General features: G+C 40.0%; 1 protein-coding gene, 1 long non-coding RNA gene and 1 other non-coding gene across 4 annotated transcripts; 2 read left to right on the top strand and 1 right to left on the bottom strand.

Moving 5' to 3' along the window:
* The first annotated feature begins 867 nt into the window (after positions 1-867).
* Positions 868-115,567, top strand: LOC123311944. Its single transcript, XR_006537560.1, has 3 exons — positions 868-1,016; positions 50,522-50,773; positions 115,474-115,567. It is a non-coding gene; the product is annotated as an uncharacterized LOC123311944 (long non-coding RNA).
* Positions 2,408-80,409, bottom strand: LOC123311943 (transcription factor Sox-2-like). Of its 2 annotated transcripts, none has more exons than XR_006537559.1 (2): positions 80,340-80,409; positions 2,408-2,518 (listed from the first exon to the last, which is right to left on the bottom strand). XR_006537559.1 is itself a non-coding variant. In XM_044896079.1 (2 exons), the coding sequence occupies exon 2, from the start codon at positions 58,557-58,559 to the stop codon at positions 57,492-57,494; it is 1,068 nt and encodes a 355-aa protein (XP_044752014.1). In that variant the 5' UTR covers positions 58,560-59,130; positions 80,340-80,405; the 3' UTR covers positions 56,190-57,491. The 2 variants fall into 2 exon arrangements, 1 of the variants encoding a protein (XP_044752014.1); XM_044896079.1 differs by lacking the exon at positions 2,408-2,518 and adding an exon at positions 56,190-59,130 and having other exon boundaries at positions 80,340-80,405.
* Positions 73,784-73,875, top strand: Trnay-gua. Its single transcript is given in 2 exon segments — positions 73,784-73,820; positions 73,840-73,875. It is a non-coding gene; the product is annotated as a tRNA-Tyr (tRNA).
* Positions 115,568-144,179: the final 28,612 nt, after the last annotated feature.

Consider the following 144,179-nt stretch of genomic DNA (forward strand, 5'->3'; position numbering starts at 1 on the left):
CGTTGCAAGACTTCTGCATTCGAAACTTTGTGGAACCATCTGATGTGCATTATCTGTCTTAGATGACGTTGTTGCGTTTGTTCAAGCTGTTTAATATGTCGCCTGTAGGGCGTCCAGCTTTCGCTTCCGTGAGGAAGCGTTGGGAGGACGACTGCTTTGTAAACAGCTGTCTTGGTCCTCAGATTGAGGTCGTGATTTTGATACACTCTGTACTTCAGCTTCCAGAATGCCCGTGATGCCGAATTTATACGGTTTTGTATTTCCGTATCTAGGTTAGCCCTATAGTATTTATGAAGCTTCCCAAGTATTTGAACTGCTCGACCTGTTCTAGAGTTTCATTCTACAGGCTGATATCTATTTGAAGGCTTTTTGGCGGACTTAGCAGGATTTTGGTTTTGTCGATATTGAGTCTAAGGCCTAAAGCTTCGTATTTCTGTTTATGGGTGTCCAACATTATCTGTAGATCCTCTGAGCTGTTAGCGATAAGTGAACAGTCGTCTGCATATTGAAGTTCAGTGACTTGGTACGGGTTTTTGCTCTGAGGCGCTTCAGGTTAAACAGGCCTCCATCAAATCTGAATCTTATTCCAACACCTCTTACAGGCAAACTCATGTCAGCAATTATCGATACAGCTATGGCGAAAATATCGAACAGTAAAGGCGCTAATACGCAGCCTTGTTTTATTCCAGAGTTGGTTGAGAAATGGTTGGTTGTAGAACCATTATGTCAGTAAAACCACATAAACACGCAACCAGATACAATTGATTTTTGGGTTTTCAAACTATAAATCTCGTTGACGAGACTTTCAACTAGGATACATAAATCTTTTCCAATTTGATTCAACCCAGTGATTCTTTCCAAGGACAAGATGATCAAAAAACCATCCCAGATACTGATGGAGTTCATTTGGAATTGGATGGAGAGCTGTACGCAACACGGCTCTACAAGCAAAGAATTGACCATCCCTCGCCGAAGAAGCTCTCTGTGCAGCAACCTTCCACATAAATAAAAAACCGGTATGTAAATCTCCTGACAAGTACATACGTTATCTCTTGCATGCCTCGACGGGGGATATAAATGATAGGAGGAAATCTTAATTCCATGTTGTTGTGGTGTTAATGTCAGGAACACTTTTGAATTTTAAAAGCGCTCCTGAATTAATTCTCTCCGCTACTGTGATATCGAATTAATTTCAGTGGACATGGAGACTAATAATGAACGATCTGTTATTGTCTTGAATTTGCGACGATTTCAGCTCGTATATGAAGGTGACAATTCACAAATTTCACATATCAAACCTATAGCTGTTGCTATCTAGAGAATACTCAGATGAATCTTCAAGATCAATTCGATTTTTTATAGATTTCAAAGACTTCCCTACAACCATAGTCTGGATTAATCATTTAAACGTTATCATCGCTAACATTCTTCGGCAATTAAAGCCAAGAGAGCTGACGCCCAGGACGGCACCAGAAATTCCGAATAAAAACGTGATAAATTCGAGTGGCATAAAAATGTGTGTGGCATATAAGTAATATTATTTATACTGGTTATTAAAAACCGGACGGTGGAATAAATATTCCGACTTTATGCATAAATAAGTAATTAAGGGTTATAATTTATCGAATTCACATCCAGCTAAAATTTATACGTTCCTGTATGGAAATCGTAATGAAATGATTTGGTAGAATCGCTGGGTAAGTTCAGAGGCAGAGGAAGTTGCAGGTGTGTCAAAATATCCGACCATCCTTCAATCCATTTGTCGGATATTTCGAATTCTTTCGATCGATAATAGTCCCGCATGTCATTGAATAATCATTATTTCTTTCACCCTCTGAGAATAATTTTTACTTACGATTTTTTATCGAAGAATTCTTCTATATGTATTGGGATACAAAAATTCAAGGTGACTTCCACATATTTTATTCAATTCTCAGTCTATTTACCCACAATAATATCGGAGGCACGAAAAATACTCACTTGGCAAACAGAAAAAATGGGGTTCATAATAAAACACATGAAATTTCAAATGTGGCACGTGCCAGTCATAGTCGAGTAAACATAACCGGTGTGTGCTTAACATCAATTTCGACAACCTATACGGAAATTATCCTAAAAGGATGAGATAGACGCGGTTGACATATGCCAATTCTTTCTATAGGTGGATTTAATAAATTATGAGACAGTGAATGGGACATTTATTATCAATTGAACTCCATTTGCCACCTTATAAGAATTAGAATGCTTGAAAATTTTATGAACCTTCGAGAAACGGAAAATTCTTCGAATAATTTTCTTATAATCATGAATTTTGTCACTTTTTTCGAGTAAAAGTGTAGTCATTGTTTTGGATTTAGAAATATCTGTCGTTTCACTTCTTCCTGGGTGTTTCTATATAAAAACGAGGTGATCTTTGAATTTATATTTATTGGTTCAATAAAATGACACATCATTGACTATGGTGGGATTCAGGATTCCCTATTGTAGCTCCAAGAAGTCTTCCACTTGTGTTTTCAATCTGAAATAAAAGAAAGGTATTTCAGTATTCATGTCAATGAAATAAATAACATTCGTTCTTCGTTGAAAAAGATCAGGGTGACCAAAAACACACAGTAGAATAATTGAGACTGACGGTTATAAATAGAAGAGCGGAAAGGATTATATGATTAACAACGATAAAATATATTAGACATTTGTATTTCATGGCGATGAACGTGACCAGAGAACATTGTAAAGAACACGTGCTCGTTTCGTTGGTCCAACTGACGTCAGAGTGATGTGAGATAAAGGCTCGCTTCCACATGATGGAATCGATCAGATACGGACGATGCGTTCACGTGTACGAATTCATTAGAATTCCGAATGATGCACTGACCGTCGTCGAGTTGGGAATCATTCGATACGTGTTGCAAAGGATGTAGATAATAGTTTTGGAAAAACAAGCCTTGAAAAACTGTAACTTCCTTCAGGAGAGGGATAGAGAACCAGGATTCTCCATTCTGGGATCGTATACCTTCACGTGTTGAGTGCCTCCACCAATTTGCACCTGGAGAATATATGGCGAGCTTCGGAAAGAGACTGGAACATTTTTTCCTCCTCGCATTTTACGTAATCCGAGTCGTTATCGACTAATTTCTGTAAACTGCGTCGGTAATTGGATAATCATCGCGTGGCTCGGGTATTGTTATCACCTCGACGAGATGCTCGCAAAAGAACAACGTTGTTCATTAATAGTGTTTTCCGCATAATCGCCAGTCATAATCACAATAGTGCTCGTTGGGCCTGAGAGTGACACAGGCCCCCATTGTCGACGTCTTTTGTCGTGCTGAACGTCCTCGACAAGTATCGATTGCACAAGGCCAGTCTGGAATACAAATATTGATGCCTAATAAATTCGGGTATACGTTGATATCAGGGCCTTTCCCGAAGAAAAAAAATTGTGTTGGTCATTGGTGCTTTGATTTCTTTCGAGTTGGATTTTTTTGTCCTATTCTATAATAATAATAATTTCAAAGAGGTCAGCATTAGATCTGTTGAATTGATTAATACATATTTCAGGAAATTCTGACTACAAATTCATGAATTTAGTACTAAAACTTCTTATACTTCTGGTGATAATCTTGGTGTAATTTTGTCCGGAGCACTTTTTCGTGATGATTGCCAATTTCATTTTTATCTGGAAGTATGTATGTACAGGGTGGAAAGAAGGTCTCTCACCTATCACATAAGGACAGTTATATTGTGTTCCATCTGAAAGGTAGCAAGTTGTATATCTTATATCTTATATACTTTATCAGTAGTATAGAATGGAGTTTTGTCTTTGATTTTCTAGTGGCTGTTAATCAGGACAAAAAGTGTGTTTTTCAATGCTGTTTTCTCAAAAGTTCGTTCAATTTTGACAGATTGAATTGGCCTACGTCACTTTTGATGAATACAATAAACGAAACAGGTGAGATCCTAAACGTGTTTCGCTCACGAGTTCATTGGGTCAATCGAACGAATAGTTCGCAAGTTGTAGAAGGCTCACGTGCGAGATAGATAAACACACACACACAAGACGACGTCGTCGGTCCTCCATTGTTCTGGAGGGCGCCGAGACAAAAGAAGGCCGGTTCTCGACGCTCAGCGATTGGTCGGACGGCGACGGTATCGATTGCGGCGCTAGCCGGGCGTCCGGTCGGACCCAATGAGCTAAAACAAGAGCGCGTCGCGGCGCGTCGATCCGATCTCAGAACCTACCGGGACGCCGGATGCGACGGACATTCCTGCATGGGGGGAAGGCAGGTCTCGTCGTACCTGACGATGCCGAGTGGGGTTTCCAAGGATACGTTTTCGAGATCAATCTGTCATCGACGTGCGGGGGGAAAAGCCTAAGGGGGAGCTTGTCACGTTACGGTGAAATATTTTTTCATCTATGATCAAGCAGGAAGGAGGCTTTTCTAGTCGATATTGCAGCCAGGATTTTGTTACCTAACAAATTCCCAGTTTTTGGGACACCGTCAACGGTAGTTGGCTACAGACTATAGAGATCACAGCACAGTTCAAAAATTAGCTCTTTAAATTTTGCAGAATCCTGTATCCAGCGCCCTAACAAACACGAAAACCATGTATCTATTGAAGGTAGAACGCCATTGTTTTAGACGCGAGTTTGAAAAGTAAGCAGATGACAAAACAACTTGTCAGAAGTCTAATGTCATATAAGTAATGTTTGACAAAAGTGGCAAAAGAGTGAAGATTGGGCCAAGTTAGGCATAGACCTAACTCTGAAGAAGCTGTTTACAAAGCAGTAATCCTCCCAACGCTTCTTTGAAGAAGCGAAAGCTGGACGCCCTACAGGCGACATATTGAACAGCTTGAACAAACGCAACAACGTCATCTAAGACAGATAATGCACATCAGATGGTTCCACAAAGTTTCGAATGCAGAAGTTTTGCAACGCGCGAGTTGTACAACAATTGAGACTCGAGTAACGAGGGCCCGACTCAGATGGAGCGGCTACATTCTGAGGATGCAAGACACAAGACTCCCCAAAATAGCTCTGTATGGCGAATTCACAGAGGGAGCCCGAAAACCAGGAGGCCAGTATAAGCGGTTTAAGGATACACTACATCAATCCCTGAAATCAGTTAATGACAATCATAACTGGGAACAACTAGCGTTAGACAGATCACAGTGGAGGTCTTTGGTCCACAGTTATAATGCAGACTCTGGTTGGTGACTATCCATGCCCGGAGTGTGGAAGGATCTGTCGGGCACGGTTGGGTCTCTTCAGTCACAGGAGGGCACACAGTCGCAATTAGCCCTAAGAAATTATAAGTCTGTTCTTTTTTATGTCTTCTTGTAGTGTAATTCCCGGTATCGGGATACAGCAATGAATGAATGAAGGCCTAACTCTATATAAAAAGATTTCGCACGAAAATATCTATAGCCCATTCAAGAATTAATGATATCCCATTAAGCCTTGAAAGTCCAGACACAGCTAGATATTCAGTCACAAAAGATCTCAAATAATTTCTGTAGTTTCAATCGCAGAACTGAAATATAAGAACATAATCTAGAAGAGCAAATGAATGGGCACTGAAAATTGATACAATGATTTTCTCAGTGTTGTTTTTCCAGAAGTGGTGAAAACTGAAATGGCAATATCTTTTTATCTAGACCAAATCGGAAAAAATGTTAATGGAAAAGTGTTATTTTGACCCCAAGAATCTACTGTTAAAATATATGTACAAGTCAAGACTCATTCTGTATATGTATTTTATCTATGTCAGTGTTTATTGCCAATATCAACCTGAATTCAGGAACTCGAAATAGACAAAATCTGATTGAATGGTCCATTACCAACATATTCTCCACATTCACCTTAGAAGTCAATAATTCTTGAATGGAAAACAAGTAAAAATGTCTTCAATCCAGCGAATTTTCCAATTATCGAACTTGCCTAGTACATTTCGACCCTAAACCTACCCTGAAACTTTCCATCTAAGCCTTCTGAACTTAGAGTTCGAAATTTCTGGGATAAACTTATTCGGACATTCGTCTGATGGGTCAATTTCGGTTCGAAATTCGATAATTACATTCTGGCAATATAACCACGACCGGAACAGGCGGGCGAAAACCTGGAAATATCCGGCCGTTGGCATAAAAGTGTGTAGTCTCATAATTCCATTGTAGGGGGGCCAGGCAGAGCATCGAGTCGAGATGGTCCATTGTTCGGCCCGGCTCATTCCGATCCGTCCTCCCGGTTTAATTGAAATCGTCGGTGGATCTACCATCAGACAGCCGATTTGATCCTAAAAAGAGGATGTCATCTCGAACGGCGAAATAAGTCGAATACACGGGGGAAGCCCCTTTTTAATATCCGTCCGTCGTCGTCGCAAAGGACACTGACTTATGGATTAATTGATTATGGGGGTAGTAGGAGAGGATCGGATTTATTGGATTGCCCCTGGACTTTGTGGCCAGTTCTAATCCCGGACCGGAGAACGGTCCCGGTATATTGCCGCTAATGAATTGGATTTTTTATACGCTACTTTATTCCGGATCGATATTTTTGATTCTGATTCGAATTGGGCGATTGGTGATCTAGTAACAGGACTGTCGACATCCAGCAAAATTTCGGAAATTGGCAAATTATGGAGTGAATGTACAGGGTGGGCAAATGTCGATGTTTTAGCACTACAGCTTTCAAACCAGAGATACCCCATTCTCGTTCTCTTTTTCTGAGAAACTTACAAGAGTAGTAGTCATTTTTGGCCACTTTCTTTTGTTTTCGAGTTATAAGCAAAAATTGGAAAAATGGCGATATCGAAATAAATTTATATCTCCGCTAATACGATGATAGAGCTCTGAAATTGAAACATTATACAGGCACTTTTTTCCGTAGAATCCAGTGGCGTGCTCGCATTTTTAGCAGGATTTTTAATTACGAAGCTATTACCCAAAGTTATGTTTTTTTAAATGGGAACACTAGTTTTCTGTGCAATTTTTTGAAAGCTTGATTTTTACTGACTTCAAAAATATATAACATAATATGGTTTGTATCAATATAAATAATAGAAAATGGTCAAAAACACTTTTTCCCAATATTTCTATAGTTTCAACTTTTGACAAGCACAGAAAAATAGAGTTTCCTATAACAAAAGCAGTCTCCTTCCGGCAATGTCATTCTTTCTATGCTTTTTACCAATTTTCACAAAATTTAAATCAAGATATATTTCATAAATTTTCATAATAATGAAAGGACTTATAAAAAGAGACACTGGTAATCATACGATGCTATATTTTTCTATGCTCATCAAAAGTTGAAACCAGAAATATTGAGAAAAAAGGTTTTTGACCATTTTCTATTATTTATATTGATACAAATCATATGATGTTATATATTTTTGAAATCAGTAAAAATTAAGCTTTCAAAAAATTGCACAGAAAACTAGTGTTCCCATTTAAAAAAACATAACTTTGGGTCATAGCTTCGTAATTAAAAATCCTGCTAAAAAGGCGAGCACTCCACTGGATTCTACGTAAAAAAGTGCCTATATAATGTTTCAATTTCAGAGCCCTATCATCAATATTAGCGGAGATATAAATTTATTTCGATATCGCCATTTTTCCACTTTTTGCTTATAACTCGAAAACAAAAGAAAGTGGCCAAAAACGACTACTACTATTGTTAGTTTCTCAGAAAAAGAGAACGAGAATGGGGTGTCAGATTTTGTATATCTCCTCTGGTTTAAAAACTGTAGTGCTAAAACATCGAAATTTGCCCACCTTGTACAGGGTGTCTCATTTTTGGTACTTTTGCGGGGGTATCTCGTCTATCTTTGAAGATAGGGGTTTGTTTCTGCATCTCGATTGGCACTACTGGGATTACGTTACTATGGTTTCAACCATAGAACCTGAACCGAGTTTCAGAAGTCTATAAAAACTTCAAGAAAAACGGCGGCCTTAGCAGCGATGAACTTTTGTAGTCAATTCCGGAAATTTCCAACGCTTTTCGACACATAGCGAGAGGTATGGCTCTGCTCGAGTTGTGAAAGGAAGCGTTAGCGATGTTTGAAGATCTTATCTTCAGGGTAGACCCAAAGGAAGAAGTCGCAAATGCTAAAATCAGGTGAGCGCGCTGGCCACGGGAACATCTATCTAAAAACAGTTTGAAATTAGAGCCTGGTGAAACCAGATGTCACCCGGATCTATAGTTCTTCAGCAATCAGCATGTTTCTTTGATTCGGGCTGTAGGAAGGTTTCCAACATCGAAACTTCGAAAAAATAAGCGTCTATCACTCTGAACTGTGACACAGCATGCTACACTGCGAGTGGAGTGATCTTTCATGGAGTTGACGTGGATTCACTGCGTTCAAATTGTGGAAAACGTCCGCAAGGTCGCGTTTATGGCGCCGACTGAAACTTTAGACCCTAAGGGACACATAGAGCCCTTCCATGCTTATCTGCTACCACTACAGCTCTTACAATGACCCTTGGGAACTCATCAATCGGACTCTGTTATCAAATAAACAGTTGTAGGATTAATAAATCTGTGCCAGATGAGGAATATTACCTGAATTTTGCTTTACATAGATCGATTTATTGGTGTATGGTATACGTAAAGAGTCGTGCTTTTATTGTTATGTGTTTGGTCAAAATAATCCCGATTTCTAGCCTTCAATTTCTTAATTTCGATTAAAGGTTGAAATATATAGGAATAACTAGAAAAACTTCAGCTTGTTCATAATCAGATCGATCACCCATCCAAATACTGAACTCATCCGACGCTGCTTCGCTCCCCGAAGGAAATCATCTTTGTTGAGTTCGAATATTCGGAGTTTGGAAAAGATGAATCTCTGCGTGGAAGTCCCAGCATCTTCTCCCTTTATATTTGAGTATCAAGATAGAAACGGGGCGTATCTCGCGGGGAACTATCGTTTCGGTGATTACTCGAAAATCGGTATCCGTCCGAGGGAAAAAAGTCGAGAGGGCTCTCTTTGACAAGTCAGCCGAGCGGTTTCGATAACTCGTCGCGGTCCGGATCACGACGACGGTAAACCTCTTACGGGACGGGGGGATCCCGCATAGGCGAAATAACGAGCGGCGGCTGCTGCTGCTGCTGGCTCCCCCGGCGACGCGGGACGCGGAGGGGCGGCAACTTCAGAGGCCACAGTTTCAACCGCCGCGGCGGCGGCGGCGGCGGTTTCGTCGAATAATTCGGTCCGTTGCTGTCAATCACCGCGGGAATATAAATATCGCACGGGTGGGCGAGCGAGCGCCGTCGATAGACTAGGGGGTAGCGAGGGTTTAAGCCACGGCTGAGATCGCGTCCTAACTGCCGGGGAAGAAGTGCATTTTTGAAAATTAATGACCGAGGGATGATGCCGAGGAAATCCTTAGATGAAGCTTCAGTTTCTTCCGCCGAGGGTGGAGGGTGGGTTTAGAATTGTACGCCATCTTGGCTGTCATGATTACGCGTCGATTATGTCAAGTGATTACTGATTACTGATTGCTGGGTGTGTTGGACGGATAAACCCAAACCTGCCACTGCGACCAAGCGGTCTATTCTAGCACACAGACAAGCTCATAGAGCTAGATCTCTCCCTACAGTCCCATCCTGCCCAAAAAGGAGATGATGTCGGAGGGGGAGTGATTCTTGAGTTCCTCTAGGATCATCTTCGGAGAGCCGAAAACTCCATGTCTGACCCTGTCTGCCGCCGGGCAGTCACAGAGGATATGCTCAATTGTTTCGTCCTCCTCTAAGCAGAGTCTGCAGAGCGGGTCATTGACGATGCTGACTTTTTTGAGGTGGGCTCTGAGTCTGCAGTGTCCTGTGAAAACCGCTGTTATAGATCTCAGATTAGTTCTAGAAAATTCTATCCAGCGACTGGTGTCTGGGCTGGGAGGCACTGAAATAGCCCTATGCGAGTGACGCAGTCCAGGACGGTTGCGCCAGTGCTCCAGGACCTTTTGCCTTATCCAGCTGTTGTTTCAGTCCCTGATTAAGGTATTAGAAATTCCTATACTGGGTTCCGGGCCAATAAGCGCCTTCTCTGGCTAGAGCATCCGATGCATCGTTGCCATTGAAGCCAGAGTGTCCAGGTACCCAAATCAGTTGCAGTCTGTTTGAACTTCCCAATTTGGTGAGTTAAGATCTGCATTCAAATACCTGTGCCGAGTTGCATTTGTCTGCCGCGAGAGATTTAATCGCAGCTTGACTATCCGTTAGGATTTTTATTGATCTGCCCGCCCAACCACTGTCAAGTAAATGGCTTGCGCACAGATCAATGGCGAAGATTTCTGCCTGAAAAGCTGTCGCCGACTTTCCCAGACTAGCACTGAGTTTAGTCAGCGGTCTACGGCTGTAGACTCCGGCTTCAGATCCCTGACTGGTTTTGGAGCCATCAGTAAACCAGCAAGGTCCTTGTAAATAGAATTCCTTGTGACGGAGTCATTCGTCTCTGCTTGGAATCAGAGAAACGAATGTTCCATCAGTGCTGGTTCTAGTGATTATTTGATCAGTTCTCATGCCCATCACCTCGTCAGCCTCCAGTTGGGCTGACAGACGACTGGGCACGAAAGTGAGTTTGTCAGGCTCATTTACGGTAAGGTGGTGGAGCCTGTGGGTTGCTAGTCTTGCCTCTCCCTGGACAAAAATGTGAAGTGTGATATATCAAGTGAGTGTGACAGGTGACATCCTGTTAAGATCTACCTCCAGGGTCTGCTGAGTATTCCTCATATGCGCCTCGTTGTCACGGAGGTGGAACTAGAGAATCCAGAAAGAACACCATGTTCTGCTTGGACAAACCCTATAGGATGATTGTCCATAATTCATTCATTAATTCATTGATGTATCCCGTTACCGGGAATTAAACTACAAAAAGACATAAAAAAAGAACAGACTTATAATTTCTTGGGGCTAATTGTGACTGTGTGCCCTCCTGTGACTGAAGAGACCCAACCGTGACCTACAAATCCTTCCACACTGAGGGCATGGATAGTCACCAACCAGATCTGGCCGCCGCTGTATCCTTCTCGAGTCTCCATTATAACTGGGCACCATAGACCTCCACTGTGACCTGTCTAACGCTAGTTGTTCCCAGTTATGATTGGCATAAACTGATTTTAGGGATTGATGTAGTGTATCCTTAAACCGCTTATACTGGCCTCCTGGTTTCCGGGCTCTCTCTGTCAATTCGCCATACAGAGCTATTTTGGGGAGTCTTGTGTCTTGCATCCTCGGGATGTGGCCGCTCCATCTGAGTCGGGCCCTCGATACTCGAGTCTCAATTGTTGTACAACTCGCGCGTTGCAAAACTTCTGCATTCGAAACTTTGTGGAACCATCTGATGTGCATTATCTGTCTTAGATGACGTTGTTGCGTTTGTCCAAGCTGTTTAATATGTCGCCTGTAAGGCGTCCAGCTTTCGCTTCCGTGAAGAAGCGTTGAGAGGACGACTGCTTTGTAAACAGCTGTCTTGGTCTTCAGATTGAGGTCGTGATTTCGAAACACTCCTTTAGCTTCCAGAATGCCCGTGATGCCGAATTGATACGGCATGTCCATGATAGAGATCAATGGTCTACATCAAACCACCATCTTAGGGGAATCATAGGCTCTGTGATGTCTACAGGGTCTGGTGCTTGGATTGTTGATCATCACATCAATATCTGCATCGCATGTGAAATGGACCGTTCCTGAGTGCAGGCAAAACAGGATACTGTGCTTGTCTGGGAATAGAGAATATTCTCAAAGGATTCCCTGGAAATGTCTTGGCTATTTGAGCCAAGATCAGCAGGAAAGGTCTGGGTGCTCTTCTTCTACTCACTGATTTCAGAAAGATGTCAAAAACTAGTATATAGTGCAGTAAATAAGACGTACAATAGTCCATTTCCACCCCGAATATGTTACCCGAATCCATCAATCCGAAGAAAATTTTTCACCCCCGAACCGAGAATTGACTCATAACATAACGAATCCATGCATCATGAAATTATAACTACCACCTGACGTGATGACGTTGAAATAATAGCTCTTCATTATAATATACGCCCGGTTGACATTAATTGCTACCTCTTGCCCAACGCTGGAAGTGACTGTTGAGAAATGCCCCGCGTAAAAAATTGCCGAAGATAACGATCGTGGTTCGCGTCAACGGCGTCGAGATTGATTCTGGGCAGACACGCATGAGGTGTCGTTGAGATTTGTTGCTGCGATTTCTTTTCAGGAATTAGCATTTAGCGAAATTGACGTAGGAGGAATTAGTACATCGGACTCGAGTCTCGAAGCGTTGGATTCAATCGTGTCGAAGTAACCTGAAATGGATCAGATATTCCTAGCTATCAAAATATCAAAAATCCAAAAGAAATGGCGAAATCTTCCGAGGCTCTATCATTTCAAGAAGTTCCTTTGGGACTTGAACACTGCTAGATCTGAGAAGTAGCTGAATCTTAGCAAGAATTTCCTTATTGCGGATACCTCACAAGGCATTGTCGCCATTGGGTCAGGCAGATACTGCTCTCTGGAAAAGAAGAAGAGATTCTAGATCACCTGCTGATGAAATGCCTCGCCATAACGGGGCCAGTGCAAAAAAAAATGCTTTGGACCAGAAATTTTAGGATTGCGACTATTTATTAGGAGTTCCAACCAGTGGCAGAACTTCAAGCATCATAGAGTACCATCAGGATTTCAACCCAGGCGTTTTTATGCATATTCTTGGGAAGACTCTCAACTTGAGCTGTGGACTATTCGAAAATGGGGTGGAACAGACATTTCTTATCTCCTGGGGCATAAACTAGGTAACATATATCCACGGTTTCCCTAAGATCGCTATATAATAGTAGTGCTCGGATTGATTTTCGTCATGGAAAATTCCCAGGCATTTTCTTCACCTTCAACAGTATACGCAGCAGTGTGCTATCGATTCCTCGATGGGTTCCTGGTACAGCTGTCGTCGATTTTAATTGATACCGCCTCAGCAAACCGCCGAGTCACTGCCAGAAGGTTGGAGTTTCACACCTACCTGTAATCTGACCGTAACCAGAACTCATCAAAATTATTTGCCGCCGCGTGAAACCTCCTCCGTTAGTTCCCTGCTTATTTAGATGGATATTTTCGATAACAGATTGTGGCCACGGCCGGAGGTGTCCTTCTCGATTAGCCGTTGTTCGTATGTTCTTCCTCCTCGTAATGACAAATTTCTCTTCATCAATCTGATCGTGGATATTTCGTCGGAACTTTGACCATCGATGTCCTTTTTGGTGTAAGATGAGCAGTGCGGTTCAACCCCGCTGTTGGCTAAACTGTCGAGTTTTTGTACTAGTGTTAGAGCCCTGGCAACGCTGATTATATAACCGGAAATCCCAATTGGATCATAAAAATATAACAGGGGATATCGCAGATTGAAAATTGCAATTTTTGAAAAATGCCATTTCCAAGATGAAAATGTAAACGAAGGGAGATAGGCTTTCGAAATTGCTTGCAATAGATTCAGCGTGTTCGAAAACTCATATTTTCATACCAGACTTTCCAATATCTGACACTGTTAAGGAGAAAATAATTTTTTTTATTTTTCCACTTTTCATTTTCGAGTTGACTTCGAGGAGCTCTCTGGAATGTAATTCTCTATTGAATCATCAACTGTTTGGTTTTCTAGAATCTTCAAAACAAATTCTATGCACTCCATATCCGAGGACAGTAATAGAACATCCTCATTTTCAGACAGAGGAGCAAATAGGTCATTTTAGGGGGGCCTAACCCTCATTTTGACCCAAAAAATCGAGATTTTCGAAATCGAGTTTTTGTGCTAGGGTGGAAGCCTAAGCAACGCTGATTATATAACCGAAAATCTCAATTGGATCATAAAAATATAACAGGAGATATCGCAGATTGAAAATTGCAATTTTTGAAAAATTCCATTTCCAAGGTGAAAATCTAAACGAAGGGGGATAGGCTTTCGAAATTGCTCGCAATGGATTCAGCGTGTTCGAAAACCTATATTTTCATACCAAACTTTGAAATATCTGGCCCTGTTTAGGAGAAAATATTTTTGTTTTGTTTTTCCACTTTTCATTTTCGAGTTGACTTCGGAGAGCTCTCTGGAGTGTTATTCTTTCTTGAATCAACTGGTTTTCTAGAATCTTCAAAACAAATTCTACGCACTCCATATCCGAGGACAGTAAAAGAACATCCTGATTTTCAAACAGAGTAGCAAATAGCTCATTTTAGGGGGTTCTAACCCCTTGCTCATTTTTGACCAAAAAAATTGAGATTTTCGAAATCGAGTTTTTGTGCCAGGGTGGAAGCCTTGCCGACGATGATTATATAGAACCGGAAATCCCAATTGGATGCGAGGAGTAACAGCAGATTGAAATTTGCAATTTCCACGATGAAAATCTAATCGAAGGAATGTAGGCTTTCGGAATTTGCTGTTGTGGTATTGTCGTATACTATACCGACGTTCTGTGAAGTAAATCTACCGGGGTCTTCACAAACCGAAATATGTTCGCCCGTTCCAGATAAGATCTCTCCATTCATATTTTAATTGAAATTTAATTTAACACAACCAATTACTTATTAGGCAACAAAGATAGCGCCATCGTTAAGATACAGCCATTAACATCTTATCGCACGCACATATCCAAAGCAACCGAGTGTATCCTACTCTTGTCAGACACCGTCAAAATCGGTCACGCTCCAACGTGTTCCGTTCCTCGGATGCTTTTCTAACACGAAACTTCGGCACCTTCTCGCCCGCTTTCATTAATTACCGAATTAAAAAAACAAAGGCGGAGGACGTGAGCCCGCCATCTGCGAAGTTCTCAACGTCATCGGTTACGTTTTTAGGCCAGCAATTATTGCTCGTAGGGAAGGAGGCACTGGCTCTGGCTTTGTTTCATCGTTTGGTATGAAATAGAGCAAGAAAAAATGAAATTTGCTCTCTCTTTCGGGCTAATTAATAAGATGGACAAGATTTTTTACTTACGAAACGTTATTTTCGTTAATCTTTTTATTTCCGCCACTATATCGATAGGTTTCCAATTAAACCTCATAGACGAATTTGGATGGCCCGTGCGCGCGCGCTACTTCAGCCGGCGATTTAATTGAATCGCGAGTTCTTTCCGATAATGAAAATCTTCGTTAGTTCAAAGGCCCTTTCAACCCTTTGAAGCTGAGATAATTATGCCGGAAAATGTGATGAATTAATGAGTGTTTTCCTCGAGTACGATTAATTACTGGATTTTTCGTCAAGTTCTCGACGCCGCCGTAGAATTTAAGTTCTTCGTGGAAAGGATCAGGGATATCCGGATTTATTTCGGTTAGGCCGTCTTGGAGAAGTAAAAAATTAGAGAAATTCTATGAATATTGCCGCCGGTCCTTTGATTGGTTGCAGATTAGTTCAGGACGTTTTTTTTTCATCGGAAATATGTATAATTTATCCAAGCTAAGCATCGAACTTAATGAAATCAGGTGCTCCATCAATATTTTGTGAGAAGTAGCCTAGTAGACTAATTTCAGCACGTATAAATGAGACCTATCATTCTAAAACGTAGATGTCAAAATCTAGTTAGTTAGATCTGAATATTCTTCAGATGATAGTGCCATAACAATAAAAGAAGACTTCCTAAAATAAATAGATTTCATCCGGTTTTCCAAAACGGCATACGACCGACGTGTTATGAACGCAGATCTTCGATTACCACGGTTTGGTCGTTTGCGAAGATGCGAAAAAAGTCTAAATTTTGAAGTCATGAATGCCATATGCACGGCGTTTAATGGCGTTACTGAAACGTGCCTCGTTTCAGGTCAGAAAAAGCGTGAAGATATATGCAAAGTCAGCATTATTAACAAGGTGCAACAAACTATCGTGTACCTACGTATACCGTTCCTTTAGCGGAGCCCAGAGACGGCTCCTGATGGGCACCTGGAGGCGTTTAAGCAATTAGGATGGAAATGTTTTCGTATAATTAAAAATGCCCTCGTATCGGTTTTTGCGAAGATGAGGGCTAAAAAAGGAAATATTATTATCCTTATCATAAATTAAACATAAAACTTAGAGTCTAGATGAAGCCAAAGACTTTTTGGTGACAGCCAGTCGTTTGAAACAACAGATGCTGTTATCGGGATAGTGTACCGTACAAGACTGTCGCACTAAGAAGGACCCATAAAAAGTCGCGTGACCGAGACGGTTACACGAAACTTTTTTTTTCCGCAAGCGAAGAACTCAATCAAGACAGTCGGTTTCTAATTCGTTTCTTCCGGATTCTAAAAACGCCGTCCCGAATCGAATCGCGTCCTCCGCAGTTCTCAAGCGTCTCTATCTCTACGTCGAGATGAAGACATCATCACCTCGGAAGACGAAATAATGAAGATTTTAACACTTTGATGTTGCGTTATGCTCTTTTGACGTTCGTCATCCGCGGTGCGGACGGATCCAGTCTCTCGACCGTTTATACTATACGGTGACCGTTCTGTTTAGATACAATCACGTAGATAAATAAGCGGTTTTCCCACGATCGCGATGACATCGCAGAAATGAGTGTTTTTTACGAAAAATCGGCCGAAGAACTAGAAAGTGTCGCAAGCTTATGAATAACAATGAACATTCAAGAAATAGACGTCAAGTAGGTTATGGAATTCTGTGCTTGAACGTAAGGGTTTAGCTTCTTGATTCTGCGGTTTGATAGAAACTATCTGGCTCGCATTGTTCTGAAAGAGTTACATTGATATTGTTAAAGGAGATTTTTTCTGAATTGTTAGTGTCATTTTTAAAACATTGTGGCACGGGTACCTCAAGGATTCCTGTAAGGGCTGGAATTTTTCCTTGTTCACATTGTAAGTCTAAAGTTAAATATGTGAGAGAAACCTTCAGATAGCAAGATCTCTGCTGGTAAAGCAGTGAAGGCGTGTAGGGCGTGTAGAAATCTGGCTGGTGAAACTTGGAGATGTAACCCAAAACTACTGCGATGTATGTATGTCATGATTGTGAGACCAGTAGCCACTAATGGACAATACTCTGGCATGCCAAGGCGAGTCAAAACAGTAAGAGGAAAGCCCTCGATGCAATGGCTTGCCTGTGCAATGGAAACGTATTCAACTAACACATTGGAGATGATGAAAGGTCTCACACCTCCTCATCTTGTGATTGAATCAGAGAGTCTGGGTCTCTTTGACTAAATACACGATTTAGCACAATTGTGAGTAATACGATGATCATGCACAGTATTTCAAGGATTCATCATCTGGTGGACTTGCAAGTAGGTATCCCGAACTAGGTAGAAAAATGCGCGACTATGATCGCTTATGGTACGCGTATCGAAATTATGATTACGGGCGTCAAAATCGTTATGCTCATGATATACGACCTAATTTTATATCTTTCCACGTTTATTAGAGTCTCAATTTTACGAGCTGCCATTACGATAATCATTCTCGAGAGATGGGTGGTTTTGTGTCGTCGATAAATAATTTTCAGCGCGATTTCTAGCATATTGAAGATTTAGGCTTTTTCGTGGAGATACGAGATTGCCAATAGCCACCAAACACTAGACTTTCTTTGCATCGAGTTGGAGGTTATCTAATCGCTATTGCCAAAGCATTTTTGCCTTGGCTAAAAATGCCAAGGCATTCTATCACCAGGTGATCTGGGATTTCATCTTTTCTTCTACACCCCCTTCTTCCCTGTAAGGAATCCAGTAAGGTGGTGTAGCATACTAACTACTGAGGGGTCGATTTGGAAAGTGAAAATTGAGATATGAACCTTTGTGTGAATCTTTGTTTTGGAGCAGATATTCCATCTCGGACTGTCAGAACCAGCATCTGAAACCCGGGCAGTATCTTCTAACCTTCGCCACATACCTATACTTAACATTCAGCCGGTAATTTATCGCGTATAAATTTATCGAGGGCTTTTTCAGCGTTAAAGTGCCAGGGACTAGACCGCGTATCCCGGCGCGTAATGTGACAACTGTAAATCTTAGGCCCGTAGCACACCGCGGCCCCGATGACCGTTGCCGCCTCCATTACGACCGGCAATTGTTATTGTTGTTTGGTTACGTGCCGGGGGCGCTCTTCTTGCCCAGTTTTTACCTCGTCCGAATTAATAACCTCTTCGCTACGTTTTGGTTTTGCGCGTTTATGCGAGCACAAGGCCTCAAATGAGCGCGGTACAATGCCACGCTTTATTTATGCGAAATCACATGAGCGGCATAAAATATTGGGTGTATCTACCTACTACCTGCCGCGTCCTTTTTTTTTCCCCGAGCTAATGTGCTCTATTTCTGATTTATGCGATGGCGGTTTTACTGCATTTAGTCCAGCTTGTCCTTTTGTCTAAATACGCGGTAAATGAATCGCTCGAAATGTAACGCGGGCTTTTGTACGGACGGGAGTTGGCGTTTTTGCGGAATGGTGGAATATACAGGGTTAAGTTGAAAAAATTCGATAGGGTGGTCAGTGACAGGTAGTAGAGTCATTCGGGGCAACTGTGCGCACTTTTGCCTTTCAAGCCATACCCTGTTTCAAATGTTGAAGCTAGGAAAATTGAAACATATTCATGAGATAGAGAATTTTCTAATCTATAAAAAAACATCAAAAAGCAAACAAACAAAAACGTTTTCTTTCCGCAAAAAAGAATTTAGTAGAGAAAGTCGGAGTGCGTTCACTTGCCCCGTATTGCGGGTAAGTGTGCGCACCCTCACGGGGTAAGTGAACGCAGTGCTTTGTGAACCACACAATCAAAACAAATTACAAAATAATGTCATCAAAATGTTACAATATTAGAGAAATGCTGTTTATTGTCAATACAGGAGCGCCTTTTTACAAGCAGTGCATTATTGTTCGTGCCACAATTCTTGGTGAACACAACACTTGATACACTCCCCTGTTGATGGCTCTTCATATTTTTCTGAACAAATAGGACAATATTGATCGAGTCTTACCAAGAAAATCAACAATGTCATAATTTATTCCTCACTGAACTAATGCCCATATAATGAATCTATGCGCACACTTACCCGCGCACACTTTCCCCAGTAAGCCAAAATTTGAATTGACGTTCTTATAGAGTTAAGCAGCTAAGAGAACCCAAATTTTTTTATTATATATTTAGATTAATGAGAGCACGATAGAATAAAAAATTGTTTAACACTGAGGGACTCGGAACTTGGACCTGGCAGAATTTGCAGAGATGCTAAAAATTAACAAGAAAAGTAGTGAATTTGATTGATTGCAAATAAAAAGTTAAAGAAACGTGGCACGGCGCACTACTATGAAAAACTAATATGGCGATTCTGCGCCCTTGCTTCACCCAAATGAACCCCTCTTTCATACATTGCACACTTACCCACTGCGCTCAGTTACCCCGAATGACTCCACATGGGACAGGCGTAAGCAAAATGCCCGAAATATTTTCCTAGGAACATAATATTTGATAAAAAATATTGTAGAAGATAAATTTCTAGTATGTTTCAGTTGTCCTCTACAATACGAGCCAGGATTACAGTTTTTCACCTGATTCATGTAGATTTTCCCGAGGTCTTCATCTTTCCAAGCGTCTCACGCAACGTTTGACAACATGCAAACAAAACATAAGTCACTCGAGCGTTGAAAAGGTGGGCGTTAATGGGCCGTACCACTTGAATACATTATTGAGTTTATTTCAATATAATTAATTTTCCCAACACTTTTCTTAATTCGTTTCGATTTTTGAACGCCCTGCGTCCACGTGTCGAGCTATCCATTAAGACGCCGGTTGGGAGGGGAAAATAATGGATTTATACAGGTAATACCGTATTTCCCTAACCCACCTGAAGAAGCTTTTGTGATATCCAAACACTTGTATCGGCCACAACAATTTGATGATTTTTATACAACATTAATGAATTTTTTGCATAAATCAGCGTTTTAAGATGAGAATGACGAAAAATCAAGCCATTTTTCTTTCTGGTACATACACTCCTTATGTCAAGTACATTTGAGGTGAATTAAAAGCTTATATTTTTTTTTCCTTCAGACGATATTTCTGCTCAAAATCATTCTCTCTCGACCAGAATTACCGAGGGCAACTTAAAAAAGCCGTCGACATCGAGACCATGCAAGGCCACGAAAATTCCCCCCTTAAGAAACCCTACACCCTAACCCTGTCGCATCAAATCTGACATCCTACGCGATGAAATCTAATGACGTGTGTAAGACAATGTGTTGTGGACATAAACATATCAGTGCTTTGTCGTCTTAAAACACGCATTTTGACGTGGGAATGTTAGGGATCGCCGCGGGGTATACGTGGTCGTTTGACGTTGAAACACTAGTAGTAGCTCCCGGTGTTACGTCGAGAACAGAGAGGCTGATGTTACATCTTCCACGCTGCCACGTTTCGTCGCGGCTTACATGACTTACATGACAGGGGGTGGACTTTTCTCTGCTCTTTTCGAAGGTATGTTCAGAAGTTTGATTCTTCTGATAAATATTGTGATTTGTTGTATCCAATAGTCAAATTCGATTAATAGAGTCATTCGGGGTAACTGAGCGCAGTGGGTAAGTGTGCGCAGTGCGTATATCTCGACTATTCAATGTATGAAAGAGGGGTTCATTTGTGTGAAGCAAGGGCGCAGAATCGCCATATTAGTTTTTCATAGGAGTGCGCCGTGCCACGTTTCTTCAACTTTTTATTTGCAATCAATCAAATTCACTAGTTTTTTTGTTAATTTTTAGCATCTCTGCACATTCTGCCAGGTCCAAGTTCCGAGTCCGACAGTGTTAAATAATATTTTATTCGATCATGGGCATATTATTCTAAATATATAATAAAAAATTTTAGGTTCTCTTAGCTGCTCAACTCTATAAGAACGGCAATTCAAATTTTGGCTTACTGGGGAAAGTGTGCGCGGGTAAGTGTGCGCATATATTCATTATATGGGCATTAGTTCAGTGAGGAATAAATTATGACATTGTTGATTTTCTTGGTTAAGACTCGATTAATATTGTCCTATTTGTTCAGAAAAATATGAAGAGCCACCAACAGGGGAATGTATCAAGTGTTGTGTTCAACAAGAATTGTGGCACGAACAATAATACACTGCTTGTAAAAAGGCTCTTCTGTATTGACAATAAACAGCATTTCTCTTATATTGTAACAATTTGATGATATTATTTTGTAATTTGTTTTGATTGTGTGGTTCACTAAGCACTGCGTTCACTTACCCCGTGAGGGTGCGCACACTTACCCGCAATACGGGGCATGTGGAGGCACTCCGACTTTCACTATTAAATTTTTTTTGCGGAAAAAACACGTTTTTGTTTGTTTGCTTTTTGATGTTTTTTTATAGATTAGAAAATTCTCTATCTTATGAATATGTTTTAATTTTCCTAGCTTCAACATTTGAAACAGGGTATGGCTTGAAAGGCAAAAGTGCGCACAGTTGCCCCGAATGACTCTATCTGTCAAACTCTGCATTAGATTTGTATACACTTAACAAACCCCATTATGGGACAGCTGTTTGTTGATGTTGAATACAGAGTGCAGTTATAAACAGCATCTTTTCCTCTGTTCCAAATCACTGGCCCTTGATTTCGTTCGGTGCCCAGCATGAAGCCGGTTTTGAATTGCAAATCCCCCATGGTACTTTACCATATATCGATCGACAGTTTATTTCGATAATTTCAGTAAATTACAGTAGCATTCACATACTTGCACCAAAACAAGCACGTGAAGATTAGAACATACTTCCAAAATATCCTTTGAATTTCGACGAGAATCTTGAAATAGTTCGAGTCCTTTTCACATGTGTATACATGCATATCTGGAAATTATTCTATACAAGGTGTATCACAAAATATTCCCGAAAACTTCGTACAATCAATGAAGCGTGTAACATCCCTTTGTTCCCTTCGATTTTGAAGGGGGCGTGCATAGCCTACGCCACTGCAAACCATAACAGATAAATTGGAGCATTCTCCGTACACCTCCTCAATTATGCAAGGCTGCTGTTTGTTCCCCGCTGCTTCGATTTCTGGTAGTTCGTCCCATTTACTCACCATATGGCCCTCCGTATAAACGATGTGTGACACCACCGTTTATTTGCGCTCTCGAAAGGCCCCATTCTTTTATTCCTGCCCCCTCTTATATCCAATCATTCGAGTCCTGCTAGTCGAGGTTAAATACATAATTATGCCTTATTGTGCACTGTTATTGCGATTGCACTAACGTGAGAATGCTCTTCGCGCGAGAAAAATCCTACGGCGACTTATAGATCGTTCTAATTTCGATCTGAGGACTTTGACTGGGTCATTAAAGAGTATTCCGTTTGTGGCTTTTACTTGACGGGATTAGGATAATCGAGTCAGCTTCATATAGTTCAATTTAATCAAGTCGAATTGAAGCTTGTTAAAAAGCGGCGAAAGCTTGAATGCGCTGATGGTTTGCGAGCGAATGGCTGTGGTGTTTCGCAAAAATGCTCCCAGTATCACCGTGTTGCTTTTCATCGATGAAATATCCGCAGAATGCCTTCATTGAGGACGTTTTCTCAGAAAATCGAAGAGCAACACAACTCAATCTTCAATCTATAACAACATGGCTGAAGTGTTTCTTTCTCACTGTTAATCCGCTCAGATCAACTATAATATAATATTCTCTTAGACTTGATGCATCAAGCAAAAATTTCATTTGAATACAACAAATTTTAAAGTCATTAAACTTTTTTTTATATGAAGAAATCAGAGAATTACATAAGTTAATCCTTTTAATTTTGAGACTTGAGAATGAAAGACAAAATCGTGAATTAGGGGCCATCTTGTTTTCGCTAATGACTCATACGGCGTCTCCTTTTCGATATTCATTTCACTCCAATTTATGTTTTGTGGGTAGGTCTCATCGATTTATCAAACCACCCCAGCATCCGCTAATAGTTCCTCTGGCCCTTCTACCTTTGAGGGCATATATACGATTTAAGCAGCGCTCATTAGCCAGTATAAGCAAATAACCACTGATTCCATTTCTATCAGTGGCAATTACCAGGCATTGATGTACCCGCACAAAGTGCCCAGGGCTGCGCAAAATTCATCGGACCGTACGCTAACATTTTCGGGCACATGGTTATTGTGACTTACGTGTATTTGCCCGGCTTGACGTGATTAGAGAGGATTAAAGTTGAATGTACACGTCGATATCAAGATGATCAGGAAAGTTCGGACAGATTGTTTCGGTCAACAAATCTGAAATTATTCACAAGGACTGATTTTGGGTTGAAGCCAACATTTTATGAGCCTGCTGGTTTGTTTCGAGAAGAGCGCTAAATTGGAACCATCTGACTATGTCAAATTGTCACATTGACTATGTCTTGAGAGATCGATGGGTGACATATGACATATAAAGATGCGTTCTAACTTTGAAAACTTATTATGAGAATGATTCAGGTGAACTCTGCTGAATCAACAACATAATGCAGTGATTTATTGGATTCGTGTAAATAGAACGTCAAAATCATGATTTGTAGAGTCGGGATTTCACTTAAAAAATATCTCAGTTAGAATATTTTCATAGCTTTTGAAAAAATGGCCACATGTACTTATTTTGCTAAAGATCTGCAAAACTGATCACGGGTACCATCCTTTAGAGACATCCCTTTAAGCATTTGCCCGTTGTTACGTCATGATTGGCATAATATGGTTACCTGGGAATGAACGCACGTTAAACCCGTGATTTAAACCTTCGAAACTGGATGACAACATAGAACAGTACTCAACTTTGAAAGTTTGAAATTTTCCATCAAGACAAAATGAAAATTTCCGGACTACAACCTTTATATTTGAATTTCCAACTCACCAACCTAATTAGACACAACTTTCGACATCATAACCTACATTACGAGGGATTTAAATGAAAATTCATTATTAATATCGGTATTTTCCTCAGCTTTATGCAGAATTCACAAACCGAAATCTTCGAACCGTTTTTTTTTCATGTCCTCCGGCCAAAGTTTGAAAAAAAGCAATCTTGCGAGAGCCGGGGGGACGGGCGTGGAGCACCTCCCAGCTCTCCACGTCGTCCTCCCGGTCCTATATCAAGTAGACAGAGCGGTGGTGTATCTATTTGTCAAAGCGAGTCGCCCGGTCGAAGAGCAATTGCGGTCTCTTTTTATGTTTCCGGTCCACCGGAAGTTCCGCTCGGCTAGCGGTCGATATATCTACGTGCAGTTGCAGATTAACTTCCTGTTTCCGTTGCCAAGATTCATGTTTGAATGACCGGATTTTCAGACGCTTATTTTTTCCGTGGACCTTCCTCCGAACGGAGCAAGAAAGTGAAACGGACGCATTCGGGGAAAAATCTTTTTGAAACGCGGTTTTTTACGCGAGCATGAACAATAATGGTCACGAAAGGCGAAACGTTAAGTCTTTTTCAGGTTCATTGGATGGTCAAGATCAGTGATACAGATGGTACTAGATTTCACGAAACTTTTTCCGCGAAAGTCCAAAATTTCGAATATTCCGTCAACCATAACTAGAGAACTAATCCTTTCAGCAAAATTCTGTTTGCATATTCGTAATCTACGCCCTCGATTTGACAAATACTCCAATTTTGGTGGAAATCGGTGAGATCGAAAATTTTTCAAATTTTCCATACATATGCATGGAAAAATTGCGATTTTTTGAAAAAAATTTTTTGTCTCCGATCGAAACCAAATTTATACTGTACACTAATTCGAGGGCGTAGAATACGAAAATGCAAACAGATATTTTTAAAGAAATTCATTTTTCAAGTTATGGTCGAAGAAAAATTCTAAATTTTAGACCTTCTCGGAAAAAATCGTAAAATCTAAACTATTCGTGGTAGGTTGATAAAAGTTAGATCTTTCTATTCGCGAAAGATCATTCTATCACCAAAAAATCAGCATAGGTTCAGTGTCTTTTTTTCTGGCTGTTACCGGTCCTCAAAGTTGGCCAATTTTTTCGAAATTTTTCACTAAAAGTGATTTATTTCCCAAAAAATTTATTCTAAAAAAAATCTAATTGCATATTCGTGATTTACGACCTCGAATTAGTCAGTAAAATGACCCGGGTCGATATAGCTAAATGAATAATTTTTTGTTCGGACTTGCCGCGGGTTAAGAGGACCAGCAGACGAAATTGTTCTAAATCCAAAATTTTTTATTTTTTTAACTCTATCGACACGTGTCATTTTTTCGATTAATTTGAGGTCGTAGATAACGAATATGCAATTAGATTTTTTCTAAGATCAGTATTTTGGGAAATATATCACTTTTAGTGGAAAATTTCGAAGAAATTCGTCAACTTTGAGGAACTGTAGCAGCCACAAAAAAGGCACTGGACATATGCAGTTTTTCTTGGTGATATATTGATTATTTGCAAATAAAAAAATCCAACTTTCATTGACCTACTGCGAACTGTTTAGATTTTATGGTTTTTTTTGGGAAGGTCCAAAATTTCGGATTTTCCATCGACAATAACTCGGAAACTAATCCTTTCAGCAAAATTCTGTTTGGATATTCGTAATCTACGCCCTCGATTCAGTGAATACCCCAATTTTAGTGGAAATCGGGGAGATCGAAAATTTTTCAAATTTTTCCATACATATGTATGGAAAAATTGCGATTTTTTGAAAAAAATTTTTTGTCTCCGATCGAAACCAAACTTATACTGTCGACTAATTCGAGGGCGTAGAATACGAAAATGCAAACAGATATTTTTTAAAAAATTTATTTTTCAAGTTATGGTCGATGGAAAACTCGAAATTTTAGACCTTCGCGGAAAAAATCATAAAATATAAACCGTTCACGGTAGGTGAATGAAAATTGAATTTTTATATTTGCAAAAGATCAATCTACCACCAAAAAAATCAGCATATATCCAGTCCTTTTTTTCTGGCTGCTACAGTCTTTCAAAGTTGACCAATTTTTTCGAAAATTTCCACTAAAACTGAGTTATTTCTCAAAATACTGATACTAGAAAAAATATAATTGCATATTCGTGATCTACTACCTCGAATCAGTCAGCAAAATGACCCGAGTCGATATACTTAGCTAAATAAATAATTTTTTGTTTGGTAGTGGAGCGCAGGTAAGCCACAAGTAAGAGACGCAATGATTCTAAATCAGAAAATCAGATTGAGAGTGTTTAGATCTGTCTTCCAGTACTTGAATTCGTTTGTTGCACTTTCCCTCGGTACTAAGATGTATTTTGTGGCATTTTTGGCTAGCTCCTGACATCACTTGTCATTGTTTTCCCTCTCGATAAGTTCTCGTACGTTTTTGTCATTGTTTCATCCACGTTCTCGGCAAGGGTGATTGTTTCGCAGAAACGCCAGCTCATACAACACATTCAGCAGAGTCACCTTAAGCCCTTCCGCCGACGATCCGTTGCCAAATTGGCTGGCTGCTCCCGATTCAAAGTGTTTATATATAAATAATGCGCGGAAAGAAGGATCGGGGTGCGGCCACGGTGCGGTGGCGGCGGCGGGCGGCGGCACATCTCCGGAAACTGATGTCTCCTAATTACGTCGGATCTCCTCCATCCATTGAAAACGGGAGTAGTCTCCTATGGCAACAGAACGTCGGTTCGGCTCTGGAAAGGTCCTCGCAGGAAGCGGATTTGGGATGGGTTCCCGCCTAATTCCCCGTTTGAATCGACAATCGGATTGGCGCAATTTCGAATATGCCTCAGATAATTGAGATGTTTGGGTATTTAGAGACGAGCAAGCTGTGAATTATTCGATCGTTTTTCGTTTGGCGTGCACGGCCTCCCGGGGATCCTTACATACCGGTTACGGCAACTGCTGATTGGGCTCGTATAACTCTGGACCATATATTTAGTTCATTCCCTCAAAACCCACAGGATTTTTGAGCTGATTCTTCTGTTCTAATAGTATCTGATCGTTAACACAAAAACCAACAAGGCAGATTTCAAATGTAATTGAAAATTATAACATATATCCAGAGTTCCAAAAGGTTTAGAATATGCTTTCTCCTTAAAGCAAGATCTGATTCGATTTCATACAAAATTCCATTGACCACCCTCGATATTTTCTGAAGAAAAGCCTAGATAGAGCACGAGAATGTCATTTTTCTCATTCAAACTCTCGAGGTGCGTTAGTTTTCATAGAATTCTGACCAAATATGCTAGTAAAGTGATCTTGAACCTAATATGAAAAAGAACATTTTGTACTAACATCTCAGTTGTTCGTCCTTGGTGTTTTACTGAATCAGATACTTCTGAATGTTTAAATGAATGAACCAGTCGAAGCCACCCTTAACAAAGCCTGCTACGATATCTATGCCAGGAATTTCTCGGCCTAGCAGGGGGTTTACCTCACAAGTTGTGGTCTACCTCATAATTTATAAATTCGTTTTTTGGTTCTGTCTGAAACTGGATACACTGCGAAATAGAAGATTCGAAATTTGAAGGAACCTTCATGATCATTTTATTGCCAGTTTGAATGCCAAAACCACGGACTTGAATCCTGATGATCTTATCCGTAGAATAATGAATACCTAGAGTAAAATTTATTTTTGATAGCAGCTAATTCGTTTCAAAACCATATTCTAAAGGAGTTTTGGAAATGAGTAAAAATGTGGAAACTATCTATAGAAAACGGATAATAATAAAAAACTTGAAATTTTGAAGCAACTGTGGAACAAGAGGATTTGAAATAAATGCAAGAAAAGTGTTAAATATGAAGAAGAAATAGTATAATATTTGAACAACATCTTGTGATTTTTCAAGATCCTGTTCAAAATTTCTGAAGAGGTTTTATTGAAGATTTCTTATTTTTGTGACTGCAGAATAAGCCTTGACCAACGAAATAACGAAGGGTCGTTTTAGAGTTGCGTTTGGTACTCCGTTCTTCAGAACAGCTTATTATGGATTCAGTGGAACACTCGATCGACAGAATTTGACAAACATCGGGAAAGGTGTAAGCGAGAAATTTCGACCAGCTACATAAGACGCCTAATACTCCACTTCCTGTTGTCCTAAAACAATTCCCATGTTTGACGACGAAATATTTGCAGTCATCGATCCTATTCGAACAGAAGAACGGTCCTCCTCACGAAAGGACGCTATCTCACGTGTCTCAGGTAGGTAAATACCCCGTGTAGACCCGGTCTCCGGCCACGGCTTTACGATAGACTTCGTGGAACCGCTCGCTCTTCGGGGGGGGACTGCCAGGGTCCTAAGAACAATTAGTCAGGCCGCATATAATTTCGTATTGACGGGCTAGATGTCAACCTGTCATTCGGACGAAGACTTTTACGATTTCCAAGGATCGAAATGTCTGAAACTGCGTGGAGTTATTACGGTCCTAACACCCGGTTGGACGTTTACGTACTTCGTCTTGGGCGAAAACAAACTTGACCTTGACATAACACACGTTTGGCCGTTTGGCTCTGGTCACCGTTTGCTGATTGTGTGATTCAATCTCGAATTTTATATCGCGTTTATCCCACGACGTTATGTCTCAATCGAGCGCGTCAAGAATCCGGAGAATGCGTGAAAATCGGACAGGATAATTCGATCGCACGGTGTTAGCGACGATTATACCAATCGTATATCCTATAGCAGCGTCGACAAAGCGAGTGGCACAGATTTTACTCCTTCCGTGATTGATGACGGCCGTTTGCCGGGCCCGGGACGTAATTGAACGAAAAAAATTACAAAAATTCCGGACCGCATCGTCGGCAGTCATTAACACCTCGGCACAGAGAGAGAAGGAATCTCGAATTCCACGCGGACGCCTCATCACCGGATGAATTTATCTACTGTCAAACCTTCTAAGTACCGACCATTAGCTCAGAAATGTATTATGAGTATTGCTTTTTGTGCCCGGTGGCGTACATTATTAATGTCTTCTTCGAAACGACCGACAGACGTTATGTCGGATGGACCGTCACTAGGGGCGAGGTACCTATCTGCCTTCTCGTCAAATGCTGCATATTGGCTTTCGACCAAGCTACCAATGAAATCCAGCTGAATTTATTGCCAAACTTCTAGAAAACCGCATCGAAGCTGTTGAAGAATCATCAGCGTGCTCGATTAGATTTATACCAGGGGTTCTTGAGGGTAATGCTGGACTTGGAGTACCCTGGTATTCTCCTGCAGTAATCCCTGAGCCAAAGTCCACCTTAGCGACCTTTGACATTTGACGAAACCGTGCAGGGTATCAACTACTTTCAAAATCATATAAATTTCAAAAGCAATATCATTATTTCTACAAATAAAAAACAGCAATTCTGATCTGAAATGAAAAAAAATCACACCTGTGAATACATATCGACCGAAGCCGTTTTCGGTACCTCGAAATCAGCTCTTCTCCGATTTAATGACATTGCTATAAGATGACAAGTGTCAGTGATGGTGCCATAGGTCAAAAGGCGGCTCTGCCTTCAGATACGGGCAATTCAGAGGTCGCATTGTGCTTCGAAGCGCTTCTCTAACCAATGATTATCACATCAGTCAGACGTCAGACGTCAGACGTCAGAACATTCTGATGTCCGTCAGATACGGGTATGAATGATCGCCGGGTTTATAAAATTACGATCTGCACCAACTCGTCAAGGCTGTTGAAAAAAATTGTGTAACGTAAAACTTACTTGGTTTTTTCAACGTGACATTTCTACGATTTAAATCTGAACGAAGGGAGATATGCTTTCGAAATTGCTCACAATAGATTCAGCGTGTTCGAAAACCTATATTTCTATAACAAAATTTCATATATCTGGCCCTGTTTTGGAGACAATAATTTTTTTTGTTTTTCCACTTTTCATTTTCGAGTTGACTTCGAAGAGCTCTCTGAAGTGCAATTCTCTATTGAAGCATCAACTGTTTGATTTTCTAGAATCTTCAAAACAAATTCTATGCACTCCATATCCGAGGAGAGTAATAGAACATCCTGATTTTTAGGGAGAGTAGCAAATAGGTCATTTAAGTGGGGTCTAACCCCTTGCTCATTTTCGACCCTAAAAATCGAGTTTTTGTGCTAGGGTGGAAGCCTTGGCAATGCTGATTATATAACCGGAAATCCCAATTGGATCAGACGAATATAACAGGAGATATCGCAGATTGAAAATTGCAATTTTTGAAAAATGCCATTTCCAAGATGAAAATCTAAACGAACGGAGATAGGCCTTCGAAATTGCTTGCAATAGGTTCAGCGTCTTCGAAAACCTATATTTTCATACCAAACTTTCCAATATCTGACACTGTTTAGGAGAAAATATTTGTTTTTCCACTTTTCATTTTCGAGTTGACTTCGAAGAGCTCTCTGGAGTGCAATTCTCTATTGAATTGTTGGTTTTATAGAATCTTCAAAACGAATTCTATGCACTCCATATCCTAGGATAGTCATAGAACATCCTGATTTTTAGGCAGAGTAGCAAATAGGTCATTTCAGGGGGGTCTAAACCCTTGCTCATTTTTTATCCAAAAAATCGAGTTTTTGTGCTAGGGTGGAAGCCTAGGCAACGGTGATTATAGAACCGGAGATCTCAATCGGATCAATGTAATATAACAGGAGATACTGCAGATTGAAGTTTCATTATAGGTTATTAGGTATGTTCCTAATGATTTTTGGCTATCGAAATAAGGTGGGCGTCGAAAACAAGTGGTATCTACACGTCAGGAATCGTAAATCTGACCCCGGCGACTCCACGAGCACAGGTTTTTCCGGTCGGGCGTCGTCCGTCATACGAACCTGCGTTTGACTCCAATGCACATGCCCTCAGGGCCATAAATCTTGGCCCTTTCGATAATGCGTGTTTGTTCCACATATATAAATTCCGCGCGCTATCGTCCTCCTGTCGCGGACACGGATCCAATTGACAAGGTTCATTTCCTGCTGGAAGTGTAAGTACATGCACGCCCTCAATTTCCGGTGGTCAGTCCTTCCCTCTCCTGCGATTATACCTACTGTCATCGTCATCTCCGCCGCCGCTGCCGCGCGCGCGTCTAATCGCAGGAAATTGCCGAATGTGCAACCGGCGAACATCCAGGATGGGTCTGGATGATATGCTCGATGCGTGTCAGTACATGTCGTGCCGATTAATTTTCCCAATTTCGGTTCTACGTTTCGAAAGCGGAAGTAACAACTGAGGAGTGTTATACCAGCCAAATCACCCTGTAGAAACCGACCGTACTACAATTTGCTATATTTTCATTACAACAGATCAGAATTTTATCACACCCGTCATTTCCGAGTTATGCCTGTTTGGTGTAGGTTCCATCTAACTGAAGCTATACCATGCACCCACTTTTAACTTCTTTCACTCATCACAATAGCATCTTCAGGTGGGTGAAACCTTCACGACTGCATCAAGTATTGGCCACATCAGTTCAATACGTTCAAGAAAGGAACAATATCAACATAACTGTCAATTTGAACTGGCATTCAAACATTCATAATTACTTAAACTGTCTCTCGAGAGTTAGTTCAAATTGACAATTATCAATACACATTTGCTGGTTGGAATTAACAAGTCAAAAACCTCAAAATATTCCGATGATCATGAAATACATAATGAAGCTAACGTGTAAAATTTCACCGAATATTCGGTCGTAAAAATCGATTTTTGTTAATCTCACGATCTGAAGTCGTCAGCCAATATAAGGAATTTGTTCGATGGCGAAACAGCAAAGTGCCTAACGCTGTTTTCGGAGAAAACAAAAGAAGTCGCGGGTCCCCCCGTGACCGTTAAAATTAACGCTTGGTTATACCTCGTTGCGGAAACAATTTCACACATAACCATGACGAAGGGTCATGCAAATGAGCTATTTGTAGACACGAAAATTTCGTTAAGGAACAAGGCGTTGACGGATCACACTTCCCAATCTCTGTGACGAAGAAAATTTCGGCCCATATATTACGAAATATGACCGGAATAATGCGGGTATTCAGTTCTCGATCGAATTTTCGACAACTAATAGTTTCAGAAAGTAAATATGCGAGGATATATCGGAAAATTCTTAGCCTACTATAGAACCAAACAATGTCAAAATATTTTATTACTCAACATATTCTCCTCTTAATTGGATACATTTATTACAGTGAACCTGCAACGTCTCTAGACCATTCGAAAAAAATGTTTCTTCTTGCTCTGCAAACCAGACCTCCTCCTCGTTGGAAGAAAATTTACGACCTTTCAAACTTTTTCTCAGTTGAGGAAAGAGATGATAGTCGGATGGAGCCAAATCTGGTGAATAAGGGGGTGTTCTAGTAATTCAAACCCTAAATCACGAATTTTTTGCATGGCAACATGAGATTTGTGTGCAGGGGCGTTGTCCTGCGAAAACAAAACACCTTCGGATAGCTTTCCTCGTCTTTTCTCTTTGATTTTTTTCCCGTAGAGTGATCAGTAATGTCGTATAGTAATATCCGGTTATTTTTCTACCCTTATCCAAAAAATCAATCATGATTACTCCATGGCAATCCCAAAAAACTGAAGCGAGAACTTTTCCAGCAGATTTTTGGACACGAAACTTCTTAGGTCTTGGAGAACCAGAGTGTCGCCATTCCATCGATTGTTGCTTTGTTTCTGGATCGTAGAAATGTACCCAAGTCTCATCCATAGTAACAATTCGGTTTAAGGAGTCTACATCGTTTTCAAATCAAGCACAGATCGAGCGGGATGCTTCTAACCTTGCACGCTTTTGGTCAACATTCAAAACATTTGGGGATCCATTTTGCAGCAATTTCTCTCATGTCCAAATTGACGTGACCTAAATGATGAACGCGTTCGTATGAAATATTCAGTGCTTCAGATATCCGTTTTAGCCCAATTCGACGGTCTGATAAAATCATGACATGAACTGCAGCGATATTTTCGGGGACTGACACAAAAACTGGCATCATCTTCAAAGGAAAATTTACCTCTTTTGAAGCTTGCTGTCCAATTTTTCACGGTCGCATACGAAGGACATTGATCACCAAGGGTATTAAGCATATCTTCGTAAATCTGCTTACTTCTTAATCCTTTTAAATACAGGTACTTGATGATGGCTCGATACTCCAATTTTTCGATTTTCACAATTTCGGTGGACATCTTCTTTCATTTAATTTATTGCGTATCTTTGGTTTACTTTTTTGACTCCAAACTTGACACTGACACTTCTTATGAGTTATTGTTCGTTGTTATGGTAACGCAATATTTTTTTTAAGCAGGGAACTGGTCTAGGCTTACTAGATATCAGAGACAACTCTGCTAGATATCAATACATCCTTGTATGTACTTGTAAAAGTGAAGGCGTCACGTTCAATTTTTAGAATTGGAATAGATGAAGACTTCTGAAATCGTCTCATGTTACCACAGATAAAACAGCAACTGTCCAAAACCTGCTAAAAAGGTTCTTGCTTCAGTTTATGACGAGAAGAGGGAGTTTCGAAGGATTCTGAAGCAATGATCAACAAGTTTGAAATAGTGTGAAACTCGTGGCGTTTTCCATTCGAAACCGAAGCTGTCTAAAATGCGGCCACGAAGCGGAAATGCCAAAACGACTCTATCCGAGGCTATAAAAAAAAAGATCGCCGCGCCGAAAGTGAGATGCTGGCATCGGTAGTTCGGGTTTCAACGATAATAGTCCGTTTAATATATTCATAGATGTGAGTTTCGTTTTGTTCGGACCTCGCCCGTTCACGGAAAAGCCACTACGGGCGCGTTAATGTTATTCAGGAACTATAAAACCGATAAAACGATTTGTCGAAAAATAATTTCAGAAAGAAACGCGTCGTAAAAATCGACACTCGGCTCGGCGCGGCGGATCGTAAAAAATTTTAAACTCTCCGCGTGGATCCGACTCCCATTTGAATGCGAGAGCACGCATCAGGACTCCGTCTCGGTACCTCTTGCTCTTCTGGTGGTAGGTACTCTCACCATCAGAGATTTTTGCTTGCTATTTTGGGCGAACATTCATAACATCCCGACAAAAATCACTTTGGGGCGCATTAGAGGAGGAAAAAGCTCGTTTCAAATCGTAAAAGGTTGGATTCTTCGATAAATAATATAGTTTTCCCTCATACGATTGTCACATCCCCTTAACGAACGGAAAAACATTACGACTCTGATGTCAGAAAATACCGTTAACAATTTATTTACATATTTTATTAAACCGCACATGTATAAAAGCCGCATTATAGGGTTTACCTGCAAGTTTTATCCTGTAATATCTCTGTTAGGGTCTCGGTAATTGCTCCGAATCTAAATTGTGTATCTACGCTGATTCGATTATAAAAAGTTCATACATGTCATAACTACAACGTGTTTCGATGATATCGCGATGTGACATCTGTCACGCACTTTGATTATTAACATCGCTAGGTAGTTAGAGGGTACGCTCGACATGAAATGCTTTTTACGATTTTCCATCGATACATGTTTCAGTATATTTTCCAGTAAAAGAACCATTAGTACCGAACAGTTGCTTTTTCTACATGAATATCATGACTTCGAAGAGGAAAATTAAATCTGAGTTACATTTAGCTGATAGTTTCAAGTGAAAGCCCGAAAAATGTCTCTGGTTCAAGGCTCATATACTCCGAGATAATAAAGTTTTAAAAGGTCCACTGGACAATCCAGTCAAGATGGGTATAATAACCCACAACCTTCAGTCAATCTGTTCCCATTCCCAATGATCCAAACTCCTTCATTGCGTCGTGATACGCACAAATCTAGGACGCAACTTCCCGAACGAGCGAGCTTAGGAAGCTGCCATTCTGTCGATATATCTCTCCACCCATTGTCCCGAAAGGTATAAAGGGAGCAAGCAGCACCTGGGTACACAGCTGCACGATTCTGTACCAAGGTAAAATGATCCGTATGGACCCCCGGTCTAAGTCGTCTAATGCCAAAATATTTTTTATACGCTCATGAGATACGAGAGTATGACACATCCACCGATGCGGTTCTACTTCTACGCCCCTGTCCCCTCTTGAACTCCAGTGTGTGTTTTACCATTCTGGTTTGGTGGAAGCCGCCGCTTCACAAACGGAATAATTGTATGTTGTAATTGGACCTATCGAGTGGATCCGATGAGATGTCGGTATTAGATTCGAGAACGTCGGAGAGAAAGCATTCGGAGAATCCCGAGAATTTTTTTTTCAACCTTAACATTTCGCCAAGGTTCAACTGCGTAATCTCGAGGCTAAATGCTTGGGTATCTCTCATCTCGGTGCATATGAGATTTGAGAGTCTTTTCGAAGTATATAGTCATTCGGGGCAACTGTGCGCGCTTTTGCCTTTCAAGCCATACCCTGTTTCAAATGTTGAAGCTAGGAAAATTAAAACATATTCATAAGATAGAGAATATTCTAATCTAAGAAAACATCAAAAAGCAAATAAACAAAAACGCTTTCTTTCCGCAAAAAAAATTTAATAGAGAAAGTCGGAGTGCGTTCACATGCCCCGTATTGCTGGTAAGTGTGCTCACCCTTACGGGGTAAGTGAACGCAGTGCTTAGTGAACCACACAATCAAAACAAATTACAAAATAATGTCATCAAAATGTTACAATATTGAAGAATTGCTGTTTATTGTCAATACAGAAGCGCCTTTTTACAAGCAGTGCATTTGATACATTCTCCTGTTGGTGGTTCGTCATATTTTTCTGAACAAATAGGACAATATTGATCGAGTCTTAACCAAGAAAATCAACAATGTCAAAATTTATTCCTCACTGAACTAATGCCCATATAATGAATCTATGCGCACACTTACCCGCGCACACTTTCCCCAGTAAGCCAAAATTTGAATTGACGTTCTTATAGAGTTGAGCAGCTAAGAGAACCTAAATTTTTTTATTATATATTTAGATTAATATGCCAATGATCGAATAAAATATTGTTTATCACTGTCGGACTCGGAACTTGGACCTGGCAGAATTTGCAGAGATGCTAAAAATTAACAAGAAAACTAGTGAATTTGATTGATTGCAAATAAAAAGTTAAAGAAACGTGGCACGGCGCACTCCTATGAAAAAGTAATATGGTGATTCTGCGCCCTTGCTTCACCCAAATGAACCCCTCTTTCATACATTGCATAGTCGAGATATACGCACTGCGCACACTTACCCACTGCGCTCAGTTACCCTAAATGACTCTACAAACGGCTGTTGTGTGCACCAAAAACTTTTAGTGCTATAAAAGAGATTTTCTGAAATTTTCAGACAATAAATCCGAAATTTTTGAAAATATTCTATTGAGTTCTTATCGAAATCTGTTTTCTCCCAAACGAGGGATGAAAAATGAAGATAAAACTATGAAATATCCAGAGTTTTGGAGATTGAACTATATTTCAAATCGGGGAATGTATTGCTAAAATGATGATTGATGAGTATTTTTGTAGGAGGAGTTTGATACGAACGATTTCTGAGTTGTAAATGCAATTTCGAATTTGTTTATTGCTGTGAAGGCAATCTACTTATAAGGTTCAGGAATATAAACTCTAGCTGAAGTAGTTTTCAAGAATGGAACTTCAGATTTTGTGGTACCTTGCATGCACTCCAACAACAAATGATTAATTAACCAAATATGTAATTCAACTTCTTGTAGGTGTGCAAGAGCGCACCCAAATGGTCGACATACCTCGAAGTCAACTTCATCAGGGGTCGTAGTAATTATCCCAATAGATGACGTATTAAACTAATCAATCATACTGATATGTAGCTACGTGGAATTTCACAACAACGAAAGATTGCCATCACACATTCGTAACGCTCGCTTATTAAAATGGGGAACAATTACAAACCGAGCGATTTAAAACTGACTCTGGGTAACAGAATACGGCAACAGTCTTTCAAAATTTAGCTACTTTTATCAAAGTTTGAAGTATTTTCATCCACTTCGCAGCATCATCAACATTTCGAACAATCCAAATGATGTCAATGAAATTGTTTTATATTCTTAAGCCTTTTGAAATGCAAGCAAATTAAGTGAACTCTTTGAGGAAGAATATTTCCGCTTACTCAGACTACCAATACAATGAAAGATCTGAATATTTGTTGCACGACAACAAACATCGGCGAGATGAGAGTTTTGACAGCCGGGCAACGATGTTTCTAATTTACTGACGTGGTTGCTTCGAGAAAATAAATAGACTTTAGACATATGGCGGCCCTGCTTGGTGGCACCCTCCCGATCCGCCCCTGGTTGAAGGCACTCCGGTCGGGTCCGGGGGAGCCCCCAATTTGTTAGCGGGCACCGGTGACAGGCCAATCTCGCTTCCGAACCTCGCGCGGAAGATTGATAATTCCACTTGTTTTTTGTAATATTTCACATGTTAATTACCGGGCCATTGTAGATCATTTGATGGCCGGAATCGCGGAGAAAATTTGTTTACCGTTTGTTCCGAAATGAAAAACGACCCAGGGGAAAAAAAAACGAGTTAATATTTCGGCACCTGGTCGATAATTAAGGTGATTCGTCATTTGTGAAGAGCGATTCGGCCGAAACTTTCTATCGCTTCGAGAGAGGAGCTGTATAATTGAGATTTCATAAAACAAACAGCTTGTGGACGCATAGGCTAATTTAGGTAAAAATATCTCGCGAAACAAGACAGTTTCTTGTTTTCCCTTTCTTTACAATAAAAGAGAAGAATAAAACGATGATAAAGTCATTCGGGACAACTGTGCGCACTTTTGCCTTTCAAGCCATACCCTGTTTCAAATGTTGAAGCTAGGAAAATTTAAACATATTCATAAGATAGAGAATTTTCTAATCTATAAGAAAACATCAAAATGCAAACAAACAAAACGTTTTCTTTTCGCAAAAAAGAATTTAATAGAGAAAGTCGGAGTGCGTTCACATGCCCCGTATTGCGGGTAAGTGCGCGCACCCTCACGGGGTAAGTGAACGCAGTGCTTAGTGAACCACCCATTCAAAACAAATTACAAAATAATGTCATCAAAATATTACAATATTAGAGAAATGCTGTTTATTGTCAATACAGAAGCGCCTTTTTTCAAGCAGTGCATTATTGTTCGTGCCACAATTCTTGGTGAACACTACACTTGATACATTCCCCTATTGGTGGCTCTTCATATTTTTCTGAACAAATAGGACAATATTGATCGAGTCTCAACCAAGAAAATCAACAATGTCATAATTTATTCCTCACTAAACAAATGCCCATATAATGAATCTATGCGCACACTTACCCGCGCACACTTTCCCCAGTAAGCCAAAATTTGAATTGACGTTCTTATAGAGTTGAGCAGCTAAGAGAACCTAAAATTTTTTATTATATATTTAGAATAATATGCCCATGATCGAATAAAATATTCTTTAACACTGAGAGACTCGGAACTTGGACCTGGCAGAATATACAGAGATGCTAAAAATTAACAAGAAAACTAGTGAATTTGATTGATTGCAAATAAAAAGTTAAAGGAACATGGCACGGCGCAATCCTATGAAAAACTAATATGGCGATTCTGCGCCCTTGCTTCACCCAAATGAACCCCTTTTACATACATTGCATAGTCGAGATTTACGCACTGCGCACACTTACCCACTGCGCTCAGTTACCCCGAATGACTCTAATATAAAAACTGATAACCATTCGTTTCACTCTTGTATTCTACTTTTTTTCAAGTATCTCGTCTCTTTGCTTCATTGCAGGTATTTTTGTACCTTACACCTCAACCACATTGTCCAACCATAATCACACTACTCGAAACCATAATGCTGGAATATAAAATTTCGAGAGCCCAAGTATACCCGAAATTTCTTCGCACACGTGGGAATAGAACGTCATAAATCACCTGCGGAGATTTAGGGCAAAAAATCATCGTAATGGCCAAACGGTCCTTCGACATTAGGCATTTCTAAATCCCGTACCAACCACCCTCCTACCCCCCCCCCCCCCCGTCGCTCTGCGACCAGTTCAGGTAGATCATAAAATGTCTTCAACAGTTGCAAGTGTGTCGTAAAACTTACATTTTAAATCGAAATTCCCAGAAATACCCCGAAGAATTTTTCAATTCCGATGCCAGACTAGATGGCGGTGCGAGTGAAATGGAAGAGGAATAAGAAGGACGGGAACACGTCAAATCTTGGCCTTCCTGGTTGTGTGAGGATTATTTCTGCCGACTTATTTCAGATAAGCGGGTGGGATTATGTTCCCTTTTTTCGAAAAACACGTCGAAAGGTAATCTTTTTCGTCTAATTAAAAATAACGAGGGAGAAATTGGGGATTAACGGTTTGCGAAAAATATCGGCGGGTTCCCATAAAGGTACTGCCTGGGTCATACCGAAATTTCATTTTAGAGTATTAGACTCTCCGATCTGGATTAATTTTTTCATCCACTAAAACACTTGAAATTTGGATAGGTAGGAAACGAGTGTCATTCCGTACTCGTCGAACAATACGTATACTTCATTCAATTTTATTTTAGCAGTCGGTTGGCCATGGAAATTTGACACATTTCACTCTGTATAGTATGAAAATGTGAGGTTATGAAGCTTGTCACAACATTTTTGGGTTTTAAATCAACGGTATGTTGCCCGTTCTACGTAAAAGTTTCTGTTATTACGTATTTTATCACAATGTCGAATCTCTTCGGCAAAGATGTGACGAACATAATTGAAGTTTATACAAAATGTTTGAAGGCATACCAAATCCAGTTATTTGCATGGAAAATACAAGAATTCAGTATAATATCATAATATGCAATAGCTTGAGGAGAGTTAATGTTCGTTATCTTCTTTGGCTTACATCATTTGTAGATTTCAAAAATATTAACCCGAAGATGAAATGCATATGATCCAGTGGTTGGGAATAGGTATCTTCCGAAGAAATTAACAGATAATTACAAGAATGTTAAATTCTTCAACAAAAATCATCTTGCATCAATATAAGTAGAAGGAATCGAAGGAAGTTTCAAGTTAAGATGCAACTTCACCGTTGAACAAAAATTTCACTTGAATAAACAAGTAACAGGGCAACTTGCGCGTATTTGTGGCTATTCATCTTAATACATTGATGTAATAATAATAATTAGGTATTTATTAGTACCTCAAGACATTCACATGGTATAGGACAAGTCAAATGAAAAATAGAAAAATCCATTTTAGGGAACTTATTCTCCGATGACATTTATCGAAAATCCTGTAGTGAACTTTTAGCATTGTTTCACTCAAACATAAATTTCTCAAATGCCACCACTTTTTTGGGTCTTCCAATAGAAGGAAATTCTTTGTCATCCTCTTCATTCACAATCTTTCTGATTGTGGAAATATCCAGCTGAAATATATGTCGTTTATATCCAGATGAATCATTATATAAATTCTCTTACATTGAATATGTTCGCTACCGTCTGACGTATTGTGGATTTTAGAATATCAGGGTATAACTATTTGAATGAGCGGACCTGAATTCTAAATAGCACTTCCTGAAACCCTGTCTCTTTTTTTCAATCACTTTCGGCATTTTTGTAATAAAAATTGATATTAGTTGTGGCAACGGCGTTATGACATTAACGACATTTCATGAGTGCCAACCTAACTTCGTTCTTGTTACAAAAACTTGAGAAAATTATTTCATGGCCAACCGACTGCTAGAATAAATTGTAGTATTGAATTTCCTAATCAAGCACTTCGCTAGTCGCGTATACATAAATTATCCATCAAGACGAAGGTGCGAGAAGTTATCGCATCAGAACAACAACAGAAAAAGTTACAGCCTCCATTGAGCTAGAAATCCATTGAGAAAATATCTGGTTAACAATGCGTGCGTAAGGCCGCGTGCATTTTTGCCGAGATACGGAAAGAATAGGTGTCACCAGAAGAGGCCCCCCCGTTGGGTGTTTCGCCACAGTCGGCGAAATCGGCAACACAACGTTCAGATAAAACGTGATAGCCGATTCATTCATACCTCATTTAAATGGAAACAGGAATAGGAAGCACGGTCGATAATTTTATCAAGAAAAAATTACTATGGACGTATCGTCGAAAACACGCCACAATTATTCCAGGTCCGATACGGAAGGTATGCGCGTTCGTCCGACATCGGGAATGTTGCATTGCTGATTTCATTTCTGCCGTTTATCGCGGCTTATCGGACGTACATTATGCACCTTCTCTCTGCCGACCATTTTCGCAGTTCTTTTCCACGAACGGTAGCGTCGGATTGTCGACATTTCCGATTATCGATCGTGAAAAACCTTTGTCTTCATTTTTTGAGAGGACAAACAGACCGATCAACCCCGTAGTTATCCCCATATGAATCGTTTGAACTTGGTACGAATATTTGGTGCCATTACATACATAAAATAGACTGGTCCTCCAATTTTTTTGGCGATATTTCAGTATGATATAGAGAGTTTATTTCTCTACACAAAATGATTCATTTATATGATGTACACGATCAAAACTTTTGGGATGGGAATTCAATACAATTTTTCGACTTAGATATGATAAACCTTCATAAAAAACGAACACTGCTAACCAAAGGTGGTACTACGAATTTCCAAACCCTTCAACATCCAGAAAAGAGCAATGTATGAAAGAGGGGTGTATTTGGGTGAAGCAAGGGCGCAGAATCGCCTAATTAGTTTTTCATAGGAGTGCGCCGTGCGACGTTTCGTTAACTTTTTATTTGCAATCAATCAAATTCACTAGTTTTCTTGTTCATCTTTAGCATCTCTGCAAATTCTGCCAGGTCGAAGTTCCGAGTCCGACAGTGCAAAACAATATTTTATTGGATTATGCGCATATTAATTTAAATATATAATAAAAAATTGAAGGTTCTCTTAGCTGCTCAACTCTATAAGAACGTCAATTCAAATTTTGGCTTACTGGGGAAAGCGTGCGCGGGTAAGTGTGCGCATAGATTCATTATATGGGCATTAGTTCAGTGAGGAATAAATTATGACATTGTTGATTTTCTTGGTTAAGACTCGATCAATATTGTCCTATTTGATCTGAAAAATATGAAGAGCCATCAACAGGGGAGTGTATCAAGTGTTGTGTTCACCAGGAATGGTGGCACGAACAATAATGCAGTGCTTGTAAAAAGGCGCTTCTGTATTGACAATAAACAGCATTTCTCTAATATTGTAACATTTTGATGACATTATTTTGTAATTTGTTTTGATTGTGTGGTTCACTAAGCACTGCGTTCACTTACCCCGTGAGGGTGCGCACACTTACCCGCAATACGGGGCATGTGAACGCACTCCGACTTTCACCATTAAATTTCTTTTTGCGGAAAGAAAACGTTTTTGTTTGTTTGCTTTCTGATGTTTTTTTAAAGATTGAAAATTCTCTATCTTATGAATATGTTTTAATTTTCCTAGCTTCAACATTTGAAACAGGGAATGGCTTGAAAGGCAAAAGTGCGTACAGTTGTCCCGAATGACTTTATGAGCTTTCGATCATTATTTCCATAGCTTGATCCTTTCAAATTGTTTTAAGGTCGAAATTCCACCCTAAATCAGGATCCCTCTTTCAACCATCGATTTTTTCGAAAATCGTTCGTGATTTCCATCAGTCTTCGCCCCGCTGGAATTCCTCGAAAAGAAGGCAATTAAAATCTCGTCCTGATGAAGTCGCAAGCAATCAGGTTAATTCTTTCCTCGTTCCAGCTCTAATTTTCTTATCCACCCCTTTTTCCTCGACCCCTCGACATATGTACACGAGCAATTACTCGGAGAAATTAAGCGTCCACTGTTTGTACGCAACCTGACCCGACAATATTAGATTTGACATTATTAAATTGCATTTCGAGTGAGTTGTGTGTGACTTTGAATTCGATTACGCTCTCCGCCGCTGTCGGAAATGTTGTTGTCCTTTGCGATTGAGTTTCTGGAGGGTTAATACGCTGAAAGGGATTTAGTATATGTTGTACAGAGAAACTTTCCTAGATTTTGTATCATATACATATAACCTTTATATTCTAATGGTCGTCTTATTTTGCAATAATTGACGATTTTTTTCTGCAATCTTGACCTATGTGCAAATATCACTAAGATAAATTCCGAGTGAGGAATAAGACTTATTCCAATTAAAGAATCGAAGACTAATTTTCAAAATTGAAGATAATATATCATCATAATGATACCGACGGCTTTACGCAACACACTCAATCTAATCACTTCCATTGGGCAATGAAAAAATGCGGAAGATTACCAATTTTCTGCGGAATTGACGAAAAGTTCTCATGAAAAAAACGTAGGTACCTACTCACCATCAGGTCAGTAAAATCCGATCATTCAACGTCGGAATGTTAGATTGTTTAAAACAATGACTAGGTGAGTTCCTGAAACAAATCGTTTCTAATAAAATTCAATTATGATTCTGAGTTAGGTAGGTACCATCGATGAAAATAGTCGAAAGTGTAATCTCGCCTCGGATGGCGCGGCATTTTCAGAAGATTACCAATAAATTGGACGAAATTACTTGTAATTACGGTCGAAAAAATCTTGGCTGTTTTTGCCCGGTAAATAAATATCTCTCAATATGTTATAGACGATGAGAGAAACTAGCCGTAACCTATTTCAAAACGTTGTATCTGTTACTATCGATTCATTGCGAGATCGATGTGAGCTATCCATCAAGCCTGAGGCTATAGAAAAAAATATCAGAGAAGAACTGGAAATTTTCGGTTATCACAAACTGAGGATAAAGTAAATTATTCAATAAGTAAGGAAGGATATTGATCCCAACGAGTATGAGATGGTTGCATCATGAGACAGCGAGCATCAGATAAAGTGGGAATGATATATTCATCATTTTTGATTTGCTTCAATTTTGGAGTGTTCTCTAATGGATATTATTTTGTGTGATTCAACGAGAGAAAAAAATGGCAACGAACTAAAATAAGAAGATCTAGTTTTTCCCAGTGAAACTTCTCCTAGTTCAGCTATAGATGTTCGGCTGATAAGTCCTACTCCAAAAAGCTTACACCGATAGTGTGAGGAATCAACGAACCATGAGAGGACCATTCGCCCCTGCCCGAATAACATGTTTTATTCCATTAAAACACAGTAAACATGACGTTGTGCAAGCTCTTAAACAGGTAGGGGAAGAAGATAAACTATCAAAGGTTCCTGACCAGATACATCTGTTTTCCTGATTGCTCAATACACGCGATCCTAATGGCCCTAAAAAGTGTATTAGGGAATGAATTTTCTCCTTTATTGATTTCCCTGTCTGATGTTCGTTCACAGAGGAGCGAAAATCAATTAGTTGATACGGCAAAAATGGGATCGGTAGAGAGAAATTTCGTTATGCTCGGGCAACACGATAGCCTCACCGAAGTTCGGTGAACAAAAAATTCGAAATTCCAAAACTTCTTGACGTATATGTAAAGTTATTAATCTGGCAATGCATAGGTTCTTCGACTTTCAATATTCTGGCGTCAATATTTCAAAATATGGAATGTTCTACTAGATTTCTGTCAAATTTTATAAAGGAAAATCCTGGAGGTTTAACTGTCCATCGTACGAAAGCGCTGAAGGGCCACACAAAAAAAAATCCAAATGTATAATTCCGACTTGCTAAGTCAGAATTCTGAGTTACAAGTGGGAATTCCGAATTGCAAGTCAGAATTCTGAGTTACAAGTCGGAATTCTGAGACACAAGTCGAAATTCTGAGACATTTGCTTTGTTGCATTCGATTGTTTTGAATCATGTGAGCAAAATGCGGGCACTTTATAGGGGTTACTAAGGACTAACAGCCAGTTTCATAATCAATCTTAAAGCCCTTTCAATTTTAAAGCTTTTTTTTAACCCTACCGAAACTGACACTAAACCAAACTTAAAATGACTTTGAACTTGATTATGAAACTGGATGTAGAAATTTCGATAAAGTGCTTGAATCACTAAGCACTGAGAAAGGTTTTGAAAAGTTCCCAGGAGCATAATTCTCGGGAGTACAAAAATACTCCAAGTTCTTTCACAAGTTGAGCACGAAGCTTTGGGACAGCTCAACTATGCTGCAACCGAAGAGAAAAATAGAATATCATTTCATTCATCCAAAAGTCCACCAAGAACCCAAAAACACCTTCACGGATCAAATGCGAGAAAACAAAAGTCATTAGACCTGTTTTAGCCCTCCTCCTGCCTTGCATCTCAAAATTCTGACTTAGAAGTCGGAATTCCGACTTGTATCTCAGAATTCCGACTCGTATCTCAGAATTCCGACTCGTATCTCAGAATTCCGACTCGTATCTCAGAATTCCGACTTGTAACTCAGAATTCTGACTTGAAATTCGGAATTCCCACTTGTATCTCAGAATTCCGACTTCCATGTCGGAATTTTGAGTTGTATCTCAGAATTCCGACTTGCAAGTCAGAATTGTACATTTGGAATTATTTTTTTTTTATGTGGCACTTCAGCGCTTTCGTACCACTGTCATATCATAGTGAGTTATGATATTTTGTTTTCGTGTAGGATCCCAAACATTCATTACCGAAAACAAAGAACCAAAACCGCCATTCAGCAGAGCCGACTATCTCACCCCTTTCCATTTCCAATCCGACGAAACAGTGGCGAAGTTTCCGCGAAATTCGAGGTACACGGCCGATAAGCGCGTCCCTGTTTCCTCCTCAAACGTGGCACAATAGAGACCCCTTTCGAAATCTTCGCACCTGGCGAATCCTTCCACCATTTCCCGAAGAATCCGTCGCGATCGGCGCGTATACACCCGAGGGTGTGTTAAATAAAGCGTAAAATAGCGTCAGACATATAATCTAATGACTCGATGATAACGCGAGAACGTGGCGTAGATATATTAACCCGCCACCTGTTCGTTTCAGTGTTCGATTCAATTTCCACCCTGTCACCTTGTTAAATCAAGTCAATTTACTTTGTAAGTTCTGGCTTTCGGCTATGTGTGCCTACTACGATCGATCCGCGACTGAAACGCGTATACGGCAGGGAAAAAGATTACTTCGATCGCTTGATAAATCGTTATTTGTCGTACGAGGATGAGGCGTTCTAATTTGTTTTAATGGATTCGAAAGTTTTCGCGTCGTCCCTTTTATTCGGGTGGTTTTTCGTACGGAGAATTAGACCACATGAATTAGATGTTTTCGGGTTTCCTTCGAACAATTTTACGGGGAAATTGTCAGGGTTCCTTCAGCACAAGAAGCATCTGCATAATAATTGGATAAAAATGAGAGCCCATTTGGGCGAGCTCCATCTATAATTTCATGAAAGTGTTACGGAAGTGAGAGAGAGAGAAATTAACTTTATTGATAATAAAAAATCATCAAATGGCTATCGACCGAAGTCTTCCTGCCAATTACATTTATAATTTATTATTTGTATCCATTGTATAACAAAAAAAAAAAGAAAAAAAGTTATTCCAATGATATCAGATGTTCATAAATTGGTAGTGCTGGTAGTTTGGCCTTTGGTGGGCTCTCTGTGTCATATTGGTGCAGTAGTGGTGTTATTATAGTCTTATTAGTAATCCCCTTGATGAATTTTTTGCTCTGTTCCCGCAATCTTGACAATATAGGCTCTATTTCTGTTGCTTCATACAAAAGTTGATTTGGTGGATTGTGTAACGGATTGTTAGGGTGTCTGATCTTAGTAATTTTTCTCAAGAAAGTTCTTTCAGCCATTTCGAGATTTTTGAGAGTAGTTTCAGAAGTGTTCTGAAAGATTGTATGTCCATACACTAGAAGGGACCTGCATATCATTTTATATATCGTAATAGCCGTTTTCACATTGATGCCCAAATTTTTGTATGTAAGCGATCTGAAGTGTCCGGCTCTAGTGATTGCTGCTGTCTTTTGGGATTTTATGTGTGCCTTGAAGCTAAGTTTATTGTCTATTACGGAAGTGTGTTTGTCTATTTGTTCGAGCATGACTGTGAAAGTACATATTTCGAGAATTTTGTCATTTGAAAGCGTTTGATTTGATCGAAAATTTCCCCCTGGTGGTAATTACTTCATTCCCTTCAAAAATATTCAATGATTGATGTGTCCCGAATCGCAGATTAACGAAATCAATTAATTTGGAATGAATTTCCTAAGAATTACTATCAACATTATCACCTACCTTATTGAAGTTTTTCAAAAGACCAAGTTTTCGACATCCCTATGCAGAAACTAGTTTTCGCAGAGAACCCTCGATTTTTTCCTGGTTAGATAGACAATTTGAGAATATCCTTTGAAATTTTCATGAACCTCAGTGGACCCGTTTGATTTTGACGAATTTTTGAGTGACTCTAAACTTTTTTAGGTCAATGGTCGACACGCACTCATATCTCCCAGAAAAATCATCGTAGATCTAAAAATGATACATATTCGAAAATAGCCATTCTGCTATCGATGAACCTCGAAATTTCATCGATTTAAATTCAACCCTCTGATTTGGATAAATTTTTGAGTGACCCCATCTTTTCCTGAAAAAGTACCTCCAATAAAAGAATTCGGGATAAATCCATGAATAAGTAAGTTACATCGACTAGATTCGATAGACGTCTTTCCACGCCACTGACCGAAAAACGAAATGATCGTTTCATTTGTTTCCCACAGCCCAACCACCGTTTCGGGCCCGGTAATTACAAGGTGCGCAACGAAAATTGTACCACGCGACCCCCTAGTTGTGTAAAACAATTTATACGTTTCATATTTTCACATGCACGCCAAATCTGTACCGCACGATGTTTCCTGCACTGATATAACCACGTAAACACAGGTGGCGACGACGAAACATGCGACACCGCGTATTCCCACGGTAAAAATCACATACGTCCACACAGACGGGTTCGTATTAAATCACCCCTTGCACAGCTATTGCACACCCTCTTGTCGTCGCTCTACCTTGACCGGTCATGATTTTCCCAGGAAAGCTGAAATCGGAAATGCGACGACGGTCAGTTTTTTTTGTCGGTCTTCTTGTTTTCACGTGGATACGAAGGGCAGATAATTATTATAATATTTTTTCCGCTCTGTGGGAAATCCGTGTGTATGGAATCAGGGTTGAAAAATCACGTATTGCTCCACTATTTTAAATTTTCATCCCTCATATTTCACTTCTCACTTATAAATCTTACAAAAAGTAAAAAATATTCAAAAGCAAAACCTTGTAAAGACATTGTTTTTGAATATAACATAGAAATTTTATACCTACTTTCCAAAAACCAAAAAAAAAACGAAGTTTATTTTATTAGGTAACATCGAAATAGAGATGGGCAGTACTTACTTGAATGAATCATGCTCAAAATAGTATTAGAGTACTTGGTAAGGATAGGTTCTCTCACTGACTTCGAGTACCTACTTGTAATAAAAATAACCATATCCGATAATTTATGAGTACCTACTCTTTGACGCTACCCACTCATTGTGAATGATAATTATTTATAGTATGCTTCCTCTACTGAAGATATATACCTCAAATTTTCCGAATACTTAGTCCCTTCAAAAATAATACCGATCAATTTGAGTACTCAAGTGGGTACCTACCATCTACCACCCATTTTAAAATGGAGATTGAACGTCTTCGAAGCTTGGCCCACTTATACCTATGCCTGTACCACAAATCCATGAAATCAAATCTTACGTAATTTAATACATTATTCTTACCGATCATGTTAATTGCCGACTTCCTTCCTGAGATTGGGGCACTAATTTCACAGCACTAGGAGGAACCGGTCGCTGGCAATCCATCTCGGTTTAGTAAAACGATACTTTCTTAGAAACTCTCTCAGAGTATAACAGGTATTAGAACCAAGGTACAATCTACCGATGAATGACATAATTATAAAATGGATAACGTCTCCATAATTAAGGGCAGGTAAATAAGAAACGAAATTAATTCAGATATATTGATATAAAATCAACAAATGCTACGGTCTAAATCGAATCAGCCAATCACCATCAACCCACTATAACAACAAGGACCATATTCTATCGAGAAAGAATAGGGGAGTATGTCTATAGGAAGCTTTAGAATTAAAAGGACTTGCAATTTGATAAAGAAACTGGTCGCAAGTATCTGCATTGAATTTTTTCTTCTAATCATTCTTTGAACCACAATTTCCATCTATAGTAAAATCGGCAAATTTTAGAACGAAGAAGAAGTATTTTTTTAATCTCATCTCCTGAAGGTTTATTGGTAGAAATCACATAAATCAATATTCATAAGAATCGTGAGTTTTCAGGTGTAAATCTCTCCATTCAATTTTTTTTGTTTGTTTGACCAAAACAACAGGAAATATAAAGCGACTTTGGAGCGTGACAAATTATTGCATCCTGTTTCCGGACAGTCACTTCGTGTCTGATCGCGAATAAGGGCAAGGACGCTCGTGAGCTAGTTCAAATTTGAAATTTGATTAAAAATCACGGTTAAATTTATCAAAATACCAAAAAACTAGAACCTACTATATTATAGGATGTTCGTATGAAAAATACAAGTAAGAATTATGTGTCGAATTCTACCATAATCATTTTGTATATGGCAATCATATGAAAAATTACAAAAATTGATCACAAACAGTTAAAAGAGAATAGTTTTTCATAACAGTCGAAAAAAAACATTCTCATACTTTCATGATTATTTACAGTAGCTCTCCCCATAACTTGGAGTACCCAGACCACTCGCACATTAAAAAAAACTAAATTCTCCGGTCCCAAGAAAGATCCCCCCGATTAATGAGAAAAATTCAGGTAGGTACCGATGCCGGGAGATTTCCGTACTTACTTACTCTCCATTTTTTCAACTTGTCTCAGTTGGAATACCTCGCGAAGGTTCGAATTCATAAAATAATGTGAAATTAATTAGGGGCTGCACGGCAGACGTAGATGCTAAAGATAACCAACGACACAGCGTCTTCGAGTCATTTATCTCGGGATACCGTTGCAACCGGGTCATGAATTAAAAAACCAAGTAGCAGCAGCATCTCAGCATGAACTGAATAAATCATACGCGCGTATATGAGAAGATGCTCCCTGGGAACGGCCGCTAATTAGTTTTTGGTCTTCTGGCTGATATTCTTCGTCGCCGGAGTTTATATGCAGCGACAAAAGCGGCCATTGCTCTGCATTAATTGCACACTTGATGCCTTAAAATCTAAGGATCTGCTTGAAAATTGCCAAGACACTCCCACAGAATCATCTTTTTCATAGTTTCCTTGAGGCTTCCTAAGATGTCCCAGCAGCTCTGTTCTATTGAGCATTAAGGGTGACGTTTATAGGGCTGCTAAATCGATAGTGGTCCAAGAGATGATACTGAATGAGTAGCTCAGTGCTGAGTAAGCTTAAGTATTGATCCCTTTGATCAGATTCTTGCTGGTTAGACTAGTTAGACTTTTTTCCAGTCCAGGCATCATTATGATATCTTCGTAGAATTCTTCTTCAATATCTTACATACAAAGGAGATGATTCAGCTTCATCGCAGTTCTTGTGTGGCTCTTGATGGCAAAACGTTAGTTAGTAGAATTCAATCTATGAAACAAGGGATTCAGAGCCATGCAGAACCATAGTGGGCTGAGTGATTCTTCTTTGCAAATTATCAGTTGGACCGTATTAAACCAAAAATCGAGTAGTTTTAGTTGATAATGTGAAATTTCAAGAGACTCTTTCATATTCCAGCATCAGTGCAACGTTGAAATTTACTTGAGCATATCACCGGTGGACAGGCAGAGCCATATCCAGCAGTATCGCTTTACACACAATATCCTGGGGTACGGCACCGGTACAACATCTCGGACGTAACCAGAGCTTGTTGCGGTGGCTGGAGTTACACGCCCGCATGTAGAGAACAGGATCGGATCCAGCTCGGATACGAACGGGCGCAGAGCCGTTTAGGGGTATCGGATGGCACGTTCGTAACACGACACCCAGGTAATAATAGCAATAATTTCGGTTAGATATTCGATAGGACGGTGGCCGATCATTGTTCAGAATCGCCGAAAACGGAATTACCAGTCGGGGGTAATTATGGTCGGTCGGAAAATATCGATGACAGTGCAAAACTATCTTTCTTTTCGGTGTTTATCTCGGAAAACGTCGAATTGATTATTTTCACCGAAGAGGAAATGGAAAAATTCAACTCTCAATGAAATTTTTAGGTTGCAGTCATGTACATTTTGAAAACAGATAAAAATCCCATACTGGTGATAGCTACATAAAATTTTATACGAAGATAATTAGCTAGTGGCATAGTATCAAACGATAGAGAGAAAACATGCAAAATTCAGGGTTACATTTTAATTTAAACATGCAAATTTTAATGTTACTTCAACCGTACCTGAAGGACTATAACTGACAAACGCGGATTTGTGTAATGAATAGCTTTTTGATTGAAACGGTCATGAACAAGTCGACAATTTAATGCTTAACACGCGAAAGTAATATTAAAGATGATTTCACCCCCCAAGTTCATATGGGTCGTAAGATAGGGATCGACAAATGAGTTTCGATTTACTTTACGAAGTGCATTTCGGTAAATGCAGTGAAGGCTGAAAAGTACGAGTTTCAACATCGGCCGTGTCTACTTTCGTTGTGTTATGAATGCAGCTTGAGCCTCAATCGTCACTTGGAAGTTTGATTTATATCGCACGTAACAAGGTGTCACACCGAAGATTGTCATGCAGCCTAATTAGCAGTTCATCAAATCCCTAATGTTACAGTATGAATTACAACCAAACATTTAGCGCGCAACATAATCATCCCTCACAATACTACTCCTATTTCCCCAAGATAACGCAGCTACTCGATCAACCGGTCAGTCAAAGGAGACAGTTTCGACCTCCCTTAATTAATAATAATAATACATTACAGTCGTGATTTATAGTTTGATGAGGTATCGCGATATGATTGATAACGATCGCGGTCGGATTCCCATGCGACGTGGAAATACGCGTAGAGAGACGACGCGTTTCCGTTTCCGAAGTACCAGGTGACCGCTGGCTGCCCCCTTTTCGTTGACGGGGAACCACGCTTGCTTGGTGGACCGTGTACATGGACACCCACGCCAGCCGAGATTGCCATTTGGACTCGGGGCATTCGAAAAGGGAATAATTGATTCCGATTTTGGTTTGCTGCTTCGATTGGACGAACAGTGCAGCTGAAATACCTCTAATGCTCCTGGAAGTTCATTACTCAATGCTTCAACTGATAAATCAAGCGTGGAATTTTTTAGACGTTACATGGATTCTGATTTGAGCGTTGAAGACAAGCCTTTCTCTGGACAGCCAAAATAAGCTAGAAGACAAGGTATTGGTGGCATTACTCGATGAAGAGTCAAACGCAAAAAGGATGCTATAGCATCATCACGTGGGCTGACTCAAGAAACATCCTTCAGAAGCAAGGCAATTGAGTGCCTCCTGAGTGCCTCATGAACTGAACACTTAGACGTAAGAAAAGCTTAAATTCTGATTACTGATGGTTGCTCAGACGCATGCAGCACCTTTTTTGTTAATAAAAAACAGACCAAACCATCTTGTACACCCAATATAAAGGGGTAACAGTGTATAGCGAACTTTGTGCCCATCACTGCGCCATCTACAACCTTGCAGTTCCAGATTTGCAATGAACTCCATCATCTGGAAAGGTTTCAAGGAGGTTACGTCCTTAAACCTTCGAGTTTCTTGTCCAAACCATTCTTTCCATTGACTTTCAATGGCAACGCATTAGTAACCAGCTGTATAACAATTCCTCCTTCTGTAGACACGTTGCAATTGTCCCATCAGGGCACCAACTAGGTGTCAAAAGGACAAACTTAAAAAAAATGTGCTCTGATGGAAATGGAACAGATTTTCAACCGAACCGTTTCTCGCGTGCGAGTCGCGGAAACGCATCTCGTTAAAAAAAAGTAATAGGCTTAATTATTGACAGAATCCGCGGTAAAAGATAGCGTGCTACCGCGCGCGATCTTCTCTGCATGTGTCAGTGGTGCAACCGCGAGGCGAAAAATCGTCGAGTTATGTAGTTGTTACTCATTAGCAAAGGTGGTCACACTTAATCACGAGGAAACCAGCCACCATGTCGCACGGCGGATAAAGGCAGGCATTCTTCGAATAATTTACCTCGGCAGTTTACAAGTTGTACCATTCAGGGAACGAATTTATTTCTTCTTCTCGCGGAGGAACGCGCGGTAGCGGTTCGCGACCGTTGCGGTCGACCGCAGAATATGATTTCTGCCATTATCGATTGAATCGTCGTCGGTTTTTGCGAGACGAGTGAAAGGCGAGGAATATTCAAGAGGCGTTACTTGGAAACGTTAATTTCGACGAATAATAAAACGATCTTCTACGAAGTGTAAACATTTTCACGGATGATTCGGAATGGGCATGAAAACGACCTCAGGAAAGGTGTTCAGTGGTGGATTGAGCCTTCGTAGTAGCTTTTAACGAAAATTTTATGTGATAGAAAAACACTCCAAAGCATACTGTACGAGTATCCAACTTTGTTCATAATCACTTTGCAAATCTAAGGATTTGAAATTTTTATGGTAGATGTAGGCAAAACCCGTCTGATGGTTTCGGATACAAACACTTGACAGAAATCGTATCACCAGAAAAAAAAATTTCAGATTATTTTATTATTCCATTTCCCATTACGATACAACTCATCGACATTCATCCATATAAGAGCTAAGCAACTTACGAAATTTCAAATATTTTCAATTAAACATTTTATATATTATTATAAACTTTGTTCAGGTGAAATTTGAAAATTTAGCGTCACATTCTTCGTATAGGTACTCCAACAGGTGACGTTTATTCCTTATTTTCTCGATGTACCCGGAGGTAACTCGGCAAATAGAAGCAGAAAGCAGTTAGTCCGGAAGAAGAGTTTTAAGATTACCATCTCGGCCTTTAAAATATCATTACGTGTAACCGATAATATTCCAGTAAAGAGAAAACAATTTCAAGAATTCCTAGAAATATGTAGTAGGTACACATCGGGGTGAATTTCGAGCTCAACTTTCGTTCTAAGAACTGTTTTATATTTAATTTTCGCTTCTTTTATGCTCTTAATAACGCTCATATTGCGTCGTCTCCACAGAATCTCTGAGAATAAGCAAGTTACAAAAAATACCAAGAAATTTCGAGATTAAAGAGACATAAAAACTGATTTTGGATCTGTCTGTCACTTACGCGATACAATTTCGAAAAATCGTTAACGTTAAAGGGATCTACGTTAAAAAACCGAAGAAAGAAGTTTTCAGAGTGAATATAGAAGGCACATTCTTCATACCCCAACAAAGGGAATACAATACATAGTATAGAGTGTCTTTTAAAACCACAACCATTTTAGAGCCATTCACACCCGTAGCAACATTCAATTTACACAAATTTCGAATCGATCAAATTAATCAAAAGTTATGTTGAAAACATGCAAAACTGACCCATTCAAAAATGCCGCTGTGGTTTGTTGGGCCCTGCTTCTTTGGACACTCTATTACCTGGCCTCGTTAAGAATGACCCGCCATTAATGACACATAACAAGATGTTCCAACACCTTCCAGAGGCTTAAACGACGATAAATTGTCGAGATTCGGTGATAGTTGCCCATTTAATAATCCATGAGGAATTTTCTCATTGTCACTTTTTCAAATTATAACATTCCTTGATATTTCTGATTCGAATTCGTACGTGTCTATTTCCTATCATCTAATTCTCGTTGAAAATCGAAACCTAAAGATTAATTCGGATTTCTAGTTGCATCCAGTAAATTTTTTTCTCCCGAGTGCCTGATTTATGGTTCTCCTGTCAGCTAATACGTTGTCCTTGCCCAAAAGTCCCATCGAGTGACATATTGCTCATAAAATCCAAAAAGCCCATAAACAGGTTCTGGTAGACCAATTTTGTGAGCAGAAGAAAATTAAATTAGAGAAGGTCGCCAGTGTGACAAAACTAAATCGTCTCACGACGGGGCAACGCAATAAATATGAATTACACGACATAAATTTGACAGAAGTTTGTGACTTCGAAAAACGTAAGCTGTAAATATTTGTGGAATGACCGCTATATTGAGTCTCTCTGGATTTTGTGGTGATTGTTGTTTTGACTTCACTGTTTTTATTACTCAAAGGTGATTCTGGTAAAACTTATTGTGAAAATATTTAATTCATCTATTTACTTACTTCAGTTAGGAATTTTCACCAAGTTTATCAATCACATGAAAAAATTTTCTATATACTAGTTTGTTTGCAGCTTCTTTCTCCATTTTTCTCTTCCTTTTTTGATGGGTGCTTGTTGCGTTATCATTCAATTCTATATTATTTGTGTTGAGTACCTTTGAAAGTCTATAAACTCTTTGTATTTCGAATAATGTCAATTTCAGTCGAACGTTATAAACGTTAATGATGAAACTCTGCCTTTGCCTTCCGCTTCTACGAAAAATCCATCTTGTTCGGTCAATATTCCCGTATGATTTACGATGTAGGTACTGATAAGGAAGTGTCCCATTGTGACTATTCCAGATAATCCCTTCAACTTACCTTAATGACTTTGGAGAAGTAGTCCCAACTGTTGGCAGGTCTTTAACGATGAAAAGAAGCGCTATGGAAGGTTAATGCAGCGTTGAAAGTCTAACGTCAGACAAACGTGGGATTAAGAAAATAATTTGGATGTAACAAAGAGAAGGAGCAACCGAAGTACCTATATTTACTATTCGACAACTCAGTGCAGGTATTGTTGGTTCCCAAAATATTTCGAAGCAGAAACTTGAGACCATGATCATATTATGACGAATAAAAATTATTGTGGATAATTTTTGGGAGATTCAACGAAAAGGAATTGCTGATCATTTCTATTCAGGTCATCTGTTTCGTATGAACAAATTCTGACACTTGCTAAACTAAAATTGTTCCTATATAATAGGCCTGGCATGCCAGCATTACAATTGTTCTGGCAAATCGGAATCTTTCTTCATTGAGATGATGATGGTACTTGTGTTGCTCTGATGAGGTCAAATAAGATCGAAATAGTGATCCTAAATATACTGACATGAGACTAATTCGATGTAGATCGTGATATTTGCTGATATTTATATCAACGGGTGGTTTGCCTCTGAATATTCATATCCTCCTGATTTTTTTGAAGGATTTCTACTTATAGTCACGTGGGTGTTCATACTCTACATCTTTAATGGTTAGTTACTGCAGATCTTCCAATTCTTTGTTGAACCTCTATGGTTCAATTTTTTTTTAGCTGAAAACGTTTTCTTAGGCATTTTAATATCTCTTCTTTTCATGAATAACTCATTAGAATGAGCCATTTGATAGGTATCAAGTATGAAAACACAGATAAACTTATTAATTTCAATTATATTTACATAATTTACTCCAGTTACTAATAATTTCGTAAACACACTGTACAATTTAAATGAAAGACTTCACAATAATAAATATATACAAAGCTCGTATGTGATACTAAATCGAAACAAACAACACTATCTTTAATTCATAAAAGTTATATATACGAAAGATCACAGATTGAAAAGGTGATTTTGATATTAACATTGTTATTAACAATCAACGGTACAATGAAAAGATCAAAATTCTTCATTAACATAGTACTATACAAAACATACAACGTCAATCGAAAATTATTGCAAATGATCGCAAATGATCTGAAAAGAAAATACAAAATTTTCTTTTAGAATTTCGATACAAAAATAAATCTTGTTTCACGTCATGATCACATCATTTGATAATTTTCTGGGAGGTTGGACACAAAACATTACAGAAGCGAATTTTTGTGTGACGTTATGCTTCAAAATGAACGCCATCAATATTTGCGTTAGGTACTGTCGGAAAAACCTTGGAAGCTCATTTTCGAAAAATTTGGTATGAATGAAGACGAAAAGAAAATCAACCCACGCGACGGAAGGAAGAATAGTTCATTCTTGCCATATTCAAATTAAATAAAGATTCCAGGAATTAATTAATTCACAAATATAATCAAATGATTCTTTTAAACTGCAAGTTAAAAGAAAGGATGAGATTTTATTAATATAGTTCTCAATCTACATATATTTCGGAATTTATTGAACAAATAATGAATGATATTAGATTGAGTACTAAGTAGATATGTTTTGAAGTGTTGAGATATTAAATTTGAAGACATAATGATGCATATTGACAAAAACATTTTTTAACCGAAAATATTCTGAGTATGCTTCGAAGGTTTTTTCAATCAACATATGAGTTGGACGTTCAGAAGGAAACGAATAATTTTCGAAATAATGTCATTTATTATTGAAGAATTTGAATTGATGTTTAAGAAGTAAAAAATGGTCACATTCTACTGAATCCAAGGCTTGTGGTCATAGCGTCGCATAAATAGTCGATTATGGTAAAAAAGAGGTCCTAATTAAACTTAGAACCTCCTGCACGATTGGTAAAAAAGTTTGTACTCATGAATGGAATGAAAGAGTCGCCAGAGCCACAAAACACTTACCGATCGAGGTAGAACGGGACCACAGTCGTTTCATCAACGGAAAATCCACGAGACATTTTACGATTATTTACAGTTTTCTTACATATTTACACGTTTATTTACACAATTCACATGTGCGGCATCTCGAGATCGGCCGCAAACAATGGTTCTCACATGTGAGATAAATGTCCTGCACCCAAGGCGCCCTGAGACGAGCTGTACTGTTCCATCGGAGGTACACCCTCGTGGGGTAGATACATCGAGATCATCTGCCTCAGATCGCCTTGCTGCTGCTGTCCAACGTACTCCCTTTTGATGCCAACCGGGGTAGGCGTGTGTAGGCCTGACGAAGGCGACACTGGCTCAGATTTTATACTGGAACCCGATGGACTGTGTGACGAACTGGGCTGCTGCATCGCGTAAGGTGATCCCGCACTGTTTGGAACTGTCGGGGCGCCGTAATGTCCATAACCGCCGTTCATGTACGCGTTATGTTGCATCTGTCCCATGTCGTATCTTCCGTAACTTGCACCACCGTATTGCTGTTGATACGCGGACGCTTCATGATGCATCAGATAACCGTTCGGCATGTAACCGTTGGGCATGGGATACACGTCCCTAGCGGTGACTTGTTGGACCGCGGACGATGGCATCGAACGCGAAACGTCCGAGTTCTGCAACACACTCGTGGCGCCCAGGGGAAACTTGTCCTTCTTCAAGGAATTCTTTGTTTTCCTCCTCGGTCTGTACTTGTAATCGGGATGTTCTTTCATGTGTAAGGCGCGTAATCTCTTCGCCTCGTCGATGAAGGGTCGCTTCTCGGTCTCGCTAAGCAACTTCCATTCGGCACCTAACCTTTTCGAGATCTCGCTGTTGTGCATCTTCGGATTCTCCTGGGCCATTTTCCTCCTCTGTCCCCTGGACCAGACCATGAAAGCGTTCATCGGTCTTTTCACCCTTTCGACATTCTGACCTTTGGTTGTGTTATTGTTGTTGTTGCTAACCTCCTGTTGGACTTGCTGATGATGGGCAGCCGACTGATGTTGCGGCTGATGGTGGGTCTGATGTTGGAGCTGGGGCGGCTGTTGATGATGGTGCAACTGGTGAGGGTGCTGGGTCAGCTGGTGCATCGGTCCTTGACCGAGTGCACTGAGGGATCCGTACGATTGTAACGCGTGATGAGGCGGCATGTTCGCATGGAGACTACCTCCTTTGAGGTCCGATTCCATAGTCAACATATCTTCCGTCGGCGAGAACAGTTTGATGGTGTTCACTAAACACTGGCATAAAACACCCACCGGAACAATCGCGAACTGACTCGGTTGGCGTTCGACAATATTATGGTTCCTGTAAAGTCTTCCCCACAAACTATTCTTGTTTTATCCCCTCCATTCCGGTGAAGGATCGTCCACGCCCCCCCGCCGTCGCCTGCGCCAATGGCGTTCGTCACCCGGACCCAGGACCTCTGTTCTGGAGGAAGACGGTGCTGCCAATGCTGCGCGTGACGGATATTCCTCGCACTCATTACCGGACGATTACTAATTATACCTCGCGGTTATTTCTCCTGGCTCATGCAAAACGTACAGCGATAATTAATTAATGTTGCCCATCATTCCGCCTTTAAAAATTACGTTATTAATTAACCGCTTTCGTGTAAAACTGGATTGCCTATCTGCCATACCAACCTATCATATCGGCAGAGAAACTCCGTGCGTGTATATGAATTTGTTGTGGTGGAATCCAATTAGCTGATACGTCCAATCATACAGAATTGGACGAGTTCATAAACCGAAAAAGTAGCACTCGTATCTGAAATCAGAAAAAAAAATTATGGTCTTATTATTTCTGGAATCTGATGGGAATGTAGCAAAATAAAACTATGAAATAAAAAAATAACTGACAAATAAGTTTCTTTCAAGATGAAAATTTGTCGAAATCGAGAAAAAAGGGTTTTTTATGAAATAATCATATTCCATTCATTTTTTGATCCAACTCTCAGTAGGAACGGTAGGTGACCAGTGTGAACTCATTATTGTTCCTTTAAAGATACAGGGGTATAATCTGCATACAATGCATTTTCAGTATTGTTCAATACAAAACCAATTTGAGACGCTTTTGGACAATAACGCCATTGAGTAGGTATTAAATACTCAAAGATAACACTTAGCTTCCATTCAAGGATAGTTACGAGAATATACAGAGTGTATCTGAATGACACCGAAAAATGAAAGGGTTGAGTTTTTGAGGAAAATTAAAGTGGGGATAAGTTATGAAGTTTTATTTTCCCTGTATGTTCTAAGCTGAAGACGCGAAACTTGGTAAATATCGTTTGTCAATGGAATTACACATATGTTAAAAAAATTTTCCACCCTGCAATGTATGCTCAGGAAGGATTGAAATAGTAAACCTCTAAGAAATTTTTTCATTTTTTTGGATGAATGTGATTGAGATGTTGACATAATCTCATTCTCATTCTATGTCAACTATGTGGTGTTAATTCCATAATTTCTAAGCCTACTTGACGAAGATTTTAAACATAGCTAATGAACTTTTACTAAAGGCACCAACTGCAAACGTCATACTTGTGGGGAATACTTTCTAATCTTAGATCAGGTCTACGAATTTCTCATTATCTACCTAGTCATATAATAAGCAGGCAGAAGAGAGATTCGGAAGGATAATGGCAAAAAGTCCGTTGAGTACCTATATCATGATTTACAACGTCCAAATGAGAACGTTAAAGGGTCATTAGGAAGATGAACTTTAGAAAAATTCCAAGAAGGTTTGTCTTCGGCGAGTGTCTATTTTTCACCGACACTGATTATACCTAGTAGAAGGGTTGTAACCGAAAAATACCTCATCTTTCGAAAGATTCGAACAGAAAAATTCGCCTCTCTAGGCTCTCTTCTCTAAGAGAAGATGAGGTTTAATCAAGAATGCAAATTTTTTCAAATTATTGATACCTATTACACAAATTGGTAACATGTGTATTAATAATACGATGCTTTCTTAATAATACACTTTTTGTCTGAAAAGAGGAAAATTGTGATACGGTATATCACATGAATAACAAGTTGTGGCAAATTAAAGTTGAGTTATTTTGATGCCTTGGGTTCCTTTATTGGTATTAGTCCGTAATTATGATGAAAGAATATCACGATAAATTGGCGACATAAACAGCTAAGCCCCCCCAGATCCCTCTCCTAACCGAAGATAAGTTTTCATCCATTGTCCAGGTTATTTATGTATCAGTTGATGTTATCAACAGTAATTGGGCACGATGTTATTGCTACTAACCCTTCTGTTAGGCAGTTGCATTCGGTTATCTAGATCGTGATTTCGAGTTTTGTTTGTTCACCGTGATTTTCGAACTACTTGGACCGAAATAATTAGGGGAGAATTCTCAGTGTAAATATTCTAATCAGCGATCGCTTATCTTTTTTTTCACTAAAGGACGCACTTAGAACTGGAGGTTTTTTTCTTCGCACAGACCGTGATTCGAGGGGCAGAATATTGAGGATTGAAATATATATGTATTTTTTTTATTAATTTATTAATTTCGATGAACGCAAACGTATTATTGAAGGGAATGTAACTCCCCGGAGACGTGGTTGACATGTAGGTTAAATTAAAGTAATTTTCATATTTTGATTTCTATACAGGGTGTTTTCTGACCCATGACAGATTATTGGTGACCATTTTTGACTCCTCATGAGGTCATCTATTACTCCTTCCCGATGGGTCATTGCTCGAAAATCACCCTGTAGGTCCTGCAAATTTCCTTTCCTACGATTTCAATCAATTTTTTCGATGATTAGCATTATTTTCGGTTACTCGTTTCAAGCAAATTCGATTATTGTCTCAGTACATTTCAGGTTTCTCTGAACTACTTCAGAGCTCGTGTAATTCGAAGGAGCTTTCAAGAATTATCGTAAAAAACGCCTCAGCGTTTCTACTGTCGTCAGGAAGCAGAAATTTCTCCGAGTGATAGGAAAATCGGTCATTAAATCCTCGCAGACGTAATAATATTCCATTTGATCTTCGGAGCGCTGCAAATAATCCCTTTAGTTACGCCAACAAACAATGAGCATGAATTTCACGTTTCTTGAACATGTCCATGTTATTATACTGCCACTTGTCACCTTCGGGCACGGTCGACAGCCAACTCTTACCTATACGATTCACGTAAGAATTTACGCATAACGAAACCCGTTAATTCTGGCAATTTGCGCAATTTTAACACTTGTCGGGGCAGGCACGACGGGTTGCACGTGCTTCTGTGTGGTTTTGCTGCTTGCAAATGGGGAAAAACTGCAGTTTGATTTAAATTTTGGGACGGATTTAGCGAAACTGTATATATGCGCCTAATAACCCATTTGATCTCGATTGGAATCATCCGATAATCCGAACATCAGCGTGATCATCCGCATGAATTCGAGATGCCTTCGTCGATCGGTATCCGCAAATTACAATATTTCATTGTGTCGAGAGCCCATCAGGATCAGGCTGGGGAACGGATCGGAGAGGAGATTTCGCGACAGCCTACAGCCAGGGCCATTATAAATTCGCGTTCAAATTTGCCAAGGCTAATGACGGGGTCGGTGCTCAAACATAGAACCCATGTTCTGTTTAAAACTGTGTCAACATGGCAAATTGTGCATATAGAGTCATTGTGAGGCGTGCATCAAAGATGCATGAGCGTGCCCGACGCTCTACAAGCGGCATTGCCACGTTTAACAAGTTTTTTTGGTTCGTACAGAAACCTGAAGCTAAAACTCACTCATATGTACCAGTCGAATGTTGAGGTCTGATCGTTTTTGACGATTTTATGCGACCAAACATCGAGGTCTAATGTAAACCTAGCAAAGTCATTGGGCACACCATAAGGTTTACCATCAGGCAGCAAAGTATCCATAAACTTCACTTCCTTCCCTTCCTTCCTTGCTTCTAGATCCATCACTTGAGGAGTTCACTAGCCCTTTCTGCTTCACAATCGCAAAGCAGGTTTTCAGCTGTCTCAGTAGCTGTTGACAGAAGTGCCAAGTAGCTTCTTCCCCCCTGAGTATGCCATTTACTATGCAGTTCTAATTTACTGAGTGAAAGATCCTTTATTGGTCCACCTTGTTGAGTAGGAGAGGAATAAATGCCCACTGAGTGCATGGGAAATTCCAGTTTCTGGTCCAATGAAGAAAGTCTTCCGTCCTTCTCTTGCCAGCTGAATTGCCATTTCATCACCATGCACTCAGGAGGCATCAGAGGAAGTTATAACCTTATTCTTTATTCCAAGCCCAAATTCATAACTTGGGTGGTCATCCATTCAGGTCCTCAACTAACCTAAACCTACTTTGCCTCATTTAATAAAAGTTGCTTCCCAATATTTCCAAAAATAAGAATAGAAAACATCACCGCATATACAATTTATTAGAACCCTGTTCCTACAGATGGATCTTCTAAGAAAATTCCTGATAAATCCGACTCGATCCGCAACAGGGCCTGCAACATGCTCGTATCCCTTGTGGCAACCGAGGCAGCCACCGTTGTTTGGTTTTAATACATTTTCAATGAATACGTGAAAGAGTGTTTAACTTACATGCGTCTATCTTCAATCTACTATTCGAAATTGCTTTCGGAACTTCTGACCCTGACGGTCCACACAGCTCAGACTCCCGTTTTGACGTCTTACTCATATATGATGCCCTCCCATTTGCATATCTCGATGAAGATGCTGATGAGGTGGCGCGGTAGGTCACCCAGAGGCACGACGTTGACGCAGGATGCTTACTTTTTAGAGTTTGGAATTGGCCTTTGTGTACACACTCTTTTGTTTCTTAACAATGGGTTTGATTGATAGCCGATGAATTATTTATGCGTCTTTAGAATGGAGATAGCACGTGGTCTGTCTTTGCTTAAAAAATACACACTCAATGAAGGGGTTGACGGAAACTCCTAAGATTATCAGGAATGAGGTTTTTCCAAAAATAAGGGAAATATTAACCTTACTGTCAGTCTTGACTTAGTTGGTCAAGATCCTGAAGTATTTCCACTGATGACTAGTAAATCGAAAATAGGTATCGGTTCTTCTGAAACGCTCCACGTGTTACGAATCAATCTAAACCTCCACGCGAAGAGATACAGATAAGTAACTATAATGAAAATTCGTATTCAATTTTCGCTTACAGTTAGATGATTTGTACACGGTTAAGAATCGCCAGTCGGCGTTACTAAATACTAGAAACCAAGCAAGCAAGCATTCATTACGAACGGCAGAAATTGGAACCTACACGTCTTCAAAGACGGCCGCATAGCAGTGACTGTCAATCATAGTTCGGTACCCTGCTGTCTCCGGGTACCTTCCGAGGCTCCGTACCCGATACCTGATGGAGGCACACCTGGTGCAAACGGACGGATAAGAATTCTTCTAACATAATTTAACCGTGTTATTTCAACACCGCGCGCGAACGGTTTGATAGGTTATTTACCAAATTTCATTGATTGATGATTTTAGACAGTTTTTTTCTCACTCGATAGGAACCGGACCGAGGCAATGGATATTTATTAATCGAGCTGGTGGATGTAATTCGAACAAAGAATTTTAGATTAGATGGTTAGTTGGATTTCTTCGGCACGCAGACGCGTATCAATTTGCCGATAGTTTCGATTCGATTCGCCGCATCATCAATTCCGATAGGTATCTTAGGAATAGGAGGAATTTTCTTCTCCATCACATCACATCGTATCCAGTCGAACAGACGAATAATATTGAAAACACCGTAGGTTTTTGAGTGGACAAACTTCACGGATTCAATGACCATCGGGCAATATCCTAAATTTAAACCGAGCGTGAAGCGCTGAAAACCGCGTTTCAGATCTGACACTTCCGGAAATGACGTATGTCGTCTCGTTCCGGCGGTTCTGGGCGCCACTTCCTGCGTACGTCGTCCGATAAACGTATTCAAGTTCCGGAAACGGGCGACTGTCCGTCAACCGTCCGCTGATTCTGTCAACTTCGCAATCTCATCCGAACTTCCATCATCCGCGTTTAATTTGACGTTTGTCATCGGACGGTGAACTACAGAATTTTGAAATTTTCGAAAGTTTTCACCTCAAACTTGTTCATCCTCATCATCGCCATATACCTATTTATTTGTGCAGCTAAAACAGAAGAAATGTTGTATAAAAAAATGGGGAACATTCGATCGATTCTCTTTTTCATTTGCCCAAATGGTAATCTTCAAATTTTGTGCAGAAATTGAATTTGAGCACTCTCTGAAGTTCTGACTTCATGGCAGGGCTATGAATTGAGGTATGATTTGAAATAATGAAAAGTGAACCTCCAATATTTCCACATTGATGGATAATCTTCGGATTATGTTCAGTCTCAATTTTTCCCGAGGGTGGTCTCTCGTATTTTAGCGATTATTTAGTATTTGCAATGTAAAACTGCCATCATACATCATTCATGTTGACAGCTAGATCAAGTCTGGTTCCTCTCTTGCTTCCCGTAATCCCAACATCCATCATGCGGGGGGGCATCGCTGTTCGCCCAACCCGCAACCCTCCAAATGCCCTTTCAGGTTGATGTCCATCGCTCAACCCTAATGTACGTAAACACGTAACAGCGACCAAAAAAGTAACTACAGATTTATGCATCGATCCTGGGATTATTTTTATCTCAAGAGTCATATTAACTGACCAGTTTCCGAATTTAACGATAGTTCAGTGAAATTCTTCTTTCGAATGGCCTATGGCAGTAGTGGTCAAACCGTCGATGGATTTCAAAAATTTTTGGTATAAATTTCAACCATAATTTTTATATGTTTATGGCCTGAATCTGAAGAAAGTCGCAGTAGAAGTCTATAAATATTCGATTGATGTTTTCAATACTTGCTGGAAATCCATAACTCAACCCTGAAAAATAAATTATGCACTACCATGAGTTTCAGTTTTGGCAGTTCTCTATAATTAAAGTATGTGCTGGAAATGTCCCCTTCTTTGCTCCAATCCAAACACTTCTCACATCAGCTTCATCGTTGATACGATGAATTTTTCAAAGATTCTAGGGTTTAATTAGGAAAAGGTATTTGAAAAATAGAATTTAGATCGCGATTATCCTCTCAAGGTGCTGCGTTATTAGAAAGGTACCTCGAGAAATGCTTTCTCTCTTAATTTCTCCCATTTTTCAATTTCACAGTGCATCGCACCGTTCATCTCGATCCGGAACTCATCTCGACGTGGATAAATCCGCGTTAATCCCAATTTACAGAGCAGCTGTACCATCGGGACGGTCCGAGATCTCTACCTGATCATCGGAGATCAGGGATGGTAGAGTATTTTTCCATTTCGGAATCCGGCGATGCGAAAAAAGCATCGCGTTGCGTAAAAACATACCTAGCGTTCTCTCGGGAGTCGGCGCCCTTTGGGCAAACCGCTATCGAATTACCGAAAACAGAAATCCCAAACTTTGGAATAACTACACGTAGTAGTTATTGCGAGTTTAATAACCGTGCAAACTCGGCTTGTGTTTCCGACCGGAGAGCCTTGTTCGAGTGGTCGGGGCCCTTGCCAATGCCGAGCAGGAAGGCATGAAGTTCGAAATTGACCAAATGCTGCTCGCGAGAAGTTCTGGCTGTTTAATGGTACGTGCCAAATAACACATAAGTTTAAATTTTGTTTGGAAGGGCGGCAAATATCAAACAAAGGGTCATCAGTTGGAAAAACTTAACCTACTCGGAAAATTTCAGTTCACTAGTCCTTTTCCTTAGGAAGTTAAAGTTCTGAGGACTAACAGACAGAATTGAATCACCAATACCCAATAATTTGGGACAATTGCCGGCTGAAAACTAGAAAATTACAGGCATTTGAGCTAAATAAAAACGATTTCTCTTTTAGAAACAAGCAAACGCCAATAGGCCTCTTAAAGTTTGAAGATTGGCTCAGTGTCATTAGAAACATTGATTTTCTTACACTAATCGTAATAAAAATCTCCACACGCGGATGGGCCACGTGAAAAAAACATCACGACGTTTCGTGAATGCGAGCCATCTCGATGTATTTTATCTAACCCTCCAACGCTTCCCCATCGAACGTCCTACCTGGTGCAGCAGCGCTGCCTTATCGCGAACGGCCCTTTGACCCCCTTCACAATGATTCGCTATCCACTCTTGAAACGACGTAACACCCCGAGGCCTTGGCACAAAGTCCACAGATAACGTCAGAACCGCAGGTCGAACTGTCAAATTCCGGAAATAGTCCAGGTTCCGGACGCTCTAAAGTGGCGATAAAAAGACGACAATGCTCAGGCAGGGTATCCAGAGCCCGGTGGAGGCGATCTCTGTTCTCCAACTTCGAGTTGTTCGGTCGCCGGGCGTTTTTCATACGCGTACGAAAAAAAAAAAACTGCGACGAGCGTTGATGAATATAGCAAGCCCAAAAAAAATCGTCATCGGATAGGCTTGGGTATTCTGTGTTTGGAGGTTATATATTCCTAGGAAATTTGGGTTCGATTGGACTCTTTTCAATCACGAATAGTTGCTCCTAAAAATCTCTTATGTCTGTTTCCACGATCGTAAAAAGTAATAACTCGAAATAGTATGCATAAAAGACCATTTCGCTTATTCTTTTCCTTGATCAAAATTTCTGACGGAATCTTGAAAATCACCCTTATCAATAATTCTACAATCTTCTAATTTACAAAAGCAACAAATCATTAACAGAAACAGCCGTTGGGCACGTGCCCAAACAAAATCCAACGAAATTTTATCGCATCCAGTCGAAGAATTTATGACCATGTTAATTGATTCGCAATTGCCCGAGAAAGATTCTTGTGACAAGAGTGCTAATTATCAGCTGATAATTCGTTTCAAGCTATTTGAATGTAATTTTCTATTTATTTTTCGACATGTATCTCAGAAAATGAAACACTCGTAAAATCTTGTTCAATCAATGCCCTAATCTATCAATTACGCTTAAGCATACACACTCGAAATCACAATGATGATCAACAATACTATCAATTGCTATCTCTATTCTCTATTATGTATTCACAATGTGAATGGAGGTAGCACAACACCATAATATAATCATCTTCAACGGAGAATGAGAATGCACCACCTTGCTTTATTCCTTGAAGAAACTACAATGAAAATGTACCTGTGGTTAATGCAATTCCGAACAGTCCGCAAAAGCACGTGGAAGTACAGATCACAAGTGTAAAATCCACTGGGACAATACTGGAACATTATCCTTGAGCATAAAGAATTGTTAGGGTCTTATTTCAAGCTCTGTAAAGAACTTCAACAATGATTTCATTCAGCCTATTGGAAGTGCGACTTTAACAATACCATGAAGGTCAAGTCAATATGGAAGGGAAAACATTTTGTGATCGATATATGGGGATCACAAAGAGAATTTATAGGGAGACTTATATCGATGTGATCATCGTTAATATTACCTACTAGTGGAAATCAATTCTTCCGATAAAAATTTTAATCACTCCCAATACACCTTTGATTGAATCAAGCAATATATTTGAAGGACAGAATCTCAAAAAAATTTCTTGAACGCTTAAATAGGATCTAAAACAAACATTTTTTTGATTTCAAGTCTATAACAGTCATGATTCATCCTGTTTTGTTCGAAACTTGTTTGAGATCTATTCGAAAACATGAAATGACTTCATGGAGAGACCTATTTTGTTTTGCCAAGATTATATTTGCATCATATTAGGGTAATGTTCCAATGACTAAGTGGGAGAAATCAATCGGTATTCCCATTATTGACAGTTCGTTTTCGCTATCGTATAATAACAAAATTAAAGCAACAGAGAAGAAACATGATAACAAGATGTGCTGATGGAATAGATTACTGCCTACTGGTGGTACAAATGGTATCTCTTTAAGCCTTCGTTGACTATTGAACATGATTTGTCACTTTCTCTTTTTCGATGTTGCATTACCAAAGCATATGACTGATATTTTGTGTGCATAATTCCACTTCTTCCTTACTCTAATCTGAAAATTGACTGCTAATGGTGCCATATTCCAAATTTGTTTCTGTATTGAGAAAATGTTTCGGCTGCTCATACGTCTGTAATAAGAGGGAGTAAAACGTAAAGCACAACATTCATGACTTAGCAAATGAAGTTTTTTTTAGAAAGATAGGAATGAAGACTCCAGAAAGTCAAAACTATTTCATGAACTCTACATATACAATCTGATCAAAATAAAATCATAATAAATCATAAATAGCTTGATGATGTACTTCCACAACAAAGGCATAGAAAATAATCAACTCAATAACGTTTTTTTTTTTGGACGCAGGTAGATTCAAAGATTCGAAATCGACTTCAGATGTGTGCAACCCCAAGTGCAAATACCTGCCATTATTCCCGACACAATAATAATCGAAGTATGCATTCAAATAGAGATCAAATCGATACAGCACAAAAGGGAATAATTCCTGAATGAGCTCTGAGAGCGTTAAGGTCACACCATCAAACGCATCGTCGTGAATGGGACTTTTTTAACTTCGTAAAACGCCCGACAGAAAACGTCAATGAAATACGAAACGAACCGAAATCGCAATGAATGATATAAATAAAATGTGGGGCGTGTCGCCCCGCCGTTGAAATATAACGCTATAGGGACGAAATATCTTGTTCCATGAGACCACAATGCTGGGTACCCGGAAAAAAATAGGTTTGGTTAAACCATTCATAACGTGGACTTGCTGTGTTCTAAACAGCGTAAAGGTAAAAACTAGGAGCTTTACCCCCCGTCGATTTATTGTGTTCGAGTTCTGCTGCTTGGTGTTCACTATGTATCAGGGGTACTAAAACGATCTCATGCGAATGCAACAAACCTGAAAATGTATCCTAAGGTGGGAAATGATTCGTGGATCTTCAGGCAATACCAAGTTTGAGTCCGTGTATGCAATTTCTTAGAATTCAGAAGGTAAAACCATTCCTCAATATTTGTAAGATGTCAATATCAACGTTTTATCTGATATTATTTTCGGTAAGAAATTTTTCGTGTTAGTTTTTTGAGAAAAAGCTATATCAAAAGTTCCGACGTGAAAAATTCATGAATCTCTACCTAAAATTTGCTACGTCTTCAATAATGAAATAGGCCCATATTGAAAGTGAGGAAATAACCAATTGATTTCCGATACAACATGAAATAAGTGAGTTTTCATAGGTGATATTCTTCTCCTCTCGAGGTTTATTATGTCTAATCTTGTGTTTACCCAGATCGATTACATTTTACAGTGCCATAAGCACTTGTTGCCCCTAGTGATTCTGTATTCTATTCAGTAAAGTTAGCAGTCATTCAAAAAGGTGAACGACAAAAGCTATTTTTGTATAGAGCGAACAAAGGAGGAATATTCTTTCAGAGATATACACTCCATTCAGTACACTTTCCCTTATTCGTATTGGGAAATGGGAATATTATTCAATCTGTTATTTCAACTACAATTTACGAATATTCATTTAGAGTATTTGAAATGTCCATAGATAATCTTCTCGAATAAAGTTCATAATAATGAATTATCTCCAATTGGAAAAATATCATATTCTCCTAACTCCTATGTCGTTCTTATCAGAATTATGAATGAATAATGAACGTACATATATGATTGAATATTTTTGTGGATTCTTATCCCAGCCTCGATCAACACCTAACATTTTTGGCGACCCTCTCACAAAATCCATTGTATTCACGAAAATATACCTTTTTCTACGGCGATGTCACACGTGGATTTAAATGGGAACAGCCTGTCTGTTCTGTGCGGATTTTAAAAATACCGTGAAAGAAATAATCCCCTTTCTTGTGGACGTTACCTTCAGTTCACAAGGTTTAGTTTCCAATTTGGCAGTCAGGTATTTGGCGTTAAAACTCCCTCGTTAAAATCCACGCGGGGAGACCTTTCCGAGAATTTTCAGTTTTCTCTAATGCCATAAAAGTCAATTGCGTGCTCGGAATGCTACCTGATGGACAATCAGGTGACCATCGTTATTCCTCATTTCATTAGGTCTGATATGGAAAAATTGAGATGCCCTGATTCGTCCGGTAGTTTTGTAACATATTGTATTTAGTGGAAAGGCCAGTTCCCAACTTGATTCGATTAGAATATTCGGAACAATGGGAATTTTTTTATTCCTATAATTTTTGATATGATTTCGCTTTCCACCTTGTATAATATAAAATGTACCTATATGATGAGCAGCTCATCGTTTCAATAAAGTTGACTTGAATTAAGCATTGTCCATGATGAACAAAATGACAATGAACAAACTTCAGTTATATAAAAAGTTTGTTTATAGCTCAGTGATGATTATAGTTATCAGTAGTCACCTTACTTAGAGCTTTTAGCCTGAGAATAAGCCACAACAGCCCAGGTAAAAATACACTCGACCTATCGAGGAAGAGAGAGAGATTCTCTCATGTCAAACAGACATTGACATGTACTCGAGTTGAAAATAATGTTGGTGTTAGGTGCTCCCATAACATTTAGTATAGCTACCTGTTTTTTGAGAGGGCCTAAATATTCGAAAAGAGATCGTGGGAGACATTCTTCACGTGAGATCGAATGGACGATCTCACGGAACCATCTTTTCATTCACAAAATGGCAAAATAGAGTTCGCATCCGAACAAAGAAATACCTATTCGCAGAATTTCTGTTCGAGGGGTGGATTCCGGTCAAAATGGGTTGTCTGATTAGCCGATGGAAAACATCCTTTTCCCTTTGTTGGGACTCCTGGTTTCTGAGGTATAGAAACGATGTTAAATCCACAAAAAAATATCTTCATTCGAATCAAATTCCTTGCGTAAATGGTTACAAAAGAGGTAACAATCGATTGTCGCAAGAAAAACACAGGCCTGAAGTAGTGGCCGATCGAAAATGACCACGAAATGCTAATGGAAACAAGTCCACGATCACAAAATGAATTCTTCTCGCGTCTGATACTTCTCATAATTTCGGGAGAGAGGAGCAAAGAATTTAATGTATCGCAATAAACATGATTTTCATTCGCCCCTTTCTCCCTTACTCATTACGTATTCGTGAAATTTTCTTCGTCTGATCACAACACGACGAGTCACGTTGAATTCGTACGATTAATATTCATTTTCGACAACCCCACAACCCTAATCAGGTCGAATCTTGTCCCTCCTCGCCTATAACCAGTCGCGGCAGCATCCGCAATGCAGTTTAGTATTCGGCTCTGTTTTTTGCAGTGTGTGAAATCGAAACTCGTCTCTTTCGTATCCACCTAATAATCCGTGCACTTGGGATGCTTGCCAGATTCCCACAGGGGAAACGGGGGGCGGTGACCTCACCTGAGGGGCGGTTTCCGGTGACCAGGTTCACACGGGTGCAGACACAGAATAGTCGAGTAATGATTCCTCCGTATATACCTTCAGGTTTTCAGACCTAGAGATGGGTAATTCCAGTAGAGATCGATAAGGAAGAAGAGAAAGGATTGTAGGAAAATATACATTCATCCTTCGTCATTTAGGTACATTGCATGAATTTTGACTCATTATGTGATAGGTGATAATTCGCGATATTAGTATCAGTTGATGACATGTAAAACGCTGCTTCGCTGCCAACAAAAGATGCAGAAAATGCATGTGGTAATTTATCATCCAGAAGATGTCACAGGACAAATCTGGATTTCTGTGAACCAATGAGTTTTTTTGAGATATACAGTTGAAAATTCCGTGGCGCACATCTTTTCGTGATATCTCTTGAGTTCCCGAGAGTTAATAACATAATGAACAAGAGACGGAATCTGCAAGTTTCTAGTCGAACAATTTCGTAAGATATTCGATGATATAATCCAACTACCGGCACTCCAATATTACCCCGAGCACCCTCTCTCAATTCGTTGCGATGGCTCACTCTGCCCAACACTCAATACACCGAGTGAGTGGAGCCTGCAATGCACTAGCAGCAGATTATTACTTCTGCGGATTACATCCGACAAATTAATTACACTTTGATCGGATCTCTGCCGCCCGCAGAGTGTGAAACGAAGTGAAGCCTTAATATCGAAATTCTTGGGCATCGACATAATTAAAATGCTCCCCGTTCCTCACTCCCCCCTGCCCCCACCGCCCCCAACCAGGCCATTCACGGCCTACTACGGTGTGGGTGCCTCGGCGAGATTGATATCCCCTGTTCTCACCTCGGTCCTCCCGATGATTTGCCCGTGACTGTGTAGGTCCTCAAAAAATGTCACCTAGCGACCGGAGGCTGGGAGCGTTTCAATACGAGGAGATGGAAATTCCTGGCAAGACCAGGTGGCAACTGGTGGAAGGAAATGCTTAATTCTCTCGAATACATGATTCGGGAATGATCTGCGTGCCTCGTATTTTCCGGCAATGTGTTTCAGAAGCATTTACGCTTCAGGAAAGAGCATATTTCTGAGAAATATTACGTCACTCAATAAATCCCCGGTCTGACGTATATATATGGCAACGATGTTGACACATCCACGTGATATCTGGATTGTACTGTCCTTCAAACAGTACCTGTCAAAATTTCATGGTATTCTGTCCGTTGGTTCAGAGGCTACAGTCGTTTAAGTGACCTCAGTTTGGTTATTTTCAAGGCAATAGATATAAAGAAATTTCGTGTGCTGATGAAACACCATTTCGGGATGCGCATGGAATATTTTGTTCATCGACTTAATGGGTTACGCAAAGATGCTCCAGGGTAAGAAATATTGGCTCAAATGCCTCAAATATAGAAGTAATTTTGAAAACTTAGGTCTATGAATGTTGTAATGATAGAAATAGCCCAATGAGCTCTACAATTGAAGATCTGAAAAACGAATGTACAACTTTGTAGTAGAAAATAACTTTTCACAAGTGAATATAAATCACTTGAATAGAAAATCATTTGTCGAGCGAAAATTGAAAATTGATTTTTCATTAAAACCACACCTCCACGAAAATAAAGCTCATCACCGAAACTGAATTATTTCCCCTTCAATTGGACGCATTATATTTATGATAGAAGATACAGGCTTGATGAGTCGGTATCGTGATACTTAATGGTATACGTCAGGAAAAATTAATATCAAATATATCACCGTCGGTGAAATATGAACTCATGCACTTTGTGGGACCACTGCAGATGTATTGTATAGCAGGGCTGCTGGCAAGATTCCCTATAATATTTCGGGTCACTTCGCACCCTACCAAGAAGCATAAGATACAGAGACGTATCATAAATTGGGAATTTTGTTGACATAATGCCCGGCATGAATTTTTTGGAGATTTAGTGGAAGCAGTTCAATGCATCATTGAATATCATTTTTATATTGAAGCTGGAGCATTTTTCAGTGAAGAAGAAATCTCTGAGTATTTTTATTACATTGGAAATTACGAAAATATAAGTAGGTTGAAAATCATTGGGTTTTCCAACCTCAAGTTCATCATGATACCAATTTCTCAACCTTCGATAGCTCAGTTGGTAGAGCGGTGGACTGTAGAGGAATAATTGTTATAGGTATCCATAGGTCGCTGGTTCAAATCCGGCTCGAAGGATTATATTTTGGATGATAAATATATCTTTCAGAGATAGTTTCAGGCTTAGACAAAGGTTTCAGGACCTAATCGTGATATTCATCAATCAACGTGGACGATACAATCTCGAGATAGCTATAAACCATTCCCCATATTTTTTTTATATGTCGAAAACAACCCTAAATGATCCTAATACAACTCTGTCGGAAATAGCCACCCTCAGTCATGGACCTTTCCTGGCTAAACGATCTGCTAAAGAGGCCTCGTGCCTAAGGTTTCACATTACTATATCAATATAAGACATTTGTCTCAAGAGTTGTTAGATTTGACAAGTTTCCTTGTTTATTCGGTGTAACTGTCAAGGATATTGGGTTATCCGTCATATTTCGAGGTTTGCCTTGTTTGGAAACATCCTGACACATTTTTCAACAGCGTTTTGGTCCTCTTTTCCTTTTCGTTTATTGTGACTATCCTCAGATATGCATAGGAAGTCCTTTGATGGGTTTTAGGGACCATTAGTGATTGGTAAATACATTTTTTTATTTTTCTTAAAAATCTTGCGTTCCATGGAAAAATTGCTAGAGACAAGAAAGTTTTTCAATTGAATGGGTAGTAAAAAATGTCTTAAGGTCCATCACCAAAATAGGTAAATTTCACGTATCATTTCCTGAGTACATAATTCAGTGATCTGGATTATGTGATGATGGAAAAGACTCTTTTCAGGCGAGACATTCAGGGGGTTGATACTCCCACAAAAGAAGGCCTCTTGGCAAATACCAAAAATAAGAGTCTCCTAACACCTGTATGGTGTACGGAAACTGATTCAGTCAGAGCAGACGTCGAAATCATTACTTTTCCTCAGGACGCGTAGACAGTGCGGAAAAAAAAACTCATCCCACGACGAAACCCCAAAAATATACAAGATTTGCGGCTGACCACGTATCACATCACGCGGAATGATAGATGTCCGAGAATTCCCTTTTAGCAGATTCCCGATTCCCGACAGTGGACATGGCACATCATCTCCGCAGAGCCGTTCTAATGGATTTCTGATTGCCAAACAGCGGGGGTGGCGTGTTGTCGTCGTTCTTTCTCGAATAACAGAGCCGGTGCACGTACGCGACACGCTGGATACTTATCGAGAATATCTAAACAGTTTTCCCGGGGCCATTCATCATCTCTGGAAGGGACGTCACGATTTTTCCGGGATTTTATTACCCGGGACGGTCAGATGACAGTCCGCCAGGATTTTCCGTATGTGCCTATACGAGGGACTTTATTCGATATAAGTATTTCCCCCCGTATGAATGGGGATCTTGGCATAATATTCTTGTAGGTCACAGCTAAGCATCGTTTTATGGGGGCTAATGAGTCGAGGAGATCCTAGGTTTTTTCGCTGTTTTGTCAGGGGAAATGATTGATTTATATGGCATTTCGGAACTCAGTTCTTGGCACGTACAAGTCCGGAACTTCTTCGAGATATACCAGATGGGGTTCCACTTGGAACAACATTCCTTTGATTTGAAAATCTCCTTAGAAAATTGGCGAATTTTCCATTAGACGATAAATCCTTCCACCTGATGGAACATCAACCACTGTTCAAAGATATTTGAATGATTCAATCCTTAATCCCAAATCCCAACCCTGTATAAGTATCTGAAACAGAGAAAAATCTGCGGAAGGTTCATAAATTCTATAATATTCAGACTTGATCACTTCAAACTGCCTCTTGTGATTCAAAATTTCCATCCCTTGGACATTTTTTGGTGCACGGCAAGATGACATCGTCGATAACACTCACCCTCCGAAGAACACCCGAGATATCCTGACATATGAGTGCCATTTCTTCCACCCTTGTTTACCCAACGAAACAAAACCTCGTCAGGCAAGAAATCGAATAAAATCTTGCACAATGGACGCAATGATTTCGAAATGCAATAACCGCAAACCACATCCTAATTTCTGCAATTTATCGAGCTCCTCTCACATATATCTAATATCAGTTGCACTCCCTCTGCAACGTCGCGTTACCGTCAGGGTGTATATACGTCCAGGGTGTCATCATCATCATCATTCTTTTCGCTCCTTTCCGATAGGGTAACATTGTCTCACCCTTGCCTCATTAAGCACATCAAACCGTCGTTTGTTAAAGTCATATTCCCTTTGTGAGCGCCGAGGCCTCACTGGATGATGCTAACTCACTTTTGCCGTTTTGATAATTCATTTCGCGTCTTGTGTGACAAGTGTTATTAACTGGAGTGATGGAGAAGAAATATTTTTCACGGATGTTAGATAAGCAAACACGAAGACGAACGTGCGAGGGTGGTGCGAATGTATAAATGACAACGCATTACTTTGAGATAAGTTTTTGCTTGTCTGGGAATGTGATATAATTGAGATTTTGGGGTGTGTTCTACCTATAACTATTTTCGGCAGAGGGCAGAGGATTTTCGTAAAAGAAATATAGAAATTGTGAGGAAAATGTGTTCTCCTATAATAATATGTTTGGCTCAGCTTTCCTCCGGTTGTTTCATGAATAGATCCTCATCTCGTCGACTTTTAATCAAGCTGAGATGAGACCTTCTGAATTATCGAAATTCCCATGCACTAAACATAAACATCGCCAAATTCCTCACACCTCATTTGCGTTTTTTCCAGCTGCTCCGTCGCCCAAACATAAATCCCAAATGATTACGATATAGTCATTGGGGGCAATAATATCCCCCTTCACATGCGTAATCTGGTACCCCAAAGGGGTTGTCAAATTGTCAACAGCATTCGCGAAGCAGTTGGGGAACGCCCGGTATTCCATGGGTTTCGCAGAGAGTCGCCAGGCACCATGGTGGTGAATATTAAATCAGACAGTTGATTGCCAGCTCCGCCCCTGCGATTACGTCATGTGTCTCAGTTTGTGTAGATGACAGATCTAGAACAATAGGAACCCTGATTGATAAGTGATTCCTGATGGGGGTTCGCTGACGATATTTACGGATCGATAGGAAAAACTCGACCATTTTTAAACATTTTCTATAGACCTGGGGTACCAAATACTTCGAAATTGAGTTGTTACCAGATGTCAAGGTTCAGGACAGCACCTTTTCTCATCTGAAAATCCCAACAATATCCGATGGTTGGTGAAAATTCTGAAAATATATGTTATTCGAGAGGAAAATCTATGTTCATTCGACAGATCCGATTCCCCCATTTTCCTCACTAAGTTTCTCCATACGTCTTTGCCCCCAATATGGTGGGAGTATCAAATTTCCCAGTTTTATCTCCGAACGCAATCGAACACTCGAACAATCAACCCCAGAAATGGAAAAGGGGACCGACTGAACCAGAGAGGCTTATCAAAACGTCATGATCATGCATTAATTATGAGTCGAAATTGTGGAAATTGTCTACTTTGGAAGGAATTATTCTTCAAGGAGTCTCTCGCAATCAAGATATCTTCTTTTTGTTTGAACGATGAATATGGAGCGACACTAATCATATTTTCGTCGATAAAAACAATATCATATGCAAAATCTTACTTATAAGCATTCTCTGCAATGAAGTTCCACATGAAACAAAAAAATATAAACTGTCTGCAATGCAGATCTTTCTGAAATTCACTGAACATAATTTCACAAAAATAGAAACTCATTTTAAAGGTTGAATATTGAGTACAGTAGAATATTTCAAAAGACATGAGGGCCAAAGAACTCTGTTTATAAAGCGTAGTAGAGGTAATAAAAAGGTATAGTTTGATGAATGTTGGAAGGAAATAGTACAAATTTGGGATTTTTGATGACTGAACACATTCTTCATGAGAAGCTTTTCATTTTGTGTACGACCCAGGAAAATACGCCTAATTTCTGCAATTCACGAGCACGTTTCACCATACGGTTGTTAATGGAAGGAAACTCATCAATCCATACATCAAAACGCGTCTGAGGTAAATCAATCAATGTAGTAGGAAGGATACGTTGTGATATGTCGCACAAATTATGGTTGGCTGATTAAACGAATGATATAGGTACCATATTGATTTATGATTCACACTTTGTCAAAACGACATTGCAAAATGTTGTCGGATAAAGTCTGTGATAATAATTGGGACGAATCTATTTTTCAATGTGTAATATAAACTTACTATTTTCAAATGTTTAGGAATAATTTTAGAGATTACATGATTAAAATGCACTAGCCACTATTTTTCCCTTCTTTCTGACTGCCACTTCATCTTTCGAGGAATGAAAATCTCAGGCCTTGCCTATTTCACCTCGTCAGGCGCCATTTTCTAAATATGATACCTCGATCCCAAATTTTCCGAAGAGAAGTCTGGCGCAATCATTTATATTTATGGGTTATTAAGACAAACGGCGCCCGTTTATGAATTCATTATGAGTCCGATATAATTAATTTCTGGTACGAACAATTAGGCAAAGTGAGGAAATAATTAAACATTCGCGAAGCAGTGAGCGTTCGCACAGCGAGCAACGGGAGCAACCCCTAAAAACGGGGTGGCTCCTAAAGGCGTATATATCTTCGATTAATTACGCAATTAGTATGCCTACCTTCCGGTGCACGTAGCTGGAAAACGCCACGGGGCTTAGCCGACATCTTGCAAGACGATGATCCACAAGGAACCGAGGTAAACCAATAATCCGTTTCGTTTTGATGCGACAAAAATGCAAGAGGCTAAAATAATGATATTTTGTAAATAAATAAATATATTTATTCGAGTCGAGAAAAGTTATCGACTGTATAGGGCTCGGTTTACTCATGTTTCAGGCGTCAACACATCTTGAAATCACCCTTTTCTGTTGCAAGTTGCCTGCAGAATCACTCTGTGTTAAGTTGCACACCCTGTATAGAATGAAACTACATTAAGTCAACGTTTTTGTTGGTTCCCTACAGATCGCCCAGTGGTGTAAAAACGGGCAACAGTGAGAAAGTAGAGGACGAAGCTGAACGGTTGTAAATTTCGACGATTTGTGTTTTCGACAGTTCAGAGACGCGTCATTGTTTCGCTTTCTCTCCGCACCGTCTTGGGGATAGACTAGAAGACGAGTTTTATGGGTGGCATGTCACGTGAATAATGCGAAAACGACCCTGGTTTACGACTGTTATTAATTATTGACTTCTGGGGCTGTTCACGGTGAATTATTATTAGCGATATCGTAAAATTTTTTCAGAGACCACTAAACGTTCTTATCATTTTATGGGTCCGTTGCTGATGTCCCCGGGCTGAGTTATGGGCTGTCTCTCAAAATCGCGAAATTCTCGAAAGTGAGCTCCCCATGCCAATGGAAATTATTGATTTTTGATGGGATATTAAAATGTTATGACCGCGCAATTTTCGATGATTGATTTCGAAAGGTAACGGCGTGTTTGGTTAATTACCTACCCGTTATGGCAGTCATGTCTGCTAAGGTGCATAATTTTTCCCTGCATATTCTTCTCCTTTTGTTTTTATGGAACTACGTCAAAGTTTTTTTTCGGAATAAAAAAGATATCAGTATGGGAATAACTGCCCTAAAATCAATCGAAAATGTTGCTGAACTTTTCGAGATCGTAAACTGGCGGTTTCCCGTATGGAATTCCATCAAAATCCGCTATAATTTGATCCATTTCCATTTCAGTACAAAGTCTAGAATTGAAATTATACTGTATGTTATTAATTTCAGTAATTTGCTCACGTCGGGCGGTAGACGTACCGACAGGCTCGCGCCACGTGAAAATAATTAAATAAAATGATGAAAATATGCCATTTCGGGCCACCAACAGTGGTGGCGAAATTTTAATGATCAATTTGGCGGGGTATTATTCAACGTCTCCGGCCACTGAATGGAAGAATAATTAACTAATCATCATTAAAAAGGAGTTCTTAGGAATAGAGATGAATACATTACACGTTCACGATGAATTACTGCTTCGTTTTTGACAAATTGCTACTATTTAGGTATATGGGAGGTGAATGGATTCACGCCTTTCTGACGCTTCACCAGCGGAAAAGGGAAGGATACAAGTTTGAAATATGTAAATGAGGCTTATGATGTTGATACGTCGAAATCTTAATCTGTTACTGACGAGTTATTGACTAGACTGCACTTAAGAGGAAGGATAGACGAGAATTTTCGATAATACCTTACATATTATTCAATCATCGATAAAATCAAAAGAATTTTCTGCTTTTGGCTGATACTTTGAACGGTTGCATGAATCGAGAAGAGCCAAAATGCTCGATTTTTTCACCGGCACCTGACGAACTCACGAATTGTTCGAAGCACACTTCTCGGCACATCCTCAATTAGAGCCCCCCCTTAACCATTCCCTTTTTCGCATTCCCACATTCCAGATAGACGTCCGCATGACTTGACTGAATTCTGATAGAGATGCCTTGTCGGCCGAAATGCCGTAAATGCCTATTAAATGATCATTTAACACTCCGTCTTCGTTCCACATACATCTGCATGACTTCGATGTTTCGAGACACCTACCTGATGTGCATTCGCGAAGCCAGAGTCGTCTTCTGAAAGCGTCCTGGAACTAACTCGATGGTGCTCATCTGAAAATGGAAGAAATACATAATTAACTAGGAGTAATATTATGATATACCTCCTTCTGAGGAAGAAATATTTATATAATGTGGCTACGGGGGTAATATCAGGTGTAATAGCTGATATAAGTATCATGGGTAAGAAGCCTGTACCACAGAGCCGAAGATGTGTTGTCAGAGATGGTAAATTATCTCAGATGAGGACCATGGTTTCGAAATACCTCAGTCATTTCCTAATTTTTTGTGATTTATTATCGAATATGACACGATGTAAATGATATCGTTAAAACATTTATCGATATTACAGATAGAAAGAGTAATCCCTGCCCCTGACCTGTCCGTTTTTGAACGTCCATGCTGCAGTAGCATCATCGAGCAACAGCCGCGATGTGCTCAAAACGCATATGCCCGGGGAATGACGCCGCTTCAAAACTAATTTTATGGTAGCAAACAGCCAATTATCGAACGCGGATTTTTGCACGGATTTTTTTTTTTCGCGCGCCCGAGCGAAATTACCGGCAACGCAATTAGGTGTCAGTCGCTGAACAGCTGATATGTGGAACTAATTTGCAACAGTTTTTGTCTCGACATGCAGATTTTTCGCGAATGAAAATGCACGATGAAATTGCCGATGCATACTCGTTTTGTTGCATCTCGGCCACCGCCGCCAGCATATGGGATCCAATCTGGCACGTATGAAATCGATATAAATTGAACACCGTTAATCCCATCACGGCCTTCTCGGAAACTTTTCGATTAAATCGAAAATGGTGGAACAATCGATGCTAACCGGCATCTTCCCGAAGATGACTCTACCATAGATACGTTGTAGGAAGGAGAGAGGTCATTTGGTTGGGCATAGGAAAAAACCATCGGATTTTTGCCCACATTAAATTTTTTCGGTCAATGAACATGATTTTCTGCTTTAGCAGTTCGAGATTCCACAGATTGGTTCGTTTACTGAAAAGTTTCATAGTTTTGTTCGAATTCCCGATTGATGCCGGAAGGATGTTGAAGCGTAGAGGCTATGGATGGATATTCCAGTGTATAAGACGAAATGTTCATATTTTTTGGAAGAAAACTGCGGAACCATATGATCCACCATCAGAAAACAGCGCAGTGATCAAATATGAATTGACTTCATTCAATGTTCTTTGAAACGTCTGTCAGATTCTCAATATTCTTTCTTCTAACTTCATTTTATTCCGTCTTATGCGACACGGATCCAATAACATCAAGACAACTCGCTTCGTTGGATCCCACGATGTAGAAATACGCGATTGGTCGAAAACAATTCCCTTAAGTGAAGCTGATTAGCCGCAGTATCAGAGCTCATCTCGGCCGCGTCTCGGGGACGCATACTCGATTGAACAAATCTCGAATCTCCGTCGTGGAGGATGACGCGATGGCCAATATAGAAAATTAGATAATTTGATTTGGGGTCGAACGTCTTTTGTGCGCCTGGGAACCGGCATCTGCTACCGGAAACACTTGAACGACGCGCCAAGACGGGGACACGGTTTCTTCACGCGGACGTAAGGCCGCGAGCACGTTTCGTTCTGACGACCCTTTCGTGATCGGGGTCATCCGAGTACGAAACACGGGGATCGCGCTTTGAGATCGCTGTTCGGATTGAATTGTTGAGTCGGAATATAATGACGGATAGAAAAGTTTCAGATAGATCGAAATCTTCTTTCAGTGGGGTGGTTTTTGAGGGAAAATGCATGATTTTAAGCAAATTGCCTAGATTTCGGTTATCCCCGGGGCACCAGGATCGACAATATTGAAAATGGTGTCCCCATGATGACCGCTTTAGGTTACCTTATTAATGGGGGCCCCATAATGACGTACACATCATGAAGGCCCAAGATGACCACCTTGGGTTACGCTGCCGAAGTCATGGGGTTAGAATGTGTCAGAACTCTCATAGAATAACTACTTGTATCAATCTTGGTTTCTTTGTTTTTCGTAATAGGCATCCCATAAATTTTTATTCAGAATTGAGTGAAGCTAAACAAGAAATCGAGAACGTTTAGTCCATATTGTGGCTCCCTCATTTCAAGGGTGCTTTGCTATAATAATTCAGAATCTTCTTTCAAGATCATGAATCTCAGTTCTTGGATGAATTTTAAAACTGCCTGTGTGAAGGGCTGACTGATGATGGGTTGGATCTAAATTTTTTTTTATTTACGTAATCAATTCCGTGTAATCATTCACCCAACCCCTCACAAATAAACCTTATGAACAGGCAGAATTGTGATTTAGTGCCTGAGGACCAGAGGAGTTATTAAGCCTGGTCCATAATTCACTTCCAAATGCTACATATGTTTACTCCCATAAGTTCAACTCGCATCACTCAAAAATAACGAGGTATTCATTCGTTTAGATGGGACGTATTAGGGGTGTTGAGGTTGTAATTTGCTAGGGTTACATAAAACAAAAAATCACTTCAATTATTTTTCAGGATGTTAGTGAATAAGCGCGACAAACCTCGCGGGGGTGATTCTGTATGGAAAAATAATGCTAGTATGCATTTGTCTTGGAATATGTACTTATTTCTCTGATTTCAATTGTCAATTACCAAAAAAATCACTGTATGCCTGCTTTAAATTGGTTGCATTAGGATCTCGCTTTGTTGAGAAGGATACCTACTCGATTTCACCTCTTATCAAATTATAAGATCAGATTAATTAATCTGTCCCATTTGGATCTGCTTGGCTTCGGGCTCAATTAGTGAACAACTGTAGAAAAAGAGTCGTGACTGGAGTGTTGCACTAATTGGGCCCCATGTAACGCCTACGTTACAATGGAAATTCTTACGCCTTTGGATCAGACCTCGATACAGAAATTTATTAGTCATTCGGCTCATAGCCGATATCTTGATTCTCATTGATAGCTATATTATTATAGCGAGATAAGTGAAATCTCTTCGATATGCTATTGGCTTTCGTTCAGAAGAAGCCTAATTGATGTCATAACTGATGCTTAATGAATGATTGTTATCATATTGGGAAATATTTGTTGTGATTTATCGTAGAGTTTCGAACTGAGATTCTTTGCAACTTAACATACTCTCAAATAGGTCGATTATGTCATTCCACTTAGTAATTTACAGTCAACGAAAAACTTTTCCTTTTTATCCCTCCAACATCAAGCTTTTCAACAGTATTCGATCGATAAATGGCATAATCATTCAAAAAACGATACCTTGTTAGTTTTTGAATAACAAATTTCTAATATATTTCAATGTTTAACCTCTCAAATATAGTCAAAACTAAAACTGTACTAGAGTAGAGATTTTAAGGAAGGTTGCCATGAAGTGCATCAGATGTGATACGTAGAAAGGCTAGTTCTAGAAAAAAGTAATCTGATATTGTGGGTTTTGTGATGGAGTTTCCTAAGTTAAAATACCACTCCAAATGATTCAGGAGGGATTTGATGGAGATGGTGTACTCATCTTAGATAAATATGAGTTTCTGAGCACCTTAGTTGCTGAGGTTCATCAGAACTTGGGAAGGGGATGTAGGCGTTTTTCTCTTTTTTTTTTCTTTCACCATCGGATTTTTTTTCCAGAATTCGGAATCTTTTCGGTCGATCCAAGATCGGCGCAACTCCACGGCGACCTCTCGAACCGTCAAGCATAATTGTCTCAGTTCCAAGTCTGCCTCTAGCCATCGGCATTCAATTAAAAGATAGCGCCCAATCCCTCGACTCCGGTATCGCATCCCACCGGATTGCCGGGGCGTATTGCGTGATCTGGCTCCGTTGCCGCCGCCGCACACTCCGGCCTGCAACCAGATTGCATTCGGTTTTAATGCGATTTGATTTGACAGTAATCCCGTTATCGAATTTGCCACCCCACGCGCCTAGCATCATCATCGGCGTCTCTCTCTCGAATTGAATCATATTAAATAACATATGCTTCCGATCCGGTCCTCGCAGGTCCTGCGGGAGACGGTGTCCATAAATATTCAAATAGACACGCGGGATGCGATTAGGGCGGCGTCGATTGGATTTAGGGAAGGATAATTAATTTTTATTTATCGAGACTTCCGGGCCGATGAGTCGGGGAACGTGTCAAGAAATTCGCGTTTTTCAGATGTGGAAACGGGGGATGGTTTGCCAAAACTTATATAATATTTATTTTTCCACGCTTCGTTTCTTTCTCAGAGATCAAGCTTAAATATTTCAGATCTTTATGTCAGTAATTGGTAATGTGTGTAATAATAACCTTTTGCATATTTTGTTCTGGATCTGTAATGAACGAATTTCGAAATAACTGGACTTTCAATTACATCGAATGATTCTCGGCGTGTTGCCCGCGTTTCATCAACATAGTATAGAGCAGCACGAAATGTGACCGCCTAAAAGAGCGATCATTAATCAAACTAATCTCTCCTAAACAAAATTTTGATTTCGGTTACATCACGCCGCGGCAGCCATGACGGAACTTTCGACATTGTCTGCGCCTTAATGAGGAAAACGACAGGGAAGAAGGCGAAATTCGTGAGAACTCCAGGTGTCATTATAATAATTCCGCTATGGAGATAACTGATGGCGACGCCTCGTCTGGAGACGCGCGCCGTCACAATCATTAAAAGTTTCTGATCGTATTTTAATTGGACGGATTCGGGAACGACGTAATGGTTACACCTCTTCGGTTGTCACCTGCTCTCGCAAAGTTCAGATATTACATTTTTGTTAAATGACGAAACGAAAAGGACAGGACCACGAGGGTTCCATAAGACATGTTATGGTGTAATATTCATTGGTTTATAATCTGCTTAGCTCGTTTTTCTCAAATTTTGCTGCTAGACTGGTAAAAATCGCAAGAAATATCCTGAGGTCAAGGTGTTTGTAAGATATTCCTAGCCTTATCGACACCCCTCTATAGTCCCAAGCTGGTTACTTCTGACTGTACCGAAAAACTACTACATAAACTGTAGCTCAGATTTTTATTGATAGGGAAAATCCATCAAGTCGGCCGTTCCTTCGATCCGAAAGTGGATGGAGCTAATATTGCCAAGACGGCCACCACCAGGTTCCCAAATCATTTGTCTTCCGTCACCTGTCAGGAGGAGACCCCTTTCAACGGGAAAAATTGGTTGAATGGCGAAGCAGCGCGAGGGTCATGTTGAAGTTTCAAGAGAAATCAGGTTGAGGTCACGGGGATTCCATTGAAAAATTCTCGCCAAGATGTGACCTCCTTAAACTGGCCAATTATCCACCCTATTACACTGTATATTCGGCTGTTTTCTTCTCCGATTCACCACATTTGCAGATTTCATCTAATGGCAGATCTATGTGTTGCAGTGTCGGGTCAGCAGATCCACCATAGGGTGCTCCAGAATCAAACAGAGTTTTGGTGTAAAATTCATGGTATGGAGGTTTGAATCCTCATGCGTCAAGTGCAGGTAGGAGCCGGTGCATTCCCTTATCTAGGTATACATCATGAATAATGAAATGAACCCCCGAAAAAAATCGAACCCTACGCGCCGATTCCGATCGGTAATTAGCCTCCGAAATGGTGAGCCATTAGGCCGGACGCACATCGTCGCTATGCACATGTTTTATCGATAAACTGTCCGAAAAAAATGCCCGCTTACATATAAATCGTTACTCATCATATAGCGGGACGGTTATTCACGGTATAATCGCATCCGCCATGTCGAATGGGGCACGTCATGCGAGCCGAACATCAGAGGATCCGGGGGACAGCAGAAGCGGGGGCAGAACGACGCTAATTCCGCGTCTCATCGCGCGGCCCCCGAGCTGATGTGTAAAAAGCCCGCCGCGGCCTTATCATCATCAATCATTCCGGGACGTAACCAACCCCCCCAACCCGGGGCCGCCAACCCCCGCCGTTTCCGGAACGGTCGTTCTATGTCTTGTCATCGCACTTTGTATCCTAATTTATAATTAAGGAGGAACCCGCTCTGTGACCTTTAAGGGGGTGGCGCGGGGCTGCCTCGCGATATTAATGAAAACGGCCTGGTTAAGGGATCTCGTAAGGAGCCTCGCGAATATTTCAATTTTTAATTCAATATTCGAAAGAGTTCCGGCTCAACATCAGCTTATCATGGAAGAGGAGAAAATTTAAATATTTGTTGTAAGAGGGCCCAAATATCTGTTACTTCAAATAGAAGGGAAAATAGTTGGGAGAAGATACCAGGGAAGAAGGAGAAATTCGGTGCTGAAAAATTTAAAGGAGTGGTTGAAATGAACTATAATCATTTGTTTAGAGAGGCTGCAACCCTACCTTTTTGAAAATTTTTCGAAGGTCAACTTGCGAGTAGTTTTTCTTCCAGGTAACTCTAGTAGATCTGAATGTGATGCATATTCTGATAGGGCAATTCTTCTAGTTGAAAATCTGAGAAGTTCACCCATCTCGGCGCAACCGTTCGGTCTTGAGGAAGTTTCAACTGAACCCAACTTTTTGGGAATATTTCGTTCAATCTCGAATTTATTCGTATCTTAACTTTTGACGATCACTAAAGCTCCCTTTCGAAAATGGTAGGATTCCCATTCTACATAACGAGTGCCAGATCCGAAAATAAATCTGCGATTATTAAAAGAAGTCAGATAGACGACCCCCGTGAACAGAAACCCTGCGAGCAATCTTTAAAGTGAAGGAGGACCGCCCTTTCAGCAATAATGAATGCTAATCCCACTAGAAGGTCTGGATGTGGAAGCTTGATGATCTAAATTATGCAATTTTCAATATTGGCCACCCACTCGGGCACGTGTCCGCCCAGGCACGTGTGTTTGACTCATTGCGGACCGCAAATTCACTTTCCGAGCGTGAGCTCTGATGGATGCTATACGAGGGGGTAGATCGGCGACGGGATCCACCCCCGATGCCGCTGCTGTCTTCGCTCTCTCCCGTTTCAAAGCAATCAAGGATCTTATCAGATCGAAAATGATCGTGTTTAAATACTTTGGGGTCGTGTATCTATACCGATGGCGAAGTTTTGACGAATTCATTCAAATCGACAACACAGGGTTTTCTTGAGACACTCTATAATGAACACATTTAATTTTCTCAGGAAAACATCTGAATCATATGTTTTATGTCCTGTGTAAGAACAGTTTTCAAATTTAGAAATGATCTTCACTAAGATTAATTGGAAAAAAAGTCGAACTGTAGGTATGGGCATCATCTCTGTTTTCGTGGGAAAACCTATACGGGAAAAACATCACGGATTATTGGATGTAGCGTATTTCTGGAACGCGGCAGCCCTTCCAGGACCGAATTCCTGTTCCGAAAAGCAAAAAAAAAAATGTAAAATTCGATTCCGGGCATTCCCCGGACAAAGCAAACACGCTCAGGGTCCGTTTACGCTCCCAGCTCACGTCCGTTCTCCATCTTGAGGGGCCGAATGGCCATCAGTCGACCGGGCCGCCGAGTGAAAAGCACCGTAGAAAATCCTCTGAGCCTGTGCGTGGAAACGAAGTTAGAGAAACAACGAACGAATGAGAGAGGCTGCTGCTGCTTATAGTCGTCGACACTCCCAAGACAAAGGCGGCTACTTCCGCCCTGGCACCGGTAATTCAATAATGCCCCCATCAATCAAGTTACCGCCGTTGCAGCAGCGTCTTCGAGGAAGCCTAAAATGGGGCCCCGTTCAAAATGGTCGAATGTGGGACTGCATATATATATATATGGCCCGCATGAAATGACGACGGTGTCAATTGATGGGTTCGTCTCTGATGTAGGTGGTCAACGACATCGACATCGTTGTCTTTAGTTTCAAGGTGAGTCTTTATATGTGATATGTGAAGGTAACGTATGATGTTTGAGTTGCCACCCTTACAAGTTGCACCTGCTGAGGTACCTACTATACATTCTCGACTCCAAAGGACTCTTTCTCGCATACCTTCATAACAAATCAGAATCTATAATGCTCTACGCCATTTCAAAGTTTTGTTACTATATCTTGCCCATAAAATGGCAAAATGGCTCGAAGTCTGAGTGAAATTCCGATAATATTTTAACGAAATTTGCGGAGTCGGCAGGAAACTGTGTGCGACAGGAACTCGACCTTAAAAGGTTCACAAATAGAGGCTAAGCTTTCCGGATAACCACTGATTGCCTTTGACGATGCCTCCCAACAAGAAAACCCAAGTGTTAAAACGACTGAAACCTCAGAAAAATCGTCTTGTCTTTCGGGTCGTGCGAGACGTGCGGATCGTATCGCAACTCATAAATGACAATAAACGTATCGACTCGATTTCCATCCGATCCCCTTAAGGGATGTGCGCCCCCATTACACACGACGACGTCACGTCGGTCCGGCAGGAAGTCGACGTATGTATATGCATGAGTCCACCATGTATGTGCACGGCCGTTACAGATGATCGGAGACTGCACTTCGAGCCGGAAGTTCGTCTAATGCATCCGCAATCGACTGTTCGAATCGACCCTAGACGTGCATCCGTAACGCGCCCACCCCCCGCGGAGAGAGAACAGAAATCACAGAAGCATATGGGAAAAATGCGGGGATCCATTTCCATTCGGGGCGTCGCGAAAATGACAAACCGGTCGATGGAAATTCGATTTTACGCGAAAAAGTGCCTGTTGTCATTTCAGGTTCCGAATATTTATCTTCACAGACAAGTTATGTGAATTTTCCGAATTTGGGACACCCTGTACTCTTGATGTGTTAAATGAGGTTGCTGTGAAGTTTGTTTTCCGAATTCCCTCAGTCGTACCAAGACTATAGAACCGGTAGATAAGATAAAGATGAGAGGGGTGGAAGAGAGAAAAAGAAAAGGGCCATATCGAAACATCGGATACGCGAATTTGATATAGTGTGAATTAGTGAAATGTTTCGTGAGGCCATAAGGACCGAATTAATATCAATTTGCCGTTCGCGATTCCGGCGAATGATAAATTCCGAATTTAATGAGCTTAGCGCGTGAGTCGGCCGAAGATTTCCGGAAAAATTCCGTAATTATTTCCCGCCGTTAGCAAGAGACCGTTATCAGATCGGAATTTCCCCTTTTCTTCTGTTTTCCCTTTCGCCTCGGCGGGGTCAATTAGCGCCATTATCTCCGGACTAGATATTTTTGTTTTCTCTGGCAAATTGAAATATCAATAGACTTACCCTCCCTGTAGTTCCGAACCCTTCGACGAACTTATTTGTCGAGTTGTGAATGACGAGATATTGTTCCTTCAAAAAATGATCGATTTATCTTTCTCGGTCAGACGATCAATAGAGGTTTTCTGAATCGTTTTTTTTTCTCATAGATCAATTGATGTCCTATACAGCTATTCTGGACATGAGCTATAGAGTAAGGTAAGATCGAAAGTGGTTGCTCCAGAAATACGCAAAGGTTCTCATTGTCTATAACATTTAGCTCCACTGAATGAGCGATCTTGGTGTTACTAGGAAATCAAATTGAACTTTTTCTATTCATTCCCCACCAACTCCAAGTAGGCACAGATTGTTCTACACTATTTTCCTGGAAAATCTACTCCTTGGTCAGATAGGGTGGTCCATTCGCATGTCTTCTTGGCAGTTATCTTCAACCATTCAGTCAAAACCTAATCTGCCTGGAATCATTTGATTTGAGGTAAAGAAGAATTCTTTCAAGTTCAGTCTATTTCGAAATATATGGTTTTTATATTTTCAAATTGTGTATTTCAAATATTACCTACAAAATACTGCATTTCAACTGTTTAATTTAAAACGCAAATTACAGTCAGCTGTTTCTAAATTCTACTAGTAATAAATCTACTACAGCGACATCGAAGCAACTGTTCAATGTTTCTAAATTGAACCGAAAACTTTTGAAGGTTGAGTTTGCTGCCAATTTAAGGGAGGTCTTTCATATAACTTTCTGTCAAAAAACCTCTTTCCCTCCTAGGCACAGCCCTTTGGAGTGAGGGCGAAATAATAGGGAGTTATAATTTTCATTTCGTTCCATATGTCGAAATGACGTACTCGAACGATGATATCAAAACCGCCGCGATGAACGACGTAAGCTCCCGTAATATCCTAACCTATAAAACAGAATCTTCCCGAAAACCAATCTCAGTCGACCTCGTATTTCCACCATCACTAAGCCGTCCCTAAGAAGCAGGGCCTCGTGCATATTCAGAATATTAGAATTGTTGTGAAGACAGGAGGCTGTGAGTGGCAGCGAACGGTGTCTCCATGGCAACCGGGGGGCAAGTTGAGACTCGGACTTCCTCAAAGACGACGCCGCCGCCGTTTCTCCGGCTTCTTATTTCCCGGATGTCATTATGCAAGTATTTATTACGAGCAACAGCGAAAATTTCACTTCTCCCCATCTCGACAAAGGGCCCTCTTTTCATTATTTATCCTAAGACATCAATCAATTTTCACCTTCGTTTATCTTTTTCTCCGCGTCGGTTCTCTCTCCTTCGCGATAGGGGTGATTTTTATTATTTGATGCCAACCGTAGATCGTGCTTTGATCTCGTTCTTTTCGATTTCGAAAAGGGGGAACACAATTTAGAATTTGAGGATGAATAATTTTATCCCTCCTCAAAGAAAGTGTCCAAAGGTGTCAGGTAAGGAAAGCTTGATGGCCACCTTCAGTATTGAAGCCATTGCTCATGCATGCTCATCACATTTCTACATTCCTTTCGGCTTTTCCACGATAGCTTTAGATGTCAATAACCTTCTCCCAAAGCCAGTCATCCCATCTCGATCTTTTTGGTAACAGCAGTGTCGACTTCTATTTTCCGTATATAGCGCATATCGATCTGGCGAAACAGGGGCTCGTAGATCAAATTCCCACCCATTTCGAAATACATTCCACAAGACATTGCGCATCTCACACCACCGTCAAAACAATATTTCGCCATCATTCTCCATTCCCGATTCCCCCCACGTCGATCCATTCTGTGCGATAAATTTTTTCACATTTCATAAAACCTGATAGTCCCGAAAAACATACATAAATCTCCGCGTGACAAAGCAGTCATATACCGAAATATTTTTGCAGTTCGAAACCATATTCGCAGTGGCCAAGTAATCATTTAATTCTGCATTTTGTAACTGGCTTGGAAGTTTGATTAGGCAAATAATATTTTTGGGAATAGGTTCCTTTAGTCCCTTATTTTCATTACTTTGAACAAAACTGTAATCAATTAAAAAAAAGTTCAGTTAGATGTAGAAACCTAAGAATGTAGTGGACGAAGTAACGAATAAAAGTAAAAGAAAAACAATCTGAACGCTACGATGTTTATTTGTTTTCCTGGCCTAATCGACAATTTCAAATCATTCCACCACGCCGAACGCCCCATATCTATTAAACAGAAAGCGTCTATAATGATAGCAATTTTCGGGAAAGCACATGGAGGCAGCATCCGAGCCGAGCACCAAATCGATGCGGAAGTAAGAATGAAATCGGGAAAATCACTACCTTCGTTCTGTGGGGGGTCAGGTCTGTACTGAAGATGAAGGGATGTGCTTTTGGGAGGTTGCAGTAGAAACGGCTAGGTTGTCAGTTGAATGTTAGAGAAAAATACCAAAATTTCACGGTGTTATCAGTGCATCATTATTGTATCAAGTGGAACAGGAGTTTTTCATTTCGACAATTTGACATTTGACAATGAATTCACCGAATAGAATTCGCTTGATACTTTTGAAGTACATATCTAGCTCGTACCAATGCTTAGATCTTACATTTAAATTGAATAAACCAACTGATGCAGAAGGATAATGAAATAAGTGAATCGTTTTCCTTTTCCCTCTTTTCAACACCCATTGATATTTCTAATCCGACAACTGTGGTCTTAGAAACATTCCAAAAAATGACCAACTACGATGTGATTATCACGAGGATGATACCGGATCAATCAAAACCCCATACGTACGATTGCTAACCGCTCCTGGTCGTTTTTTTTTCTGCGTACTCTGCGTGCCTTATCTCCACTCGCACCGTCTTAATTAAGGCCTTTGTGAGTGCTATTCCGGCAGCCTGTCATTACTGTTTTCCGGCAAGGGAGATTTCGAACCCCCATAGCAGACCTCTTATATACGATCTCCCCGCGCTGCCCTGATTTGATGAACTTCTTTCATCATTTCATCATCGGTGCACAGATATCCGAATATTCCGAAAGATCTGACGTTATCTGGGGAGCTGCGCCGCTCAAAACTGATTGGAAAATGGATATGTTAGGGTGTAGGAGTGGAACAACACGCGGCGGAGATGGGGGAAGCGGGGGTGGATATACAGCATCCATTTTGGTTGAACTATTAGGAGGAATGCTCAGTAGAAGTTGAAGAATTCCTTGAGAGAAACGGAACACAAATTTCTACACAAGATTCAATAAAAAAAGAAATCAAAATCAACATAGTATAGGACAAAAACATTGAATGTTAAAAACGCGGAAATAACTTGAAATTCACGTTGGGATGCTTCACTGGCAGAACCTCTCCATTCGCAGCAAAACTTGTTGGCAACATCCATCGTTTCCATCGAAACCTCAAACCCGTGACACGTTTCAAGGCACGCTCCCATACCTGTATATAGGTAAAATAAGGCATGTTTTAAACGTTGCTACGTGCACGCTAATGCCAGCTAATCATACTGGGAGCTTTCACTCCAGAACACGGAGGCAACACAAAACGCCAACTCTAATTAGTCTCAAACCTTCATTAAGTGAGAATCTGCTATTGCGCATCGATAATTAGGCGGTGTAATTAGTGAGGATAAGCTTGACGAGGAAGACCGTATATCACCTCAATATAGCAGGGTTATGTTGTATGTTTGTTTATTTTTACGACGCATAACTGATGCTTACGTCGCCTTGTAAAGGCTACCCAGGGCAGTTTTTTCAACCATATTTCACACTAGAGTCCATATATAGAGTCTTTCCTGACACACTTATATCAACGTTTTTTGTCATATGCTCCTTACTATATAGAAAATCTAATGACCCTTCTCATGAGTCGATGTATTTTGTTAAACGTGCTCTAATGGATTAAGAACCATATTCTCTTCTTTCTTGGGTCGTCCACTGATTTGGAGGTGGACAAGATGAAAAAATTTCCAAAATAAACTAGTTTCCTCTAGAAAAACGAATACGAAAGAAGCTGTACAAACTCTATTGGCCAACTCGGTGTAAAAGTGCCCAATTTTTGATCGTCCGGATAATTCTCTCCTTTATCGGCTCGTGAATCTTTATGCAAAGCGTTCTTCGATAATGAGGCGTGATTTCTCCGTTCCTATTTTTATCTTTCTTCAGCGCAACCGGGCCGGCATTCATGGTCTCGTTTCACCTCCGTCTCTTATACTCCATTTTCGCGGCGGTGAAATTCTTCAAACTTAACGTTCATTTTCTGGTTCATTTGCTGCGAGATCGTTCGGAGACGGATATAAAAATATTTATACGGCAGATCGTGCAGACTGATGACGGTGGGGGAGAGGAAACTGGGGTCGTTTATTCATTATTTGTCAGGAAACCTATAATTTCATTCCTCGATTAATGGAGCTGCGAAATTTTCGGAGGCTTTGAAATTCTACCACAAAACGTTCTCCTGCAAAAACAAAACACCTTTGGATTAGCTTTACGTGTCTTTTCACTTTACTTTTTTCCCATAGAGTGGTCAGTAATGTCGAATAATAATCTCCGATTATTGTTCTACCCTTATCCAAAAAATCAATCATGATTACTCCATGGCAATCCCAAAAAACTGAAGCAAGATTTTTGGACACGAATCTTCTTAGGTCTTGAAGAACCAGAGTGTCGCCATTCCATCGATTGTTGCTTTTTTTCTAGATCATAGAAATGTTCCCAAGTCTCATCCACAGTAACAATTCGGTTTAAGAAGTCTACATCGTTTTCAAATCGAGCACAGATCGAACGCGATGCTTCTACCCTTGCACGCTCTTGGTCAACATTCAAACATTTGGGGATCCATTTTGCAGCAATTTTTCTCATGTCGAAATTGACGTGAACTATATGATGAACGCATTATATAAAATATTCAGTGCTTCAGATATCCGTTTTAGCCCAATTTGACGGTCTGATAAAATCATGTCATGAACTGCAGCGATATTTTTGGGTACTGAAACAGAAACTATCCTTCCCGATCGGTCATCATCTTTATTTACCTCTTTTGAAGCTTGCAGTCCAATTTTTCACGGTCGCATACGAAGGATATTGATCACCAAGGGTATTAAGCATATCTTCGCAAATCTGCTTACCTCTTAACCCTTTCAAATACAGGCATACTTCGATTTTCACAGTTTCGGTGGACATCTTCTTCTTTTTAATTCTTTGCGCGGTTTACTTTTTGACCACACTGACACTTCTAATGAGTTATTGTTCGTTGCTATGGTAACGCAATATTTTTTTCATGCATGGAACTGGTCAAGGCTAACAAGACATCCTCCTATGTACCTTCGAGCCCCACAACTATCAATATTAGGACTAGTTATGAGCGAAAACGTGATTTATTTGGGACATCCAGTCAACTTAACAAAAAAAAGTCAAACAGACTAACAAACCGAATAATAAATATTGAATCAAACAGATTAAGGAACAAAATAACAAAGACGGCGTTCACCTAGAGAAAGCATCTCGGAAGGAAGCCATAACGAACGCATAAATCTCCCAAATCCGAAAGATATCGAACGCCGACTGGATGTGTTATAATATATAGAGGTTGTAAATCCAAACTGCAAACTATGTAATCTGTGCCGGATCACCCTTCTACATAAAGTGAACTTTATCGTCTAATCTCCCCATATGCGCTAAGTACCGCGGGGTCCATTGTCCACATGTCGACGTTTTCAAACACTCCGGTCATGTGATCCGAGAGAGGAGGTTGATCTTGATTGAAAAAAATTTTCGAGATATAGTTGGGATGGAAATTAAAAAAGGGGGAGTTGCGGCCAGCGAGATGAATGAGGAGGAGAGGAATGGGAAATTGGACCGACAGAAGCAATCAGATAACAAACCGAGTTCTGGATGGGGTTTAAATGAATGAGTTATCTGGGAATTAGGTGGAAATACTCCGAACAGGTCCGACGTATCCAGAAAATTTGAAAATATTTATTTAAATCATCAGATTGTTAATGTTCAGAGGAGGTATGTGGACAATCTACTTCGATTTGGAAACGGATTGGAGATGCCAAATCCAGATCCAAACCCTCAAATTTCTCGAAAAATCTTCGATGAGAAATCTGGTCGAAACCCATGAAAAAACCGTGTTCTCAAGCGAAGTTCTAGTGCCATATAGAATATACGAAATTTTCCAATTTCAGGAAAAAATCTAGTTATAGTGACCATCCAACTTTTAATCATTAATTCTGATGACTGAGGGTGCACGTAGCTTAGCTATCTGTGCATGTGAACCCCTAGTAAATGTTTGTCTAACAATAGCCCTCTTTGAATCTCCTAGACCCTCCGATATCATTCAATCATGAATTCATTTCTTCCAATCGAACAAAAAAATTGTGTCATTCCTGAGGACGTCTGCGACATCCACTCATATATCATTTCCCTGATTGTGACGGACTTTACGAACGTATACAAACCGTCAAATTACGCCTAATGAACACAACAATATCGTATCAATTATGTGAAAAAATCGAACCACACGCCCGGATGTCGGTTTTTATGGGAAAAATCATTAGAGATGCGGGAAGCGATCCTTTGCTGCGACTTTGCCTTCGCCGATTGCATCTGGTATAGTTGACATAAGTTAATGGAAGCACAAAAAGTCACGTCGACTGGAAATGTCGAATATTAAAACGGACATTCTTTTGTCGTGAGCTTCTCATTATTGTCCCCTGGCATCGATGCCAATTAGGATTCAATGAAACGGTCGAGGAGGAATTATTTCTTGAGAGAATGCGGTCATCTCGAATGGGAAATAGATTTCCCAGGGTAGAGCGATGTGTCCTATTCATAATGAAATATAGGAAAGAATCTCTATGAACTACTGTTGTATCTCAAATATTTTCGACGACGAAAGATTCTGATATTTGTCTTAGATTATGTAAGGTTCGCTGAAACAGCGTTGCTCGTTTGAACATAAATTAATTTCTATAACCAAGTTCGATCCTCCCTCTCGAAAAATCTCATCAATTCGGAATGCTCGGATGGTTCAAATCCTTCATTTGCCATAATGTCAAGCGGCGCAAGGTAGGCTATACGTCAGAGGTGAGAGAGAACATGGCATACAGCCAGGTCCCCATCCCCAGATCCTGTTCCGGCTCAGCATGGGCCATTAGTTGATGACGCTGAATCCTTCTTTTATTTCCGTTTAGACGTCGCTAGCAGCGGAAGAAATTTCCACACTTCACTCTGAATTGCGCCAGGAAAATTGAAAATTCGAAGGAAGACAATTGCAAATGAGGACGGAATATACATGGTGATTATTCCACTTGATTAATCAATTCATATATTATGGCGTATTTCATAATGTGATTCTAGTAGTCAGAATATGACAAAACTCGTATCAAGCTAAGTCCTACTCTTGAACTTAAGGGAATTACAGCTCCTTCATTAAGTCTCCTAAACATCTGTATTTCTGTGATCATTTTGTCAGAATTTATCAAAGACAAACCTTATTGTTTGGTGGAGAGAAATCGGTGAATCAATTATTGCTGTTTTGTATGAAATAGGTCAATTATAAGTGGAGATTTAATTTGATTTTCTCAAAAAGCAATTCTAATTTGATCCAGTATTTGATAAACGTTTTATTGCTCTTGAATTTTCATTCAAAACTTCATGTAATTGATACCGAAGATATGAAAGTTGTGCGGTAGTTTTTACTCAGTCTGGATACAACAAATAAACATGCAGTATTGAGAATAATTCAGAACGGACTTTAAGAATTATTTTCTCTAAAGCCCGTTTGCAACAGCCGAGAATTCTCTAGAAAATTTACTCGAGATTTCATGCGCCGTGAATTATGTACCGTTACATACGCACTTTCGGTAGAATTCTCTGTTCAGTTGCGTACTAAATAGTCTCCGCCCTTTTCTTGCGAGAATTTTGTAGAGAATTCTCCAGAGAATTCTCGGCTGTTGCAAACGGGCTTTAGGCTACTTTCAGGAGCGCTCAAAAGCTTGCCATCATATCATCGCAAAAATATCAAAGTTCGCGAATGGAGACGAAATAAAAAATTCGGCCCCGTATAAATGTAAATTTACATGAGGAGCGAGCAGAATATGTGCTCGACCAAGCCGGCTAAAATGCCGGAACGAAGACCTGACAATGTTTATTTCTAATTAGCCTAATGCATCCGCTCCTTCGAAGCTGTGCACTCGACTGAAGAGCTAATAGAAAAGCTTCAATATTATGGCAATGTTAAAATGTCGCCACATTACAGGTAGACATTCCCCTTTATCCGAGCAGACAGACATCAATCCATTTTCCAGTTACCGCTCGTAGGTACTAGCGTAGGTAGGTATATCAAAAGGACTCCACATACACTGCATGGTCTATTTTCAGTTTTCCCACAGGTCTGGATAAGGGAAAGATGGAGTATCTGATCCTCCGGTTTGATACTTCCAAATTAACTGGTTGAATCACTCAGGTTCGGACTGGAGAGTACAGATCTACGAGTTCGGTTCAAGAATTTTACGAAAAATACAATTGAATATAATACTATCGTAGGAGGTAATACAGTACAACATTCACTCACCTGAAGATGGTGAAAACGAAGAAAACTCAACGAATTAGGCAAGAACACCAAGATCTGCTCAGACTGGCTTTCCGTTAACTCGGGAACCAAAGAAAGAAAAAGGCCAATACATTTTCACCTAATAAGAATGGGTTAAGCAGAAACTGATGAGGTGTGAGGAGGAGTATGTAAGTCTAGATCACCTAGTGACAGAATGCTTCGCTATTGCTAGCCAACGCAAAAATTCTTCGAAACAGAAACTTGCAGAAGTGTGAAGGAAACCTCCTTGAAGACATCCCATAGAGAGGAATTCATTAGAACTTTAGGACTGGAAGTCGAGCTGTAGACAACATAGCGTCGTGAACAGCTTTGGGTAGAGAGCACAACAGCTCTTAAAATCTAGAAGGAAAAGCTCCTCTATTAACCATGAAAACTTTTGCGTAATTTGAAATAAAAATCGAGAATTTTCTTACAAAATAGTGACTATCGAAGAAACGAATTTTGTTCGTTACTTTTTACACAATCTGTTTGTATTTTATATCCAGCTGATAACGCTGAAACTACCTACAAATCATTTTTATAAATGGATCATGCATATCATACCTTAACAAGCTATTGTCTAACCCTAAACAAACGGATATTTCTCGTCCATTCAAATTAACGTTCCCTCTATCTGGATTCATCCTCATATCTTGTTATCGGTCATTATTTATAGCATATCTGGTACAATAATTATTGTCCATTGACAACAACCGCTAGCAGGAGCTCATACAATAGGATCACAAAAGACCTAATATGTTTGGACATTATATTATTGCCTTTCGACTGGGAACTTTCAATTGGACAGTCCGATGCCCGTCTACCATAATAAGTGTCGTGTCTGCTTGCTGATGGCTACTTTATTCGATCAGCAAACAAAAGGGCAATAACAGTGAAACGATATTTTTATCTTGATGTTTGGAGATTTTTTTCACAGAGAGAGAGAGAGAGGTTATCTCTTTAGAAATTCATCGGAAAAACAGTAAAATTCTCACGATACTCTAACATGACAAGTAGATTAGGTCAGAGGAAAAATAGAGCAAGATATTCCGGAGATAAACCAGGGTATTTCACAAGGACTGAATATTAATGGAAATTTGCAGTATTTTTTCGACCATATCTACGACAGTTTCTAGAAGCTCCTGATAAGCAGCCACTGTCATTCGAACCACCGCGACCGTCATAAATTCCCAGGAAAATCGAGAACAAACAAACACAAACGAAATTCGTTAAAAAAATCCCCGCTTTAGTTGCAACGCATAGACATAATAAGCCGGTAGTGGCGGCTGCCTCGCTTCCATTATTGGCATTTCTCAGCAGGCATTATCGGGTCTCTCTCTACGGCAAAAAGCGTCGGTACTTGCCGCGAAGTGGCGTCGAGCGCCTCGCAAAGATAAAGCGATCTAAATGGAGGAAATTCAGGAAATTCTGAACTGCACACTTTCCCTCGCGCAAAACTAATAATTCGAACAAAGGCCTCCAGGCGATGTTCAACTGGTTGCAGATAAATATATATATATAGTGGCGGTAGGAGATTCGAGATCGATAGTTCTAATTTCGACAGCGACGCCGAGCGTCGTCTGAAACAATGGATACGCCGACGGCACGGAGCGAAGATGCCTAGATAGGAACGCAGAGAGCGGATGGTCGAAACTCGAAGATGTTACCTAGTTCCTTCCTTTGCAAGGAGCACACGGCTATTTTTTTCACTCTAATCGAATGAGTTTAAAATGTCTACGTCACGGTTTCCGATAAACCATAACTGATTCGAACAATTAATCGTAGTATACCCTTCAAATCAATTTTTGGTAGTTCAAACTCGAACTGACTGAAACTTCAGGCGATAGTTAAGTACCAAAAAAACCATTATAAAACTAAATTTTTAAAAGTAAGAGGAATTTAACACTGTGTTATGGAAGATACAGTGGCAAATGATCTCTTTTCAAATAATATATTTATTGTACACATAAGTGTTTTGGACAGCCTGTCATTCAAGTAAGAATGTAAATTCAATTTTCTTTATTTAATCAAAATATCTTCGGTCGATGCATAGACTGGTGAAGGAAGCTCAAAAAACTAGCTCTCAAAAAACTAAAACCACATATAGATAGTTCTAAAACCACAACGGAAACTGGCACTTTCGCTGTCTAAGCGTCTTTCACGAAGAAATATTTGCAATCGAAGGATGTGTCAAGATATACCTAGAAAGAATCATGATATAGAGATACATTCAGGCAATCAGGTTACGATTAAAGCTCCGAGCTTTCATGTCATCAAAGATGGTATAAGAGTACCGAAGGAAACTCAATGAATAACTAGGTCTGGGTTATCGGGAATCGAAGGAAATGAAGTGGCTTGCCAGAAAAGAAGTTCAAATAGACATGGCTTTAGGGAAAAAAACTTAACAATATAAACTCTGGAGGAATCTAATTCGAAACTTTGATATTGCGAGATCTAGGAAGTATCTTAGCAAAGATATCAGGCGCTTTTTGTCCCAGTCGCTGGCAACACCATGCGGGCAGAAAAAAGAACTCTTCGTCTCTTCATCTACTAATCGAACCAGAGTGATATTGAGCAATTTTGAGTGGAGTGCCTTGTATCTTCGCTATCAGCGAGGTGAAACCAGAAAAGGTTGTACGGAAGGAAGTTCCTTGTTTGCCTTCTCTTTGGAACCCCCTTTTTGCTATACGAGACCAACAGAGATTAGCCTAGGGTTCTTCTCAAGCCTATTGGGGTAAGTAATCGCATTTTCACCTGTTGAGTTGCTCAATATCCACAACAATAATAATCTGAAATTGGTCGCAAACCCTTCGAGAACCATTTAACATCCTTTTTATGTTGCTGCCTCAGGAAGAACCTTATGAGTATGGCTCTGGTAGAAAACGAATAGAAATTCTTCTTCAAATCCTTCCAATTCGAAGTTCAATCCAAGTGAGTGATAAAATATATCACCATAAAATCTACCAGTAACGGACTTATGAATTTTTAAAGACGGCCCATATTCCACATCCGCGGCCCGTGAATAAAAAATAATGGATCGATTTTCACCCCTCATAAACTCCGGCGTAGGGTAAACGCACGAATGAAAAATCGTTCGTATACACGCAGCCGAGTACGTTCCTGAACGCATCCCCAAGGACCTCGGCATTCGGGACGCGTTTACGGTCGGCATCGAATATTTATATCACCGTCAGTTGATGAACGTCGGCAATATGGTCCGGCAATTCCGGGCGCCCCACGGTATGTTTACAGGCGTCTCGGGAGGCCGCTGAATATTGATTCAATTAGAACTAATATTTGCGAGGGTAATCTTGCGAGTGATTTGCAACGCAAATTTGATCAGGAACAAACCATGTCGCGGGCAAATGTTTTCCTCTTTCAATTGGTCCGTCGAGTGCTGCTGCTGTACCATAGTCGAACGGAGGTTGTGAGAATGACATTCCCATTGAGAATTTATATTTCCATTATTGGAATGTCACTTTAAGATACTCGCTGCGTGTGACGGGGCGAAGGACGTTTTCATTTTTTTTTTCCGACGGTTTGTAGATTTTGTTTCGTCAAACTTGGGTAATGACAAAGAACAGGTGTGTTCGATATTTTATCGATCAGATCGTATATTCACCTAGAATGCGTCATAGTTTGTGTTTAAGAATAACCTCAATTCCACTGAGCTCATCACATAAGATTACAAATCTCGCACATAAAAATATCCCACCAAAAACATGTGCAAGAAAAATTTTGCCAAAAAGAGACTGGCTTACATTTTTTGCTGGGATTTCTCGTCTTTTTGTCAGTTACGAGGGTGTGTTGATATCTAGTTAGCCTAGACCAGTTCCATGCATAAAAAATATTGCGTTACCCCATTCCAAAGGCAGGTTAAGGTGATTTTCCAGTCCTTATAATATTTTCAGTCACGCACCTATTTTGGGGGGTGCAAGTTCCCAGATTCGGAATTCTTCCGTTGTTTGTGTACTGATATTAGATAACATACCAAATTCCAGCCCTCTAGGACTTCAGGAAGTACCCTTCGAGTTTTTGACATTCCAATTTCTAATCGCGACACTCATGATCCGTTCGCAAGACGTACAAAAACAATTTTCCCGAATTCGCACTCTGATGGAAAAATTTTAATCAGTGGCCACAACCCCCGTGAACGGAATTTATATTGAAATTTCAAAAGTGTCAAGACCACGGCGATAATACGACCTTATAGGCCCTTCGTCAATCCGCACCAGAAACCCCAGGAACGCGCGCCACAGTCCTCCCCGCAGCACGAAGGGATCGGGGGCGAAAACACCCCCACTTAGACCATTTGATTTCCGGGGAGATTTGAGGTCACTACTGTCGAATCACATCAGCGAGTCACTCGTCGTGATTCCAGAATTTAATTTTCGACTATTAAGTCTGCATTTATTAAGGCCTGATGGCGAAGAATAGCAAAGGGGGCTTCTCTGATGGGGTAGAATTGACGGGGACGGCAATTATGATGATTGCATCGCATTTGGTTCGGCATAAGAATTACCGTGAAAGCATTTAAAATAGTGAGCTTCAACCGGATGGTCTAGGACTCTCCATTGTCTTAAGTTTCATCTCCCTAGTTTGCAATATTAATTATTGCCGGTATTGCTTAGGGGTAGGTTACATCAGCTTTTAATGGAAACCACTAGTTTCACAGTGTTCGTACCATTGAACCAAAGAATTAAAGTGTTTAATTCTACAGGTAATTTCGACTATTTTCGGTTCGTCCGGGTCTGATGAAAATTTCAACAATCGAGTTAATAACCATGTTGGTGAATATTCCGAAACTAGCGCCACAAAATCGAAAGCAATCTCCTATGAAAACCCCATCGACCCGCATATTTATAAGCGTACACATAACGGGTCAGCGTAAGCTCATCAATTTAACCGATGAAAATATCGGTGAAAATCATTTTGTTTGCACGCATTTTTAATTTATTAGGGTGCCAAGAACCGCTGTACTACATCACTCAGCGACATTATATATAGTCCAATCCATAATCGTCCGTGAACGGGAAGGGTTGGTCGACTCGACTATAATTTTGTGTGACCATGACGATGACAATGAAATGGATTAATTAACCCTTCTTTAACCCCTCCCGATGCGTTGCAACGGTTATTGTAAGTTACACGCAAATGAATATGATTCATTGAGGTTCGGTCGAGAGTTTGATATTATGAAATTCATAACTGTTTCGAAGAGGGTCAGAGAGATGGGGGAGAGGATGTTGATGATGGGTTTTCCAGTTCGATGTTGGATACGATCTCTGATGCTGGCTGATACAGCATTTCAACCGCGATTCTTCTATTCTCACAATTCAGATTTTGAAAGTTCTTGGTTATTCTCGAAAACTGCATGTGTAAGAGGTGATGTGCATTGTGGTTTTCAGTGGCGTTTAGGAAACTTTTCTTGATTAGTTCATCTAACTGGAAAAAATGAAGGGTTCTCTGCAAAGACTAGTTCTTGCGTAGTGAAGTCGAAATCTTGGTCTTCTGAAAAGTTAAATGTAATTTCTAAACTCGATATTTGGCAGAAATGGTCGAAATTTTTCATCGAAAATGGATGAAAATTGGAGATTTGTCACTAGAAGAGCTATTCTTTCAGAATATATATCATTTTTAGCTCTACAATGATTTTGTGAGAAAAGTGAACTTGATGAAGACACTAAGTTGAAGAAGGATTTCTTTCTTTTTCATTCAATATTGGCAGAAAGAATTTCTGAATGTATGTGCTAGTATTCTCCTCGACTTGTGCACGACATATCCAACAACTCGTCTTCTTTCTTCTTCGCGGCAGATAAAAAGCAGCAGTCGTATAATAAAAGATATCGCGTCATGGCGAAAGATAAGAAATTATCCGAAAAAAGTGGGGTCGAAATGACGCCGCCACATAAAAATATAAAAATTGCAGGGAATAAAATTTTAAGTGGCAGATCGTAAAAGTGAAATTGCAACCGTGAAAAAGTCTTATATCACATCCTGGCCCTCGTGTTCAACAATATTTTCCCCCGGCTTCCCGCAGGATAGATGTAATGAAAGTATCGTTGTGTTCTGTTAAGGACGAAACCATGGGCGTATCCCGCGAGAGATACAAATGTATGTATAACTTTCTTGTCTCTAGCAATTTTGTCATGAAAAAAAATTTGAAAATGTGATCAACAAGTATAATTACATACGAATCTAGAAATGTGTTCTATCACATTTTTTTTCAAGGAATTCAAATACGTGGTTAATGTTGAGTTCCAAAGACACTATATCAGTTTTCGCATATCATAAAACTCCTGTGTACCAAACTCAGTGATTTTTATATGACCGGATTATGAGATAAATAGAAAAGACACTTTTAGGGGTGACAATATGCAGGTCTCCTAACTTTTCTCGAAATTCTGTGACTAAATTTTGTTGCATAAACTTCGGGACACACTGTATTAAACGGACCTTTCCATTTTGAGGTCAACGGAGAAGATATTTCGACTTTATTCGTGGTCTGGTGCATCAGCCCAACCAAAAACCTCCAATATCGGGTTTTCTTCCACCAGAGGTGGATTTTTTTACGAGTCACCCCTGAAACGTCCCCGAAGACAAAGTGCCGGTATCAGAACGTTGTTGCGGCGGAAAACGATCCGTTTTTCCGCAACAAATCTCGAGATCTGCGTCTGGCGCGAGCGGGGGAGGGAGGGGCGTACCGGAGGGGAAATAGGAGAACCCTGTTTTATTAAAGCAATTCGGTCCTGATTTATCGAGCCAAAAATGAAACCGACATTCCACTTTGACATTGTTCGCATACCTAAAGAACTCACGCTGGTGCGGAGAGAAGATCCCCGCTCTCTCCTGCTCTCTGGACAAATATCCGTTCTTATTTGGCTGATGCGGATCCCGGTCGGTCGGAGTTATGTGACCGCAGCGATCATATCAAAATTTAATTAAATAATATGTCCGCGGACTGGAATTTGATTTCACGAAAAATAGTGTCGGTTGTTTCGGGAGACAGCTCAGAATGCAGATAGGGGGTGAGTGTTCGACTCGTACAAATATTTCAACAGTAGATTCTTGAGGTCGAAAGAAACACTTTTTTCCCATACCATTTTTTTCGATTCGTCTCGGTTCAGAAGATACAGGCTGTTGAAAAATTATAAAAAATGTTTTTTTCCAGGGGTGGCACAACTCATCGTGAAAACTTAAAATGGCTGAATCTTTTATCAGGGCCGAATCGGAAAAAATGGTTTAGGAAAATCGTAATCCTTTGTCAGAGAGTGTTGCTCTGTTGTTTGTATTCGGTGAACTTATCATAAACCGGAAAGAAATATTCAAAACCTGAAAAAATGATGTGAATCAAGAGAAGAATCGATTTTTTTCCTATAACGACGATAATAATATCGTAAAGGCAAATTCAGTCTCCACAGCTTCCACCATCCATCCTGCATCGCGCACGGAGATGGAAGAGGCGTAGGGTGCGAGATTATTGGAGAGTTGTCTGGCACTTTTGACCCGGACTGTATCCTTTTGTTCTAGTCGTTGATTGGCCCGCAACTCCGGCCCCGATATTTACTGGATCTGATCGGATTTCAGGGCCGGGGATCATGATGGAGGTTTTTACGGGCGAGATGAAGGCTGTATTTTCACTACTTGATCGAATTGATAGTAGAATTACTCCATTATGTTTGTTGGCTCACTACATTCGATAAAAAATACTCGATCTAATGCTTGAAATCGTAAAAAAATTAATGAATCCTGTAAATTCGGAAAAAAGTGACAGGCGGTCAAGAGCTTTTAGGCAACTGCAAAAGTGCCTGTCAACGATCGCAAGTTGAAAATAAAATGGTAGATCAAAAATTTTTTATCCTTCGAACGATATCAACCTGGGTCTTTTTTTTTATTAGTTTGAGGTCGCAGATTTCGAAAATGCAATTAGATTTTTCCTAGGATAAGAACTTTGGGAAAAAAAATATATTTAGTGGAAAATTTCGAAAAAATTTGTCAACTTTGAGGAGATATGTAGTAGCCAAGAAAGAGGCACTGAACATAAGCTGATTTTTAAGGTGATAGATTGATTGTTTGCAAATGGAAAAAAAGCACTTCATTCACCTACCACGAACAGATTAGATTTTATGATTTTTCCCGCGAAGCTCCAAAATTTCCGATTTTCCATCGACCATAACTTGACAACTAATCCTTTCAGCAGAATTCTGTTTGCATATTCGTAATCCACGCCCTCGATTTAGTCAGTACTTCAATTTTCGTTGAAATCGGAGACATCGAAATTTTTTCAAATTTTCCATACATATGCATGGAAAAATTGCGATTTTTTGAAAAAAATTTTTGGTGTCCGATCGAAACCAAATTCGTACTGTACACTAATTCGAGGGCGTAGAACACGAATATGCAAACAGATATTTTCAAAAAAAATTATTTTTCCAGTTATGGTCGATGAAAAATCGGAAATTTTGGACCTTCACGGAAAAAATCATAAAATCTAAACTGTTCGCTGTAGATGAATGAAATGTGGTCTTTTCTATTCGCAAAGAACGAAAAAAATCAGCACATATCCAGTGTCTTTTTTCTGGCTGCTACAGCTCCTCAAAGTTGACAATTTTTTCCAAATTTTCCACTAAAAGTGATTTATTTCCCGAAATACTGATCCAAGAAAAAATCCAATTGCATATTCTGGTTAATGAAATTGGCAACGATCATTTATTTCTAATCGTTCAGTGTTTATGAAAGCTTCACCTGATGATCACGTAGGAATTCTATGAAAAATTGAAAGGAAAAGTTCCTGAATCACTGACAAACCAGTTCGATGATTTCTGTTGATTAAATGTTAATATCTGTCTTCATCTCGTCCTTTCTTGTATTTTTCTGGAGATATTTGTATATTTCTTAAATTTTTTTCAGTTTTTAAGTCGTATTATCAGATGAATAGGTTCTCTTTAATTCCAGATTAATTCCCAGTTCCTGTAGACCCCAATCCTGCTCGAAAGAAAAAAAAAACCCAATTCCTCTTTTAATTTCCACCATCAGTTCCTACATTAATAAATCAAGTGTCCCCACGGTGGATAATTGAACCTTGCATCGCGTATACCCTAAACAAATTTCCCGGAGAAAAAGTCCATTCATATTCAGCAGTCGCTCAGCCCGGAATGGGAATAGTGACGGAGATTGCAAAGGAGATGGAAAAGGGGGTTTGAAGTGCAAATCACGCCCCGCATTTGCATGCATTTAAGGAGGACGTTTCCCGTAGAACAAGACGAGAACCTAAATGAAACAACAGTTTTATTATTCTTATCTGACTCTGCCGTCGTCGTATAGTCGTCCCGTTTTTATCAGAAACGGGATTAGGGGACTGAGGGTGGAATAAGTTTTTCCCGATTCAATGAGGAGATGAATTTTCAGATAAAATGACGATAGAAATTGTACCCGCATCGGTGGTACCTCATTTTGTTCCGACATTAAACATTGATAATAATTATTTGGTTATAGAGGAAAAAATTCCTGAAAACGGTTGGCTGCTAACTACCAAAACCCATTTGACAGAACTCTATAGATTGCACGTACTTCTACCGGGCGATAGATGGCGGACTCATCTGTATATTACTCAATGGTGTGTTTGGGGTAGATGCTACTTCAACACAGATGTACAACGTTGAGGTTATTTGATATTATCCTCTTTATACCTTTACCAATCATTGTCTACCCTACGCTACTTCTAACGAACCGAATTAAAGCACCTTCTATGTCATCATCCTTTCAATTGGCTTTGAAATGAATTGTACTTTCTTTCTATATCTTGTTGAAATAAAGGGCATATTACATCAACCGGAGAAGTGTTCGATAACACCAAAAATTAAATAAACTAACCAAAACAAAGAAATTTGAGGAGAATGTTTTCAGAAATGGTTTGCGAGCTTACAGAAATACGTTGACTATGATGAAATGTCAAAAACACCCCTTGACTCAGTAGAAATCTTTCCTACAGCCTTCATACATCACCGATACTTCCAGCAGACTGATCATGTGCGCAAGATTCTATTTTTCGATCGACCAAAAGTCGCTATTTCGAAAAACCTTCCTCTGGAGAAACTATACAGTCGCCGCAGCATCAGACTGCGGATGCATCAAGCGAGGGTGCGACGCAAAGTTGCCGAAACTTTTGGCTCGTAGTGTATTCTTTTGTTCTACATGGCGATTGGACGACAAGTTCAGGTCGCAGGGTTGGTCGGGGCTTCAAGACGCGCCCGGACTTCTAGTAGGCAGCGGCAGCTTCCGACGTTGCGAACTTCTGAAAGAGGAAGGGACCCGGGACCCTTCTCTTCCAGCCGACTCTCCCACTCGATCACGCGTCCCTCGAGGATATCTCGAGGAATTCGCAAACTTCCTGCTTTTTCAATTTTCGAGGCGTGCTTTTTCCTATACGCGACGCCAGTCGATCGGAGACTGTTAGTTCTGATTACTGAATAGTCAAATTCACTGTATCTGTTATTATTTGTTGTATATGTATGTTCTTTCATGAATTTTCAGCTCATACTTCTACGTTCTTCTTTTTAACTCAATAAACTGCTTCTCAGCCTAGAGTTTAGCATATTTTTGGTTATAAATCTTAGATTTTGAAATCAGATCCAGAAATAATGGTGGGTTAACCTAAGAAAACTTATGCTGTGTTTATGCAGCGTTACTAAAAACTAAGACCTAAGAAAGGGACCAATCTAGTTCTTGGTCACTCTACATAAACCAATCATGAGACACAAGAAAGCTGACGATCACATGAACGCAGGTTCTCAGGAAAGCTGCATAAAACTACCAATGATTCTTAGATCAAATTTTAGGTCTTAGTTGCCAAGAAAAGAATACGAAATCATTGGCCCCAAAACCTTCATGCGGTATAGGAAAATGAGCATACAAGAAAGAAAAGAATCCGAAAGAGAATTACTTCCAAGACTGGAACACTTCTTGGGAACTTTAACACTGAGAGATCTGAAAAGTGTGAATTTAAGCAAGATTCCTGGACTCCTTACAGCTTATTATCTCTTTAGGAAGCACCCAATAAGAATGAGTCTAGAAGAAAATGACGAGTGCTTCTGTTGAGAGAAAATTCGAACTCCAGATCATCTGGTGACAGAACGACTAGCCATTGCTAGAACGCACAAATTGCTTTGAGCCAGAAGCTTGTAGAAGTAAATGATCCTTGAAGCCATCCTAGACATGGTAGTCCATTAGAACTTTGTGAGTGGACGGTGAAAATAGCACAATATATGTTAAGGTCGCAGTGTAAATAAACCTCCCTTAAAACCTAGAATCTAGGTGTTGGAGGGCAGCATGAACGTCCTATTTCTGGCAAGTGAATCAATTTTTTTCCAGATTAGCTTCTAGAAATCGCAACAAACCTATATTAGCTACTCTTAAAGGAAAGAGTAAGGCAGTTTGAATACACTTTGCAAGGCCATAAAATGACACCGATAAGACGCAATCAATATCCTTCCGAAAAAGGTCCTTTTTCCTTGGTTTAAGACGAAGACTAAAAGTAGTTTCGAAAGTAAGGTATTCCAATGTCCGATCTGCACCAATCTCGAAAAAAAAAACTTTTCTGCCACTCTTCCCCATAATTCGGGATGAATGACATCATTCTTCTGGCGTACACAGCCTCCTTCTTCCCGGTCGACGAAACTATTTATACTGGCACAGTGGGCGCGCGTCGCTGTTCGCGCGAGATACCGTCCCTCGGCGGCGGATTTGGTCCCCGAACCTGGGGTCCGTTTCAAAAGACTCAAAATTACTCCCGGGATATATAGGGTGGGATTAAGCCGGGACCGTTGGCTTCTGTTTCTCCTACGATGCTCCCGAGCATTACGTAAGCCTGAGTTGACGCGGACACAGACCGTCCTCCATTATTGGTGGAACGCTGATTGATTCTACGCTTTTTACGAGAGAAGAGAACTGAAATTAATTGTATCCTCTCTCTGTGCCGTCGCCGCCGCCGCCGCCGTTGCCGACCCGCTGTAATTTGCTGATGCGTTTTCTAATCATGTCAACGTGTGTCCCCGTTTGCGATCGATGTACATGTATACTCCAGAGTCCAGGATAAGGCTTCAGCGACATGTTTTTGATGACTTAGGAGACCTTAGTAGGGAGATCATTTTTTTTCGCGAATGTCAGGGGCAATCTTCAAGATTCATGAAATAAATGAAGAACTACATTCCGAAATTCATTTCATTCGATAAATCCGTTTGTGAGATAGAACGAAAAATAATAATTTTTATGGTTTTCCAACAGCCTGCATCTTTACCGAGGCGATTCGGAAAAAATGGAGAAGGAAAAAAGTGTTTCTTTTGACTTTGAGAATCTACTGTCGAAATATTTGTACGCGTCAAAGACTGACCCCGTATGTGCACCTACCAACTTTCATTTATTCCCTCTACCTGTTGAGATCAGTACCTGGTTCTAAAACCTTAGAAAGCTACGTAAATGCATCAGCATTTCTTGGTCTTTGGTCTCAGTATCATAAATCCACATAAGCAACTATAAAAACCAACTCCCTGTTTCAATTGCCAGGTTTCGTTCGATAAATTCACGTTATTAACCCATAGGTAAATATTACCTGTCAATCGGCCATAAACGGAATCGAAGAAAAATGTTTTCACAACAAACAAAACTATCCTCTGCGAGTGAAAATCGACTCTCACTGTCGGAAATCATGGGTTCCATACAAATTACCCTTGTTCGATCATTTTCAACATATACCATTTTCGATACGTGTATTTACCCTTTATAAGCGCTCGTCAACGGGCACAAAGGCGGGTTGAACGCTGCCAGGTGGGTGATTCTACGTTATTTACATACGCCGTTCCCACGATTTTTCTCCGAAACTAGGTCAGACGAACCGAAATTACCTATAATCAATATTTCGGAGGAGAAGAACAGGGCCTTGAATGTGCTCCAGTGAAAGTACGAATTATTATTGTTCCCGAAAGGGTTTTTTTCGTATTGTGAGGTGGTAATATGAGAGCTGACAATTCGAGCAGCCTTGTCTAGAAGCATTCGTGTTCTTATTTCACCGATATTACTGTGCGCGACCGCTGTTTAACCCATTTTTCAGACAATGGCATCCTCCAAGAAATATAATATGGAAATATTTAAATGTGGGGCGGTTTGAATGAATTGAAGAAGTCGTATGAAAGGACTCAGGGGCGACCTATTTCTTAGGTAGAAATTACGTCTTGTTTTATGTCTTGATATCGAATTATATGCTAGTGTAGGTACACCACGTGCTGTATAAAGTTTCCTAAGGAAGAATCAAGGGGGATGAGCGAACATGTTAGAGAGTCAATTCGTATGCAGCCTTCGATGAAAAATGAAGTGATACAAGAGGTTTTTACTAGAAGATTAGCTCTTCCAGAATATTCATCACATTTCAATCTATGATGATTATCCTGGAAGAAAAAAAAGTTGACCTTCGAAAAATTCCCAAAAAGTTGGGTTCAATTAAAACTCCCTCAAGACCGAACGGTTTTGCATCGAACTCAATGAGAACTTGAGAGACTATAACCTCTAAACTAAAAATCGGAAATAGTCTGAACTGAAGTCAAAACTCGTAAATCACCCTTTAATAACGTGCTTACCGAATCAAAACCGAGGAATCCTCCAGCACGACCGGTATGTATAAAAAAACCAGTCGACTCCTTTAAAAAAAGACAATAATTCCAGCATTGTATCGAGATAATTGAGCAATTAATTAATCGACGTAGCATCAGTCGACAAAAGAGTTGAAAAAGATATCTGGAACAACTTGAATGAAAGCGAAAGTCCATTCAAAATTATTCCGATACATAACAAAACACATCAATTTGAAAAGAGCGGGGGACACAACAAAGAACGACGTGGCGCTAGAGAGCAGAGGACGGAGCAGCGCCAAAACAAAAATCGCATCCCGAGGTTCTTTTGTGACCAATTTTTGTTGTCTGTCCCGCAGAACGATTCCGATTGAAAGAGAACGAAAAGAGAGACCAACAGGTTCGTTCATTGTTGCTGCATTGTCGACGGAATGCCCCGCTTAATAGAATTTACATAATAATAATGGGTTAAACATACTACTTTTTCATTCAATGATAATAATGGACTACTACGGATTTGATTGTTTGTGAAATTGGCCACAAAGCGACGCGCTTTGTTATCGTTTCGGAAAAAGGAGCGGAAAATTCTTCGACGTTCGTGACTTTTCATTTGTGATACACACACACACGAGGGGAACATTTCACTTTTACAGATTTGTAGGCATTGTGTTATATACCTTTATGGCTCCTTGTTCATAATTCGTATTTCTGATAAAATGAATGAGTTAATCAACAATGTTGAAAATGTAATGACGGAGGCTCCACGAACCTCTGTTCGGGTTTCATCTCAACCTCAACTGGCTATGGAGTTTCTCTTAATTCTCTTGACCCAACAGCCAAATCACCCAGACAAAACTGGAAACCTACTACAATTTGTTACATTTTTATTACATTTTTTACACCAGGTCCAAATTTGGACTAGAATTCATTACAAATTTATTACAACTGACTCATCAAGTCCAATAACAAATTTTGATTTTTCTACGGTATAAAATATTCTGAGATCATGTGTTTGAACCAAATAATTATGTTCAAAACATCAACCTTCCAAATTTCTTAGCCTTCTTAACCACGAATTATGTTCTCTCTGTTGACGTCTTGGTCCATTTCTGGGAAGGAGATTTATTCGCAAATTTTCCGGAGGGTCCCTCCTCCGGACGCCCAAATTAATAAAACACACACAGATCGGGGGATTCCTCGAAGATAGATGCATCTAGACCGGAAGCGATTAGGCCAAATGACCCGGACGCGCGGGGTTTTCCCGGAGCTGACCCATCGGTATCTTCGATCGGCCATAAAAATATTAGCGGCCTAGCGCATCCGGGGTCATTTTATGGCCGTTGTTAGTGTCGCTGGGGGATGTTTGGTAGCAGATTGATTGCCTTGATTTTTGGCCGCTGAATGTTGAGTAAATAATAAATATGTGCTAAGGAAAGGGATTCTAGGCGGCGTCTCGGAGATGTTTGCGAAGAAAGTAGAGGGACTCGTATTTTTCTGGATGTATGGACGATATATCTCGCCGTGGACAATGGTCAGGCTGAATTTTTATGGTGATCTGATGGGAAGGGAGTCTGGGGGGATGCCAATGAATTCAGTAGCGCTTACATCGAGGGATGCTTGATAACACGCTTTCCGAAGTATCTGAATCTATTCATTACCGACCACTAATACTTCTCAGTTTTTGTACACCAAAAAAAGCTTTATATCCAACGAAAATTTCGTTATTTCAGCTCGCCTTTAAGCCCCCTCAACCTAAGAACCTAAGAAATAGAAGCTATACAGGGCGAGTACAAATATTTCAACAGCAGATTCTTGAGGTCTGAAGAAACGCTTTTTTTTTTACCATTTTTTCCCGAATCGCTCGGTTCAAAAGATACAGGCTGTTGAAAACCCATAAAAAAATGCTATTTTTAGTTCTATCTTTAGGAAAATCTCGGTTATGCCGATTACGCGTTAATTTCCATGCCAAAACTTGAATATGACGCAAGTTCCACATCTAAGGCTTCGTCCTTTTCCTCTGATTTCAACTCTTCCGTGATTTTCCGGCGAGAAAAGGACAACAATAACTGCGAGTACGTGAAATCGGCACATGATCGCGAATCGAGATCCTCCATTTCATAATTGCCCGTAATTATAGCGCTTCCAATGATCGGCAATTGCAGACGTCGAAATGGGTTTCGAAAATTACCATCCATTAGCTGGAACAGTACGGGAACGGTCGGACAGAGGGCGTTCGATAAGTTGGGGGGTAATTATCGAAATTAAGTCGGCTAATTCACTACCGAATTATTCAAAAATGTCGGAATCGAGTGTTCTCTTTGATTCTCTCCGGGTTCAAGTGAGCCATTTGGTTGATTGCGAACCGGCATCCAGGCTAGGCAGCTTTGGTTGATGTTGACAAGGGTGGATGAATCGATAACATCAACATGGTGAAAAGTTGTATGGCTGCTCCACTATATCAACCTTCGGCCTCTGAACAGCTATGTAGATTTTCTTAGATTATTGAAATAATCATTCTATTCTTGAGCAAAAACTATAGTCTCCGAATCTCTTTGATGGAGATTGTTTGGGTTCAGAACGAAAGGTGGATCAACTATCTACCAGATGACTCTAATCTTCCACAAACCTTCAAAAAGTGCATTCACTGAAACTTTTAGTTTTCAAGTTGATTAGATATTTGTTTCCGAGAATTTTGAAGGAATTCAATTGAATTTTGTTTGAGTTAAGCAGCTCCTAACTTGACATAATTTCTCTCCTCATTTTTTCGTCACAACATCATAGAGACATCTATTAGACCGAATGGATATGGCTATTCATGCATGCATGCCGCAAAACCAATAACCAAGACACGCCGCCGGTTCTTTCCCGAGGAAAAATCTCATAAATTACCTCAACATTTCCTCCATCCTTTGAAACACGAAGCAATCGGGAGTCCGACAGCTCAGAGCCCTGGAATATTGGGAACGTGAACGATTTTCCAAATGGGACACGTATTCCGGGCCACTTCGTATTACTTCTGTTTCCGGGATACGACAGAGAAACGTAAAAAAATCCCAAGAATTCGCGATTCGACCATGGAAAAGGGAGTTTTCATTTTCACATCGGTACTCGGTTAAATACGCTCACTTTTGAATGAAATCCTTGAATGTTTATTGTTAGACCTTAAGTTAAAACTTAGGTCTGAAAAATTGACCTACTTTTATTGGGTTTCTCCTTTCAATATATCTATAGATATAGTAGTCTCTCGCTTTTCCATAAGCTAGCTGTGAAGCTTGACATCAGAATGTTGCAAGTTTGAAGTCAAAAAACATGAAGCTTCCCTTGTAATTTTACCAGATGGTAAAACATCTACGACGTGAGGAATTTTCATGGTCAGATCTGTCTCTTTAATCCCGATAAATTACAATTCCCTCTGGACGTCGTCATTTATCCAGTTAAAAGGAAATAGCCAGCCATCAGTATATTTCATCTTTCCTCGTAGAGGTATTCATCTGCCGAATGCAAGTCACCGGACGATCATCACAATAATTTTAACGACTTTGGGCGGCTTTACACACCACCATTCATATTTTCAGCCATCAATCACTCACTCCACCTCGTTGTCATTCGAAATGCAACTGGTCTACCACCACAAAATAAATATCCCAGAACTGGATGGAGAAGGATGTGTATACCCAAGGCAGTAGCGTCAAATGGGATTGAGAGGGATTCTCAGATCTAGAAGCTTCTATTTTGAAAAATTCAAGACTGTTTTACTATTTTTACTAATTTGTTTATTGAATGGTAACTTTATGTTTCAGGTCTTCTGAGAGGTTGCTGGTTACTGTCAATGAAATTTATGGAGGAAACCTTCTAGCCCAGCAGATTCGTCCAAAATTCTCTTGGAGACTAGCCCAAAATGTAATAAATTTGTTGGTTAAAAAAAATGTTTTTTATTATGTTGTATAGCTGAGTCACTTGTGTGGGATATTAGTTAGTACCTATATAGATTATAGAACTATTTTTATCAAGTATCGTCCCTAAATCCAATAGCTTATTCCATCAAGCTAAGCTTAGATAGTTTCTGGTCAAACAATCCGAAAAAGGAGGCAGAGAACAATTTAGCCAGAATATCTGCCGAGCAAAAATAAGTATAGAATCATCATTTTATAATCTCTATATACGTCTATATGTTGTCTTGCTATTTCAGGCAACAGTTCAACCGTAGGTATATGGACACCTAACTTAATCCCTCAGTACATATACAAAAACTTTTTTTCACTTCCCTCTTTATATAATTACATGTAGGCAAATCACCCACTTAAATTATCGAGCAGTGAAGTTTTACCAAACCCTACAAAACAGCTATTCATTCAGGAGGAGTCGAATTTTCGTAAAACTATAATTTAAGGACGAGTCCCCACTGGTAGTTTGAAATGATTAATGTCGGCCACTAACGACCAAGTTTGGTAATGACAGACTTCGTGACGGACCGAGTGCCATCCCCGGCATTACCTCGTTGGGAGCTGCACCGTCTACCTGTTTATTTTCCCTCCTAATCACGGTCATTATATTGCGAGATCTTGCTCTGTCACTCGAACTCTGTCATTAACCACTTCAATTAATCTATTTCACACATTCCGATATTTTATACGTCTTCGGCATTGTCGAGGCGTTATATACGGACGGACGGGGCCGATTTTTCATCTCTTTATGACGACGAGCGGTACGGCCGGGATGCTGGGAGTTATATTGACGTTCGCGTTCGGATTGATGCCTCATCCTTTTTTTTTCTCCCGTTCCTAAATGTAATTACACGGGGTCTATACGTGGGTTACGCGCTTCGTTGATACTATGCATATAAATACCTATCAGCATCTGTAAGAGGAAATTTGGATTGACAATAATCCACAACACAACGGCTATAACTTTGCTTTATTCGTATTGATATCTAGTTAGCCTAAACCAGTTCCATGCATAAAAAAATATCGTGTTACTATAGCAATGAACAATGACTCATTAGAAGTGTCAGTGGGAAGTTTGTGGTCAATAAAGTAAACCAGAAATACGCAATTCGACAATACTGAACACTTTACGGGAAAAAATTAAAGAGTAAAGACGCGGAAATCTATCCAAAGGTGTGTTGTTTGTGCAGGACAACGCCCCTGCACACAAATCTAATGTTGCCATGCAAAAAATTCGTGATTTAGGGTTTGAATTACTAGAACACCCCCCTTATCCACCAGATCTGGCCCCATCCGACTATCATCTCTTTCCTCAAATGAAAAAAAAGTTTGAAAGGTCGTAAATTTTCTTCTAACGAGGAGGTAATAAAAGCTGTGGAAGTCTGGTTTGCAGACCAAGAAGAAACGTCTTTTTTTTAAAGGTCTAGGGACGTTACAGGTTCGCTGTAATAAATGTATCCAATTAAGAGGAGAATATGTTGAGTAATAAAATATTTTGACATTGAAATTTTGTTTGGTTCTATAGTAGGCTAAGAATTTTTCGATATATCCTCGTACGTTTCATGAGAAAGTTGCAAGGGACAAGATTTCTGAATTCGAGTCAATTCCAAAGTTCGTTATCGGAAAAATTAGCGAAGAAGTAAACACGTAAACCAAAACAAGCCTTTCTTTTCTACCCTCAACGACGTCTCTCATACAATGAGAGTATCGTGCGGAATTGGAAGAAAATGGCCACCCTGTTTGGCATCGGGTCGAGATATTCATCGAACAAACTTTCCATTGTGAAGCGATCTCGATTGTGTGGAATCGAAAAAGAGCGAGAAAAGAGACGACCAACAGGTTGCACTATTATATTCCCCGACAAAACACACTTAATAGAATTACCATAATAATATTGTCATTCTTGCGTTTACCGTGACAGAAAAAGTCGGCGGACGCGGAGCTTTAGATAGAGGTGTGCGTTCCTATAGCGCCATCTAAGGGTTATTTCGCCTTTATCGAATATGACAATGAATTGTAAGAATTGCTCGATTGGCTCGATTTCTGTTCATTGTAGATATAGATATCGCCACAGATACAATGGAATGTGATGTTTGCAAGGATGTTCAGTGATTCGTTCAAGTAACAAGTAGATCAAGGAAGTTATGATGGATACTTGGTCAGTGATTGAGTCTGTGTACGAGCGGGACGTACACGGGGTGTCCCAGATAAAACAAGTAGACAACCCTATTCCCTGGCGAATAAAATTGTTGAGGAGCCTCAGGCGAGAAAAACCGATAGAGACAAGGTAATTGAATAAAGGCAGAAGTTAATATTCATTACTTGGCCGAACTTCCGCGGTACAAACGCGCGTTTTATAGTTCGCCCAACTCCAAAATTGATATTAATGAACTTTTTCCATTTTCCCCGAGCACTTATCAAGTTCAAAGTTGATATCGCTCGGCGGGCGACAAAATAAACCAGAGAAAAAGCCCCTCGTAGTTCCAGAGCCCTCCGGATCGGCGCTCCGGTTCAGAGGTGGGTCGATCCTTCGACCGCCCTCGTGAGAGGGGAGTGGTCGATACTCTCCTACTCTGCCTCTGCTACCCGAAAGAGTCAGGGCAGCTGAGAGCTGGTGGTGGATATCCTGTAGTCCTGCCGTACCTTCGACGTCTCCTAAAAATCCGTAAAATTGGGACATGGAAACGATGGAATTAGCTCCAATCATTGGAAGGAGAAAATATAATATTATTTAAGGTTAGAATGATTTTCAGATAAAGTTTCCCTCCTACCCTCCTAGCACACGAAAATACTTAAAGCAACGCCAACTTTGATATTGTAATTTTGGCTTTTTATGTCAGGAACTCATTAGGGTTTGCTGAAGATTCCTCACAGTTTTTCCCTTGTTCCAGAGATTCAATAAAAAATACATATACCGTTTGGTAACAAAAGATCAGATTATCCTGTAAACAAATTCAATATAACTACACTTATACAATTCTTGATAACAATATTACCTATCAACACTTCTTTCTCAGATAATTGAAATAGGATAATTGAAATGAACTTAAGAAAAATAAAGAAAGCATTGATATGACGACATGTTCGAATTCACGACAGAGGTGGTCATCCATCCAAGTACCCAACTACCTCAACGCTTATTGTCCATAAGGAAAAAATTAAATAATTTCCCGATATTTCCAAGAATACAGATCCTGTAAGGTTGAAAATACGTATAATTGGCCTTAAAATATCTAACGTTTAGAAGGTTGGTGAAAAATTTGTACTTAATTCTTCACTTGCCACCAGCGCATTCAAAACCTAAACCTTCACTGAGAATCTTCTCATGCTGTTAGTTGTACCAAGTATTCACGAATGGATGGAAAAAACTGTAGATGATATTTGAGAAAAATCACAGTCATTTGGGAAAAATGATGAAGCTCTTGTTTTTAGAAACAAGCGGGCAAAAATGAAGTAAGACTCATTTGATAGAGGGCTCATCATTTAATCGGTCAAGGTTAGCGATCGAAAGACGCACAACATTAATCGATGAAGGAATTTAACCCCCATATTCGACCAGTTGATGACTTTCCTGAATGAAACTATCAGAACGCCGGATTAGAAGGCCGCTTGTTTTGAAAGGACCCCCATGGTTCGGACCCACGATGATGCTCTCCACTAGATGTATATCTAACTGGGCCCTTTTTGATGTGCCGACAACGTTTCGGCAAAAGGGGAGTCGGCCCCGTTCATTGTTTTCGGATTTTCGTTCATTCTTTCCTCCTATTTTTTTTTTGTTCGTTTTGGTTCGAGCTGTCGCTCAGGATTCCGCAAGAAATGCACCGGAACTGCTGGTAGGTAGAAAGACGTAGAGGTACACCTGAGGGATTTCAATTTCGCGCTCTGCGATATATCTTCTTCCAGGCCGACGGGTTTCGACAGACTTTTCGGCGACTTTGTTTGGCGAGGAGTAGACTTTCGGTCATCGGGTTTTGCAGGAATCGGGATCCGACAAGGCTACCTGAGCTAATTACGATGAGATTACAAATTCGGATTTTTCTTCACTTAGAAAAGATAAAAACATGGAATGAAGTTGGATGGATTGAAGAAAGAGATAAATATGCCATCCAAAGTGGTCACTCAACCACGAATTCTATGGAATACTGTTCCAATCACTATCCGCATTCATCCCTTATAACAACTGAAACAAGAAACAACCTATGGCTAAATAAGTGAGAATTAAGAACCTAATATAGAAGGTATAATGATAATAAAACTATTTGAGTTTTCCCCAAGTTACATCCCTGTTTCAACCCCATCATGACTGAACTATGAGAGGAATTAGCCGGTATTAGATGATGGGGTAGTTGGATTCCTGCTCAGGATCCGTGCATTTCAACTTCCTGCTTGCCCAAACTAATAACAATGCATTTAACTCTAGCAAAGATCCTCAACAGAGAGACTGCATTACCTAACATCGATTATCCATGTACGACTCAATATGGGCTATGAATATTATTATCCACTATACCCTATATGTAAGCCATTACTATACAGTTTGTAGTTGTCAATATATCGACACATTTCTGCCAAAATATCGTAAGTCACAAAGCAAGTAACGGAGTCTTACGATATTTTGCAATCAAGCAATTTCTTCATTTTGGCAACAGTAGGATGTTTGTGAAGTTAGCCTACGACTTTTCGAAAAAAAATTATGCCAAGTTTAATTTTTTTCAATTCCATACGCTCCTCAAGATATTTCACAAAATTTCCGATCTGGCAAACCCAGCAATTTTCGAAAATTTAGGATTTAATGCCCGAAATAGATTATGCTATCCATCAAAGGTCCTGTTTTGTTCCATTCACCAGATTTTGTGAAATATCTTGAGAACCGCGGATGGAATAAGGAAATGAATACCAGGATTATCGATTGAAAACAAATCGATAAACATCACTCAACCAATCTATGAATTCCCTAATGAAACTTTGTGAAACTGGGCATTAGGACACGAAACTATACAAGTGTGTACACAGTGTAACTTTGTTGACCCTAAACAAACAGTATTTCATGCTTCGAACACAATCTTGTCCATTTCAAATGACCAAAATCCGAAAGGCAGACCTTCGAAAAGTGAAATAGGATATGACTATTGACCATTGACACTTGACAGACATCTTATGCTCGTTTTACAGAATAAGTAGCTCATCCCCGCATTGTACGGCGATGTTATCTATCAAGTACCTACTGAATTTCTTTCTACGGTACCTATCGAATCCCTTCATCTGAACGTTGAAACTCAACACTTCATTGTATTCCGTGAACACATTACTCCAAATTTGGCTATTCGCAATATACGATAAGGTTACCATCAGTTGGATAATTTCGACTATTGTCATCTTTGGATCTTTGGATATTTTTATACCGTTTATACCGAATGCATTGATGAACACTACATAGGTACTTACTCACTGTTATTATGATATTGATGGCACATTATTTCAGTGAACCTGAAACAAAAAGAGGTTGAATACAGAAATTATAATGGCTGATATCTATATTCAGTGAAATCATTTAGAGGAGTTCAGACAGTGAATGCAAATGCCATTCTTCAGTTGGAATGCATGGAAAATGTTTTAATCATTTCGTATATCAGGTTATCTAGCAATCAATGATCCCGAATATTAACATTGAAACATCTCGATCATTAATCGATTCACTAATGAACTAGTTGATGAAATTAATATAAATTATGTATTCAATAGATTATTATTATTAGTGACAGAGGAATTCTGCTTTTCTGTGTTATTCCGTAGAAAACAAATTCAGGCTTGTTTCATAATATGTCTAGTAGAGTAAAATATGTAGTAGCTTGTGATAAATTTGATTCAATTTTCCTGTTTCGTGTAAGGATTCAAGACAGATCCCGAATGCCTCGATGGAGACAAACGTTCGTTAAAAACAACAAAACGATTTGATATAGATGTACCCTTCGGCAAGGCCATCGAATCCTCTCCGAGCGGCCGTCATCAGAAATTTTCCGGTTGGCAATCACACATTCGACGCGGTGTAACGCATCATCGTCGTGGCGCCCCTCGCCATCAGAGTCGTCCTTCCTCTAATATATACCCGCAATATAATTTGATTTAGTCTCTCCTCTCTATTGCGAAACATACGTTCGAAATTCATGATCCCCAAATAGCGATCGGCGTTCGATTAGCGCCCGTAAAAACAAACTATCATCGTGATCCGACGTTTGAAAAGGGTCACCAACTCCCCATCCGAGCCTCGCTGCTGGGTGCCCCGTAAGTACCTACAAGGGACGCTGTTGTAACCTACAATCACACTCGGAGTTCCAAGTATTGCTTCCCTCTTTACGAAACGAGCCCAGGTGTGCGAAAATCAGGGCTCCCTTTGCGGTAGACCTGAGAAGTACTACTGGTGGAATGCCACGATGTGCTTATACAGGATGATTCGATTAAAAACACGCAGCGTAATGTAGAACACAGGTACACCACTCTAATGGAAATTGTTTCTGATTTAACAATGAAATAGGGTGCGCCATTGACTTGTTCATAGATTTTTAGCAATAGATTTCTTTTGGATAAAAAGCTATTTTAAGTTTTCATAACCCGACGCACTGAAGTTTTTTTTTTTCAAGCATTAAATATATAATTTCAACCTCCAAAATAAGCTACTATACAGGGTGAGTCTTTGACTCGTACAAATATTTCAACAGTAGATTCTTGAGGTCAAAAGAAACACTTTTTTCCTATAACATTTTTTCCGAAACGACTCGGTTTAAAATCTCACGAACAGTTTTATCGAATGAAATGAGTTTCGGAATTTAGTTTTTCATTTATTGGATGAATCTTTTTCTTATACAAGATGTCATCCACATCGTCTAGTTTTCTCATTATGACCATTACGTACCATGAAAACACCAAAAATTCAAAGAAGCCAACTCTTGAAATCAAGTTGGAAGCTATCTAATGAATAGTTGAACGTTTTGTAAAATTAAAGTGTTCTTACTATTTTCTCGTATAATGCGCCGTTTTCGAGTAATTTGATGTTCAAAAATTAAAAAGTATCTGTGGAATTTGAAAACTTGGGTACTTTGACTGAATACAACTCTGCTCATAAGATCCACAGATGTTTAGTGTCATAGATTTAGCTTATTATTCTGAAGGTAATTTTGTTTTTCCAGAGGTGGCACAGCTCATTATGAAAACTCAAAATGGCTGTATCAGGGTCGAATCGGAAGAAATGGTAAGGGAAAAAAGTGTTTCTTTTGACCTCAAGAATCTACTGTTGAAATATTTGTACGAGTCAAAGACTCACCCTGTATAATTGTATTAAAAAACGAGCATAAACTAATTTTCTCCATTACCCTTGGTCAGCGAAGAAGTGTCGTATTATAATTGATATTTTCTCTAAACTCTTAAACCTTCTTCTTCTTTGCCAAGTTAACAAACATAATGACAACAAAATTACCTTCAGAATAACCCTTCAAAGTTAAATCTGTGGATCTTTTGAACAGAGTTCCATTCAGCGCATCATAAAAGAAAATATAAAGAATTCGACCAAAATGATCGAATATTAATTAGTAAGAGTTCAAGTTACGTTCAAGAGTGGAATCTTATTATGGCTTATTTTTAGAATTCTAGAATTCAATGCACAGGATATAATTCCATTCGAGAAAGTAATTAAAAAACAAAACTAATATATAAAAATCAAGAGAATTTTGTTCTGCTCATTAAGCATTGCATCATCCATATCTTCAAGAAGAAAATTTGGTACAATTTTCGGCTTTATCGAATGATTCGTTGGAATTAATAAAGATCGCAACCCCAATTATTCACCTTCGCCAACGGAATCTCAATTTCCCCGAAAAAACTATCCCACGAAACAACTGGTCTCGATTTTTTCTTGCACATCTCGAATTTCATGAGAAACCCAGATAGAGATTCGATTTTCACACAGAATCCACACTGTATATTCGGCTTGGTTTCAACGTCCCTCTTTCCGACCCGATCAAAAATGAACTGGGCCATCGTCCTCTATTGTTCGATGTCGTAGACCCTCCAGTAGTTCACGTGGGCCCTTCTGAAAGGGGGCGAGAGTTTGAAATTTTCGTTCGGGATCTCGTCGTGTGACGTTGCATCGGTCCTCTGCCTCACCTCTTTCTCTATGTCGAAAATAAATCGTGTTTTAATTCCTTCTACCGCAGAGCTTGAATTCCGATCGATGTTTTGACGTTACATCGCTTCATGAGTTATTGTTAGGCACTAGGTTTGAGTACACTCATAAAAATCTCGAACTATCATCCAATTTATGTTATTTTCTGGACACACAGGACAAGTTTGAGGTTATGGCATTGAGTTAAGCCGAGCTTGGACGTCGACTGCACGTCGATGGCATAAAAAAGTCAAGATCATTCCTTGAATACATTAAAATGACGGATGAAGAAGTCCTCCATGTAAAATTGAAGACCTAGAGACTGGTGCATGCCTCCACAGTCTAAATGCGTGTTAAATATAATGTCTAGGTAGTTCGACGTAGAGCCGTGTCTTTCCACGCCTTTCGCGTATTAGGACCAGGAAATATATTTCAGAACGTAGACGGTATTATTTTTTTTTTGTATATTCAAATCCTTCCCTGAATTAATATTCTGATTTTGGTCGGTCTTCGTCTCATCTGTTTTCAACATAAAAATCACGTTGGCCTAAAACACCGATGACTTTTTAAACCCCTGAACAGAATGGGAAAAACAATAACCATTCATGATCATCAAATAATTTGTGACTCCCATGCAACGAAAAAAAAACAGAAATCATCATCTATTGAAAAATTTGCATAATTTCCGTCAAAACACCGGACGATTCAAACATCTCAACAGAGATATATGGCCCTCAATTGCAGATTAACTCAATTCTGTAGGACTTGTCGAAGTTCCTATTCTTATCTATCACAAACGAAAAGGGGAAAAGTCTGTATACCTTCCCGAACATAATAACGTAGAAGTGTGAATGGGCCTATGAAAAATTCAGAGCTTATTCATACTGGCACACTACAATGTAAGGTGCTAGTTATTGTTTGGAATATGTTTTGGTTACATTGAATGCTCTCTATAGTGATTTCTTTTCATAGTGCACGGGCAGATAATAGACCATGGTGATCTTATGAAAGGAAGTGACTGATAGGGAGGATGTAAAACAGGCTCGGAACTTGTTGAGGAGATAACATGATTAATACGAAAATTGATCTGTGATCCGATGGGATATTCATTTTTCAGGTTATTGAAATGAATGAAGAAAAAATTAAAAGTACATTTTTCGTTTTATATGTGAAACTTTCAACAAAATCTTCTCTGAATGAATTCCGAAAAATTTAAATATCATTTATTTATTAACTTTTTTTTTTCCAAATATGAATCAAACAGAAGCAGTTCAAAACTGCTTTCCTTCCCACAAGCTCATGTTAGGCGTGCTTCATTATCATATACAGGGCATCTGAATGAATGAAGGAGCAAATTAAACAATGGGCTTGACATTCGATCAGAGATAAGCAGTTTCTATGAACTCGTTCGGTTTTATCTCTGGTGAGCATAATGTTTTTGTGCTTGTTTGCTCCGATGATATCCTGATGATTTTCGATCGTCAGGACACAATAAACTGAACCGTCGGAATGATGATATACATATAAATCCAGGATCAAACGGTCGCCAGAGGTTCTAAAACAACTCAACATAAGAACGAACTGCAGTTTCTTCTCATCTACGCGTAAAATTCAGTAGAAAATTAATTTTTCGACGAGGAATATTTCAGGAACATGTTGATTTTGATAGGTAAGTGGAAGGTTTTTGATATGACAGATACGGACACTTTCCTTAGAATATGACATCCTCGACAATTTTGAATTGTGGCCTGAGGTTCCAAATTGCAGAGTAATTCCTTGAAGCCTTGAAAATATTGCTCCTCTAGATTCCTGCTTTTTTCTCTTCAACTCGAAATGGAAACAGTATTTCAACAGCCACCAACAAAGTCTTGAGGTTCGAAAAAAAACTATTTTCTGGCTGGCTTTCGAAAATATTCCTTCTCAGCATTAAAAAAAATATTTTGCTCTTGTTCAGAATAAAATATTTTTCCCGAGTTTCGAAAAATGTTTCCCCTCTGGACCGAAGACAAATTCAACCCTGTTTAGGACTGCTGGCCTGGTCCCATGGCATGGTGTACGATTCTGGTGGCGCGTCGGCACAGAGTCCAGGTGGTTCGAATGTTCGGACCGATTGTGATGCAAATTCGCCCCCAGGTGTTTAGGTCGCCCGGAGGTGGGGTTGATCGCCCCGTATAGCTCTCTAGCAGCAGCAGCAGCAGCGACTCGCGTATATCCTCCATGTCTGGATTATTTTTTTTCTCCTTTCTCACATCTCCCCGTTCCGCTCGTTTTATTCTTGTACGGACACCGAAGGTGATATATGGAAATAGGGTTGGCTTTGTTCTTGTAAAATGGCTTGTGCGTTTCGTGTCAGCCAATTTTTATAGGACCATTAAGATCCGCTGATAGCTGTCGGAATTTACGTCCGCGTGAAGAATGATTAGCCAATTCACCTTGTTGGATGACGGTCTTGGGGCGGGGTTCATAAAGTTCTCCATCAGTATCAACGAGGTTATTTGCTTTGAGCTCAGCTGTACAGTTCGTCTCCTTCGGCCTTGGTTTGTATTGATATTGTATCCCTGACAGGATGTTGATTACACTCGTAGCATGGCCTTCTGCCAGTGGTTTCTCAACCATTCACAATTCATTGGTTTTTTATTGAGACAAAAAATTAGAGTTTGGTGTGCTATATCAGTCAGAGTCGAATCGAGGTACCTATTTTCTTTGACGCAGGCTTTTTATATCTGAATTAAATTTTGATGAATGGCCCAATCTTACTCCAGACAAAATGGAGAAAAATCACAAACATATACAGAAACTTCAGCTCACTTGCCTCAAAAGTGAAAGAATTTTCTGCAAGATCTTGTAATCAAGTAAGCAAGTAGATATAAAATTTTGAGTAATGAAACCTCCGAATCTCATGGGAACACCCTTTATTAATAGTCGACGTCTTCCACGAACATCCATAACGTATCATTTTTATGGCGACACACAAATCGCAGTCACACTCCCCCTTTATTCAGCACACGGATGCTTCACGTCGATACGTCATCGAATACGATGAATTTTACGACGCATCAGAGATCGTTTATTTATTATCGTTACACCCTTCCCTTCCTGAATATGATATGATAACAAACGAGAATTGTTCTCTGCCACGTCTTCCAGTCGCATCCCTTAGTCGATGGGTGGGAAAATGCCAAGGACATCGCGGAATTAAGGTGATTTTACACGGTCGGATTCGCAGGAGATTTTGAACGAATGAAATGCAGGAATGAGATTCAAAGTCACAGCTGTTGACATATCTCGCATACCTACTCTACGGAACTTCATGAAATTACCGACGTAAAATGCACGTAAAATAGATTGAAGGTTAATATAAACTCATCAAAATTTGGATGTTCGAGAAAAAACTCGCACAAAAAGTGATTTTTTTTCCCAAAATACTGATATTAGGAGAAATCTAATTGCATATTCGAGATCTACGACCTCGAATTAATAGAAATAAAAATGACCCGGGTCGATATAGTTCGAAAAATAAAAAAAATTCGGATGCAGAATAATTACGTCTGCTACTCGTCGTTACCCCACTACCGAAAAAAAATTATTCGTTTTGCTAAATCGACCCAGGTCATTTCATTGATTAATTCGAGGTCGTAGATCACGAATATGCAATTATATTTTTGGTAGGATCAGTATTTTAGGAAATAAATCACTTTTAGTGGAAAATTCCGAAAAAATTGGTCAACTTTGAGAAGATGTAGCAGCTATAAAAAATGAATTAGATATATTCTGATTTTTTCGGTGATAGATTGATCCTTTGCGAATGTAAAATTCCAATTGTCATTCATCTACCGCGAACAGTTCAGATATAATGATTTTTTCCGCGAAGGTCCAAAATTTCCAATTTTTCATCGGCCATAACTTGGAAAATAAATTTTTTTAAAAGTATCTGTTTGCATATTCGTTATCTACGCCCTCGAATTAGTCGACAGTAAAAATTTGGTTTCGATCAGAAACCAAAAATTTTTTCAAAAAAATCGCAATTTTTTCCATACATATGTATGGAAAATTCGAAAAAATTTTGATCTTTCCGATTTCAGCCAAAATTGGATTATATACTAAATAGAGGGCTTAGATTACGAATATGCAAACAGATTTTTGCTGAAAGGATTAGTTTAGAAGTTATGGTCGATGAAAAATCCGAGAATTCGGACCTTTGCGGAAAAATTCATAAAATCTAAACTGTTCGCTGTAAATGAATCAAATTTGGATTTTTCTATTCGAAAAGGATCAATATACCACCAAAAAAAAAACAACATATATCGAGTAACTTTTTTCTGGATGCTACAGCTTCTCGAAGTTGGCCAATTTTTTCGAAATTTTCCACTAAAAGTGATTTTTTTCCCAGAATACTGATCCTAGGAAAAATCTAATTGCGTATTCGTAATCTACGACCTCGAGTTAATCGAAAAAATGACCGAGATCGGTATAGTGCGAAAAATAAAAAAATTTCGGATTCAGAATAATTTCGTCCGCAACTCGTCGTTACCCGCGCCCGCTTCTCGTGTTTACCCGCGCTTCACCACCGAAATTATTCGGTTTTTGCGCTTGAATCAAATTTTCACACATTACTGTAGCTACCCTAGGGCTAGACGTAGGCATGTTTACGTATTATACACACAAAATATGGTTATTCATCACACTCAATGGCTCAATCCAAAATAACTTCAAGAAACTCATTTCAACCATCCTGGTTTGAAGCTCCACTAAAGAATTAGTCCCTCGCTTTCATCTCCCTCCAAAAGCTATAATTTTGCCATTATTCTGTGGAAATTTGGCTATTTTACAAACGCATACACGACCCCAATCTTGAAATTGTCTCGCCATGTTAGGTCAACAATCTTGAATTCCTGAATTTGAACCTGAAGTTAAAAATAACGTTACAAGGGTAAAATAGATTGATGCATCATCAAAAGTTGATGAAATGCCCCCATAAAATAATCTCCAAACAATTTTAGATGCCTGGCGCCGCGGCGTTCTGCGTGTGGCCCCCTTAGACACACACACGATCAAATGAACCTAACAAGGCCTGACAATTATTCCGGGTAATTAAGTCCGGGGGAACTTTTCTCCCGGAATCACTTTCTGGGGAACGGGGGGGTACGTTCGTAGGAGGTGGAGGAGGTAATTAGAGAAGTTCGGGACCCTGTCGGTGCCAGCAGGAATGGGGCACGTCCCACGATGTGCCCAGAATGTATGCCTACGATGAATTTGATTAGCCCTTTTGTCTTTGGGGTCAGATCCAGATCTTGTTTGGAACGGAGGATGGCGCGGGAATGAGCAAAATGTTCGGATCGGCCGAAAGAATCCTGTTTCGGATGGAGACGCTGAGTCTCTGGAACGTGCACTTTATTCAAGACGACCTTTTGTGCGATGAAAACCTTAGCTGTACCTCTTATGGTATGCGCAGGATGCATCTTCACTGGAAGATGACAGAATGCCGATTCGTCTACAAGTTCTATTTATTCTTGAAGGATAGATTGTTGCCTTATAGTGAGTTTTACAAAAATAATTTGAGCTCAGAGCATTCCAGTCACTTATGAATAAAAAAAATGTACAATCATGTTGACTTCTCACTCTTGCTGACGACGTATGAAACTGGAACAAAAGCTTCTTTCGATATGGTAATATCGAATGAAGAAAAAAATGGGGGACAAAATTAGACAATAAGTAAGTAATGACATCCTCTTATCTTCTCAGAACTTTTGGGATTACCCTGAAAATAGATCCAAAGACTTTAATCGAGGTTAATATTGAAGTATCTGATTATTCCCATATCCTTTTTACTGAATTGTACAAAGGCAGAATGTCACCAACATTGTAGATTTCAAAGAAATAGACAAAAACACTTTCAGGGAGCAATTACCAAATCTAAAACGATTAGTCAAGGAACTGTAGGAATTTTTTCAACTACTATGATATCGAAAAAAAAAAACTGTACCTTCTCGAAGTCAACTAATTCTAAAGTTTTCATTTGAGCCACGTTATAACAAAAGTAGAGGGGTCAGCAACAACGAGCGCATTCGCCAATTTGTTACCAAGAGCTAATTGCTCAAACAAACATTGCTATTGCATGTCTGATGGCAGTTAACCATTATCATCGAAACCATGACATAAATATGTGAAAATGTTTCATATGACTTGGTGCTGCCGCTACTGTTTCGTTTTCATAGCTCCACCCTGTATTTACCAATACGAAAAGTGAATTCAGCTACAAGTCCCCCATCGACTACATCGCTCCACAACAGAGCGGTCTTCTCGAAACGCAAAAATCCCTCCCGTCGTCGGGGTAAAACACAGAATCGCACCCTTTGGCGGCATCCGTCATTAGCACGCACGCGCTCACTTCCGGTTCCGGTTCCGCGAGCCACGTCTTAGCCCCCCCGGCTCGGAAACTGTTACGTTCACTAACTCCGCCATCTTTCACTCACTGCCACCGTCTAATGCACTTTAAAATTTCAATTTGATTTATAACGGGCTACCCCGTGTTCTAATTGGATATCCTTGTCCCCGAACCTATATTTGTTTGCCGTCGTTTGTTCTGCATACGTCCGACAATTTTTTCAAAAAGGGTGCATAATGGGGATGACAGGGGTAATAGAGAGGCTGTTCATTGTTTAAGATGTGATGCAAACTCATTAAGAATGTTCTATAATTTCTGTGGTACTAGAATCTTTGGTTTTCTTTGTGGGTACAGTGAAGCAGCCAATAAGTTCATTCCCGTAAAGGTGAACGGCGTTGGTTTGAGTTCTGGTGTTCCTCAGGGATCAGTTCTATGACCTACGTGCTTCTATACAAACTCCTTTGTCCCATAGCTCTGTCTATGGCATCTTGTTTCCTTTCTTGACCAATAATAAGAAATCCCTGAGCACCACAAATGCTATCTTCGAAATAAGACCTCTGCAAGATTAACTTCATGATAGAAAACCAAGAGCTTCCATCATAAGACTTCTTCTTGACGTGACCGACAACTCAACAGTGTTGGGGAGATTTTGTAAGACTTCTCTTCGAGTGAAATATTTGATCATCAACAGAAGCGAGTATTATGGTGAGCTGTAGTCCTTATACAAAGCTCTTGCACACATCAAAGAATTTGGAAAAGAAGCCTATTATTTAGGGAATCCTCCAGTGATACGTAGATCTCCGACAGCTTACAGCTTCATCCCAACTTGAGATAAAAGAGATATTATTTGCTATTATATGGTGTTGAAGGGGATCAAATCTGTGACCTACGTCCTTCCATACAAACTCCTTGGTTCTACCGGGAAGGAAATTCACAGCTTTGTCTATGGCATCTGTGCACCACAAATTCCATCTTTAAAAAAAGACCTCAGCAAAATGAAGATCAAGTCTAGATTATAGAAAATCAGGAGCTTCGGTCATGGGACTAATTCTTGACGTGACCGGCAATTCAACAGTATGTTGGGGAGCACTTGAAAGACTTCTCTTCGAGTAAGATAATTGATTGAATCAAGACAAGCGAGTATAATGGCGAGCTGTAGGCAATATCCAAAGCTCTATCATTCAGGGACTCCTCCAGTGCTCCAGGTCTCCTACAGCTTCATCCCAGCTATGCTAGCAAGTTGAGATTGCAGAGATATTATAAGGCGTTGGAGAGTTGGCATTAAGCGTCCTGTAAGAGGGTGGAGGCTTCCGAGATGAGGCTGCATCGTCATCTCATGGATTGACCATATCACTACTGAAGAAGTTCTTTGGAGATTCATCAAGAAAAAGTAGATTTTCCGCATCGGAAGAATAATGCTATCGTGGTGCTGTTTCTGGCCAGTACCACCATCACGTTAGCCATGTTGGATATGCACCAAGAGACGAAGAAAAATCACACATCTCCCTCGGAGCGTCAAAATCCGAACACGTCGCCGAAACTGACGCGCTCCAATACGAGACTTCCGGCGTCCGCAGAAAAAGAAATCAATTATAGCGCGCGAAACCCCTTTCGATCGATCCGGTCGCATTGTTTGCCCGCCAAGTTACGGGCAATACGTCGCGTTGACAGCTAACTAAGTGCGTGTTTGTCAGAGACAGACGACCACGTAGAGCCCGGACCCGTATCGCAGCGGTTCCGGACCATTACTCCGGGCTCATTGTCTTTCTGATGGACCGTCCGCCCTCATCGCGTTCCTTTCTGACGATAAGATGTGTCGCCTGTCGACACCACTGCCTCCTCCTCCTCCCCCCCGGTGGAGGACGACGTACGGAAGATGTCCGGGGAGATCTACGCGAGGCATCGGGGCACGTGCAGGTCGAACGGATAATGTAACAACGATGTGTGAATCGATATCGTATCGAGAGAAGGTGATGTCTGGGTCATGGATCTCCCTTCCAAAGAAGGTTGTCGAAAACGCAAATTTGGACATTTTAGTATAACATCATCCTGAGAGAGCTGTGCAGAATTGGCGTCATAATTCGATTGACTTCTTCAATTTGTTGTGTGAGCACTTTGATTGCTTGTCCAAGTCTGGTGAGGATGTCTCAAATGGGGGTAGTCATGAAGTATGGGGAATTCATCGTGGAAACCTATGAACTTGATATGAGGGTGAAAGTGTCATTAAATTGGTAGTAGAAAATAGTTCACAAGCAATTCCACATGGGTCAGAATCGTTGGGAATGACGGTAAGGCCAGGAAATTGATTTTCACAGGAACTGAAGCCGAGGCAAGTTCAACTCCGAGTTTGTGGCATCGAACAGTCTTTTTTATATCAATAGTGAATATTATACGGCGTCATTCTGCAGAAATCAAGAAAAAACTACCCCAAGTACAAGAAAAAACACAAATGTTTAACCGAGACAATGCCCCGTCAGAAATCAATGGAAACAGCATTTGAATTAGCTGAATTAATCATTGAATTGATTCCTCACACATCGTAGAGTACAGGGTGGGCAAAATTCGTTGCCTACTGAGAGGATCTCGAGAACTAGCAGCTAGAAGAAAACGGATGACACATTTCCGAGCTCATCTTCGGAGAAACAAAGAATAGTGAAAACCGCAACCTCCTACGATACTTCGTTTTTGAGTTTGACAATTTCGTAAAGTTCTCATAACTTTTTTGTCTTTGAAGTTACAAATCTGAAACTTGAACCTTCTACAGGCACTTTTTTACGTAGAATTCAATGATGAGCTCAAAATATTTTTTCATTTCGAATCATTAAGTGACTCTCATTTTCCAAATGGCGAACTTTTATTGAATTTGTTATTTTTGAATTGGAAAAAAAACTTTTGTCAGTAGATTCTACGTATGAAAGTGCCTCTTTCATACAAGTTTCAGATCTGTAACTTCAAAGACGAAAAAGTTATGAGAACTTTTTGGAATCGTCAAAATCTCAATTTTTGTTTTTAACTCGAAATCTTGAAACGATAGGCCTATTTTGTTTTCTGATTTGCATTAGTCATGAAAAAAGAGCTGAGAATGTGTCATCCGTTTACTTCTAGCTGCCATAGTTCTCGAGATCCCCTCAGCAGACAACGAATTTTGCCCATCCTGTACAGTAGCGAGTATGGGACATTTGTAAGCATAAAAAAGATGCTCCAGTGGAAGAAATTTGGCATAAATGCAGTAGTGATTGCCGAAACTGAGGTATATTTCAGGATCAAAGACAAACCGCTTCACAAAAAGGGCATCGAATTTACTACTTTTCTTAATGTTACTCGGGATTTATTTTGTGCTGGGTTAATCTTCATACAACCATTGAGTTGAGTCACTTTTGAAACATTGCATGAAGACCTATACAATAGTGGAACCATTCGACAACAGTAGGTACTTGTTCAGCAGCTGGAATCAAAGTTGCCTTGGGAGAAATGGTGATAACAGTGAATCATTAAGAACCAAACCAATTCTTCAAGAATTTTTCTTTCAGACCAAAATAAACCTAGGGATTTAAGTGATTCTCCAACTTAAAACCCAGCATCTTGAATTCTATACTACACCAGACCAAAAAAAAAACTATTCTCCCTGTGAATCATAGAATTAAGACCTCTCCACTCATTCAACCATGATGCCTCCTTGTCGAACAACTCAACTCCGGAAATTTCCTCCTAAACACGTGTCTCGACGATCCTAATCAATACCCACCGTCCCATGATGAATAACTCCACTCCTCCACCACCCCCCGCTCCACCCTCCGCCACCCCCGCGTAACTATCCCTCCAGAAAAAATACGATGAACATGCACCAATTACCTCCCCGTTTGAAGCGTCCTACAGCGTCCGGAGAGACTCTCACCGGACCTGTTTTTTTCGTACTTCTGGAGTGGAAATCCGGAAAAACCGTCTGCCGGCGCGCACACCACGATACCTGCACAAGATTGGCATTTTCCATCACCTCGCCTCTCAATCCGCCCTTCACTTTTTCGATTTGTGTATCGTCCACGGCCCCGTGCCTCGCGGCCACGGAGAAGTAATTGCGTTGAAAATTGAAAACACTAAGTTTCACGAGGCCCTTCCAAAGGGAAAATCGACCCTCCGCTCGGAAAACTTGATTAGGACTTTTTTTTTTGCGGTCCGTTATTTCCTGCGACGTGTCTTCGCATTATGTACGAAAGCGCTGGAGTGCCACACACAAAAAAAATTCCAAATGTACAATTCCGACTTGAGAGTCGGAATTCTGACTTGCAAGTCGGAATTCTGAGATACAAGTCGGAATTCTGAGATGAAAGTCGGAATTCTGACTTGCATTTCCGAATTCTGAGATACAAGTCGGAATTCTGACTTGCAACTCCGAATTCTGAGATAAAAGTCGGAATTCTGACTTGAAACTCCGAATTCTGAGATACAAGTCGGAATTCTGAGATACAAGTCGGAATTCTGAGATACAAGTCGGAATTCTGACTTGCAACTCCGAATTCTGAGATACAAGTCGGAATTCTGAGATACAAGTCGGAATTCTGACTTGCAACTCTGTATTCTGAGATACAAGTCGTAATTCTGAGATACAAGTCGGAATTCTGAGATACAAGCCAGAATTCTGACTTGCAAGTCGGAATTCTGAGATACAAGTCGGAATACTGAAATACAAGTCGGAATACTGAGATACAAGTCGGAATTCTGAGATACAAGTCGGAATTCTGACTTGCAACTCCGAATTCTGAGATACAAGTCGGAATTCTGACTTGCATTTCCGAATTCTGAGATACAAGTCGGAATTCTGACTTGCAACTCCGAATTCTGAGATACAAGTCGGAATTCTGAGATACAAGTCGGAATTCTGACTTGCAACTCTGAATTCTGAGATACAAGTCGGAATTCTGAGATACAAGTCGGAATTCCGACTTGTAAGTCGGAATTTTGAGATGCAAAGCAGGAGGAGGGCTAAAACAGGTCTAAGGACTTTTGTTTTTTTGCACTTGATCCGTGAATGTGTTTTTGGCTTCTTGGAGGAATTTTGGATGAATGAAATGATATTCTATTTTTCTCTTCGGTTGCACCATAGCTGAGCTGTCCCAAAGCTTGGTGCTCAGTGCTTGTGAAAGCACTTGGAGAATTTTTGTACTCCCGAGAATTATGCTCCTGGGAACTTTTCAAAACCTTTCTCAGTGCTTAGTGATCCGAGCACTTTATCAAAATTCCTACATCCAGTTTCATAATCAAGTTCGAAGTCACTTTAAGTTTCGTTTAGTGTCAGTTTCTTTACTGTCAGTGTCTTTAAGTTTGGTTATGAAACTGGCCGTTAGTCCTAAGTAATCCCTATAAATTGCTCGCGAGAGGCCATCAGAAATCGTGTCAAAACACGAAGAAGCGATCGAATGGAACAAAGCAAATATCATTCGACCAATTCTAGCCCCACTACTGTCTTGCATCTTAGAATTCTGACTTGTATCTCAGAAGTTCGACTTGCAACTCAGAATTCCGACTTGTATCTCAGAATTCCGACATGTAACTCAGAATTCCGACTTGTAACTCAGAGTTCCGACTTGTGTCTCAGAATTCCGACATGTAACTCAGAATTCCGACTTGTATCTCAGAATTCCGACATGTAACTCAGAATTCCGACTTGTATCTCAGAATTCTGACATGTAACTCAGAATTCCGACTTGTATCTCAGAATTCCGACATGTAACTCAGAATTCCGACTTGTATCTCAGAATTCCAACCTGTAACTCAGAATTCCGACTTGTATCTCAGAATTCCTACTTGTAACTCAGAATTCTGACTTGCAATTCGGAATTTCGACTTGTATCTCAGAATTCTGACTTAGCAAATCGGAATTATACATTTTTTTTGGCGTGGCCGGCCAGCGCCTTCGTAATTCGGAGATATATATTCCGAATTTGTCTCTTCTGGAGTTCATGTCTTCGTTATGTTGGTCATGAACGTTTCACTCTAAAAACCCTCCAGGATCTGCATGTTAGTCCATCCGAAATTAATCCAGGTCCCCCATAAGTGTGCGAGACAAACATACGCGCACATACACAGAGGCATGTTATTGCGAAAGTTTCCCACTAAATCAAAATGTCATTTCGACTCGGGGCAGTTTTTAAACTTGTTTGTCCAGACGGGGGAACCGGCCGGCGTGGTCCGAAACCATGTTTTTAGGGGAATTCTCGTGCTAGATGGCTTGTTTATCGACCAGCCCCCGCTTGCGACGTGATTGTGCCCTGAAATGAACTCTGAACGGGATACGTGAATATTTTAAAGGGCCTCCAGCAGAAGGTTCTGCCTCTTCACCAGGGAAACTCATGAAATATAACATAATTCCATTATCCTGGAGAAAATATCATAAGTAATAAACGAATGAGCCATGAGTACATCTGTTAGATAGTATTAAATGAAAAGTAGAAGGTATTACGGTGAAAAAATTGATGTACTTCAAGAAGATCAAGTTGCCTCATTTTTTCTTTCGCCTAACAGGAAATTTCAATGATTAACTGGTGAATTTACAGTACCATGGCAGAGACTTAAACAGAACCCTCCTTTTTCTAGTAATTCTCGCTATATATAAAGAGAGAGAATGACAGGTGAAAGACTTTTCATGGAGATAAAATCGTTGTCTTTGGCACAGCTTCGAATCCATAAATTTCAGATGGAAGCCGCATATTTTTCTCACTCCAATTAGTTAATACTCAAGAACCCCTGCCACTTCAAAAGTAACCAGCTGTAGCAAAATACCCTAAGCGAGTTTGCACACAATCAAATCGGCCCATACGGCAATCCACACTCATTACCGCGGTGCTCGAGACCCGAAGCTCGCAACGTTCCAATTTCAAGTGCCCCCATGTATAATACATATACCCCCCGGGCCCCACCGCGCGAAAAAACGCCAGACATGGGCGCGTTCCTCCTGACCACGAGGCAATAGATTACAGTAGCGACGCTCGCTCACGTGTCCGACACACTCCTTTAATCGCGACGCTGATTAAAAAGCGTCGTTTCGAAAAAAGTGACGGACGTCGTCGATAAGGGTTCGAAAATTGGGTGGGAGTTGAGAGGTTTCGTATGTTCGGGATATATATGGATGCTGGAGGATGACGGGGCGATAGGAGCTTGCTTCGACACTGATTAAAACAACCAAAGATCCGAGTTACATGATTTTCACTCATCCCTTCGAGATAAAATATCCTTCACGTGAAGGTGATACTGTATTAGATTCACCCATCACAAAATGTCGCAAGCACTATGGGTTGTTATGGGCATCCCTGGCATCATTACGATCAGTCATAGTTCCCCTCAATTTTGACAGATTTCTCGTAAATGTTGCTTAACGAACCATTGAACTATCTCCGATATCCACAATTAAGTATAGCCTCGAAATGTTCGCAAGAATGTCACGAGGCAAGCAGTGGTGTACCTTGGAGCGTTTTATCGGAAGATCTAGTGAAAATGAGAAAATTCCATCTTTTGGCAATTTATAAGGATAAATTATTCATTTTGCTATATTGACCCAGGTCATTTCACTGATGAATTCGAGGTAGTAGATCACGAATATGCAATTAGATTTTTGTAGGATCAGTATTTCAGGATATAAATCACTTTCAGTGGAATATTTCAAAAAAATTGGCCAACTTTGAGGAACTGCAGCAGCTGTAAAGAGAGAACTAGATATATTCTGATTTTTTGGTGATAGATTGATCTTTTGAGAATAGAAAATTCCAATTTTTATTCTTCTAGCGTGAACAAATCAGATTTTATGATTTTTTCCTCGGAGGTCCAGAATTTCCAATTTTTCATCGACCATAACTTGAAAAATAAATTTTTTTCAAAATATCTGTTTGCATATTCGTCATCTACGCCCTCGAATTAGTTGACAGTATAAATTTGGTTCAGATCGGAGACCGAAAATTTTTTTCAAAAAATCGCAATTTTTTCCATACATATGTATGGAAAATTCGAAAAATTTTCGATCTTCCCGATTTCCACCAAAATTGGATTATATACTAAATCGAGGGCGTAGATCACGAATATACAAACAGAATTTTGCTGCAAGGGTTAGTTTTGAAGTTATGGTCGATAAAAAATTCGAGATTTTGGACCTACGCGGAAAAATTCATAAAATCTGAAGTGTTCACGGTAAATGAATGAAATTTGGATTTTTCTATTCGAAAAGAATCAATCTATCACCAAAAAAATCAGCATATGTCCAGTGCTTTTTTTCTAGCTGCTACAGCTCCTCAAAGTTGACCAATTTTTTCGAAATTTTCCACTAAAAGTGATGTTTTTCCCAGAATACTGATCCTAGGAAGAAACCAATTGCATATTCGTGATCTACGACCTCGAATCAGTCGAAAAAAGGACCGAGGTAGATATGGTGCGAAAAATAAAAAAATTCGGATTCAGAATAATTTCGTCTGCTACTCGTCGTTATCCGCGCCCGCTCCTCATGTTTACCCGCTCCCACCACCGAAATTATCCAAACAAAAAATCATTAATTCAGCCAAATCGACTGATTCGGGGACGTAGATCACGAATATGCAATTAGATTCATTCTAGAATCATTATTTTAGGAAAATTTCGAAAAACTTTGAAGATGCTGTAGCAGCTAGAAAAAGAGAATTGGATATATCCTACTTTTAATCTGCGGATTTATCTACTTGGCATAATTTTCGGTAGTTTCTTTCTCGAACAACCCACCCTACGCCTCTGTTCATTCCGGTATCGCTCACAGAGCCCCCCGGAAGCCCCAACATGTAATGAAGCATGGAAGGGGCTTCGCTACATCACCTCGTAAGCTTCCTTAATCCCGAGCGACCCCAAGGTCCACATGTGAGAGGACCGTTTCTTTAGCGTGATAACGACGAATGACGTCTGTAGCGTCGCGTGCCAGACAATCAACCCCCACAACTCAAAACCGTGTTGATTCAACACTGAACAAATTCAATTAAACTATATACGACGATCACGCATCGCTCGGGATGGCCTCTTGCGTGGCATCCCAGAAACGGGGATTTTTCTCGTTCGTTCATGTGACGTTATTGAAGATGAAGAAAAAATCTACGAGTATGCCCATTTCAAGGTAACAAAATTCAATAAAATTTTGGCTTGCTGAAATATCCATTTGGAAACTTTTCAGTAAACGAATTTTACTTGTTTCCCCTATGCCCCTGCATAATTTCCAATTGAACAGACCGAGCCAAACCAAAAATCTCCCCAAACGTACAGCAACAAATATTAACTCTTCCGCATCAACTACCGAGCATATTGATGGGGGGAGAGCACTGCGGTGAATTCCCGGCAATACCCCTCTGAATCCTCCGCTCCGGGTCTGCCCGAAAATTGACGGGGTGACAATCCGTGTGTTGGCAAATAGTAGCGGCTGGGGGCGGTCACCCTGGTAACAGTGTACAACCGCCGACGGGCACCCATGCACGATTATAGCTATTAAATCGGATTTTACAATGGATCTTCCCGCCATGCGAGCCTAATTCTCCGAGAGGCGTAAGAGACGGTTGTTTGATTTTTTTTTTTTGATGAAAATAGAAAATCGTAAAAGTTCACAAATGGGTTCATGGAATTGATAGAGATACAGGAGAATCAGTTGGGGCGTTAAAAAGCGCTGCAAATCATATTTTGTTCAGTCTTCTATTGTCCAGGTTCATTCTGAAGCTCTCCGAACTTTTCTATGCCCTTGAAGTGAAGCTTTCAAAATATACCTCAGTTTTCCCAAAGAGATCTTCATTTGAGCCAAATTTTACGAAAGCGCTGAAGTGCCACACAAAAAAAAATTCCAAATGAACAATTCCGACTTGCAAGTCGGATACTGAGATACATGTCAGACATGTCTGACTTTCAAGTCGTAATTCTGAGATACATGTCAGAATTCTGACTTGCAAGTCGGAATTCTGAGATGCAAGTCGGAATTCTGAGATACAAGTCGGAATTCTGAGATACAAGTCGGAATTCTGACTTGTAAGTCGGAATTTTGTGATGCAAGGCAGGAGGAGGGCTAAAATAGGTCTAATGACTTTTGTTTTTGTGCATTTGATCCGTGAATGTGTTTTTGGCTTCTTGGAGGAATTTTGGATGAATGAAATGATATTCTATTTTTCTCTTCGGTTGCACCATAGCTGAGCTGTAGCTGTCCCGAAGCTTCATGCTGAGTGCTTGTGAAAGCACTTGGAGTATTTTTGTACTCCCGAGAATTATGTTCCTGAGAACTTTTCAAAACCTTTCTCAGAGTGCCAGAGTGAGGGTCCAAATGTGCCTACACATGCCTTAAATGAGACAAATCATCCCTACAGAGGGCATTTTGCTCACATGATTCGGCAACAATCGAATGCAACAAATCAAATGTCATTCGACCAATTCTAGCCCCACTACTGTCTTGCATCTCAGAATTCTGACTTGTATCTCAGAATTCCGACTAATAACTCAGAATTCTGACTTAGCAAGTAGGAATTATACATTTGGATTATTTTTTGTGTGTGGCCTTTCAGCGCTTTCGTAGAATTCCGACTTGTATCTCAGAATTCCGACTTGTAGCTCAGAATTCTGACTTACAATTCGGAATTCCGACTGGTATTTGGATTTTTTTGTGTGGCCCGTCAGCGCTTTCGTAAAATTTCGTTCACTGGAGCTTCTTTTTTATGTTTGCGATCAAGTAGTCACTGGAAGTGGGTAGGGAAGTAATTCAAAGCCTGACACAATCAAGTTGAACATTGTTTTCATTGACTTGTGACACGGGGCATTGTCCAGATCTCTTGGGGCCGTTTTTGTTGATTTCTTCAGTTAGTCATAGTTACTATTGATAGTGAAAGAACCAAAGTGAGATGTAAATCCAAGAAACGTCCGTCATTTCCGGAATAAAGGCGTATCGCTGCAAATAGTAGGTATTCCAGGGTATCGACATCAGGAACAGCTCAACAGATTCATTCAATATAGTGGTTCAGCGGAGGGTGAATGCTATACGCTCATTGCGGAGAACGAGGATTAAAACCTAAATATATATTACACAGGAGTGGAACGGAGCCAGAATACGGGGAGAGAACGCAGTATCTGAGCCGCTTAGACCGGATCATGGCCGGCTCTCTGTAATCGGATGGCGGTTATCTGCAGCTCAGCGTCCGCGCGATCCCTCCCGCACTAATCAAGACACTGCAATGCAAACATGCCATATGTGCCTACGCGTTTTTGCCGCCCCGTAACCTCGGGGGTGTTAATATTGCACCATAATGCCAATAATACGTTATTAACACCCCCCGGGGTGGAAAAATTGACTGGGTCGTCGAAAGCTTCCTTTGTGCGATGGAGAGGAGATCTCCTCCTGATCCTTGATGAGTTTTTAATACCTCGTGGTATGTTCTCCTTGGGCAGATGGTGGATACTTCGAGGGATCGAAGAGAGCGTGTAACTTTTGACAAAAAGTTTTCGTATCGTTGACGCTTGCACCATTCTCAGTACCAAGCGAAGGTGTAACTTCCCCTTAAAAAATTTGAACCAATAATGGCATGATATTCGAACGAAAAACCGAGCTGCTTCGGAATTTCGATGATGTATTGATATCTAGTTAGACTACAACAGTTCCATGCATAAAAAAAATATCGCGTTACCATAGCAACGAACAATAACTCATTTGAAGTGCTAGTGTGAAGTTTGAGGTCAAAAAAGTAAACCAGACGCTATAAATTAAAAGAGAGAAGATGTCCACCGAAATTGTGAAAATCGAAAAATTGGAGTATCGAGCCATCATCACCTGTGTTTAAAAGGGTTAAGAGGTAAGCAGATTTACGAAGATATGCTTAATACCCTTGGTGATCAATGTCCTTCGTATGCGACCGTGAAAAATTGGACTGCAAGCTTCAAAAGGGGTGAATTTACCATTGAAGATGATGACCGATCGGGAAGGCCAGTTTCTGTGTCAGTCCCCGAAAATATCGATGCAGTTCATGACCTGATTTTATCAGACCGTCGAATTGGGCTAAAACGGATAACTGAAGCACTGAATATTTCATACGAACGCGTTCATCATATAGTTCACGTCAATTTGGACATGAGAAAAATTGCTGCAAAAGGATCCCCAAATGTTTGAATGTTGACCAAAAGCGTGCAAGGGTAGAAGCATCGCGTTCGATCTGTGCTCGATTTGAAAACGATGTAGACTTCTTAAACCGAATTGTTACTATGGATCAGACTTGTGGACATTTCTACGATCCAGAAACGAAACAACATTCGATGGAATGGCGACACTCTGGTTCTCCAGACCTAAGAAGTTTCGTGTCCAAAAATCTGCTGGAGAAGTTTTTGTTTTAGTTTTTTGGGATTGCCATGGAGTAATCATGATTGATTTCTTTGGATAAGGGTAGAACAATATCCGGAGATTACTATTCGAATAACTGACTACTCTACGGGAAAAAATTAAAGGGAAAGGACGCGGAAAGCTATCCGCAAAGGTGTTTTGTTTTTGGAGGACAACGCCTCTGCACACAAATATCATGTTGCCATGCAAAAAATTCGTGATTTAGGGTTTGAATTACTAGAAAACCCCTCTCGTTCACCAGATTTGGCTCCATCTTACTGTCATCTCTTTCCTCAACTGAAAAAAAGTTTAAAAGGTCGTAAATTTTCTTCCAACGAGGAGGTAATAAGAGCTATGGAGGTGTGGCTTGCAGAGCAAGAAGAAACATTTTTTTTGAAAGGTCTAGAGACGTTGCAGGTTCGCCGTAATAAATGTATCCAATTTAGAGGAGAATATGTTGAATAATAAAATATTTTGACATTGAAATTTTGTTTGGTTCTATAGTAGGCTAAGAATTTTTCAATATATCCTCGTATGTCCAACGTAAGATCCAACCAATAATTTCAAACATCTAAATAAAGAAAACGCTGCAGATCGCAGAGGAAGAAAGGAGAAAGAAGCAGTCATACATTTCTGGAAATTAATGAATAATCATCCCCCGGGAAAACAGGCAGAAGTGGCAGTAAGGCTTCCCCGGCGATTTTAATAATTTCCCGCCTACGTCGAACATCCAATTTCGCAGTTCGAAAAACTCGCTGAAAACTTGGAATTTCGAATAATGTGACGACGACGACCGGCGGAGCAACCCTACCTACCCGGTTTTCGGGATTGACGTTCCCGTTCACGCCCGCTGCCTCGCGAAATTACATAAATTACGATCCGAAGTCTACATTAGAGTTCGTGCCATTTTAATTAATTAAAATTTAGTCAAAGGTAGGCATTTATAAAGTTTCCATTCGTCGTTCTCGCGCGCCCCCTCCCCGACCGCCCCCGCGCGGAAGAAAGGAGAGTTCTTGTGAGCGCGAGACACCCTGCAACCGTTTCACGCTCGTGATTGCGACTCGGCGCACTCACTCAAGGGCCGTTCTGTTTCTCTCCGCGAGGATGGAATGCGGGTTTCGTGCTGATTGAATTTTCCGAGCCGGAGGATCTATACGGAGCGGGTACACACGTACTTGGGATATTTTTATAACCGATAAATGTTGGCAAGATCCACTCAGGTATAGCTGCAGTCGCATCGAAGTTGCGTTGCAGTCGACCGGCGATTCAATCGTAAAAAGTGCCACTAAAATCAACTGACAACTGAAAATTTTTACTGTAATTATAGACGAATCTACCAGACAATACCAGAAAGACAGTAGCATCTGAAAATAGCGGAATTTACATGTTTTCTGCCCATATTCTATGAACATATTCAGTAAGTAAGCAGAAAACACAACTGAAGTTATGGTTGCTCTTCAATGCCATTTGCGCATGAGTGGAGTGTCTCGTTTTGCGTGTGCTTTTGAAGATGATTTCTATTTTTTAGTTTCATGTGTAAGTCTCCTTTGTTTTTTATGTTTCCATATTATATTCGAATTCATCCTACTTGTTCCTATATATTATGCATTTATAATCTATGCAGTTTTATAATGGTAATTTATACAGGGTTGGTCTTGGACTCGAATATTTTAACTGTGCAATCT

This window comes from Coccinella septempunctata, chromosome 4, assembly GCF_907165205.1.
Source record: "Coccinella septempunctata chromosome 4, icCocSept1.1, whole genome shotgun sequence".
Classification (NCBI taxonomy): Eukaryota; Metazoa; Arthropoda; class Insecta; order Coleoptera; family Coccinellidae; genus Coccinella; species Coccinella septempunctata.

Excerpts from the sequence above, each read along its gene's own strand:
- LOC123311943 (XM_044896079.1), bottom strand. The coding sequence starts at position 58,559 with ATGTTGACTATGGAATCGGACCTCAAAGGAGGTAGTCTCCATGCGAAC.